Raw genomic sequence first — 140,606 nt, 5'->3', positions numbered from 1 at the left:
TAGCTCCATCCAGCTGGATCCTCTCTGCAGGAATTGCTTTCAGTGTTTATTCTCTCTTCAGAATATTGTTGGGAGTTGTTAAGCTCTGTATTGTCTGCAATGCCTCAGTAGCACAGATTCAGCTCCTGTGGTATCACAACAAAACCAAGTTTTTTGTGATGGCATCCACAAAAACCTGGGCACAAAGGCTTTCTTCCTTTGGATCTTGACATGCAATTCCAGGTTATGCATTTGGAATACTGGGACAGTCCTGCACTGTCATTTAGTGTGTCTCAACATACAACAGTACAGCCCCAGGTTCCTGGGAGATGGCCCAGGACACGGGTTTTAGCACATTTAGGTGTTGAAGGGCCAGAATTAGAGAAGGGATGTTGTAGGTGCAGTACCTGATGGTGCAGAATCAGTTGCAATCTGCAAATACTGCATTTTCATTCAAGGGTCATCCATAAGGAAAGGTTTTCCATTCTTAAAATCTCCAGTATTTATCTATTTATTTATTCTTGGTGTTGTGGAGTTCTGTGTTAAAGAATTTAGTGTAGTCTTGGTACACTTCTTTGTAGAACTTCCTACATCTTGTAACTGATAATCCAGAGTTGTGTTGGCTTGTGCCTTAGGCAGCTTCTGGAGATCAGCTATGGGAGGGAAAACCAAAAATGCAACCAACCCCAAAACTTGAATTGAAAAAGGGCTGAAAGCATTAATTCTCCAAGGAAGGAAGATTGCATGGATAGACAGCCAAGTCTATCTTCTGGCATACTTCTAGACCAAGGTTTCCCAGCCCTCATACTGTCATATTTTAGTTAATTACAGAAGTTGTATAAGAATATAGACTCTGAGGAACTTCATTATATCCTGACTGCTTTTAATCTTTTTTTTTTTTTTTTGAAGACCAGATGGTTGAGTGTCATTTGTGCTGCTCTGATGTTGAAATATGCATTCCCAGTAATAGCAGAGTTTGCTTTCTTGTTGCACACTTCATGCTTTGTTCTGAAATTTCTCTCCCTAAGTTTGGTACCTCCTGCTTTTGACTATTCTCACTCTTTGATTACCTTTTCTGAATTTGCATTTCTAATTGTTGTTTTGTTATCCTTTCTTAGAAGCAATAGCAGCAATCTTGTGTGGCCCTAAGATCTTGGTTTTCTGATACACCTTTCACACACTCTCCCATTTAAAAAAAAAAAAAAGGTGTAGAAGTCTTTGAGGTGCCTTATTATGTCAATATATTGGGAGAAGTCTGTAGATCCTTATCCTCTGAGGTAGAGAGCAGGAGTGGAAGCTCATCTGAGCAGTTCATATTTCTGTAGTTCATTTAGTTTCACTTTCTGTTTACCTTAATAGTGCAAGAACAGCAGAATGAAATTGAGCCTTGGAGCTGTGTTACACAAAATGAGTTTGTCATGATGTATCTTGGAGTGATATTACTATTTACAAAAAGATCTTAAAACAGCAGTATTGGAAATAATATAAGATCTAATTGCAGGGTGTACTGATCTGCTTCAGTTTCTCTCTCTGGAAGACTTGTATACTTTAAACATTGTGTTTTGTTATGTCCCACTGGGAAAAAAAAATGATATCTTGTCTTTGGGACCAGGTCACATCTCATTGTAGGTTCATCTTAGCTAGAAATGTTCAGTAGAGAATGTTCTGAAACAACAGACATTTTCTCAGAGACTCTTTTTTCAAAGGAAGCTGAGTAAACCCTGGGGCTGTCTTTCAGTTCTTGGAATGTTCTTACAGCTCAGTACTTTTTTTTTTCCCCTCAGGTGAGCGGGATCAAGAGCCTCTATGAGTCTGAGCTGGCTGATGCTCGAAGGGTCCTGGATGAAACTGCCAAGGAGAGGGCAAGATTACAGATTGAGATAGGAAAACTGAGGGCAGAACTTGAGGAGTTCAATAAAAGGTAAGGAAATGCCAGCATAGTATTTGGACTCAGGAGAAAGCTTTGTATCATCTAGAGCTTTCCAACTCCAGAAGGGTTTCACTTTGCTTGCTACATAGAAGAGTTTTTCCCATGCTTGGAGCTGCAGACCAAATATAGAGCTTTTTAAAAGTAGTTTTTTTTTCCCTTGACATATGTTGTTCTTTTTTCAATGTGCATTTACAACACATTGGTACAAGCTGTGAGTTTTAAGAGGCTGAGAGCCATTTGTGATTGTTTCTATTGGCTGTGTTTGCAAGGTCCTGTAAGACCCAACTAGTGGTACAGTGACCCTGATAAAATGTATATAATAACAAAATACCTGGAGTTGTAACCAAGATGTGCTCTATTGAGCTCTAATTGCTCTACTGAGCAACCTATTGGTTGATATTTCATTTAGATTGGGGGAAATGGTTTAGGGGAGAACTTGAAAGGGTCAGGATGGTGCTTGGGCTCGCTCCCAAGGGTCTTTTCCAACCCGACAGATTCTCTGATGCTAAGATGTGTGTGTGCACCCCTGTATAACTCTCATCAACTTCTGTGTTTTCAGCTACAAGAAGAAAGATGCAGATTTGTCTGTGGCTCAGGGTCGCATTAAGGATCTGGAAGTGCTGTTCCACAGGAGTGAAGCAGAGCTCAACACTGTCCTCAACGAGAAGCGCAATCTGGAGGCAGAGGTGGCGGAGCTGCGGGCCCAGCTTGCCAAGGTCTGCCAGGAAAAACTCCCTTTGCTTCCCCCAGGAGAGCCTGGGGATTGGAAAGCTTGTTGGTTTGCTTTGCTGTTAGTTTAGAACCTCAACTTCATGGATCCAGCTTGCTTACTGCTGAACCTTTGCCTGCCCCTCTTGGGTAGGCAACGAAATAGTAAGAAATCCCTGTAACACAGCTGAAGGAGCATCATGTTGTGTAGGGTTTGTAACCAAAAGCTTTTAGGTAAAACTTTCTGGTGTTTCTGTATTCATGAGATACCAGGTTACCAAATGTGAGGGTTTTTTTGGTTTTGTTTTTTTAAGGTCCTGCTAGTGTACCCCAGTGGGCCTACACTAGCAAAAAAACATGTGCCTGTGGAATTAATCCTCAGCACCATTATCATACTCTGTGGAAATAATCCTGTTTTAAAAAACTGGCAGAAAAAAGTGAAAACTGGTTTTTAATATTCACAAACAAGGGTTGCTTTGTGTGGATTTTGGTTTTTGATTGTTTGGTTGTTTTTTGATTGTTTAGTTTGTTTTTTGTTTGGTTTTGTTTTTGTTTTAATTATGATTGGTTTGATTTTTTGGGGGGGGGTGGGGTTTGGGTTTTTTGTTTAGATTTCTTTGTGGTTTTAGTTGTTTTGGTTTTGCTTTGTTTTTATTTTTTGCAAATTACTGGCTTGACATTGGATTTGTTCTGAATAATTGGTCAAATGAAGACTGTACATATTTATGGATGGAAAAGAAGGATCCAAACAGAATTAAACCTGTCTTTAAAATTCTTTACCAGGCTGAGGATGGTCATGCTGTGGCTAAGAAGCAGCTGGAGAAGGAGACCCTGATGCGTGTGGACCTGGAGAATCGGTGCCAGAGCTTGCAAGAGGATCTGGATTTCAGGAAGAATGTGTTTGAGGAGGTATTACCAGCTTAGTTACCTCACTGTAGTTTGAAGTTCATGTAGCTTTTAGTCAAACTGACCATAAGCAAGGTAGGGAAAAATCAGTATTATCCTTGCTATAAATGTGTTGAGTGATAAAAAAGGTTTTGCAAGAGTTAAATGGTAAATCAGTGGTGAAGCTGGCATGAGAGCCAAGTGATAAGGGTGTTGTTCCATGGGCAGGTGAGCTACTGGAGCAGCTGACTGCTGTGGAAAGTCTTGTTCCCTCTCTCTGGACCTGGTTGCATGGCCCTGTTCCTCACTTGCACCAATTTTGGTGCTTGTTGAACCTGACTATGACCTGTTTGAATTGATGAGAACAACATGAAATTACCCTGCTTTTTGCAAGGGTAGTTTTCTGCCTGTTTAGTGGGTTAGTTGGCTCATGGTAGTTCTGGTGAGGATCAGAGTCATTAATAAATAGTGGGAATGCACAGGTGTGGTCTGGAAAAGAGAAGCATGACCTCCTCTACACCAAATGGCCATTTATTCCCTCTTGTGAAAACAAACTTGGACCTTTGGTTCTTCTGCAAGCTTATTACATTGTGACTGCTGAGCAATTGCCACGTTTCTGCCCTTCATCTTGCCTATGATGTGATGAGTTGTGGCTCACCATGCCTCAAACCATTTCAGCCTGATTAACTATTAAAATAATTAAGGGGTTTTGTCCCATTTTTGCTGTCTAAGTGACTTGAGTTATCCATGGAATTAAATGAGTGTCCATCCAGAATTAAGGAATGGGGCAGGGCTGCCTAGGTAAGGAAATGGCTGGAGCAGGAAAAAGAAACCAACAAGGTAGCTCCTGCCTTGTTCTGAACATTGTCTCACTTCCATGCCCTGGATTCCTTCATAACAGACCCTTAGAAGACTTTTAAAAATAACTTTGCTTTCTGAGGAGAGTTGTGTTGCCAGTGACTAAAGGTGATGCTAAATGAGACAGTAATCCTAAAGATTGCTGTGCTGGAGTGGGGCTGTTTCTTTCTTTAGTCATCCCTGGAGCTTTTTGATCTTGTATGGACCAAATCAGCACACAAAGTAAAAAAGGAACTGGTTTCCCTTAGGTGAGTGAATTCATTTCATTCAGTGAGGGGTCCAAAGTTCCTTCAGAGCTGTAATATGACTGTGAGTGTGGCAAGTGAAACCAACTTATTCCTGTGGTGTGGAACATCAGCTCAGCCCTTCACCTGATACTTCCTAGTCCCCCATGATACTTTTGTGAGAAGTCACTGTTACTGAGAGTGCTTCTTGCCAACTTTTGTGGTATAAAACTGCCACAAAATGGAAACCTTCTTCCATAGCACATCAAGGTGCATTGCTGTGAGCAGAAGGGTATGTTTCTAAGAGTCTGCTCTTAAATGTGAAGCATTTCTGCAAAACAACTTGGAAAGCAGCTCTGAGGTGGTGCTGGCCTGCTGTGACTCCAGTTCAGACATGCAAAGTGAGCCTGCTTGCTGTTCCTCCTTCCTGCCCTGCTCCTACCTTCAGACCTCCTCCCAGTACTCAGCACCACTCCCTTGTTGTCTCCCCTGCCCTCAAGGCAGAAATGGTTTCTCTCTCATCTGCATTCAGGTCTGGTCTGCTCTCTGCAGAGCTCAACATGATTGAGTGTGTGGATGAACCTTCCCCCACAGGTTGGGACCAGTGTGCTGAGCTCTACAGAAATGAAAAGTCCTTTGTACAAACTCTGACCAGAAAAAAAAATTATATTTCTGTCTTTGGGATTCCTTGGGTTGCTGCCTGTCACAGCTTAGTTTGGGCAGAGCCCAAAGCAGAGGACAGAATTAACTATTCCCCCCCACCACAGGAGTAGATAAAAGGGCAATAAAGACTGGAGACTTGAAGTTGGAAATTGAAAACAATTGGAGGAAGATTTACTAGCACAGAGGAAAGGCAGAAGGAATAAAGTAACAAAAATACAAATATACAACCAGGTCTGGATGGGGGCAGGGAAGGAATTTCTCTTTGTTTTGTAAAAATTTGTTTTCTTCTCCCCCCTCTGCCTATTTTGACTTGTAGCATAAAACCACTCCCTACCTAAACTGTATATGAATATCTTTAAAGTTTCATCTAAGCTCATTTTAAGAATTATGTCCTTCCAAATGAAAATGGTAATTTGGACCTGTTAGTACATGAGCTGTTATTAGGCTTAAATGCCTTCAATACTATAGCTTCTATATACTTCATAATTAGTACTGAAATAGCTAATTGTTGTCTGAAGGTAATTGCTTGTACTGTTTACCTTAATGTGGGAATTTTTCCCTTTTTTTGTTTGTCTGTGTGTAGGAAATAAGGGAAACAAGGAAACGCCATGAACATCGTTTGATTGAGGTGGACACCAGTCGCCAGCAGGAGTATGAATCTAAAATGACTCAGGCCCTGGAGGATCTGAGAAACCAACATGATGAACAAGTCAAACTGTACAAAATGGAGCTTGAGCAGACCTACCAGGCTAAGGTAACTCCTGCTGTCTAACAGGAAATCCAGTGGAGGGAGATAAAACCATTTCCAACAGCCTTGCTGTCTTAAAGAAGTGATTCTAGTTGGAAGCAGTTTTGTCCCAGTGTTTAAATGCTTCCTCTGGTGCATAGATGCTTTTCCAGGGAAGTTACAGCCCTAGGAGGATGGGATTCTCCCCCTCTGCTCTGCTCTTCTGAGACTCCACCTGGAGTACTGTGTCCAGTTCTGGAATCCCCAGCATAAGAAGGACACAGAGCTCCTGGAAGGTGTCTGGAGGAGCACCATTGAAATGCTCAGAGGGCTGAGCACCTCCCTGTGAAGCCAGGCTGAGGGATTGGGGTTGTTCAGCCTGGAGAAAAGGAGGCTCTGAGGTGACCTTAGAGCAACCTTCCAATATCTGAAGGGGCTACAAGAAAACTGGGGAAGAGCTTTGGACATGGGGGTGCAGGGAAAGGACAAGGGCAGGCTTTCTGTGTCTATTCTGTACTCAGAACCCTGTGAACAGCAGAGCTGCTGAAGAATTATTTTTATAAAATAAAAATGTGTTGTGCTGTGTTGGTAAAGAACATGTTCTGTCTGTAACTCTTCTTGGAACATGGGCATCTTCGTTCCTGGATTCCAGGATATGCAGCAGAATTGTTGAACTCCAGCTCCAAGGCATGAGAAGGATGCTTTTTCTATCTATTTTCTATCTATGAAACTTATCAAGTAATAGCTCAGTAGCTTTGAGCTCCTTTGTTGCTCTGTCACATTTGGTAAGAATTAACCACTAGAACTTAAGATGAGAACAAACAATGTTGGCAACCAGTAGGGAAAGAGTGCAACTAAAAGCATTGTGTTCATTCTGGGGCAGGATGTCATCTGGAGTGCTGTGAGTAGTTTGTCTTTCTTTAAAAGCTAGTACAGAGAAGACCAACAAAGGTAATTACAAGTATTGAACAGGTCCTGCATGAAGAGAAGTTTAAAATAAAACTTCACCTAGGAGAAGAGATGAGTCAAGAGAAGGGATATACATATTGGATGTCTGTAAAAGCATAAGTAGCATAGAGAAGATGAATGAAGAGTGATTGTTTCTTGTTTTTTCAGTAGAAGCAGGGACAGTGAATGGCCAGTGGCAGAAAGAAACAAAAGGTGGTTGCTCTGTGCTAACATACAGCTAAGCTCCTTGCCCCATAAATTCAAAAAGCTGAGCCAAATTGCTCCCTGAAAATTCTACTGAAAAGACAATAAGGATGAAAATACTGGCTCTGGCTTAGGAAATCTGAGTTACAAATGCCAGCTGAGGCAAAAGAGCCATGGAGACCAGGATGTGAACTCAGAAGCCTTTGCCCTGCCCCAGTGTGATTGTTCTAATGGCAAACAGGCAGATAGTGTCATCACCTGAACCTCAGGTTTTGGAAGCTGTAAGGCTGCTAATGTAATAAAAGGGCTAATAAACTATTTATAAATAACATTACCAAATCCTACAGGAACAGGACTGAAATACTTTCCCGCTCCTTAGGGCGTTTCCTTAATGTTATGCAATTCATACCATAAACTTAGCAGATTGCCTTTTAAAAATATTTATAATTATTTCTTACCCAAACCTTGCTTTCCAGCTGGAGAATGCCAAACTCTCCTCTGACCAAAATGACAAAGCTGCTGGTGCAGCTCGGGAGGAGCTGAAGGAGGCCCGCATGAGAATAGAAGCTCTGAGCTACCAGCTGTCTGGCCTCCAGAAACAGGTAAAGGGACTCAAGATTCCTTCCCTTCCAACACTGTGTCCTTTGGATATATTATCATTTCTATCACTTCATCTTTTCTGAATTTTTTTTTTTTTTTGGAGAGAGATCTTTGTGTTCATTTGAGAAGCTCAATTTTGAGGAGGAGGTGAATGAGCTCCTGGGTTCTCTGCTCTCTCCCTAGGCCAGTGCAGCAGAAGATCGCATTCGTGAGTTGGAGGAGATGATGGCTGGGGAGAGGGAGAAGTTCAGGAAGATGCTGGATGCAAAAGAGAGGGAAATGACAGATATGAGGGACCAGATGCAGATGCAGCTTACAGAGTACCAGGAACTACTTGATGTTAAATTAGCCCTGGATATGGAGATCAGTGCTTACCGAAAACTCCTGGAAGGAGAAGAGGAAAGGTACATAGAGATTCCACATTCTTTTCTTGGGACTGGCAGGTGGTTTGTTTTTTGTTTTTTTTAATTTCTTATGCTCATTTTTTTATCATTTGAGCAGAAATGCCCAACTAACTTCTTCACTGAATACTGGCTTCTCAGAGCAATTTGTTGTATGGAACAAATTCAGATGTTCTCATGTGACCACTTATTTTGGTTGTTACAATGGTCTCAGAGTACAGTGGAACTGCAGCAGTAGTGGATCAAGGGTTGGACTTGATGATCTCTGAGGTCCCTTCCAACCCAGTCGATTCTATGATTCTATGAAAACAGAATTCTGTTCTTGACATTAATCTCTGCTTAGGTGTTTAATTACTTCTGTTTTCATGTTTATAAAATACGTGTCTCAAGAGTAGCATGTTTAACAGCAGATCTACTGGAGGGGAGGGCTAAGTACTATGTATTCAGCTACCTTTCTATGTCACATAATCAAACTACCTGAGCATTTCTCAGGGATAGCATGAATGCTCTGGAGAAGAGCAAGGAGGCTGTGAAGGGATCCAGCACAAGTCCTGTGAGGAAGGGGTGAGGGAGCTGGGGGTGTTCAGGCTGGAGAAGAGGAGGCTCAGGGGAGACCTCATCACTCTCTACAACTCCTGAAAGGAGGTTGGAGCCGGGGGGGGGGGGGTCAAGCTCTGCTCCATCAGTCAGACAAGAGGCCGTGGGCTTCAGCTCTGCCAGGGGAGGTTTAGGTTGGATATTGGGAAAAGTTTCTTTGCAGAGAGGGTGATCAGGCATTGGGATGGGCTGCCCAGGGAGAGGTGGATTCTCTATCCCTGCAGGGTTTTAAGAAGAGACTGAATGTGGCACTGAGTGCCATGGGCTGGGAACCACAGGGGGAATGGATCAAGGGTTGGAGTTGCTGATCCCAGAGCTCCTTTCCAAGCTGGATGATTCTGGGATTTTCCCTGCAGTCCTGGCACACAGTGAGGCTGCTGTCAGCCCAGGGCTGTCCTGCAGTTCCACCTGTGCACACTCACTCTACTGCCTGTATTGTAGCATTGTTGCTTTGTGTGTGGCTCCCTGGCTGAGTTAATGAAATGTTTCCTTCTCTGGTGTTCAGGTTGAAGCTCTCCCCAAGCCCCTCCTCCCGTGTCACAGTCTCCAGGGCCACCTCCAGCAGCAGCAGCACCACCTCCCTTGTCCGCTCCTCCCGGGGCAAGAGGAAACGCATTGAGGCAGAGGAGCTCTCAGGCAGTGGCACAAGTGGCATTGGCACTGGGAGCATCAGTGGCAGCAGTAGTAGCAGTAGCTTCCAAATGTCCCAGCAAGCTTCAGCTACAGGAAGTATCAGTATAGAAGAGATAGACCTGGAGGGCAAATATGTTCAACTGAAAAACAACTCGGAGAAGGTGAGTGTCAGCACAACTCCTAGAGAGCAAGGAGGTGGAGCTACACTGAAAGGTTCCACAGCCTTTTGTAGCAGGAGTAGGTGGGGTCACTTGAAACATCTCCAGGTGCAGCATCCTGCAATTAAAAGAGGCATTTGAAAGCTGAGTGTAGCAATGTGTGAGCATTGCTTTAATGTTTGCTGCAGGAAGAGAACATAGTTTGTGTCCCAGTGTCTGAACGTGTACCTTGCTCATGTCAGCAGCCAGTCTGTCTCTAGCAGAACTTTTTCTTTCTGTGACATGCACATCATCCTAAATTTTGCTGATGCCCTTTGGAGATTCACCTTTCAGACTGTAGTGTCTATCCACTGTTACTGGGCATAGAAAAGTACTTTCAGGTTAGAATGCAGCTGTCTAACAGCCATGTAATTCAATTTATATTCACTTTATTTTAAAAATAAAGAGCTCTGAGGTCTGTTTGCTGTTTTCCTAACTTATGACTCTCTCTATTAGGATCAGTCTTTGGGTAACTGGAGACTGAAACGACAAATTGGAGATGGAGAAGAAATTGCTTACAAATTCACTCCTAAGTATGTCCTCAGAGCTGGGCAGACTGTAACAGTAAGTTTTCCATTTACAGTATGTGAACAACACACTGTTTTGCTGATCCTGTGACAGTTGTAAATCTTTTGGTACGACCTGATTTGGTGTATGGCTTTATAGATTTTGGTTTCATATCACTTTAGATGAGCAGGATTTCAACTACAAAGATACAGAACAAAACCTGAATTCCTGTATTAACACTTCAGTATTTAAGAATATTTTGGACACAGGGAAACATGGAGAAAAAGAAGAAAGTATTTTGGGGGGTAGATCAGGGGCTGGGTTTTGTTTGGTAATTTTTGTTTGGTTGGCTTGGTGTGGTTTGTTTTTTTTTCCCAAACACCTGCCCAGGTTTAGAACACTAATCCCACACAGTCTCTTCATGAAATAGGAACATTTCTGAGCATTTAGTCTGGTAGATTTATTACTAAAGACCAGGTGTTCTCTACCTTAACTGTAGTAGAACAGCTGCTTTTCTATAGTTTTGTATTTTATGTTCAGTCTGCAATGGATGTTCTTTCAGAAGGAAAAAAACCAGCCTCTTGTAGTGAGTTCCAGGTCTTTCTGTGAAGTATCAATTGCTCAGATACATAGAGAAGATAAATTGATATACAAGTTGCATTTTGTCTTGGCTCCCCATGGTATAGTCATTGAGACAGCAGTAGGAGACATTTGCATATTCAGAAAATAATTAATGACTGCCATAATAGGTAACTTTTATTTTTTTTATGGCTAGTCTTGTTACTTGTAAGTTGTTATTTCTCTCTACAATAATGGTGAAGGTAAAAGGGGAATAAAATTGCCACTGGAATTAAACAAAGCTGGTAGGTAGAAAGAAATGGGAGAATGACAGGGTTTTGTATCTTAAAATTTTGCATAAATGGCTAATTAGAGAATATCTTTCTCTCTAGATTTGGGGTGCAGATGCAGGTGTGTCTCACAGCCCCCCCTCTGTTCTGGTGTGGAAGAACCAAGGCAGCTGGGGCACTGGAGGAAACATCCGCACGTACCTTGTCAACTCTGAAGGAGAGGTAGAGTCTGGAGAAAAATAGCTGGGGGCTGGGTTATCTCCCAAACTCTTCAATTTAGGGGTAGGGGGATGACAATGACAAAATCCTAATCTTTAGGATCTCACAGAATTTTTTCTTGGTGGGGAAAAGCCCTTTAAGGTCATCAGGTCCAACTATTAACTCAGCTCTGCCAATCCAGTGCTTAACCCACATCCCTCAGCACCACATCTCCAGGGCTTTGGAACACCTCCAGGGATGGGGATTCAACCACCTCCCTGGGCAGCCTGTTTGATGTTTAACAACCATTTCACTGAAGAGGTTTCTAATACCCCATCTAAACCTCCCCTAGAACAACTTGAGGCCATTTCCGTTTGTCCTGTTGCTTGTTCCTTGGGAAAAGAGACTGAAACCCCATCCCTCCCCCAGCCCCATTTCCAGTCTCCTTTCAGGGAGTTTGTAGAGGGAGAAGGTCTCTCCTCATCTCCTCTCCTTATCTCCTCTGCTAATTAGGGGGATCAACATCCCCACTTGTTTCTCACATTATGTAATGTCTCATAAAGCTCCTATAGAGTTGGATCTGCCATGAGCTTGTATAAAATTGACTAACACCCATCTGAAACATGGCTGCTTCCTCTCAAATCCTTTGGTAATAGAAAATTCCTGAAGCTAAGTTAAGATTACCATGTCTTTTAGTGGACAGAACCAGGAATGTTGTGGGTTGCAGGCTATTTGCTTGCATAGCTAGCATTAAATTTTAGGGCAAGTTGCTTTAAAACATAAAAAAAAAAAAAGAGGTATTATGTTGATGGTACAGCAAAATCTGGAGATCCAGACTATTGATCATCTCCTTATCTGTCATTTTGTGTAGGAAGTTGCAGTGAGAAGTGTTACTAAATCAGTAGTCATGAGAGAGAATGAAGAAGAAGAGGATGAAGCAGAGTTTGGAGAGGAAGACATTTTCAACCAGCAGGTAATAAGATGCAGACCAGAGGTGCCTCATGGGCTGGATCAATCAGACAGATGATTTAGTGGGATCTCTGCAGCTTTTTTCAGCTCTGGGCTTCTTGGTCCATTTTTCCAGTGGCTGCTTGCAGAGAATGCTCTTGGAATGCACAGAGTATAATGTGTGCAGTGCTCCTGGAACTGCTGCTTGAGTCAGTCATGGTCCAGCTCAGGCAGTGGCTAATTCCAGATCAGACTGCCAGGGATCTATGGAAATCTGCATCACATCAGGTTTGCAGCATTGTGAGGGTGTAGATTATATTTTAGGATTGGTAAAACAAGTTGTAGCAGTGTCCCTCCCATTCCAGTATTTGCTTTTCTATAAAATAAAGAGGCTGTGCTCTATGGAAGTAGAATATAACCACAGGAAAATAAACCCACTAAAATCCAGGCAAGAGGGAAGTGCCTCTGGTGCTGCAAACTTCAGCTACTGTTCAAATAAACATTGGGGTTTTTAACAATATCACCTCTGTGTTTTCACAGCCCTTAGTTATGTGCTTTGAAATAAGCAACCAGCAGAGTGAAAGAGAGAAAGATGCTTCATCCAGGTGATACCAGAAAATATTTTAAACTTCAAACTCAAGCAATTTTCTCTCCTGATCAGAGGCCTTTTCAGCAGCTCCTGACCAGCAGCACTTTCACACAAAAAAACCCTAATTCTGTGCTGGTTTCAGGGTGAATTCTCAAAGCATTTTTGGTCTCTGGGAGATTGAGCAGTGTATTGGTAGTATAGAACAACTGAAACCAACTTTTTTTTTACCCAGCAAAGCAGTTATGCAGCACAGAGCTTTCTTAGATGGAAAGATCCTTTGGAATAAAGGGTGGGAGTTCCTGTTTCAGTCCGAAGCTAAGGACATAATGATTTTAATTTATTACCTGTAGCAGTGTTGAGAGCATGGAGATGAACTCTTCAGCATCATAGAAAACCCCAAGCAGAGCAGCAGTGCCTTAATCCTGGCAGCAGACATTCTCTGAAGCTCTGATGTTCCCTGAATATAACTAACTACCAAAAAAATGCTTTTAATGATTCAGCTGGTACCAGAATCTCTGCTTAAAATATGAAAAGCTAGGAAGGATTGAGTTCAATTACATCTCTTTTATTTTAGGGGGATCCCAGAACAACTTCCAGAGGATGCTCAGTGATGTGAAGAAAGGAAGAAGAAGACAAAACAAAACAAAAACAAACAAACCCTATTATTTGCTATTTTTTCCTCACTTCTTTTTATTTTTGCTAATTTTTTCCCTCCAGAGCCACTGAAAACTATTTTTATATGCATCATCTGATTACTTTAAAGTTTACTCCTTGGTACATTTTTATAAAAAAAAAACTAAAAAAAAAAACTTTACTGAACAAAACTGCCAGAATTTTTAATAGATTTCTTTATTTTTCCCTGTTTGTTGAAACACTATATTGGAACATAGCATTTTTCCCCATCCAGAATTTAAAGTACAAACCTGCAGCAGAAAAGAAATTTTTAGCTACAATGGGATGAAGCTCCTTGAGTGTTTGGTAAATCAATAATTGGATCTATAACCAGGATAACTTTTTGTTTCTTCAAAGTTTAAGAAACCTTTTTAATCTGCAGGGCCCCAGGAGAGATTCACAGTAGTGTTTCCTCCACACTCAAAGAAAAAGTAGCATCTTGCCTGGAATCCTCAGCAGTGCCCCACTAAAAATCCTTCTTTCCCAATGGAAGTAAGACAAGGAAGCTGCTTTTTGGGACATTCTTAGGACCATGGCATCTTGTCCTGCTCCAGGGTATGACAGCCTAGTGGTGAAAAGATCTGAGAATGTCAGCACCTTGGCTCCGTTACTGTTATTTCAGAGGATGGAGAGTGATGAGCTCTGCCTACACTACCTTAAGGTATGGAAGTGTCAAACCCAGAGTTTTAACTATTTTCAAGGGATTTTGACATTTTCACAAATAAGACCTCATTCAAACATGGGCACAAGTTGTGTTGTACATTATTTATGATGCTAAACATCATGATTTAATGCTTTTGATGTACTCAGCATTAAACAGAATGATTAAGATTTTAGATGTTAAAATGTTTTTACTTTTGGCAGTGATAATATTGTGGATTTTGAAGGTTATCCTATATAAATGTTGACTTTTTTTAATCAGAGCTAGATGCAGATTGTTCATACTTCTCTTATATTCAAAGGGCCATCATCAGATATCTTAAGGAGTAGTATTTGCAAAATAGTACAGAAATAGTTTAATGACTTTTTTAAAAAGTGAAAAGGAACAGCTGTTGCTCAAGACATAAGCATTGCTTTTCAGTGCTCAAATCCTTGAAGTAAAGTCTGACACTGAGTGAAGGGAAAGAAATGCTTTTTATAGAAAATGCTTTGTGTGACTAGCAAGATATTTTTATTTCAGTGTGATGCATTTTGTGTCTAACAGTGTCCCTTTAGCTTAAAGTTTCTTCTGCTGCATTTCTGTGGAGATAACTGCCTCCTGTCAGAGTTAGTTGTCAATTTAGCAGTGCATTGGTAAGCACTAGGTAAAATACTTGACTGCTTCAAAGAATGTATTGGCTACTGTACAAGGAAATGTTTTTTTTTTCCACTAGTTATTAGTTTGGATACAAAATTTGGATACCCTTTGATGCCAGCATAGAATCCTGTTTTTACCTCTCCCCTTAAACTCTGAGCTTGTCATTCAAATAACAAAGAGTCCAACAGGATACAAGGTTTGGATGTTTTCGGTGGCTTTTGGACATTATGTTCTCTGAACAGTATTGTGACTGACAGATATAACCTAGAAGGTCAGTTTAGTGGCTTTGACTGGTGGTTTTGTAATGCAAGCAGGGTGGGAACAAAAGGGTTTCTTTAAGCTTGAGGATTTATTTTGCCATTTAAAAATAAATCAGAGATGCTTCTCTCTCGATTTGAACAAGAAAAAAGAATCTGCAATGACTGAATTACTAAAGTGAAACAAATTTAGATTTATGTTGTAATCCATAATCAGAAGATCTGTAACAAAAAAGCAGTGTGAAGATTTGGCTGTTTGGGCTAAGGGGATAAATTTCTTGATGTACTTGGTCATTTTTCTAATGTAATTTTCCCACTCTGCTTGAGTAGAAGGTTAAATATGTAGTAAACCATGTCTATTTCTCTGTAAAATGTTATCTAGTGAAATTATGTTTCTCAGACATACTGTTATCAATTACCTTTTCAAAATTTGTTGTTATGCAAACGAATGCAATCAATGTAAAAGTATTTTTGCAATGCACCTTCCAACCACTGGACAACATTTCCCTTTTTGACCCACAGCTTCTAGAATATACTTAACATTTGAGGGCTTTTTGCTTCTTTTTCTAAGGATCTGTATTTATGTTTTTTACATTGGCCAGTTTTCAGGTTGCTTACTCTTTTTTAAGGTTTGTTCTGTGATCTGAAATACTAAAGCACTGAGTGTGTAGTTAATTTGCATTTTTCTGTGTTTTTTTTTCTTTTTAATGATTTTTTTTTTCCTGTAAAGAATGGGCTAGGAAAGGCAGCTTGAATGAGGAAAAACCTCTTGATACCTGAGCCATAGTTTTCTTAATAGCTACTGTATAGGGAGTGTGTCATCTTGTAGTCTTAAGGACTGGTGCTTGCAGATCCTCTGTGATGAGCACTGTGCCCTTCAGTACCAGTCTGCAGTGTGTCCTTAGATCTGGAACTGTGTCCTTTAGCTTTGGAAACAGGATTTTGTTCTTCAGTACCATGTTTAGGTATGTACAGGTGTTCATATGAAACTGATATCCCTGTGGGAAATGCCCACAGTCTAAATGTGAGTGATTCTTTGGCCACATTGCTTCAAGAAATAATTCCTGGCTGTCAATGACAGGACACAAACTACTGTATTCCATGGATTTCTCTAGATGCCATCCTTTCCTCTGGCTTTTGCTGCTGAGCTTTAGTGTAACAGCACTATCCCTTTAAAGCTCCATACTGGGAGCTTTTTTTGGCTTAACCAAACCATTGGTCTTTTTTTTCCTTTTCTGTCTTTCAGTTGTCTTTCTTTTTTTTATTCAGTATAATTAAAGCTTTTTGTTCACATAAAATCCAGTGTCCCCTTGCCCTCTTTTCCTACTCAATCCTATATCTGAACAACTCTTGAAGTTGGAGGATGTTTTGTATTTCTACTCCAGTGTCTGATACCAGGTGTAGAGTGTAAAGGAGAAATTTGACTTGTCAGGAGAAAAATATTTTAATTCTTCTTAGATTAGGGAAGTTTGCCAGTTAGAGCTTCTATCAAAGGAGTTCCTTAAGTGGGTGGTGGTATTCCAGAAGAATTAGCAAACAGCTTTATTCTGGATGAATAGTAAAAATGATTGCTAAATGGTTCTTGCTGAGAGGGAGAAGGAATAACAGCATAACTGCAGCAGGATAGTTAAGCCAGTCTTTTAATTGTGTAAATTACACCAATAGAAGATGATAAATGCAGACTGCCTGCTCCTGACTTCATACCCATCAAAATACTCATGTCAGAGTAAGTCCATCCATCTGCAGGCTGCAGAGAGCCTCTGACACCTCAGACTTCTTTCTCCTTTGCCTTCTGTGTTTGTTACTTTATCTGGTGTGTTAGTGACAGCAATAGAGCAGCTGTGATTCCTCTGCTGTTTCCTAGTGCAGGAGCCTGGATTTGCCCTGACAAAAGCAGTAGTTTAGTGATGTCTGAGCACTTCAGCACCATTTTGCCATTAGATTGGAGTTGCCTGGGTTAGTCAGTGTTTGTAGCAGCAACCAAAAGTCTCAGGAAGAAAACAAATACCTGCTTCCCATGAGCTGTGATGTGAGAGGCAGGTTTGGGTTCTCTGCAGCTTGAATTAGTCCTGAAAATTGTGAAGCAGTGTGAAGCAGAGGGTACTGTGAAAGGAAATCACTTCATGTGCATTTTTATCCTTGAGCAACAGGACACCTCATGGTCAGTTCAGGGATCTTACTGGGTTTATAAACCCTTTTCTTTACAATGCTCATACTGTATAAAGGCCCTTTAACTGCAACCTGAGCAGGGGTTAGTTAGAAGAGGCTCCTTGAAATCCTTTCTACACCCCAGAATATTTGCTCTTCTGTTTCTTCTGTGTGCCTCTGACAGACTGTGATGCTGTATGAAAAGATGCATGGTTTGTATCTTTGTCTCACTTCCTCACTCTTAAGCCATTCTTTCTCTTCTTTCTGGCTCTTCTTTTGAAAGTCTTATCTCTAAACAAAGGCATATCCATATTTGAGACTGGATTTTATTGCCACTGTTGGGTCCAAACCCTGTGTGAGCAGGAAACAAAGCCCTGGTGTCAACCAGTGAGTGGAAGGTGAGATAGTGATTGCATTTTTCAAAGCATTGCTTGAGCGAGCTGAATGTCAAGACAAATTATATTGGAGAGTTTCTTTTCTTACATAACATGGCCTGGGAAACAGAATTTTTATTTGCCCTTCAATATGCTTAGCTTTAAACCAGTTTTAAAATAATTTAAGTGTTTTTTTGTTTTTTTTTTTTTTATACAAGACCATATTTACATGCAATTATTATTTGTAAACATATAATGCCTTTCTTGAAATGCTAAGGTCTAGAGAATAAAAAGGATGCTTAATATTGAAAGAGTCCTTTCAGAATAGCACAAGCAGTGAATTGACTTGGAGTTCAGGAAAACAAAGTGGTTTAACTTCCAAATTTTCTAGTTAGCTTTTAATGAAGTGACAGTTCTGTGTTGATAAGGTAGATATTGTTGTGGATTCCAGCTACCCAGATCATCATTACACTAAAATTATGAGCAATAAGCTATTTTAAACAAGATTAAGCCAAAAGGCTTTCTATCTGGGCACAAAATACAATTGAATAAATTGAATATTTTCATTAGCAGTGATGCTTTGTTACTTGAATGGTGATTTTGGGTTTTTTTTCCTAACACAATCTTTATTTAGATAGCTCTGGTTCTAGGTTCTCTCCAGTCAACTGCTGCAGTGGAGTTTTTAAGGTTAAAGTTGTTAAAATAAGGAATGGTGTAAAAGGTTGCAAATGAAAAATACAGACAAAATTATGAAAATGTTCGTGTGGAACTTAAGAAAACTACATAGTGATCTAGACTTTATCATTTCAAAGTGGTTTTTTTTTTTTCCTTTTTAGAATATGCATGCCAAATGTCTTGTCTTTTTCAATGATTTGTAATATACATTTTATGACTGGAAACTTTTTGTACAACACACTCGAATAAATGTTTTGCATTTTCTTTGCTTCTTTTTCTTAATGAATACAGAGGCCACAAGGATGCTTGATCCTGGTGTGAGAGAAAAAGGGCTCTGATCCTTAGGAAGCTGGAAATGGGCAGGAGCATTGCTGTGAGCTGCTGTGTTCATCATTAGCCTAGCTCATTACCACTTCTCTAATTTCTCCTCATAAAATTGCACAATAGGCAACAATTAGGGTCAGCTAATGACAACTTTGTCAGGTATGAAAACATTTTCAAGTGGACAGAGTTTACAATCATCTGTCTTATCTGTGGCTTTGAGCTAAGGAAGCTGAGAGTAGTTTTTTTAGCTCTGCTCAGTTCCTCATCTCACAGGTGAGCTGTGCCCTCCTTTCTGCACATCACATTGACCCAGGAAACTCCACACCCTTGTGGTCTCCCACTTGTTTCCACCAAACTCCTACAGCTTTATTGCATTCCTACATTCTTCCTTGAGATGATCCCATCCTGGAATTCATGCACTTGAAGGGTATGAGTCTCTGACCTCAGTTATCTAAGGCAGAGGGAACCATTGTCCTCTCCTCAAAGGACAGAAGCCATGTTTCTCTGTCACCTCCCCCAGGCCACCCTGCCCCACCCTGCTTTGGGGGGGGGTTGGACTCCGTGATCTCCAAGTCCCTTTCACCCCCTACCCTTCTGATCCTATGATTTCATGTCGGGGTGTGGTTGTGCAGCATTTCTCTTAGTGGCAAAATGGGTTTAAGCCCTTCCCCACGGCCATATTGAGTGGAGCTGTGTCTACAGATGTATTCCTGGTTCAGCCTGGGGAATGTCACAGGCCTGGCCTGGCCCATGGCCCCTCCTGGTGTTTGGGGAGACCCACAGAATCATCTGGGCTGGAAAGGAGCTCTGGGATCATCAAGTCCAACCCTTGATCCACTCGCCCCGTGGTTCCCAGCCCATGGCACTCAGTGCCACATCCAGGCTCTTCTTAAAACCCTCCAGGGATGGAGAATCCACCCCCTCCCTGGGCAGCCCATTCCAATGCTTGATCACTCTCTCTGCAAAGAATTTTTTCCTAGTATTTCCTAATAATTTTCCTAACCCTCCCCTGGCAGAGCTTCAGCCTCTGCCCTCTTGTCTGACTGATACAGCAGACCTTGACCCCCCCTGGCTCCAACCTCCTTTCAGGGAGTTGCAGAGAGTGATGAGGTCTCCCCTGAGCCTCCTCTTCTCCAGCCTCAACACCCCCAGCTCCCTCAGCCCTTCCTCACAGGAATTCTGCTGGATCCCTTCACAGCCTCCTTGCTCTTCTCTGGACCTGCTCCAGCACCTCAATCTCCTTCCTGAGCTGAGGGGCCCAGAACTGGACACAGGACTCAAGCTGTGGCCTCACCAGAGCTGAGCACAGGGGCAGAATCCCTTCCCTGGACCTGCTGGCCACGCTGTTCCTGGTCCAAGCCAGGATGCCCTTGGCCTCCTTGGCCACCTGGTCACACTTCTGGCTCCTGTTCAGTTTCCTGTTAATCCCAGCTCCCTCTCTGACCCTGCAGCCCCGCTCCGCCCATTCCCGCCATGCCCAGCCCCGCAGCCGCCTTTCCAGCCGCGGGACGCGCTGCATTCCCAGGGCCGCCTCCACCGCAGTCGCAGCTGCCATCAACCCTCATCCCCACACCAGCCATGAAGCCTTCGCCTCTCCCTGTGCCCGCGCTACCACGGGCGTCCCCGCTCCCCTCAATCCCGCAGCCCCGACCCCGCTGCCCGCCTGGGGGAGGCAGCGCTGCGCGGGGCGCTCTGGGAGCGGCCCCGGAGACCCCCCCGGTGCACGCCGGGAGTTGTAGTCCCCGACAGCCGCCATTTCGCCGGTAACGTGGGGGCCACGGCCCGAGGTGACTTTGCGGCATGGAGAGCGGCTTCGGTTCCGACTTCGGCTCCGGGAGTGGCGGTGGGGGGAAGCTGGACCCGGGGCTCATCATGGAGCAGGTGAAGGTGCAGATCGCCGTGGCCAACGCACAGGAGCTCTTGCAGGTCAGGAGGGGCGGCGAGGGGGCGGGCGGAGGCTCTCTTGGTCCCCGACTCGGTCCCGTTCTGTCCTAGTCCCGGTCCCGGTTCCGGGCTGGGGGGGCACTGTCCTCGGCGGCTCGGGGGGGCCGTGCCCTGCGGGAGGAGTGCGGGGAGGGGGACAGGGCAGCGGTCGGAGCTCCCGGCGGGGCCCGGTGGCTCCCCGGCCCCTCCCGGTCCTTCCCGGTCCTTCCCGCTCCCCCACCCGGTCCTTCCCGATCCGTCCCGGACCCTCCCGGCTCTTCAGGGCTTTTTCCCTCCTTTCTCCGCAGCGCATGACGGACAAATGCTTTCGGAAGTGCATCGGGAAGCCCGGCGGTTCCCTGGACAACTCGGAGCAGGTGAGCGCGGTCGGGGAGAAGCGGGGACCCGCGGGGCACCCCCGGGGCGACCGCTGAGGGCTGTGTGTCCCGCAGAAATGCATCGCCATGTGTATGGACCGGTACATGGACTCCTGGAACACGGTTTCACGAGCCTACAACTCGAGGCTGCAGCGGGAGAGGGCAAACATGTGAAGAGCCCCCAGGTCCTGGACCAGGGAAGGGACCATGTGGGCGAGGGACAAGTGGCCAGTCCGGGGGGCTGGGGGCCAAATCCTGCTGCCTTTCCAGCCCCTGCCATGGCAGAGCAATAAACCCTCGCTGAACCTTTTGCATCCATTGGCTTTTATTGGCACCAGCCCCAGGAGCAAGTGAATTTTCCATCTCAGAGCTACCGTGAGTTGCTTGGTTTGCATTATGCACTTCCCAGTGGTCCCAGTGGCCAAGGCAGGGGTAAATCCCTGCTGAAAGAGCTGTGAGAGGTAAGGAGCCCTCTGCGGAAAAGGGAGGGCAAGCTAGCAACAGTCCCCTTGCCCAGGAAACAAGCATGGAGCCAGCCATCAGGTAGTTACACAGTCCCTTTTCATCAGTGGAAAAGCTGCCATAAAATGCTCCATGTGCCACACTTGGCTCTTTCTTCCCTTGCGTCTCTATATGTGGGAATCACTTTTGGGCTTGTAGGGTCAAGCAGTGTGTTGGGGAGCAGGTGTGCTTTGAGCAGTTTTGAAGCACAGCCTTGAAAACAGCTGTATAAGCACAGTTGGGGATGAAAAGAGTTGGGAAGTACTTAGGTTGATTTCTTTATAGAATAAAATGTAATGTTTTGTGTGGCTGTGGTATTCTGTAACTTCTGGTTTGTCTCTGGCACAGATATTCCACCTTGGAGCCTACCTTCCAGGCATCATTTTTTTGGGGGGAGGAGGAGGACTTAGGCAACACAGCACTTGGTTTGGGGCTGAGCTCTGTATTGTTGGCTTCCTCAGAAAGGTCTGTTCATGTGGTGTGCAGCTGGGAGAGGAGAGTTTTGGAGATTAAAAGCACTCATGCCCATGTAGTGAGATTTTTCAGATGTGTTTGCTGGGGCAGAGAAACAGACTGGAAGGATTATGTCTTCTCAGAGCTGCTAGAGCATTCAAAGGGGTTTGGGAAACTTGATTTCATTTAATCTCCCAATGTGGTGGCTTCTGTGAAGAGACTAAAGTGTTTTCACACAAGAGAAAATTAGGAGATAACTGGATATGTGGACTAAATAAATTTGGAGTTTCCCATCCAGACTGGGTAGATTGCCTACTTAAAAATAAAGTGCTTTCCAGTCATGTTTGCTTTTCTTGATAGCTGTATGAATTTTGTGGTACTGTTTCACTGATGGGACCATGCCACGAGTGCTCCAGCCACAGATCTGAACCCATTTCAAGCTGAGCCCTGTCTGGAAGCCAGGTCTGTCACCTTGCTAGCACTCTAGTAGGGAAAATGCTGGATCTCACTGCTACCTGGGTTTGGAAGGAGTAAAACTCCCGCTGTGCCAACATGCAGAGGTTAAGTGCCAAAACCTAGGAAGAGGTTTGGGGTGCTACCTGCTGCTCAGTTCTGGTCCTCAAACCTATGAGATGATTTCCAGGTCTGCCCAAGACTTGCCAGGAGCTCTGCAGCAGGTTTTTGGTTTTGGTATATTTTTGTGAACAAAGGTGTGTGTGTGCCTTATGTTGGACAGTGGGACTTCCCACTGAAGCATCCTTGGGCCACTATCTCAACACTTTTAATTTTTCCCACCTAGCTAAAGCTGTGGGAAAGTGGGCTGTGTGGCTGTGCCCCCTCAAACTAGAAAGGCCACCTTTTAATGCATAGGATGTTTGGCCAGGTCTTAAAGATAGGACAGGCCTCATTTATTTGTAGAAAATGTCTAGAGTTTTACCTTTCTATGCAAAGCAGTTATCACATGCCCTGGTGTCACAGCTGCAGTGGGTCACACAACATTTGGTTAAAACCTGCAGCCATCTTCACCCCTTTGCAACATCAAAAAAACAAATGTTCAGTAGCTGAGGGGTAAGTGCATCCTCTGGCAATGACTCCTCTCCTTCTGTTGCTTTCCCTGAGTGGCAAAATGCAGCTTCAGAGCTTGAGGTTCTGTGCAATCCAGCCCTGGACAGCTGTGACTTTGGTGTAGACACCAGGGAAGTATGGCCTGGCACAGCCATAGCCCCAGCTTGTGATTCCTGCTAGAAACCACTTCCCTGAGGGTTCTTTACAAGCCAGGGGCCCACCTGCATCACCCTGCAAAGAGAGAAAAAGAGACTTGGAGCAAGCCAAAAGGGCAGCCCAGCCCACCCAGCTGCCAGGTGTTCTTTCTCTCTGGGACACAGGAGCATTTTGCTGTCCTGTTCCCTGTCTCCCCAGGAGGCTGCTCCCGAGCTGAAGGAGTACTCAGCCATCTCCTTGCATGCACAGCCTGAGGCTGATGTCCTAGAACACCGGAGAGCACGTTCAGCAGCATGGAAAGGACTCCATGGTATCCCTGTGGCTTGGCATTGCCTCCCTGCACGGTTCCCTGAGCTGTCAGGGATGAGGTGTGTGCAGGATGGTCTTTGATAGTGATGACAGGCAGTGGAGATGGATGGACAGGCAGCTGAGCTGGGAGAAAATACAGCCTGGGGGCTTGGCTGGAGTTTGCTGTGTCCCAGCTGGGGCATTTGCTGCTCCGACACTCACTGAACAGCTGTCGACGGTGCCCTGAGGGAAGCCAGCACACACCATCCTGCTGCTGATCTGGACAGGGTAGAACTTTTTGCAGGCCTGGTCTCCAATCATGGTCACTGCTGCTTTTTGCAGATGTTTGGACATGAGACCTGAGTAGACAAACGTCACTGTTAGCACGAGAAGTGGGGGCTCTGCAGCCCTTCCTTCCTTCTTGCCAAAGGGAGAGACCTGCACTGGGAAACTCATTTGGACCTGGTTCCTCCCTGGCAGAGCAAGCACAGGAAGGGACCCTGGGTGTGTAGTTTGTCAGGCAGCTCAGCTGACCAGAGAGAAATGGTGTCAGGATGGTCCTTGTGCTGCTGGAGCAGCTGCTACAAGGCTGGGGAGCGGACTGGCTCTGGAAAACTCAGAAAGGCTGCAGGAGGGTGGAGGTGTCACCAAATGGAGGAATACAGAGCATGGTGACTGGGGAGGAGGTTGTGGTGACACCAAACCTTGCCCAGGTTGGCATCCCCTGCATGGGGAGTGTCTGGGGCAGTGGAAGGGGAATGACAGAATTTTGGGGGGTTCATGGGGTAGGTAGCACTTAGCTTGGCCATCATGGGTGTGAGGGAGCCCTCTCAGCCTGTACCTCCTTCTGTTGTGGAACCCCAGCCTGTGATGAAGCATCTGGCTCCTTCACGGAAGATGTGGGAATTGTCTGGGAGACATATAGGCTTGATGGTGCTGCTGAACTTGAGGGGTGTGTTCAGCTCTAGCAGTGCCACATCGTAGTCCAGGCTGTAGACATTATAAAATGGGTGCTTGTAGATCCGGAGGATTTTCTCCATTTTGCCATCAATGCCGCTCAGGAAAGGTGTTCCTAGAAAGGCCACCCACATTTTGGGGTCACTGTAACTGCAGAAAGACAGCAAACCTGGCTGTTAGGAGCCTGGCCTGACAAGGAGGGCCCTTCCTCTGCTCGTGGGGCTGGGATGCACTGTGCCCACCCCAGGACCCCTCTCTCCATCACCCCGTGGCCATACTCAGGCTTTGCTCCACTCCCTCCTCTCCACGCTTCCCTGCAAGACACCTCTCTAAACAGGGAATGTGTGCTTCCAGCTGGGCACAGCATCCCATGGAGATGTGAGGAGGACTCTGAGGGAGGGGAAGGGCTGAGGGGGGGTCTGGCTCCAGGAGCCCAGCCCAGACTTACACATCGAAGCAGTGAGCTGCAGAGAGCAGCCAGCGCTCTGCAACCAGGACAGCTCCACACTTGTGCTCCTTCCTCCTCAGCCACAGACTGACTTGCCAGGGCCATTCCCCTCGAGCTGCAGTGCTGCCACCCACAATCTTGCTGAAGGCCAAAGCTGTCGTTAAGCCACAGTCTGGGACAGAAGAAGAGGCACAGTGGCTTTAAGTAAGTCTTAAGTCAAAGGGGTGTCTGCCCTCCTGCCACAGCTCCTGCCATGGGGCAGCCTTCTGAGGATTCAGACACAGGGCAGTGGAATGGGATGAATTCCATTCATCCGTCTAAGGCAAAGCTGGGCAGATGTATGGTTTGGGAACTTTTCACTGATTATCACAGATCACACCTGGAAGGGATGAAGTGTGTGTGGAGGGGACATTGGGATGGACTCTGTCACACAGCAAGGCATGGGCAGCCCAAGAAGATGAGAAGATGAAATGAAAAGACATCTCCTGGGCTGCCATGTTGGGCAAGAATTGTCTTGCCAGCTTGTCCTAGCAGACTGAGTGCTGGAAAATAACTTCTAAGTTCTCATGTTTGTCACAGAAGAGGCCACATTTGCAGGCAGTAAATTTGGACCCTCCTCGTACAGCTGTATCTTGGTTCTGGAAGACCAAGTACCACAAGGCTGGCAGAGCAGTGTGTAAGATGGAGCCCAAGAGAGCCCCTGGTGGGTTTCCCTGGGGTGTCTGGGCCATGCAGAGCAGTGCTCACCACAGTGCTGCTCATCGAAGCCGTTGCTGCAGTCAAGGATGCCATCACACTCCGGATTTTCTTTTCCAATGCAGACATTACTGGAACACTTGAAGGTGAGACTGGTACAAGGCACCACTGGAAGGCAATAACCCACGGTCTGCTCAGTACCCTCAGGGCTGGGGCTGAAGGTCTGCGACCAACACGTCAAGAAATCTGTTTTACCTGGTGTTTGGGTGGGCTTGGCAGACTCAGGGATTGTCAGAGCTGTGGAGGTTTCTTTCGTGGTTGTGGTCATCTTCATTCCCAGTGTGGTTCTGTTGGTGGGACTGGGAGCTGTGGTGCTGGGCTGCTGGGTGAGGGTGGCTGCACTGGAGGTTGTGGTGATGGCTGGACTGGAAGGGGTGCCAGGACTGGGCAGCTCTGAGATGGTCTCTAGGATCCAGTCTCTGAGTTTGGTAACTCTGGAGTACACACCAGGTTTTGTAGCCTGGGCACAACCAATTCCCCAGCTCACGATTCCAGCCAGATAAAAGACTCCTGGGGTCACCTCACAGGCCAAGGGACCACCTGAATCTCCCTGAGGAAGAAGCAAGGCAATGGCTGCTCAGCCCTATCTGCCCAGGACAGAGCTACGTGGAGCAACCCCTCAGCCACAGTGGGAGGACTTAGGGAGCCTCAAAATCTGCTTTTCAAGCCCTGCAGGGCTGCCTGCTGCCATGCAGTGTGTGTGCAAGGTGTGAGTGTGCAGAGTGAGGGGTACCCTGGTGGCACAAATGGGATTTGGTATTTGTCATTAAGGATGTTGAACTAAGTCCTGCTCAACTTGATGGAGCTTTATTTACTTTTCTAAAGGCTGGGGTTTTAGTTTGGTTTTTTTGTGTGTGTGTGTGTGTGTGTGGGACAGATGTGGATTACAGATTGGCCACAGCAGCTCAGAAATACTTCCCAAGGATGTTCTGAGGCTGTGAGTTAATCCATCTTCCTGAAACAACCCCCAGAGGAGCTGAGAAAATGCAGGCTCTTACCTGGCATGAGTCTATCTGCCCCTCCAGGAAGCCAGCACAGATCATTTGGTCAGTGAGGGAGAAGTTGTAGAGGAAATTGCAGATCTTCTGGTCTATGATGCCCACAGAAGCCTTCTGCAGGACCTCAGGCTGTGTGACTGCAGGAAAACCATGGGGTTAGTGACAGCATTAGTGACCTAATGGCTTTCAGACTGACCCAAGACAGATTTCAGGAATAGTCCTGACAGCTTCTGGCTCCTGGACAACTCTTAGAGGGACACTAAGGCTTTGGTAGCACATGTGCCACCCTGGGACCTTCTCCCTACAACAGGACCTTTGCTGCTGCTTATTGTTTGGAACATTTTTGGGGGTGAAGATGGTCACTGAGGCTGACACTGTCCTGCCAGAGCCACAGGAGCCCCCAGAGGCAATGCCCACCCTTGCTTAGCATGGAAGAAAAACTTGGGGAGCCCATCACCTTCCTGCTCCTTCCTGCCAAGCTGCTCTCTTCTTTTCCTTGTTTGCTGGTGCCTCCTAAATATTTGTGGTTTAAGGTGGTGTGCTGTGTGCCCTTCCTGTCACTTGTCCTTGTGTTTCTATCAGTTCCTGACTGTCCCTGGTACTGTCCCCTCTCCTCCATGCTCTGGGTTGCAGTGCCACAGGTTTTGGTTCTGAGGCTGGCAATGCTTGAGAGCAAATCAACTACTTACCATTCCCTTCTTCGAGGCTACCCCAGCCAGAAATTAAACATTTCTTGCCAACAGGAAACATCAGTGAAGCAGGGGGGAGGCAGATGGGCTGTATGTGTTTGTTGAAGACAAGGGGTCTTGCAAGCTCAAGCACAGCCACATCAAAATCCAGGAATATGGGGTCGAAGAGGGGATGCTGGATCACTCTGGTTACATTGACTTTCACTGCATTTCCATCTGTTCCATTCAGTGATGTTGTTCCCACATAGGCTTCAATCTCTTCTGGATTTGTCCTGGAAATACAGGTTGCTGAACATCCACGCTCACCCCCAGAGACCCAACATGAATTCTGACACTCACATTGCAGACAACTTTAAATGACTTGAAATGCAGAATTCAGCAGACAGAAGCTGTGCTAAGTCAGCTCCAAATCTTTTTCCAGCAGTGGCATGTGCTGGATTTCTCCTGAAGGTAAAAAAGTAGCAATCCTCACCTCCAGAAATTCCTGATTTCAGGAGTGTTCTGCCATACAAATGGGGCCTCTCTATCCAGTATGTCTTGATGGATTTGGGGGTTTTATTTTGATTTTACCAGAGTTATATGTTCATGTTTTGGTTGTTTTGGGCTTTTTTTTTTTAACACCATGTGAATTTTAAACATTAATGGCATTTATGAAGTGCTGCTTCCCTTTGAAAGTTTCCCCCCTGCTTCTGGGGGGCTTATCTAATACCTTAGAAAAGCAGTAAGAAGGCATTCCCTGGACACTTTATACCATTGGTAATTGTACAGTCCCTATCACATGCTCCCTTCCCAGCCTTGTCCCATCTATTTTGTCCTGCTTGTTGTTAAAGTTACTCAACACCCAGCTCATCCTGGTGTTTTCCTTTTTTTTTTACCATGTGGTTCTAACACTGCAAAAATGTTGGTGAAGTTGGTGTGCTCTGCATCACCAGCAACACACTGGTCATCTCAGGAGGTTTTTCTAGTAATCACTAACATTCCCTTGTCCTCTACTGCCCACAGAACTGCTGTTCTCATGGCAATATCCACAGGATTTCTCATCTCTTTTTCTGCTTGGTGGATGGAGACCCATCACCTGCAGACAGATGGCACTGATGCTTTGCTCTGTGCCTCACACCTGCCTGCCTTTCACTTGTTTTATTGCCCACTTATTTCATGTATAAGGTTGTCTTGACACTCTTCAGAGTTCCCCACACTTTTCTGCCTTCAGGAATTTTTATTCTTGACAAAACATCATCCTCTAGCTTCTCATTTCTTTGTGTAGGTTGTTTATGAAACCAGGCTTGGGTGCTGTGCAGGACTGAAGTGACTGCGTGTCTCTATTTCTTACATTACACCCAATTTTAAAGGTTAAATTTCTTGAATAAACCCTCTTGGAGCACCTCTCCTTTTCCACTCCTCTTAGATGTCTTATCCTTGCTCCCTGCCCAGGCTGCTTTGACCTTTCCCTGCCTCATCCCAGCCTCCCCACACCACTGCTTTTACTCCGAGCCTCTGTAACAAAAATTCAGGTACAAAACATTGGGTTTTTGCCCAGAAAAAACCCACCAGTGACTCCTGAGTGGGTGTGAGCAGGAATGGTCTCTTACCCATTGAAGCAGTGAGCTGCAGACAGGAGCCAGCGGTCCCCAATTATTGTGGCTCCACAGAAATGACTGGAATCTTCCTTCAGGCTGACCTGCCAGGGGATCTCTCCTCTGGAAGCATCCGTTCCTCCCACAATCTTGCTGGGTTTAGAGAACCCAGGTCGTTCTCCACACTCTAAACAAAAGGCAAAGCATGGTTGGTGAGGGCTCTTGGCAAGGGGGGAGAGATTCTGCCTGCTGAGTCTGAGCAAGGCAGAGGTCAGGGCTGGAGGGTGAGGGATCTGCCCAAGGTCTGGTCCCGGCAGCCCCTTCTGCAAAGCTTTCACCCCATCTGCTCTTCTGCAGCTTTTGGCATGTCCATCACCCTGGGCCTTTCTCAGAGACAGAGTAACCAGCAGCTCTGGGCCTCTGAGCCTTCCTACCCCAGGTAAAAAGTTAATCATTAAGTTTAGAAAAATACCCTATATCTCTATCTCCCTGCAGAGCTGCTGGGAGGGCTCCTTGGAGCTGCTGGGTCATCCTGGTGACACTTGCCAGAGTCCTTCCCTTCAGAGAGAAGATGCATGGCTGCTGTGCAGTCAGCTTTGGACTGCTAAAAGATCCTTAGGTGGCAAAAAAAAAGTGAGTGTTCAAGAGGCTAAACAAGGCACTGCTGGGTCTTAGTACCCTGTCCTAGGCTGGCTGGAGCAGTCCAGTTCCACAGACAGCAGAGAAAATTACCCATTTAGTGGCATAAAGAAAGGAGCCCACAAAACAGCTCCTGAGTGACTCTGAGGCTGGGCAGTTGGTGGCCCTTAGCACTCAGGTTGTAGAGGTCATTTCAGCTCAGTGGAATAAGGAATCTGATGTTTAGACCTGGACCAGCCACTTTTCCTCCCAAGGTGCACCCACCCCTCATGTGCTCCTACCTTGTGGTCTTGCTGCCATCTCTGTCCTGTTGGGAGCTGGGGCTGAGGCTGTGGTGGGGATTGTCCTAGTGCTGAGCTCTTCAGAGCTGCCCATGTTACTGTTAGTACTGGGGTGTCCTGGAGGGACAGCGTGGCCCATGGAGGTGGGGAAGGCAGAAATAGCATCCAGGATCCAGTCTCTGAGTTTGGTAACACGTGTGTAAACCCCAGGCCTCCTGGCTTCAGCACATCCAATTCCCCAGCTCACAATTCCTGCCAGGAAAAACTTGCCAGATGGTTCTTGACAAACCAGGGGCCCACCAGAGTCACCCTACAAGAGAAGGCAGATGGTGAGTTCTCCCTGGGGATGCTCCAGGCTCACCCTGGCCATCCTCAGCACAGCTCTGTCCCTCTCTGCCTCCTTCCTCTGGCCCAATGATGAGGGAAGCATCTCTTGTGCTGCCCTTTGGGTGCTCCTACACTGTCCTGCTATCAGCCAGCAGCTTTGTGCCCTTGGTGTGCAAGAAGAGCACAAAGATATCCTGCAAACAGTGTAAGGTTAGCATTTCTACTTGTGTAAATAATCTGTAAAACTGCTGCTCTCAAAGGTTAAGCCAAGCAGCACCCAGACAGGCTTGTGATGGGTGTTACTGCACAACATGCAGCCCAGGGAGACCATGCTAATTTTTTCATGTTGTTTTCTAGATTTGGCCTTTGGTGTCCTTGTCATTTCTTTGGTATGATGGGGACATCTGAGTGTCACTGGTGTAGGACGTGGTGCCTGTGAAGCTGGCAGTGCCTTCTCGGGGCTGGATGGCTCTAAGTGAGTAATGGGTAACAGGATGGGTCATATTCACCATCCAACCTGGAATCTTCTGTTATTAACCCCTTCTCTGGTCTTTGTGCTGCATTTGATGCAGAAACAGGAAGCATTAACACTGGAAAAGCGATTTTGCTCCTTTGGTGGCTGCAGGTATGAAGGGCCCTGTTAAACCACAGGCACAGCCATGGAACTCAGTCCTCCTCTCCCCACACCCCCTGGAAGGCAGGATAATTATCCAGCAATTCCCAGCTGGATAAAGACTAACTACGGGAAAACACCAAGTTGTTCATCAAAAGCTATTGCCTAAGTTTTAAGTTTCCACCACCTCCCTTTGCTATCTGGATTTTGATCTGAGGTCCTGTCAAGTCCATTGGTAGTGCCAGCCCTGATTACAGCTCAGGAAGCAGAGAAAAGCAGTTAAATACCCAGAAGAGCCCCTAAAGAGCAGTGCCCTGCTCTAAGCACCAGAGAAGCATCCACATTTTTGTCTTCTGCAGTCCCTGATCTTTGCTTGAGCCCGAGGCATGGCCTTAATCCTTGGGGAGGAACTGTGACCATGGTGTCAGATCCTGCTTCTTCACCTCCTGCTCGGTGCATCCCGGGGAAGGAAAGACTCCTGTGAGGAGCTGTGCTGACTTCCCTGGGCAAAGCTTACCTGGCAGGAGTCGATTTTGCCCTCCAGGTAGCCAGCACAGAGCATCCTGTCAGTCAGAGCGTGGCTGTAGAGGCTGGAGCACAGGTTCTGGTCCAGCAGCTCCACTGTTGCTTTCTGCAGGAACTCAGGTTTCACCACTACACCAGAAAGAGGTTTAAGGAGCTCAGCACAGGGGGACTTGGACAGGACCAGCTGCCCGTGCTACAGCCCACCCCAACCTTCCCTCCTGCCTCTGGGACTGCTCACACCTCCCCACCCCTGCTCTGCCTCCTGCCCTGCTTACAGAAATCCTCCTTGAGGTAACCCCAGCCTGAGATGAGGCATTTCTGGCTGGTGGGGAAGTGATGCCCAGGCTCTGGCAGGCACACGGGTTGGATGTACTGGGTGAAGCTCAGGGGTCTCTTCAGCTCCAGCACAGCCACGTCGTAGTCGGCCGTGTCCGTGTTGTAGGAGGGGTGTGGGATGATCCGTGTGATTCCCATTTTCACTGTGGCACTGTCTGAGCCTCGGAGGGAGGTGGTGCCCGTGTAAGCTGCCCACATGGCTGGGTCCTGAAACCTACAGAGAGAGAGAGAGCAGGGACCCTGTGAAGTGGCACCTGAGAACCAGAACCACTCCTGCCCATCCTGCCCAGGGACAGCAGCTCTCCACGGCTTCACCTGGCAGGGGAAGGAAACCAGGTGGGAATATCCCAAATGGAACACTGGGACTTTTGAGAGGGAAGATTTTGGAAGTGAGGAGGGGGACACTGGGGTGGGGAGGGCTTACTCAGTGAAGCAGTGAGCAGCAGACACCAACCACCTCTCTGTCAGGATGGCAGCACCACAGAAGTGCTCGTTGTTCTCCCGCAGGCTGACTTGCCATGGGAATTCCCCTCTGGATGCCTCCGAGCCTCCGACGATCCTGCTGGCAGTCTGCATGGCGGGTCGGCTCCCGCAGTCTGGGAGGGAGGAGAGAGCCCCTGGGTCAGGACCCTGATGGCTGCATCCCAGCAAAGTCCTCTCAGGGCCAAGTGGGAAAACCTGACTCAGCTTGGTGCACGTCTTTCCTCCCTCCTGTCACAGGGAAGATTTTACCCTGCAGGCTTGGAAAAGGGAGCTTTGCAAAGCACCATCCCCACCAGAGCATCCTCCCTTTTGAAGCCAAGAAATTCTGGGAATGGTGAGTTCCACCACTGAGCTTGTGAAACAGCTCAGCCACTGCCTCATTCTCTGCTCCCACCTCTGCATGTGGCACTTGTCCAGCATGCCAGCCCTCCAAGAGGGCCTTGTCATGGCCATGTGGTAATGGGGGGACCAAGCTCTTACTAAGGTTCAGTTCCCCTCATCCTGATGCCAACATCATCTGCTGTGTCCTTGGGGCTCTGCAGTGTTCAGCAGCCCTGTGATGGGAAGGTCTGCAGGATGGGTCCCCAGGGCCAGGAGACTTTCTGCAAGGGACTCACCACAGCCCCTTTCATCAGAGGCATCTTTCTGGCTATGACATCCAGGGTTTTCTTGTCATACACCCTGGATGCTGCAGCACATGAATGTGTCTCCAGGACAGCTCATTTTGGTCCCCAAGTGCAGCCACCATCGTGTCCCCATCACTGCTCCCTGGCAGTGCCACAGGATGGAGCAGAGCTGCAGCTTTTGTTGAGCTTGGAGGGGGGGGAAGGGGTTCAGGGTTCTGGATGACCACGTTGTGGCCAGCATGGGGTACAAACATCTCATTTCTCTGCAGCCAGGCCAGGGGAGTGCAGCCAAGGGGCAGAGGGTCCTTCCTTCAAGGCTCTTACCTGATTTCAGTCCAGGTCTAAAGGGAGAAGCCTCGCCGGGACCTGCAATGAAGATGTCAGGGATGGGGATCAGTGAGGGCATCCCTGGGGGCTCCCATGGATTGTGCTGCTCCCAGGACACACAGGCTGGGGCTTGGTGTCACCTTTTCCTCCTGCCTGGCAATTGCTGTCCATGCCCCATGGGGTGGGATCCTGGACCAGTCCCTTCCTAGGACCCCTCCTCAGCTGTTCCACCACAGACCCAGTGCTCAGCAGAGGAGCAGCCCTGGCCCAGCAGGATTTTGGGGTGATTTGGGGAATTCCCAAGAGTTGAGCTGCCTTCCAGGGGTAGGTCCAAGGCTGAAGTTATGCAAGGCTGTTGCCTAAAGCCAAGGGGTATCCTTCACCCTCCATTTGGGTGAAGTTCCCCCAAGGACCCAGGGAGTGCAGAGGGAGCTGTAGAGGAACCCACACCTTTAGGTTTCCAGACATATGGTGGTTTTTTTTTTTTTTAATCTGCTGGGCCCAAACTCCTATGGTCACATGCAACTCCACAGTAGCTGAAGGAAAGGAGAATTTCTATTCAGGTGGTTTCAGAGAATAATTAAAATATGGGAAATCTCTTCCTAAAGAAGAATTATTGCTACAGCTCTGAGGACTGCTCAAGGGCTGCTATGCTCAGCAATTAACATCTGAGGCTTGGTCTCTTGTCCCTTAGCCTGGTTCCAGCTACTACAAGAAAAGCCAAAGAAGTTGCAATTTATGCTTTAGGCTCTGTTCTTGCTGCAGACCCCAAAGCTGCAGAAAGCAGGAAGACAGCATTAGTGTTGGAGGGTGACCTGGGGTCTCCTGGCTCTTGAGCAGTCACCAGGATCTCCTCATGTTCCTGCTGCTGTCTTGTGATGCTGGCAGCACCTGGAGCCAGGCAGAGCATTTTTTGTTGGGTACCTGGCAGCACTTCCATTCCTAACATTTCATGAAGCCATCCAGAGGTGAAGCCCCGTGGCAGCTTTGTCACCGGAGACACCTTGGTGGTTCTGCTACTCTGACCTTTGGAGCACCCAAGCATCTTTCTCTGTGTCAGGACCATACCGGTGAGAGAAGCTGAGGATATGGTCCCATAGGCAGCCAGGGAGAGCCCCTCCTGGTGCAGGGTGGCTGCCAGCCCATGCCTGAGAGCTTCCTCCTCCATGGCAGAGCTCAGGGGGTGGGAATCCTGGGGGGTGAAGCGGAGGCGGAAGCGGACGATGACACTGGAGTTCCCATTCCTGCTGGGAGACAGGGAATGAATGGATCAGCAGAGGGGACAGGGTGCTGGCTGCCTACAGGGAACTCAAGGGAGACAAAAGTCATTTTTAGTAACTTCAGGCACAAGTCTCTTTCAGCCCAAGTTGTGCTTTGGGGTGAAATGGTCACACATGCTTTTTCCTTTGGCCCAAAATTCAGCTTGTGTTGAACAAAGCCATTTCCCACTGCCTTCCCAAATGAAAGAAGCCAGAGCACTGGGGTGATCCCAGAAGAAAATCCATCCTTGCCGAAAAAGCAGTTTCTCTGGTTTTGAACAAGATCTCATCACCAGAAGCCATCACCTGCACAGCCCTTGGTGGGAGCTGCTTATGCTCACCTGTAGCCCAGGATGGTGCAACCAGTGCAGCTCCAGTCCAGCTGGGAGGCTTGGAAACTGGACAGAAACTGTAAAGCAAACAACAATGGTCAAGAGGCAAAAGATCCCAGGGAGATGGGACCAGACAGTGCCTGGGATTTTGCAGGGAGCTGGAGTTAGCTGAAGCATTTTATTTTATCTTCAGCAGGAGCATCTGTGCACACCTCATGTGTAACCTTTTTCCCCCCCTGGCTCAGGGCACAAGTCAGCAGCACATCCCTTCTTTAGGCCTTCCTAACACCTCTCTTTGGCAAGGAACAGACCTGAACACACATTTCCCACCCTACAAATGTCCCCTGAAGCCCTGATGGGGCCCTGCCTGGACCTTCATCTTTAAGAAATCTCTGTTTTCTTCCTGCCCTTGGCATCCAGATTCTGCTGAATGAGGATGGGTCCTGCAGAACCATCCTTGTTTTTCCCAAGCCCCCAGACTCACCAGCCTCTCCAGGGCAGGTGTCAGCACCCTGTAGTAGTCTGAGCTCTCCATCTGCAGGCTGCTGTTGAAGGGGATCCCTCGCAGCTCCACCGTGTGCTCAAAGATGGTTTCTCCCAGGGGATGGCAGCCTGCAGAGAGGGGGGAAGGTGCCTGTCAGAGGGCACATGGAGCTCTGGGGCCATGGCTGGACCCAGCTTTCCTCACTATTTCCTCCTTTGGAACATGGGGCTCATGTCCTTCAGACACCCAATGTCTCAGCTCCTTGGCTGCTCTCCATCACCTCTGACTGCCCTGGGGGTTCCCTGGGCTGGGCTGGGCTCCCCTGCTCACATGAAGAGGAGAATTTTGCACTGAGCTGATCTGAACAGGAAAATGAACAGGAAAACTTTGTCAAGCTTGAAATAAAACTTCATGAACTTTTGGAAACCCGGATTGGCCCCATCCTTGCAGGATGAAGGCAGCTGAGGAATTGATGCTGTGCTGGGGGGATCTGGCAACCAAGTCCAGAGCAGGGACTAGGCTGGGATCTGGCCCTGGAGCAGCAGAGAGAGCAAGAAAGAAGGGACAGAGGTGAAGGAGGTGGTGGGAATGAAAGGACAGAGGTGAAGGAGGTGGTGGGAATGGTCAGCAAGGGACTGCAAGAGGTGGATGGATGGGGCAGCAAAGTCCAGGGACAGGAATTTTGGGAGGAGGAGGAGAGGGTGGAGGAGAGGAACAGAGCTTGCATGTCATGAAACAATGAGGATAGAGTGATTTAAAGTCAGATATTCAGAACGTGAGCTTGTGTGTGGATGTGGGGAGGGCTGACAGCATTTTGTCCTCAGCAAAAAGCTTTTGAGAATTTTTGAATTTTTGCTATGAGGACTGTGATCTCTGCAGACCATTTCTCTTTTTTTGGAGCAGATAAACTGAAAGAAGATCCCCTGCTGCAGACTCACCCAGCAGGATCCCCAGGTACAGGGCTGTCACACTGCCCACCACAGCAGCAGCAATTGTCACCTTCCAGCAGCTGAGCCTCAGGCCCCTTCTCTGGGTGCCCAGCACTGGCTTTATCTGGTCCATGCTTTCTGAGCAGCTGTAGGGATTGCCTCTGTGATCAAAAGGAAGAGGAGGAAAAGGACAAAACTGGCATCAAATGTGACATGGCAGCTGTGGTTAACCCAGGAGCTCCAAGCAGTGCATTATTACAAGAAGTAAAAGGATGGGGACACACTTTGTCCCCTCGGGCTGCACTCAGAGTTTACATATGTATTTAGGTTCTAGGACCTGAAGCTACATCTACCACGGCCTTCCCTGCCTGCTTCCCCTTCTCTTTCTTCCTTGGAGCCCACCCCTAAGCTCAGCCATTTCTGCTCTGAGGAGGAACAAGCCTGATGCCTCCAGCTCTGTGCTTTGCACAGATGCTTTTGGTGACACAAGCTCTGGGCAAGTGCTGGACCAGTCTCCCAGTACCACAGGCAGTACTTCAGGGTCCAGCCAGGCCAGCACCCAGTATCAGCTCTTCAATAATTAGTCCCCCAGGCTTGATTTAGCAGAAGGGTTTCCATGATGCTCAGGGCAGCTCCACAGTGAGGGGTCAGTATGGACCAGGTTTGGCATCTTGTGTTACTGCCTTGGACATCACCCCAACAAAGGTCCTAAAACCAACCACTGCCATTAGCAGATGTTTTGGTGCTGCTCAGGAGGCAGAGGACTGCAGCAGCAGGCAGAACAGTAAGGGTGGAAAGTACAATATTTATCCCAGAGTAATTTTATAGGCTTGGAAATAACAAGACTGGACTGCACTCACATCACTCATATCCAAACTGGTCTGGATAAAGAGCTGTGGAGAGGGACCTGTGGTTATCAAACACAAAAGTAAGGAGAAACCTCAAGAATCCTTGGTTGCTGCTTGTGATCTGGCTACTGAAATCCTGCCTCGAGGCTACTGATATCCCCATGGGATGTGCTGTGCAGATTTAAACTGGCTGGGTACTCAGCCTCACCCTGGAGTTGGTGATGAAGCAGGTTCCAGGGTGAGGTTTCATCTGTAGCCCAATGCTATTCCATATTTTCTGCAAGAATTGTGAAGGAATTATAAGATCCCAGTGGCTGACACAACTCACTGCAGTGCTCACTAGAGGACTCCCAGTGCCTACTAATGTAGTGCAATTAATATTTGCCTTGATTACAGCTATGCCAGTTCCTTGATGAACAATTTCCTTTTCCTCCTGGTCAGCACTGATGCCTCCAGAATTTTCCTTCAGGTTTTACAGACACCTTGCACAGGAACCCAAGCCCCTGTACCCCATATTTTCTGCCACCTGAGATCAACTCCATGGCCTCTGCCAGAGCTCCAGTGTGGAAATACTTTGCCAGCACTGAAGATGCTCAGACAGCCTATGTTACCCCAGATTTGATCTCAAAAATGTCAAAAAAAGGGAACTTCTCTTGTTTCTTGCTACTGGAAGCCAGGCTGTGGTTGTCCTTTTGCACATCACCAGCAATGGGAATGAAATGGGTTCCATTGCTCCCTCAGCCACACTTCAGCCATCTCAGTTTTTGCAAGACAAGAAGGGCACCGATTTCCTGGGGCCCTAAAATGTATTAAATCACAGGGTGAATATTCCTCCCTGACACACAGTCCTATTCTTCACCTGGCACAGAAAAATCTAAGACAATTTGGTTGAAACACATTGAAATCCAGAACAAAACTCACTCAACTTTCCTTCCTCAGTCCCAAATCCTGCCCTGCCAAGGGACACCTTGTCTGTCACCTCTGCACTGGCCACTTCCCATCAGCTCTGAAGATGCTGGGAGTGCTTGGGCTGCAATGCTATAAATCAGATTGTTAATTCAGCAAAGAGGAAAGCTGCTGAGGAGCAGCCTTTTCTGATGCAAATGCCTCTGACAGTGAAAGAGAAAGGGAGAAAAAAGGGACCCAGGACCCAGGGAGCAGCAGCACTGCTTCAGAAGAACTTTTCAGTGTTTTCCAAGAGGCCTCAGCAGCTTTTTAAAATGAAGTTCCTAGATAAGAGATTTTAAAAGGTCACTTCTTTGTGAGGCAACAGACAAGAGAGAAAGGGGAGAGGAAGGGAAAGCCAGTCCAAGATGCCTCTTTTTTTTTTTTTTTTTCCTCATAACAGACCTCCAAATATTCTTTTTCAGCTGTAACAGAGCCTGGCAGAGATGGGCATGTTGGGCCCCTGTATTTTGCTAACAATATCACTATTTGACAATTCAGCTCTGCCCAAGAGGAGGAAAGGTAGGAAACATTTTTTCCAGTGGCACTTGTGACCTGAATACATACAGATGAGTGATTCCTCCTCTGCTCTTTCAACAGATTTTGGACTCATGAGCTCTCCTTGGAATATGCTGTACCTGGAAGCTCAAAAATCAAGTCCAGACACACTGACCAGTGCCACAGTGACCTTACTACCAACATCTTGTCACTGAGGGGGTTGTCAGGCATTGGAATGGCCCAGGACAGTGGTGGAGTCACCATCCCTGGAGGCATTTAAAATGCATTTGGACCGGGTCCTTAGGGCCATGGTTTAGTAGCTGGTTATGGTGTTGGTGACAGGTTGGACTGATGAGCCTGGAGGTCTCTTCCAACCTCAGCATTCTGTGATGAAAGCAAGAAAACCCAACTGTCCTAAGATGGCAGGGTCCAAGCTGCTCTTAGTGCTGAATTTCTATATTCTAGTAAGTAAGGATAATTTATAAGGAGCAGCCAATATACTGCAACCATTTGAAGGACCAAATGTTAATAAAACATTTGCTTTATCCCACACCAGGTTGCTACCACCCCAGGGGAGTCCGTGATCTGCTGAGACTCCAGACAGAAGGGTTGTGAATCCACCTCCTGGTCTAAGGTCATGTCTGTAAGTCCTCAGCCAGACAGAACCATTGCAAAATGATGGAATTGATATGAAAAATATGCAGCTTGCTTGTGGCCAGTATGCAAGACCAGCAGCAAATCCACCTGCAAACTCAGGAACTGATGAGGATTTGGTCAAAGCTGGGTGAAGGACTTGATCTGTGGCACTTCAGAGGGGTAGAGCAGAAATCTCCTTCCTCCAGAAAGAAAAAACCTAAAGGTAAAAAACCTAAAAGGTAAAGTAGACTCCAATGTGCCTCACTTGGAGGGTTCACCATTCAAAATCACTACAAAGCACATTTGTGCCACCAAAGCACAAGCTTGAGCAAAAGACAGAAGATGGTCACGTGGGGAAAGTGAAAGGAAAAAAAACATGGCCAGAGGAATGAAAAACCTGGGTGTGAAACAGGTCTGCTGGCTGAGAGAACAGCAGACCTCAAATATCTCAGCTGAAATAGGGTCAAGCCTTGTGACTTTCTCTTTACTGTTTGGAATTTAATTGTATGCAAATGAGGCTCCACAATTTGTTCCAGCAGCTGCTGATGGAAGGCAAAATATTTTCCTGGATTTATAAGCAGAGGGTGATGGTGCAGGGTGTGTGGCAGCCTGGAGAGGCCAAGCACCATGTGCCCCTTTACAGCCTGAGGGCACCCCAAGGATGCACCCTGTGGGATAAAGAAAAACTGCTCTTTCCTGGTAAAACCATATGTCTGCCTTCAATCTTCTGACTGAATTAGGATAGGGTGAAAAAAATCCCCTGCAGAAACAGCAGTCAGGTAGTAGGAGACCTGGAGGAAGGATGGAAATGCTCAGCACCATCCCAGCTGGAGCAGATGGGACCTTCACAAGCAAAGAGCAGCAGCTCACATGCTCAGCAGACAGAGCCAGGTTTGCTACCATGGCCTTTTTACTTCATGTGGTGTCAGCATCTCCTGCCACCAGGCTGCTTCTTTGAACCACCCAATTTAATCCTTTTGGTTTAACCCATCTCCAGCTTCTGCATCCCAACAGGCAGAGCTGGGCATGTCCCCCACCTCTCTGGGGTTAACCTTTGATGGGGTTGTGCTACACCCTACTTCCAAGTAGAAAGAAACTCTTATCTCAGGGGCTGCAGGCCCTGGACACATTTTTTTCTCTCCAGGTAGCACTGTCAGGCTCAAGTGAACAACTCTGCTCTGGGTGCCATCCCCTGCCATGATCCTGCTCACCTCCAGCACTCCTCCTGGAGGGACGGATGGTTCAGCTCTCTGCAGACCCAGTGACACTGTGCACACCTTGTTTATTGTCCCTCTTGGACTCCAAATGTCTCTCAATTTACAGGTAAGAAGATCCTCTCCCTCCCAGCTTGCCAGCTCTGTGGTCTCAGCTGGGACATGACAGACAGACCGAGCTCCCTGGAGGTAACAAAGGCTCTAACATCACTTCCACCTTGGAGAAAGGGCAGATTTGTACCTGCAATTATTTTTTTAAGCTTTTTTTAAGCTGTGGATTACACCATAAAATAAAGGCTCCTTCCTCCCCCATGGCTGTGCTGGCTTGACAAAGTACAGATAGTAAATACCGAATACACCAGGGGAGTATCCAGTGAGCAAGGGAAGTGCCATTTTTGCCCAGGTGCTTTTCACAATAGCAGCACTATCTCATTTGATCCTTTTCAGCTCATGAATGGCCAACAAAAAGTCACATGTTTTAGTGACAACCACTCTCCTCCTTTGGACACTGTCTGGCCCAGGGCAAAGGCTGTGAGAGAAACCTTGGTCCTGATGAAGCTGGTGGATGTCCTGGGACCAGAGATTCCTGGAGGAACAGGGGTAGAGATAAATCTCTATCCCGTGCCTGGTTAGAACTCCTCACAGCCACTGCTGTGTCACTGCCACACTGCAGATGGCAATAACATTATTTATTTTAGCACTTAGGATTGCTGCCCTTCTTATTTTCCCTGAAGTATCCTGATCTTTCTTTCTAGAATGTTTCACAGTCCATGATAACCTTTAAACATGTGGACCCTGTTTGCATTTGGTTTCCTGAGTATTAAACTGAAGCATTTCTCCTCTGACAGTGCTCTCAGAGAGGGGGGATCAGAGATCACTTTCCACCATTGGATCAGACATTGGCACAGCTGAGGAAACACTGGGTAGCAGGCAAAAGATGAAATGTCCCACAGAAATACAACCTGCAGAAGTGTCCAACACCCACAGACATTTAGTGGGGAGCCCATTTCTGTGGCCAGTGTTGATGCAGAACAAATCCCCTCCAGTATCACCCATTCCCTTCTGCAAAGAGCTCCCAACCTCTCCCGAATATATATTTTTTTTTATAGTCACAAGGAATGGAAAAACATTAAAAGAACACGTAAGGAAAATTATTTATCTATAAACGACTGAAAAGGAAGCCCTGAAGTTATTTGCTTGTATTACTATGAATAAATAGGGTTAGATGTTTCCCCTCCTAAGAAGAATTTCAGAATCACGGAGTTTCCACAGAGCCAGGAAGATTTTTCCCTAAGGAAGGGGGTGAGGGGGATTCCGGGGGGAGCGGCCCCAGCCCCCCAAGTCCGGCAAGCTCCGGGTCGGGCATCAGACCCTGCCGGGGGGTGCCCGGGGGAGGGGGACACGGGGGAAGAAGGGACACCCATGGGTGCCCGGGGGTGGGTGCCCGGTCCCGGCCGGCGCTGGGGAGTGGGCGATGGGCCGGGACCCCGCGAGTGGGCACAGAGCCCAGAACCGGTGTAGGTTTTATTTCTCCCTCCCGAGCCGAGAGAGCCCCACAACTTGAAGAACAGAAAAAAGGGTTGGTAAGAAGGAGCAGGAATTCACCCACCTGCTCTGCCTGTCCCACGCAGCCGGGCAGCTCCCCTGGCCCGGTCCGGACCCGCCTGAGCTCCGGTCCGGGTGTGCTGGAGGGGGGGGCTGCGGGGAGGAGGCTCCCGGGGGCTTTGAATACGGAGCTCATTGGCGAAAGCTGAGAAGCAGAAAGGATTGATCCTGAAAAGCAGGTTTGTTACTTCACTGGAGATGGGCTTTAAGTACTTGGGTTTGGTTTTTTTTCCTGTCTGGAACCTCGAGCAGAGATGATGCTCCGGTCCTTGATGCTCCCAGCACCTAGGGCAGGTTCTGCAGCTCCCTTCCCAACCCTCTCTCACTTCTGTAGCGTTTCACCACCGGGACAGAACGGAAAATTTCTGCCTGAAGTGCTGGGTATCCATCCCAGCAGCACGAAGTTCACGCTGCTCACCAAAAGTTTTCACTCTCACCCAGCACAGAGCTTGACAACCACTGCCCAAGGCACACAGAAAACCCTAAAAGGGAGAACTTTTCCAAAAGATCACTCACTTTGTCAGTCCTTGATCCCCAGCCCTGCCAGACCATGCTCTGTTTGTCATTGTAACATTCCCTGTGTGAGGACAAGGAGCACAGGGACACACAGGGATTATCCAGCATCCACCTACACCCAAACTGGGCAGGGGTCCTGGTGGTGAAGTTGGCATTGGAGCCCACAAATGACCCTTCTGCCACCTTGAAAAACACACAAAAAACCTGGGAACTGGTTTTGCTTTCATCTGAATTTTTCCTGCCACTCCAAAGTCTGCTCTCACCCAGCTGCCACTGCTGATCCTCATCAGCTTCAGCATGAACAGCAAACTGCGGAGTTGGTGTGTTCAGAGAACACAGCAAGGAAAGAACATAAGATTTTTAAATTATAAAGTGATCTTAGGGACTTCTTTTATTCCTCACAGCTGCTGTCACACAGATCTGCCTACGCTGAGCAGCAACCACTGAAATCTGTTTTAAGTTTCCTCTTAAACACCAATAATGAAGACTTTGCTGGTCAAAATTCCTCTCACCACATTTGGCTGAAAGTGAATGCCACACATCATTCATCCCAGAGAAAAAGCTGAGCAGGAAACTGATCTCCTCCTGAAAGTTGAGCAGATAAAGATCTTTGTGGGGTTGGTGAAGATAAAACTGCTCAAACCCCCTGAGCAAAAAGGGGAGGAGAAATGGATGCAAAAGGAGAAGAAACCATCTGGTGGGTGCAATAGTGTAGAAAAGTTAGAAATAGAGAAGCAGGAGCAGTCCCAACATTCCTGCTGACAGGGCTGGAGAGAAACACAAATTAAAACAGGAAAACTTGGATGTGTTTCCACTCACTGGGGGCAGTTGGGGCCACTCTGCTAATTGCAGGTTTGCTGAGCACATTGTTGCAGAACACTGAATAATAATAATAATAATAATAATAATAATAATAATAATCATAGAATCATAGAATTGGCTGGGTTGGAAGGGACCTCAGAGATCAGCAACTCCAACCCTTGATCCACTCCCCCCGTGGTTCCCAGCCCATGGCACTCAGTGCCACATCCAGGCTCTTTGGAAATATCTCCAGACACGGAGAATCCACTACTTCCCTGGGCAGCCCATTCCAATGCCTGATCACCCTCTCCAGAAAGAAATTCTTTCTCATCTCCAACCTAAACCTCCCCTGGCACAACTCAAGACCCTGCCCTCTTGTCTTGCTGAGAGTTGCCTGGGAAAAGAGCCCAACCCCCCCTGGCTCCAACCTCCTTTCAGGGAGTTGGAGAGAGTGATGAGGTCTACCCTGAGCCTCCTCTTCTCCAGCCTCAACACCCCCAGCTCCCTCAGCCCTTCCTCACAGGAATTCTACTGGATCCCTTCACCAGCCTGGTTGCCCTCCTTTGGACCTGCTCCAGCACCTCAATATCAATAATAATAATAATAATAATAATAATAATAATAATAATAATAATAATAATAATAATACCTGAAATGCAGCAGAACAAGCAGGAACACACTGGGATGCCACAGAAGTATTTAAAGGGCTTTACCAGTATCGAGCTGGTTTGCTCTGTGAAGTGGTGGAGTGATGGAAAGGACTTTGCACAGGATATACAATTCCATGGCCATGACAATTTCCAGGTGCAAAACAGACAGGAAAGGATTTCCAAGTCCTTGCTTCATTCTGCTTCCTGGGAAAGCCTTTTTACATGGAAAAAAATGAAGGTGATTGGGTCTCCTGGCTCTCTTCCTGTGATACAACAACTGAGAAATGGAATGGGGACAGAAAATAACAGCTCATGGCAACTGAGCAGGAATTAAATTATCAACAAAAACCCATCCTGAGAGATCAAGGATGGGCATCACACACTCTGCAGCATCACCTCCAAGCCACCTTTTCAGTTGATTTTGGTTTTTTGTCTTTTTCTGCACTGGGAACAGCCCTTTCTCAGACCTGAAGAGAACAACAATCTGTTGGTTTGATTTAATTTGATTTAAATCTTTATTTTAGCGAGATAAGCCAATGCAAATGTTAGAGAAATAGGGAAAAAATAAAAGAAATAATTGTAGAGACAATGGACTGCCTTGGAAAGCAGGCAATTGACTGAAGATCTTCCCAAGAAAGCATCTGAGCAATCGGTGCTTTCCTGGGAATTTCAGTGAGCCCTGGAGGCAACTTTCAGGCAGGAGGATTCATCCCCCCCATCATCCCTGCCCAGGGCTTCTGGCTGGGAAACTGAGCCAGTTGGAGACAGATAAGGTGCTTGTAAAGAGAAACCACAAACTGGTCTTTCAGATGCAGAAATGGTCAGGTAGGGCAGATCTTTAGGAAATATGCGAGGCAGCTGGGAGATGCTTGGAATGTAATTAAGAGAATTACTACAGGTGGTGGATGCAGGGCCAGCTCTGCTGTAACACTTCAGAGCAGACATCCTCCTGCTTGGCTTACTGATTTCCCCATTATTCTGTGCCAAGACCCAAAAGTTCAGCTTCTTTGTTGTTGTTGTTTTTTCTAGTTTTTGTTTGTTTATTTGTTTTTGTTTTGTTTTTTCCCAAATTCTCTGTCCACATCCACATAACAGGCACAGTAACACAATTTATCCTTTATGCTAATTTGACCCCAGCTCTCAGGTGTATTTTTCAATCTGGAACATCAGGCACTGTTTCAGCTGATAGAGGATGAGTTTTAGGATGAGTCTTCTGGCCAGGCTGTATCACAATATTAACTGCCCCTTATTTAACCCAAAACCAGTCTTTCTGGTTCTGCATCCTCTCTGTTGGAATGGAAGCAGCTCTTCCTTGATTCCCCAGCAACAGCCTGAACAGAAAGGCTGTCTTGCTCCAACTTTTTTTTCTTTAAAGCCAGATAACAGAAGAAATTTCTCATTTTTTGGCTTCCCAGCTGTACTGCTGGGAAAAGTGAAATTAAGGACATGCTGAAAACCATGGGCACAAAACCACAGAGCAGAAATGGACCTTTCAGCTTGTGCCCTTCGAGGATACATCCACGACTTGCTTGTAATTCTGTAGAAATTCACTTCTAAAAAGAGGTCCCTGGAGTAACCACCCTGCACTACAGTCAGAACTGATTGTACCAGTACAACAATCCCACCAGGGTTGTAAAAACAGGGAAAAAAGATGAAAAAAGACTCACAGGGACTGCTTGGGGATGTGAAAAATTCTTTCTGGTCTTGCACATTAATAGAACACTTGACAAAAAACCCATGGACTGGTTTTAAGATGGGTTGAAGCTGTGAGGAGTGGTATTTTGAATTAAAAAAACCCCTTTTATCACATTCTGGTGCAAACAATAAAAAGACAAACAACTGGATTTCAAATGTAAAGGACACAAAATAGCAAAATTCAGTTCAAAAATTAAGTATCTTTATTTTACAGTTTTTAGAAAATCTTTACAGCTTGAAACTAAAACAAGCTAAAGGGAAGTAAATTCCAGTGTTTTATTAAAAGCAAAACAGAGGAAAGCCCCCTACAACTTGAGCTGATGTTAAACTTTGGGTTTTTTTCACTATATCTATAGAAGCCTAAATTAGGCTCAATTACTCCATGGAAAATTCACTCTGCAGAAACCCTTGGGGTATTTCTCATCTCTTGTCCTAAGATTCTGTTCCTCCCACTCTTTAATTTTGAAATAGGGTTTTCCCCAGGTTATGTCACAGAAGGAAGAAGCAAATCTACATTTGGTCACTGGAAATGCAATGTATTACAATGTATTTACAGATATAAAAATATATATTATGATATGCTGTGCAATTGGATACAAGGCTGTAAATCAGAGGGAGGGCTGGTATCAAAACCATGAAGAGCTCTACAGACAAGAGACTGAACTGAAAATCTGATGCACGTGTAACAGCAAGACAAACAGGTTTGGAAAAACAGCATTATTTCCCCCAAAATGTCTTTTCCTGCTTGGAATTGGCATTGCTTTTGCTCTTGCTCTTTGCAATCTTATTTTCAGCACATGAAATGCCTGTTCAGTTCTTTGTTACTACTTGCAAACAATAATAATAAAAAACCCCCCTCAGTTTTACCATATATATGAGATACTTAGAGGTGAAAGTCATAAAATCACTGATATTCTGTTCTTGTAGATACCATGCACCAATTTTGCAGATTTTCACCTAGCAAACACTACACCCCCAGTCTGAGAGGGAAATCTCTTCACACAAGGGGTCTACAAGTCAGCAGTCCAAAGAACTAAATCTAGGAAATGCATAGTTTATGGAGTTAACTAATTAACTAACAAGGTTAATGAGATGCAAGATAAAATTGAGGGAACCAAGGGAAAATAGGAGTTTTCTCAGCATCCCTGACACAGCTGTTGGGGAGTGAGAACTGGATCACCCCCTCTTTACACCTGGCACCTCATCTCCCCAGCTTCGGGTGGTTTGACAGAAGTTTTCCTGTGCAGGACAAATAATTCAGCTGAGTTTTCACAGCAATCTTCCCACACAGGTCAGCTCAGGTGTACTGTCTTATAGTGGATGGGGTTTTTTTTTAATTCAGGGGCCAAAATGCATCGAAGATCTTAAAATAAAAATGTACCCGAGGTTTTGAATCACCAGAAAGTCCTTCCTTCAGCACTGGGTGAAAGAAGCTTAAAAGTTTATTCCTCATGCACACATCTGCAGAGCTGAACGTATGCATTCCCAAAAGCTAAAAACTATAATTAACAAACTTCAGAGTTTCCACTCTTCCTAACATTATCCTATACACGATTATTAGAACATTACAAAGTCCTTCCACAAAGACATCAGACATTTAAAACTGTTCTACTTAGCTTACTCCTCAAGAACAAACTCCCTTGCTAAAAGCAGCTATGATCAAGCACCCAAGAAGCATTAAACAAAAAAAAATGTTTGTCTCCAGCCTCCTGCTCCATCCTCCTGGTTATGAGCATGGTTATGAATAATGAGCATCCATAGTCAGGGCTGGAAATCTGGATTTTTCTTTAAACAATGAGGTTTTGGTTTCATGTCAGTAGTGGAGTTGATACTTACTGCCAGTGACTTCTAGGATGAAAAACTTGAGTATTTAGTATGAAAACGTGACAGCCCCTGGTGCTGAATGCTACAAGTGATCCAAGTGGGCTCTGGTGACCAATTCCCAGTTTCAGGCTTTTCAGAGAGCTCTAGGAGTGTCCTATTAAACAGAGATTTCTTTTTGCTCTCCCACCACCTGTGCTGGCTCTAAGAAAGCTGGAGAATCAGAAGGTTGTTGGATGAAGAAAAGGCAAAGGTGAAAACACTCACAGGAGACCCCTAAGTGATAAGGGCACAAGGTACAGGGGATCACTGAAGTGGCAAAGGAAACTTCTGGTAGCACACAAGGTTGTCCTGTTCTGAAAATGTTTCAGATATCAGAAACATTCACAGCAATTCAACAAATTGGATGTATATTAAAAAGAAAAAAAAGAAAAAAAAAGATCCCTTATCTCCTTCAGAAGAGCACTGCATGTGCTTTGATGTTGCTTTGATGTTGCTTCTTACAGAAGAATTTTCATCTTGAAAACAGCAAAACAAAACCAAGAGGTTTTGTAATACAAAATCCAAGTTGTCAGAATTCCTGGAAACTCCAGGACAGCACTGCTGAGACAGAGACTGACATGGCACTGCTAGGTGACAAATTTCATGCCACGATGTCACTGAATTATAGTAATTCTGACTCTCAGACTATGCTGGGACTGAAGTGGACCAGGACTTGTTTGCTGGCCATGATTCAAGGGACAAAAGATGCTTCTTGTCTCTATGGCCGAATTCCTGACTCAGACCAAGATGAGCTCAGGAGTTGGTGCACTGGAAACAGCCACAGAGGTGGCAGATGCTTCCCACTGTACTTATTGTAAGTCTGTAACTATTATGGAGTTATTAGAAGTCTATTGCTTTTGATGCCATTGCTACTTGAAAAAAATAATTGTTTTTCCAGTTTGCAGGAGCATTTCAGATGTTTGGATATTTACCATGCATGCCCCTAACTCTTCTCTTTGGAAGAATAATTTTGGGCCATTTTTTTGCAGTATCTCCTCATGCTTTCTGAGCCACCTTCATTTTTTCTTATCCTCTCCCTCTCCATCCTACCTAACACCAGTGGCACAGAGCCCCAACTCAGAAGCCACCAAACTTGTTACTGGGACAGCCACCTGGGAAACCAACCTTGATAAAATGCCTCAAGATCAATCTTTCCTTGCTGATGTTTTCTGGACCTCTGATCACTGTTCCTGTTCACTTTTGGACTCTCAAGTCCTCATTCTCAAGACACAACCCATACACAGATTTTATTCTGAACCCTCAGGGGCTGCATCTGCCATGGAAAGAGGCACCACCTCTGCAGGATTTGGACAAATACTGCAGTCTGCTGAGATGTCTGGATTTCAACAAGTTTTTGGGTCAATGTGCTGCCTGTCACACGTCACTAAGATGGTCCTTAAGGACCTGGGTTAGGAGTTGGTTCTGGTGTTGGTCAAAGGTCAGTTTTTGACTAAAACAAGTGCTTCCCCTGAACACCTCCAGGTTTTCAGAGGCAGAATCCTTATTATTGGAATTTTATATAGTTAGCTAAAAGCTTAGTTTGTGAAAGATGGAAAACAAGAAGTTTTTCCACATTATTTTAACCTCAACATGACTTTCACCACACTCAGCATTTTAACTAAAGTTTAGTGTGGGATCTGTATCTGCAATTATCCAATGAAAGCAGAGTCAGCTACACTGAAAATTCTTCACAATTTCTAATACAACAAAAAGTTGCAGCTAAGTTTTACATCAAGCTGGTCAGGGAGGTTTCTGAAAGACAAAAAAAACCCCCAAACAGTCTTGGTTGGTGATGGCAGTGATTGAACTGCCCAGGATCAGGGTCTGAGCAGCTGAACACCAGGGTTACTTGATTTTTACAGTACTGGAATAGCTGAAGTATGAAACTCATTGCCAGTTTACATACTTTATCTGGAGATATTGGTTTTTTCCACATTGATCTTCATAGTCTGAAAATATAAAAGCAAAAATAAAAAAAAAAAAAACCCCACACTTAAAAATAGATGGAAAAGGTCCAGAAACTTAAGGTGAAGCACATGCTCCAAGGAGACCTATCTGGAATTCAGGATGAACAAAGCAACTGTTAAATGCCTACAAGTGTTATGAATACTTCCATTTTAATTGAGTTATAGACAATTTAAGAAATAAACTGTTTCCTAACCCATGACATAGAACACATGTTAAAATACACTTTCAAGTATATGATAGAACTTAATGCTTCATCATCAGAAAGCTACTGGCTTTTATATATATAAAAAGCTATTCCAAATAACATTGTGACTGAAAAACAATCAAGGCAAAAAATCATAGAACTTTGAGTCAGTCTCCAAACTTGTTTTCTTGCTCTTTGTCAAGTCCATTATTTAAACACAAGATTGTTTTCTTGATTTGATATTCATCCATATACAGTGGCTTAAATTAAGGCATAATCCAGCTGGCTGAAATTTTCAGTAAAACATCTCTGCTGTTCTTTATGAGTAATAACTGGTTCAGATTACTGCTGGCAAAAGTAACACAGTCCCTTAAAGAGAAGACTGAAATACTCTTAAGTCCTGCTAACTTCCATTAGGATGATTTGTAAATTAAATGAAGTGCAAGCCTTTGGACACTGGATGCCTTTCAAGAAACTCATCATTATATTGATTTTATCAGACAGGGTTTGAGGCTTTAAGAAGCAGCTGGTAAAACTCTGAAGCCAGTGTTTTATGGAAAGCTTTTCACTTTCTAGAGAAAGAATACTTCCCACCCAATGGGAAACAAACAGGGCAAACTTTTGGAAGACAGTGGCTGAAATTTAACAGCCATAAAAGAGAGCTCTAAATAACCCAAAGCAACATGCCAATTGGAGACTGAATTTAAAAGCATTGCCTCTGATTGTGTCACTATGGTGAAACATTCTGGATTCTCTAATACTCTGAAAAGTATTTCTTCCATGTAATTTGGAATTAGATTCTAGGATCCTAGAATACTTCCATTTTCTGTTTTGATATTAAAGAGCAGTGGCTGAGGCTTTCTGGAATTGAAATGGAAGTGTAGTGCAGAGACCCCTGATAAAGTCAAATGTTCTCAGATGGAACTGACAAGGGAATTGTGTGAATCACACAGTCCCTCTGTGTTGATGCATAAAAGACTCAACCATGTTATACAGGCAAAACACACAGTTTCAGGAATTGAAAGACCAATGAACTGAGGTGTAAGAAAGACCAGTTGCACCTTAAAAAGTTTTGAATTCACAAATTTAGTCCTTCACAATGTCATGTAACAAGAGATGGAAAATAGTGGCTAGACCACAGCCTCATTCCAGAACCTGACAGGCCATGGTTTGGTTTCTCCTGGGACAAAGACAAGACATGAATGAGGCAGCTGATTAGATACTGAGCAGCAAGCAGCTTTAAATCACAACTGACTATAGCACCATATGTGCTCCCTTGGGAATGAAAACACCAGCTTACTTTCATCAGAATTAGAAACTGAAATTATAGTCCTTAAACAAATGAAAAATTGAAGCTCAAAACTCCACACATGAATTTTTACTGCTTTACTTTAACATCTTCCCAGCAAAAATACTGCCTGTCAAGCTTAGTATAGTGCTACTATCTATTTTCTTACTTATTTGGCTTGTATTTTATGTCTGAAACATTCAACATTCTTAATATGCTTCTGCTTGCAGACAGTGTTCTGTGACAAACACTGTTGATTTTCAGAGACAGCCCCCAGAGCTCACACAAGTGCTTAGAAAGGTTCCTGTAGCTCCTTTCATCCTGCCTTCTAAACTAGACTAGTAGCCAGCCCAAAGACAAAAACAAAGACAAAAAGTTAAGAGATGCATTTAATGCACCAAGGTGGTATAAATTCCTTCAGAGTGTGGTAAATCAACCATTCTCTGCATTTCCTGAATGTGGGTTTATAGTAAAGCATTCCCTTGTAGCAATGGCTATGAGAAGGAGGGAAAGATACAGCAAAAGGTGGTAAAAGGGAAAGTGCTAAAATAACTATCATGATTCTCTCAACTAAGCATTGTAGCAGACTTGGTCAGTGCTTTTCCTCCATGTCACCTACACTATACTAAAGCAGCAGAACAGTCACACAAGTACAGAGTCCTGTGTAAATGGAGACTCTTAATACTACCCTGGTATAATGAAAATGGAACAGTCAAAGGCATTCACTAAGAAGTGATCACTGAAATCCATATATTAGAACCCTTGTAGAGCACCATATTTCAGTAAGATGTTTGAAGTGTACAGCTGTACCAAAGCTGGAAGCAGAACATTCATTGTTGGATTTGATGATCAGGCTCCCAGTGAGGTTTCTCAATGAATGCAAACACTATTATACCAGTCCTAAATGCATACTGGTTTTATATGGATACGTTTGTGTGGCAAAAGAAAGGAGTTCTTATCACATTGCTCATTCCAGCTGTTTTTGCTCTGCATTTAAGCTTTTGCTTTCAAGGTTGTCCTGATTCTGACCAGCTGGGTCCTCACTCTGTGCAACAGGAATTTCCGAGGGCTCTGTCTTGGTGTCAGGATCAGCCAAGTCCTCTGCAGCTGAGCTGGGGCCATGCAGCTCCTTCACATGGAGGGTGGGATTGGTCATTTGCTCTGTGTCTTCCTTAGAGGCTGGTACATTGCTATTTTTGGGAAGCTCGGGGCAGTTGACAGGAGCTATCACCAAAGGAGGCTGAGGTAGGTCTTTCTGTAAATGGAAGGTCACAGTCAGAATGATGGAAAGCAAGGATTAATGTCCAGTTATCAGGAGGCATGGTCATCCAAGATGAAGAGTGGACACATGCATACATGTGGACACAACCTGTCTTTGTGTTTTATAGTACACAAGGGGATTTTTCTTCCAGGAATGTGTTTAATTGCTTTCTGCCTGATCGTTCCTCATTGATGCCAGATGGGGTCTGCTGACCACAAAGGAACAAGCTAACAGCACTTGGACACTTGGCCATTCTCTGGGTTTCCCACCTTTACTAACAGTGTACAACTTTCCCATCACATTTCAGATGATCTCAAATGTTTTCCCAACAATTAAATACAGTTTTGTAGAGGAAAGTTGTGAAGGTTATCACAAATATTTGAATAGCAAAGTAAAACTCACTGGGAGGAACCTCTAGCTTGACAGATTCACCCTCCAAGTAATTGTAAACTTGGATTACATGCATTACAACATAAATTAATTTCACTTATACCCCAGTGAAACAAAGTGATAATTTACTGCATTGAGTAAGACTTCTACTTCATAAGCAGTAGGCTATGAAAAAATATGAAGAAAAATATTTTACTAAAATATTTTATATAATATTATAAATCATTTTATTGTATATAATATTTAATATTTTACTACTAGTAATACTTTAAAGAGAGATCAAACCAGTAAAATCATGGCAGAACCAAGAAGGACAGACAAGGTCTACTCCTTTTCCATAGCCAGTTTATGTGGCCATAAATATTAAAAAAACAACTTAGTGAGGCAAAAAAGTGTAGAAAGCAAGCAAACAATCAAGGAAAACAAAAATATTTGGGTTTGGTTAATAATACTGCAATGTTTTACTCAACTTTAATTCTAGTTAGGTTTTTATAATATTAGTATTTCTTGACATCATATCAAACTGGTATTCACCGCAAAGCCGCTGCCTGTCCAGAACATCGCCAGCTCCTTTCTCCAAAGAGCCACAGCAAAGCTGGTGAGAAGAGTGCAGGGCACCAAGTAGAGGAGAGCAGGCTGACCCATCTGCATCAGTGCCAAGGCAACAAAGGTCACCAGAAGGCCTATGCCATATGCTGGAAGGGAATAAAACCAGAAAAGTTACTCAGATGCAGCTCTGCTCAAGAACAACTCGATCGTTACTCAGCGTTCCCACAGGAATTGTTTCAAGAAATAACCAACACCTCCAGATTCTTTTCAGGCCTCATTAGATACAACCACTAAATACACAAGGTAAACTTTGAATAGTGCTCTATTTAAGGGATATTCTTTCTACTGATAACATGTTGTGAAAGTAGTGTGATCAGCCTAGTCCACACTGTGCAGCTCAATCATTACCTTCAGTAGCTTGAGAAAAGAAAAATAAACCAATGAAATATTGTGCCTCGTGTTGTATTTGTAACACAGATAATTATCTTATAATGTGCTTTTTGTTTGGCTTGGCTTTTTGACCATTTCTTAATATCCTGAAACATCACTGGAAAAAAGCCAACAAATTACAGCATACAGCTGGCTCGCTGTTTGTTACTACTTTTGGTTTAATTTCTGCTTCTATTCTGCAAAAATTATTAAGCAGAAGCAGCTAGGATTTCATATCATAATCATAATATTTTTAACAGAAATCTTTATGATACTATTCAGCAGTAGTCTAACTATGGATTCTACAAACCAAAGAAAACTAATTCATCATAAAGCAACCTATTGCATCATAGGTCACAAAGTTTTAGAATATACAAAAAGAGCAAAGTCAGAGGAAGATATCCCTGAACCTGAGTTTATTGCATATGAGAATTCAAAGATTCATGAATGGCTAAACCAGAATGAGCAGTTAGGCATCTCTAAATATAGTGTAAGGGTTCTAGTGGGACAAACCCTGGCAACAAGGAAGCTCCCTTTACATATGGCAGACAACCCAGGAAAATGACACCAGGTAACCTGGTGATGGAAAGTACTTTGCTAAAATAATAACAAAAGGAGGAGAACAATAAAAAAACCCTAAACAATGTAATATGAGATCAATGGTGGCTCCTGGAGGTGGCTCAGAGGCTCCTGGAGGTATTGTGTTCAGGTGTCACTGTTATACATACCTATAGTGCAGGCTACAAAATAGACTCTGGATGACTGCACCTGAATGTCAAATCTATGGCAATAGGCTACCAGCAAGCCTGGGAAAAGAAAGAACAGTTACAACTTGCTTTCAGGCTTTGAAAAACACAAAATCATCAAATTTCCAACACCCTGGTGTTTAAACATGACAGCATCATTCAGGAGAGAGCACAGCTTACAAAGAGTTGTCTGACAACACAAGCCCAGTCCAACAGAAGCACTCCAATAAAGATGTTTTATACTATAAAGCTAGTTGCTAAATCAGCTCTTGAGATTTTTCTGTATTTCTTGGCATCAATTCATGTGAAAATGTACCATAAGGCTTTTGTGCATTTAATGTCTTATGGAAAAAATGAACAGTGCAGAAAAAAAAGCATATAAAAGAGACACTTGAAACTTATCAGGTTTAGAGAAGTAAAATAAAATTTCCTCCTTGAAGAAGTACTAGAGGAATAAACTAATATGACAGTGACACGAGTAAAATTCTTAATATGCTGAAGAAGAAATACCTGGAACTAGTATGTCTCCAAATCCTAGGAGAGAAAAAGGCCTGTCACACAGAGCCAGAGGTGAGGAGTTCAGTCGTGGCACCTTCAGGACCATTGGGAGCTTGGAATGAGAGAGACAGATGTCTGTTTTCATAAAAAACTTCTTCTCTCTATATACTGATAACATCTACCAGAAATTGTTCCTCTTGGACTGAAACTGCAGACCTCTTTTTTTACATTATAGATCCTTATGTTTTTTTAAAAATCCTTATATTCTTATTTTGTCAATATTATTGACAACTAACAAAATGTATTTAAGGTAGGAGTGACACTTTCTAAAAACAAATAGCCAAGACAAGCCCACAGGACAGACAGCTTCAAACTGTATTAAATTCACAGTCTCACATGCAATGGGACATCAACCCTGCACCAAAAGCAGCATGGCCAGGAGTTTGAGGGAGGGGATTCCTCCCCTCTGCTCCTGCAGTGCTGGGTCTTTTTGGCACAAAAAAGGACATGGAGCTGCTGGAGAGAATCCAGAGGAGGCCACAAAGATGCTCCAGGGGCTGAAGCACCCCTGCTGTGGGGAGAGGCTGAGAGATCTGGGGTTGTTCAGTCTGGAGAAGGCTTTTTCAGTCCTTAAAGGGTGGGACTAGATGAACTTTAAAAGGTCCTTTCCAACTTAAAGCATTCTATCAAACTGAAGGGGTACTAATGGTACAAAAGACATGAACCTATGGAGTTAAAGAAGTGAGTATGGATTGTATGGATTGATCCACCTGTAGCTCCTCCTGCTAACAACTCTTTTCTTTACTATTTTCCCATGTGGTAATAATACATTTATTGCTGAAAAGAGACCTTGAATTATCAAAATGATTTTTTCTACAGATTCATTTCTTACCTGTTTTATATCTCACTGTCTCACTATGTCCTGTATCTCACATACTTTCCTTCCCAAGTCAATCATGTCAAATAGAACAGCACCACTAAATTCTGACTTGTGTTTTCTTCCTGCTCCAATTCATGTCTCCCCTTTGCCTACAGCTTCAGCTGTTCATAAGGTAACTATCAAAACAGGGGAGGAGGGGCAAGAGACAGACTGAATGTATAAGCTTTATCCCTTTAGGTAAAAATGGATGTGCTTGCATGCTTTGTGAAGCTGAGTTAATGAGTTTGCTTATCATGAAGCCCTTTTAAAGCAAGATAAAGGAAGAGCAAAGCTGTTGTGATGAACCCCTGAGAGTCTGCTTTGCCCCCTCTGTTTGGTGTAGATTTCTAGAGAGCTCAGGAGTGCTTATTTACACATTAAATTATCTTCAGTCTGCTATCTCCATTTCAGCTTTGTGGTCCTTGCATTTTAGAGAAGTTGTAAGTGTAATAGCTGGAAATTAGTGCCATATTTTCAGACTACATAGAGTACCTTTTCATGAGTGGCAGAATCAGATGGGCCTGCAGCAACCTCCACCATTATACTCTCCCCAGTCTAAAGAAAAAAGGGGAAAATTGTAAATTATCACTTCACTCAGGAGGTCTGGGATCATTTTGAAATACCCAGAGAAAGCAGTCATTACACTTTGCTCTGTGAACAGCAGGCATTAGGGAAGTATTTCACTTACCTTTGTTAGAAAAGGTGTGATAAATACAAAGAATACATCATACACAAAAAGAACCAGGAGGAGTAAAGTACAACCCTAGAGGAAGAGACAAGATACTTGGTATTTCCAAACTATGCATTAGTAAACAGCAAAGAATTAATAATTAGCAACTTAAGACTATTCAAGGCAAAAACTAACAAGGATTACAACAAGTCATAATTCCTAAATATTTTAGATGGAGGAACTGGGTCTTGCATGCATGATATAAAAGTAATTATTACACATGAAATTATATTCCAGTCCCTAAAATTCTTTATCATGTAAAATCTGGAAGATTTGAAAAAAACACCAGAATAATGCAACAACTGTGTGTCAAACCCCAAAAAAGAATAAAATAAATCAAGAAGAAGAAACACACAAGTGTGGGTGGTGTGTGATTTACTAGTAGTCAAGACTCTACAGAACTTTAAGCTACCACACACCATGCCTGATGATCACATCCCACTTACATTATACTCATTACATCCCTGTTTCCATCTGAATGGAAGTGCATTTCCAAGCCAACATTTCCATTACAGAGTTCTACAGAGGCAAACATCCTCTTTTTCATCTCTTTAACTTTCATACCTTAAATGTAGGCAGGCGAATTGTTTTCAGCATGTAAAGACAGAAAGCAATTCCTAAAGCATCCTGCAGAACCCAGGCCCACCTAAAGAAAGAGGAGAGTAACTTTTTTGCAGGACACAGTAGGAAAGTCACACCAAGCCTCGTGCTAAGGACCTGCCTGGGACAAAAAACTTTTAATAGAAGTACTTGTTTGAAATCAAGACTGTTATCAGCATGGATTCACACAGGGGAAGTTGTGCTTAATCAACCTAATAACCTTCTACAGTGCTGTGAAGGATTGGGTAGGTGAGGGAAGAACGGTGAGGATGCTGTCTACCTAGACTGCAGTAAGGTTTTCCACTGAAAATCTCCCTGAAGATCCTCACAGAGAACTGATGAAGCATAAATTGGATGAGGAGACAATGAGGTAGATTGAAAACTGGCTGGATGAGGTCAGTGGGTACCAAAGCAGAAGTGCTGCTGATGCCTGTGGTCCCCTCTTTCAAACACTTGCCTTAGGTAACTGCAAAATTACATATGTAGTTCTCTCTCTTGAACACCTGCTATAGTAAATGATGTTTTAAACAGTAAAATATGCTAGAACAATAGAGAATGTTTTCAGTGTAGCCAAATAACCAGAAATCTGAAAAGTTTGAGTTTTGAATTGTATTAACATTATTTTTGGATCTATGTCCTTCTCAGCCCTCATAAGGGACAACTGGTGAAGGGGAGACTCCTGCAAAGACCCTCAGAAGACCATGAGAGAGAGAGAGACCACCAGAAGAACAAGTGCAGGTGGAACAGGACTTGAGCTAAGGCCCAAAGAATGACTTTACATGATGATGTAGCCTCATATGAATGTATTAATTGTGTATTAATTGGCTGGGATTTTAAATAATATAATTTGTATAAATACTGCTACTTTTCTCCTGGCTGGTGTACCTGACTTGTGAGCACCCAGCTTTGCACAAACCTTCAATAAACACCATCTCTCATGTGTGTGTGAGGATTGGCTTCTTGCACACCAGGCAACAAATCCACTTTTTTTTTTTTTTGGACAACACTGGAGTCCTTTGGCCTCTCTGTATGTGTGCACCCTTGTGTGCTGAAGGAATTCCACAGTTTTTAGATACAGAAGTGTCAAAGCTCTCTGCTTTCCTCTCCATTGCTAGGATTATAGAGAAGTAGAATTTGAGGCACAAAAAAATAAGGTTTCCCTAAAAATGCAGAAGTCTAAATGACTGTACTTCTCAGTCTGACACATTTCTCTAAAAGGTGCTTCAGAGATGATGCTTCCTCCATTTATGAGTTCTGTCAGTGAATGATTCACAGCTTGAACACAGAAAATGGACCCTTACAAAGGGAAAAGCAGGCATCCCAGGCACAATCAATGTATCTTTGGTACCATCAGCAGGAACACAAGCCAGCATTTTCAGTTCTAACACAGAATGTCTGATAGAGGACTCAGAAAGAGGAACACAACAGGTATACATGGAGAAAGTGGAGCATCTGACATTGAAGTAAGGGGTAAAAAACCCAACACAGTACAACATCAAACCCAACAAAAAACTAACAAAAGTGGTAATAACATGTTATAACTAGGAACTGTAGCTATACTGAATATAGAGACTTGTTTACTCTAAAAAAACTAAAGATCTGGCAATATTCACAACTCTTATTCTCTCTGAACAAATTCACATGCAGATGAACACCTGAGAAATAAGTTAGACAACTTGTGCCAATTTGCTACTCTTCTGAAAAGCTGTCTTAAGCCAAAGAGATGAGATTAGAAACTGGGACTCAAAGAAATTTAAGCTTAACAAGAGACAATTTCCTGTGACTTAAGTAAACAAGACAAAGATGAAGCACATCAGGAACAACTAAGAAATTTCTGCCCAAGTCTCTACTTCCTTTCCTGTCACTCCTAAATTCCAGGTAAGCTGAGGCTTCTATGGATATGTTACTTTATATTATAATGTCTCTTACAATTTCTAGCTCAGAAACTAAACTATACACTTACTGATCTTCGTTTCTGAAGATTCCCCAGACTATGCTGACAGAGATACAAAACACAGCCAAGAGCAACATCCGGACCTGCGGACGCTTGTGAAAATAAGGCAAGTTGTTGTCTGGGATTCTGAAAAGGAAACACACCAAAGCCACAGTTGTCTATGTAGATACCCTCCTCCTTTATAAACACGTTGAAGCATGAAGCCTCTTTGCAAACCCCCCCCATCTGCCCAACATAAAAAAAAAAAAAAAAAAAAAAATTCATTTTTCTTATTGAAAACAGATGTTGCCACATACCTACACTTTCCCAAAGGGAATCTTCTTACAAAGGGAGACAGACAACTGTAAAGACCAATTGAGGCAGCCAGGCAGAATATTCCTATAATAACATAGACTGAAAAAGAAAAAAGCAGTAAGTCCAAGCAGGGGAAGGCAAGAGATGCTTTTTGATATCCTGGCTCAATAAAGAACAGACAATCAGAAAGCCTGGATGAGAAATAAGGCTTACATTTCAGCAGTGAAAGTTAAACTCAGAGACTTCAAATGATTGTTAATTCAATCTGTGCTCCTTAAGTGTCTAATTTTAGCTCATTTTACTCAGGTGTACTTTATGCATTAGCTAGACTCCAACAAATCAAAACCTCTTTTCTAATATTCTTTTAATGACTCAAAAGTCATTAAATCCTAAGCCTAAAAGGCAACCTATGCTGAAGTGTTTATCTTCTTATTATGAGTATACATAAGCATTAAATCACTCAGTAGCAAAATGAGTTAATACAGATGAGATGTATCTTTTAGAACTGCCTCAGAAGCAGGAGGTTTACGTTCCAGTGCCTTGGGCTCTCATGTTATTTTGTCAAGCAATTTCATAAGTTAAGATTAGAAGCTCCTTATGTTTATACAGATTAAAAAATGGACAATGGACCCCAAAATTTATGTTTAAAATAAATAATAATAGACAGGTATAGGTCTGAGAACACCTTTGACAAAAATTAAAGCTGGAAGACATTAATTCTGTGTCTGCATTTGCAAGAAGCTCTATAATCACCTAATTCAACCTCACTAAAAGTGAATTTAGAGATCTACTCTGTTTTCCTACAGGGTTTTAAGTCATACTGGGATAAAAAGCACAGCAAAAGAATCACTTCCTAACTACTTTCAAAGTAAAAATGTTCTTGAAACAACAGCAACCTCGTGACCATGAAGATGTATCAATAAAAATACAACTTTAAGAGTACCTAAGTGGTCATAGAAGAAATAAAGGAGGACCAGCATTGAGCAGCACATCACTACAAACACACAGATCATTATTGGAGTCACATCAACTGTTTCATCATCTTGTTTCTCTGCCCCATCATCACGTTTGTGTTTCATGTACCGCCTGAAACGAGCAACAGGGCAATTATCAGTCCCTTCCTTCTGCACCAAAATAGAAAAGGGCACCAAATCATCAGCAAGAACCCCATGTGGGGTTGACAACACCAATGCCTGAATTGATTCCCACTCAAGTCAATGGAACTCCACATTATACAGGGATGGATGAACATTTCATATAACATAATGAAACCAGTGACTGCTGCATTAGCTGATGGAGAGGACTATTTTCCATTCACCACCAACACAACAGAATCCTAAAAACTACCACAGAATTTACTTTGCTGGCTTCAGAAGAAATCCTAGTGTGGCATAGACAGCCTCCTCTCCCCAACTCCTCTTACTGGCAAAAAGTAACCATAAAACTTCAATACAAAACATAGTATAATTTAGGCCTCTAAACAGTCTGTTTTGCACTATAATAGCAAAACCAATTTTTTTTCTTTACAATAGATTTTTATGGTGAATTGTTGCAAAAGTCCAAACAGGGCTTCTACTATCCAAATTTTCCTTCTGAGCTTTCCAATTGTTTGGCTTTTTGACAAGGCAAAATACTAAAACACTCAACATGCAAATTATATTCTAATAATTTCACACAGTGACAAAGCCAATACAAGGCTCAGGTCCTTTCAAATGTTACATCTGGTATATATCTGTACAGAGTCTCCAAACCTCATTTTTCTGTGAAAAGTACAATAAAACTGACACACTGCATTCTAGTTACTCACTTTTTCACATCTCTGCTTCCTGCCCAGTAGCCTCCAATTGCAACAGTCCCTACAGCCATGACAAATATAATCACCATGTTATAGTCCAGCACAGGCTCATTTGGTGCATACATTGCTCCTTTCACTGAGCTGCCAAAACTCTGCAGAGGTAAGCACAAGTTATGAAGAACTTCCAAAAAGCTACATTAGCAAAGGTTCAGTTATTTAAACTCAATAGGTTTCCATTTTTTTTTGCAAAATATAACAATATTAAGTACAACTCTCTACAGATTCAAAGCATCATGGACTTCAAACACTGTTGAGTTTGATACTCATTTAAATGACATAATATAAACCAGAGCATTTTGTGTTAAGTTTACCTTGCCAATATCTAACATATCAGTATAGCTGAGCAGAGCCACTGGAATATCAATCTCTTCATATTGACTCCTGTTACCCCCAGGAGGAACCTGAAAGACAGTCCAGACCAGGTAAGAATGTATTTATTTCTGTAAATACCTCTATTACTTTACAAGTGTTAAAGTTGCAAGTTTTGATACTGTTAATTTGGAAAATACTCTAGAAAGGATCCTAATGACAGAAAAAACTCAAAAGTCAAAATGTATACTGTGTTTCCAGTAAAACACAGGTAATAAAGAGTGCAACAGCAAAATGCAGCAACCAAACTTCAAGCAGAATCTTTTGCACAAGAGGGTCACAATTTTATGACTGATGAGTGCCTCTGCTATTGATTATGGTATTCAAAACCACTAATTTTATAAAACACACACTGGTGATGCTCCAGCTGAATCTCAAGCAGTGGTTTCACTATGCTCTAGGTCTTATTGATGTGTGAGTCAAGAGATCAACCTCCCTTATGATTCCAGTGTTTCACATGACCTAAGGTTAATTATGAAGCCTTGAATGTCACAAGGGATCTATGCAATGAGTCCCTCCTCTTGCTTCATTAATCCTCCCTTCAGGTGTCCATTTTCACACACAGCTACACCATGTATGTACAGACATAAACACACACATCTATTATTCAGTTGAAATAGGAGCATCACATCCTAGCAATGAACACATGACAATATCTAACATCAGATTAGTATTTTTCTGTCTTTCCATTTTGCTGAGACTTACCAGTCTCTCTCTGCTAACAATCAGCAGTCCACGAGCTCCATTTATCTGAGCAAGCCTCACTTTCTCATAGAAGGTGCAATTCCCTCTCATCACCATGGGGATTTGATTATTAAATCCCCCATCAGGTACATCAGAAGGAGAACACAAAACAGATGCTGTCTGATCCTGCAGTTGCAAGAGTGACTGAAAACAAAGAAATTAGTTACACACATATTTAAAGTTATAAAAGAAAGCAAGAGCAGAAACCACAGAATTTCTAAAGGGTAATTTAGAATGAGTAATGCAGTGATAGAGTATTCTCAGATTAACCTGGAAGCTGAAACAGCTCTCTATTCTATAGGGTCTTGCACTTTATTGTACAGAATTCTGTTGGTAATTTGAGTTATAATCTACATTTGTTTTCTCCAGCACTGTTGCTGTTCTGGTGCATGCACCCAGGAGGTAAGGGAACAGCTCAGAGTCATAGTTGCTAGGGTGGCAGAGGGTGGCAGGCTGAGATGATGCAGGATATGAACAGCTAAAAACACAGACACAGGCTGGTATAAAGTACAAAATCACAGGCAACAAGAATGAACTTCCATTTTGAAACCAAACATAGCCAGTTAGATGAGATTTTGGATTCTAAGCACCTGGATACTTGCAAATAACTACCAAATAATTTAAGGAAGAATTTTTTCACTGTGAGGGTGATAGAGCCTTGGCCCAGGCTGCCCAGGGAGGTTGTGAAGTCTCCTTCCCTGGAGACATTCAGAGCCCACCTGGATGTGTTCCTGAGGATATCAGGACATGGGGGAATGGATTCAAACTAGAGGAGAGGAGATTTAGATGAGTTAGGGAGAAGTTCTTCACCACAAAGTCACAGCTCAGTATATTAGCAAGGCCAGGCAGCACATTTTTGTATGATACTGGCATAGAAAAACCCCTTCCCAACCACAGGCAAGTGCCATTTTCATTCAGTTCCTAATGTTGTGTAAAAGGAATAGTTCTGTTTTGGACCAAAACCAGCCATTAGCTCTGCATGCTGCTTGGAAAAAAATATTGCCACCATAGCACTGCTTAGGGTTGATCTTAACAGATAAAAATCTGTTCTAAATAGAACAAAGAAGTTGCCTCCAATTCTACTAATCTTAGTTAGAATACAGAGGTTTCCCTGTAACAAAGGCATTTTAAAATACATTCTGTCATTGCTTGGTGAGGTACTTACAGCTTTTCCCAGATCATGTGGCAAATGGGCCCACTGAGAGTTGAAGAGGATACAATAGTCTTTTCCTTTGCTACTCCCCTTCTCTGAGAGAACATGGACCATCCCATACTCACAGTACACCTGAAAAAGTAACAAAAATTTCATTATAAGAATTTTAGGCCACATGAAACAGCAGAAGCAATAAGAGTAACTTACTGACCAGCCTGCTTTGTATTTTAAAGAAACACAGAGATTCTACAGAGTCAAGGATCTGTGCAGGGAGTACAGGAAACTTTCCTCAGGACTGCTACATCCTGCATATATTTTTCATGACTTCAGTGACCACTTCCTGATGTGAAAAATCCAAAAATATTTGCCACAAGCAGTGAAGATTACATACCTAAGAGCCTAAGGCCTGTATTGAACCTGACAAAAGAGGGAGTTAATTTTCTTCAGAGCATCTGGCATGGCTCTCTGTTTTAATTGTGACCAAAACAATGCTGGGAATATCAGTTATTTAGATATTGCTGAAGTGTATGCATGGTATCAAGGCTTTCTCTGCTCCTCACTCAGTCCTTCCAGTGAATACACTGAGGGATGCACAAGAGGTTGGGAGGGCACAACCAGACAGGAGACTGTATCATGCTCAGCAATGAAATGTGAAAAGAGGTTGGTTTGGGTTTTTTTTCCAGGAGGTTAGCCACCTTTTGCTCAGGAACTAGTTCTCTGCAGGAGATAGGTACCTGTAATTGAATAGCTTTGGAGAAACAACCAGCCTGTATGGTTAAAAGCTTTACATTTGTAAGATATAAGCTACACACCTTTAAAACAAGAGAATAAGCAGAGGGTGTGCTGCTACATTTCCATTTAGATAAAGACTACAGGAACTTGATAACAATCCCCAAATGACAAACTGAAGACTGTAATACATGATTATGCTTTCTGAGCAACTTAATGGATATTCTTTAAAGAAATGTTAAGGGAGTAAAAGGTTCCTAATGTGAAGTGCTCAAAACGCTTTAGAAGCTATGTGGTTTTGTGTGCCAAAATGCAAATAAAAATCAAGGATGAGAGGAATTAAAAGGAATTATGATCAGGGCTAAAAGCAGAAAGGGGTGTAGAGTTTTTTACAAAGTCTGAGGAAAATGGAGCTCATGGAGGATGTGACTTAACAGACATTTTTACAAAACAATTATCACTTAGCATCAAAACATAGTTATGAAGTCTGTTAATGCTGCAAGTTTGCTCTTAACCTCCCCCCAAAGCAGAACCAGAGGCATCAGTTTCTTGTTTCAGTACCACAGGGCTTTGATTCTTCCAATTTCAAAGCAGTGCAGCTCATATGCTGGGATGGTGGCAACATTTGTGGTGGGTCTCACACAGAGATTATGCTGTAACCTAGATTAACCCATAAAAAAATGTCATCTGTTCAGATTCTATTCAATATTCCTACAGCCCCCAAGGGCTCTTTCCCAAGTGCTTGGATATCAAGCCCATCCTCTTGCAAACACTGACAGAAAGACAACAGCTGTAGTGACAATAAGGTGTTTTATGATTGTTGCTTCTTACAGAAGATGTGATTTAGAATGCCCTGCAAGCTTCTGTATGAATGGGCTTCCCAGTCTCAAACAGTAGAAGTACCTTCTCCTAGTTAAACAGGGAATTGCCTATTTCCCCTGTATTAATAAGGAAAGAGTAACTGTATTTAGACATTATTAACAATCTGGCAGCCATATCCAAGAGTGCCAAGTCACAAGGAAGATCTGCCAAAATCTGGAAATCTGCTAGAAATGTAGCTTTATGGAGATTGTTGTATAAGTAACAGCAAGCAAAGTGTTTTACATAAAAGCTGCAAAACAAGGAAAAGGCTTTCACACAACTGAAGTGTAAAGTCTGACACTATTTAATGCAGTAAAGGAGCAGAACACTTCTTTTTTTTTGCTGAGTGAGATTTTTTTTTCTGTTGGTAAATTCATGCAGCTCAGAGACAAGCACTGGGGCTTGCAAGTTAAATGATGGAAGAAGATAGAGAGGAGGAATTCAGCTCACCCATATTTCAAGAATCTGCAGTGTGAGTGACTGAGACAACCTAGTGGCTCATTATTGCTTGTTCCTCCCCGTCCCTGTCCCCAGTCTCACCTGGATGCCCTGTACACTTGTTCCATTTCATTAGCTCTATGAGCTGATTTGGTTATCTGAATCTCAGAGGGATTTAACAGACACATGGAGATGTGTTTTGAATATATGCAGCATGCAAGACAAAGCAGAGCTCCCCAAAAGCTGAGGTGCATTTCCCAGGAACTGCACCTATCAGTTTGAAGACCATTAACAGCAAACTGCAGATCTGCACACAAAGAAAACTCTCCTTCAGCAAGCTCTGTACAGTGGAGAGAGTTTCATATTCATAATGAAACAATTCCATGAGACTACATTGTCAGCCACCACCTTAATCCAGAATTTCAGACTCTTTTCAACCTACATCACAGAACACTCTGATTTTAAATACAAAACCCCTCACCTCAATTCAGTATTCTGCTGAAAGCTGCTATAGTGAAGACCAGTTAGATCCAACCTGCTCACTGCAGACACTGTTACAACATTCACTGGCCAAAGGCTTGTGTACGTCTTCTCTTGTTACAGGACAGCTGAGAGGTAGCAACACCACGAAGGAATGATTAGAATGAGAAGGAAGTAAACTGAGAAGTGAGGACTCAGATATCAAAGCAAGATCTATGTGCTGATTGGACTTGGATCACATCCCTCTTTGGGTGCTCCTAGATGTGGAGCCAGGTTTGGAACATCCCTACTTCACTAACCAAGCTGTTCCTTCTCCCTATTTAAATCAATGTTTAGAAGCAAATGTGGATGCTACCTACCCCATTATCCTATCTCAAGGAGGAGACAAAGATATGCTCCACAGATACCCAAAAGCACTAAGACAAGAGTCAGCCATTGATCATGAGTACAGCCAAGGAAATGTCCCTCAGAATAACCTCATCCATCAGTCAGTACCACAGGAGTACAACTGCACCAGATCACTCCTCTCTGCCTCAGGCTGATGTACCTAAACCCAGTGCCAAGTGCAAGAGACACAGCAGGACTGCAAAATATAAAGTATTCAAACAAATTATAATCGAGCCAGTTTTGGCAAACAGAAAAATATTAGTAGCATGCAGTAAATGCACTTTTTCCTGCCGCAGCAGGGCTCTTGAAGCACCCTGTTCAAAGCTTGCTCAAGCATATGGACACTATTCCACTGCACACACACACTGAGTTATTTGCTTACATCAAGGAAATATGCTGCAATGCATGGAGCTGAAGCCAAGATCTCCAAGTATCCTCCAGTGGACTATCTCACCTCCTGTCGTTCTACACTGTGATGTGCTCATCTTTTCCAAGCTGACAAATCAAACTGTTTCCAGGCCATTTCTTGACCCTTATTTTATTAATTGGTGGGGTCTATGCTGGCATCACAAACCCACTTCAAGCGTTAATAGAGATGTCAAAATGCACAGGACATGTGGGGAATAAGGAAGGGATGGTGCAGGACAAGATAATGGAGGAAAAGACAAAAAAAGAGGATGATGTAGGAATAAAAAAGTTAACTAGCAACCAGACCGTTCTGTAACTAAAGATGACTGGCAAGGAATCAACAAGGGGACAGGGAAAAATTAGACTATCATGTTAAAAAGTTACCCCAAGAACACTCAACAAGACATCCTGCCCTCCAGATCAGGCTGGGCCCTGGTGTTCTAAGAACTATGAGGAATATGTTAAGTATGTAAAGAAGAACAAAAAAACCCAAACAAACCAACAAACCCAGACCCCAAACAACTCCCCACATAAATTTATATTATAGTATGGTCTGTCATGCTGTTATATTATGTGATGTTATATTATGCGGTATTATGTTATGCTATGCTATAATATGCTACGCTATATTGTTATGCTATATTATATTATGCGATATTATATTATGCGATATCATGTTACGTGATATTATATATATAAATAATGCTAAATCGCGGAGGACAGACGACACAGAGGCTTAGGGACGGTGCTGTCCTTCTTATCTCCAGCAGAGCGGCCGCAGCTCGGCCACTGCCCCCCCGGCAGCCCCCACCTCAGCCGCGCCTCCCCCGGGGCAGCCCCCTCGCTGCTCCGCCACGAAAGGCTCCGCTGACCCGGGCAGCGCTGCCGGACGGAGCGAGGCCCCCACCCCACAGGCCCCGCTGTGGCCCTGGGAGCAGCGTCGGGCCGGCGCCCGGCTCTGCCTGCGATCTCTCCCTGCCCCGCTGGGCTGCCCGAGGCGGGGCGGCCGAGGAGCCTCAGGGCCGGGGCAGTCGCTTACCTGCGGCAGGAGGTGGAGGAGAAGCCAAGCTCGGAACCGGGATCTCCGCGCCGCCATTCCGGGCGCGCCGCCTCCCGCTTTGTGTCGGAGGGGCCGGGATGGGCCCCCCTGCACCGGGTGCCCCAACGACCGCCCCAGGAAGTCCCGCCCCACGTTCCGGCGCCGCTAACGGGAGCTCCTCCGGGCCGCGCGTCACTTCTGGCGGCGGCGAATGAAATGGCGAACGTCGGCAGCGGCGCGGGCAAGATGGCGGTGAGGAGCGGGTTGGCCGCTGCCTGGCGTGAGGAGGGACCGGACCGGGACCGGGACTGAGCCTTCTCCCGCTGACCGTGGCCTGACCCCGGGGGTGCGGCGGCAGTGTGCGCTGTGCCTCCCTCTCTCCGGCCGGTGTTCCTTCCCTCCCGCCGGTGCTCCTTCCCTCCCGCCGGTGCCTCTTCCCTCCCGCCGGTGCCCTCTCTCTCTCCTTCCCGACGGTGCCCCGTTCTTCCCGGGGGTGCCTCCTCTCTCCCGCCGATGCCCCCTTCCCCCCCGGTGATGCCCTCTCCCCCCCGGTGATGCCCTCTCCCCCCCGGTGATGCCCCCTTCCCCCCCGGTGATGCCCCCTTCCCCCCCGGTGATGCCCCCTTCCCCCCCGGTGATGCCCGTTCCCCCCCGGTGATGCCCGTTCCCCCCCGGTGATGCCCTCTCCCCCCCGGTGATGCCCTCTCCCCCCCGGTGATGCCCTCTCCCCCCCGGTGATGCCCCCTTCCCCCCCGGTGATGCCCCCTTCCCCCGGTGATGCCCCCTTCCCCCCCGGTGATGCCCGTTCCCCCCCGGTGATGCCCTCTCCCCCCCGGTGATGCTCTCTCCCTCCGGCCGCTGCTCTCCCGCTCTGCCCCGGGGCGGTGGTCTCGGCCCCTTAGAAGCGGCGTTATGAAGGGTTACGGAGTGGCGATGTAACACGGGGGGGGGTTGGAGGGCACGGGGAGGGTTTCTTGTAATTCTTCCCGCGCTCCTCTCCGTTAGGATAAGGAGAAGAAGAAGAAGGAGAGTATTTTGGATCTCTCCAAATACATCGACAAAACAATCCGAGTGAAATTCCAGGGCGGGAGAGAAGGTGAGCCTGGGTCGGGGTGACACAGGTAGCATGAAGGTTTCTTGGCGTTTTTATGCTTTTCCTCGCACTTTGCCCGTCTCCTTTTGTCTCCTTTGTTACATTATATCAAGGAGAGACGCTTTTGTTTGCTGTTACTGGTGTGAATTGGATCTCACACTGAATCACAGAATGTTCAGGTTGGAAGAGACCTCCGAGATCATCACTCCAACCTCTCACCAACACCATAACCAGCTACTAAGCCATGGCCCTAAGGACCCGGTCCAAACGCCTTTTAAATGCCTCCAGGGATGGTGACTCCACCACTGTCCTGGGCCATTCCAATGCCTGACAACCCCCTCAGGGAACAAAATATTTCCTAACATCAGCCTAACCCTCCCCTGGCACAGCTTCCACCCATTCCCTCTGCTCCTATCACAGTTTACTAAGAAGTTACTCTAACTCTTCCTTTAATCCCCTGGCTGCAGCTTGTTTGGTTCACACTTATTTTTATTACTTGTTGTCAACTATCTTGTTTGCTCTGCCTGTATTTTTTTCATAATGTGAGGGTGTATTTAAAGCAGCAGAGAAACATTGATGGGTGTTAGGATTTACACACTTGTCCTCCCTTTTGGGTGTTAACATGTTAAATGTTTGGAGTTCATGGAGAGTTTTACTATTATTTCACCCTGACTTTTCATCACTTTGGAGGTTCTTATGTCCCCTCTTGCTTGCATGTCAGTAGCTGTGCAGCAGATGGAGCCACTTGGGGATCATTTGTTTCCCTGAAAGTCAGAGCCTTGCTGCATGGGAGATGCTCAGCAGAAGCTTTTGCAGAGCACATTGATTTTGCTTTTAAAAACATCTAAAAATATATGGGGACCTGATGCTTATAAGGTTTTGGAATTTACTTGTACTCCTTTCTGAGAAGGGTGGCTTTGGGTTTGTTGGGTTTATTTTTATTTTGTATCTTTTGGGCAGTTGACAATTCTGTTGAATCTGTTGGTTAAGATTTTCTTCTCAAAAAGTTCATGCTAAGTTCCTTTATCTTCATATAAAACCTGGGATTGTAAGAGTCTCTTATTTGGCTTGTTAGCAGTGATAGTAATGCTGGTACTCAACAAGTACTTTGACAAAGATGGCACTGTTCAATATCTCAGCTCTCCTTTGGTTGATAACCTTGTCTGAAGAAGGGAAGACAGTGGGGGAACTGAATATGTCCTTTACAGTCTTCTTGCTGTATTCCTGGTTTTAGTGACTAATCTTTGGTTTATGTGTGGTCTTCAATAGCAAGTGGTGTCTTGAAAGGATTTGATCCTCTTCTGAACCTTGTGCTTGATGGTACCATTGAATATATGAGAGGTAAGTAATGTATTAGCTCTGTAAAGCACCCTCTACCCAAGAATAATTTTCTTAAATCTTACAGCTCTGAGTTAATAGCCAGAAACTGCAGGTTGACATCACCCAAACAGACAGTTTGTGATAACTGAATTGTAAAAAAGGGGATAAGAGGGCAGAACTTAGGTTAAGCATATTCCCTGTGGTAGAACATTCTTTGTAGCCTTTGCTTGAGCTCCTCTAAAACTTATTTGCTGCTTTTGTCCTCTGAATCTTGAACAAAGTAATGTGTTTCTCTTCAGATAAGGCAATTGCCTTTGTGTATACTGCTGTAGTGTTGCCAGTTTGCTCAAAGCAGGAGAAGCATCTCAGCAAAAGCTATTATCTTGCTGTCTGAAACTCTACTGGAAATGCAGGCTTTGATTTTCTGTGGGACTAAAGCCTTCTGTAGCATCTTAGAGCTAATAGAGCTGTAGGGCTTTTTTCTTTTCCCATCCAAGGATAAATACTCCCATTTCCCATTTTCTACCCTGAAACATAAGGGTGATAGCAGAGCATTTTAGATGAGTATTCTCCTGAAAGCTTACAAGGAAGCACCTGAAGCTTTAATTTTGCTCTTAGATGGGAGTTTTAAAAGATGTGTAGTGTGTTTTTATCAAATATATTGTTACCTCTAAGGAAGGTAAAATTGGCTGGTTTTGTGTAACATGTTGGTTTGTCTGTCCCCCACTTGGGCTGGGAATGAACCAGTGCTTTCTGCTCATTTCATGGGTGTTTTCCTGACTTGTATTGTTCCCAAAATGTCTGTAAAGGCATTTGAAGTGGCATTAAGAGCTTTTTAAAATCACTTGTACACATGATTTTGGTTGCACGAGTGAAAGGACCTTGGAATTCTTTAAAAAATGTGTTCTGCTTTGCTTACAAATTAAAGTTCTTTATAACTTCTTGTGGCAAGAAAATGAATGAATCAGTAATGTCCTGAACATTACTGCTGCATCACTTTTAGTCCATGAGTTCAATAAAACTGTGCAGAGATGCCTGGAAAAAACCACATCTGTACCTTTTAAACTGTGATTTGGTTTATTTTCCCTACATTGCCATTGTAACTGGGGATCTCTGCTTTTCAGATCCAGATGATCAATACAAATTAACAGAAGACACACGTCAGCTGGGACTTGTGGTCTGCAGAGGCACCTCAGTGGTTCTTATTTGTCCACAGGATGGAATGGAAGCTATTCCAAACCCTTTCATTCAACAGCAGGATGGCTAATGTTTGCTTTGGATTGTCTCTGAAGGCTTCAAGGGTGCAAATTAGCAGAGGAAACTATCAGTGTGTGAGGAGCTTCCTGTTTTGGGGGAGGAATTTGAATGTGTATTTGTTAGTGTGAAAGAACAGTCAACTTTTAGTTTTGTGGTTTTCTGTAAATGATGAGAGGATGGGGCATGGTGTGGAAGAAGTAAGTTCTGATTATTATTATTATTTCTGATTATTATTTTTTGTATCCCCTAAATAAATGTTTAACTAAATTGTTCATTGCTGACAGGAGAGAATTTACTGTCATGGATTTGTCCAAGACCCTCTTGATCTTGTGAGACCACATAAAATGAGTAAAAAATGCCCTGAATATTGGTTATATTATAGACATTTTTAAAAATACGATTGTATTTAATTTAACCTAAAGCCTAAATGCATTAGAACATGTTTTTCTTTGGCTCTAGGTGTCAGTACTCAGTTGGGAAGCATTGTGTTGTAGTCTTCCTGCTGTCAAGTTCAGTCTCTCTTGCTTGCAGGGAAATTGCTTCCCTTCTTCCCAATTTTGTGGGATGTTGTCTGTGTATCAGGAGGGGACAAACTTCTGCAGAAGGACTGGACTGACTTCTAGGATGATTCTTGGCTGAATGACCTGTACCCTACAGAAGTATCTATTCAATACCTGGAATTTTAGGGAAGAATATTTAAGATCCTAATGTTGAGTTGTAGGCAGTGTCTGGAAATACTGTATATTTTTATATTGTAGCTATCCACTTGTGGATCTGCTTGTTACAATTTGATTTGTAAACATTTCTTTTATACTGCAGAAATTGTAAGATTTGAGGACTTTTGAGTGAATAAATGGAAATTAATCTGTTCCTAAATGTCTGGTTTTAAGTTTGAAAAAGTTCTCTCTGGCTGATACTGCAGTTCTCCACTATTGTAATTCTAAATGAAATTTGTTTGGAAGGTAAACTCAGTAAAACCAGGAGGGACCAGACCAGAAGCAGGAAATGTTCCACACTAAGGCAGGAAATAGATGAGAAACAACTGAGAGCATCTGATCTCTTTTCTGAGGACTTGTACGTTTCTGTATGGCATTTAAAAGCCCCTTAGGCTGCACATAACCTGTTTCTGCCACCTGATTTTCCTGAGGACCCCTTATGAGAAGGCTGTGGCAGAGTAAACTCTTTTGATGGTGTCAGGAGTCTTGTTCCTTGAATTTTTCAGTGAAACATACCCAGGGTGGGTTGTATGAGCTGTCCATTTTTGCAGCAGCACAGTAGTCGATTTCATAGCCTTTCCTGGGTCAGCTCTGAAGTGGACCTTGGAGTCAATAAATGCCAGTTCAGTCTATCTGAATTTTCCAGCAGGCTGTGAATCCAGGGAGCTTTTGTCTTGTGTAGCATATTTGTTTGTGCAAACCTAAATGCTTCTGAATTTTAATGTAGGCATTCATTCTTTGGGTAGAGTTGCACTCTTTTTAACTTAAATCTTTTTTTCTAACACTACAAAACTTGTTCTTCATGCAGAGTTCAAAAGAGGCTCCTGATTTAGCCTGTTTGGAGCAGAATTTCCTCACCATAACCTGAGTAGAGTCTTGAACTGTCCCTTGGGTGGGAGAGAGATTGCTGCTTGTTGATACCAAAATCATGATGCCCATCTCTGCTCTCTTGTTCCCTGAATATATTGTCAGAAAAAACTGCTGAAGCTCTCAAGGGAAATGAGTGTTGAAGGGAAATGAGGTTTTTTTTTTCCTTGGAGGTCTCAAGCTTTCCTGTGTTCTTGATTTGCAGAAGTGACAAGTACTGGGTTCAATGTTCTACAACTTCTTGATATTTACTCAGTGCTTAGGGAGGTCTTAGTTGTTTCTCCTCTTTCCTCCTTGTACTCCAGGCTTGTATTTTGGCTGCCAGCTCCCCTAATTAGCTGTGGTCTTACCTGGCTAAGGTAGATGCTAATTAAATCTGTGGGTATTTGGTTATATTGCTCTCCTACTGCTGGTCTGAAAGCAATAGGAAAGACTGAAGAGCAAAGCAGGAGGTCAGAAAACATACTCTATTTTTAGGTCAAGATTGGCTTATCTTGTATTTATCCTTGCTAGGGGGATAATGTTTCCAGAGACCTGACATAAGTGAGGGCTGCAGAAGGGCTGAGTTAAATTTAACTGCCTGGCAGTCAGCAAGCATGGAGTCCACACAAGAACCAGAGGAGCTGGAACCTCAGACAGAAATTATTGCAGACACAACTCTTGAGATTGGAGAGAGACTCTTCCAGGTCAGCCGTAGGGTGCTTTCAGTCCACAGTCGTTACTTTGAAGCCATGTTTTTTGGGGGGGCAAGAGAAAGCTCTGAGCACCACGTTGTCATTAGAGGGATTGACCCAGTGCCTTTCCAGGCCCTCCTCGAGTTCACTCGCACGGCCCAAGTGCTTATAGGTCAAGAAAATGTGACCAGCTTACTGGAAACAGCTGATTTTTTCCAGTTTGAGAGGGTGAAACTGTTGTGTGAGAAATTTCTGGAGAGAGAACTGCATGTTTCCAACTGCCTGGGCCTGATGCTTTACTCCCAGCAATTTGCCTTTGTGGAGCTCTATGTGGTTGCTCTGAACGTGGCTCTCACACACTGGGGGGATGTGATGTGCCAGGAAGAATTTAAGGCACTCCCCAAAGAAATACTGATGCAGCTCCTAAAAAGTGACGACCTCTTTGTTTCACGGGAAGATGTGGTTTTTGACAGCATTATGAGGTGGACGATGGAGGACCCAGCAACAAGAGAGGAAGACTTTCTGGATTTGATGGGTGAAGTCAGGGTCACTTTTCTGAGCCTGTTCTTCCTCGATGCCTTGGTGAAACGCAGCAAGCGTTCTGGAGAGACTGATACCTTTTCCAGACTAATAAAGAAGTTAGACAGCTGTCCTCCACCCAGCTGGCAGAACATGGAGATGTGTCCTTATGCTAGCCGGAGCTACGACACCTTGTATGTCCTGGGAGGAAAGCATGACAAGGAAGAGCAAGAATTATTTCTCTTCCAACCTAGGATGGGGACCTGGCAAGCTTGTTCTCCCCTGCAGCGCAGGAACCTCACCCAGTATGCAGTGGCAGCCGTCGGTAACTTCCAGAAAAGTGGAAATGAGCAAATGCAAAGTGAAGTTGAGGCTTCCACACCCAATTGCAGGGAGTTCTGCTCCTTCTGTAAAGCTGCTGTTGTTCAGCGGTGCTTAAACCTCACTCATCTTTGTGTCTATAGTTGTTCAAACAGTTATTTTGTTTTCCTTAGTCCTGGGAGAATGTTAGGCAAGGCTGAATATTTCTTTTCATAGAGCAGAAAGTGTTCAAGCCTGTGCCTTAGCTTTATCTGTGATCAGTCTAAGGACTTCACTGTAAGCAGCCATTTGGTTTTTTGGCCTTCTTTTCCATGGTTGTGTTGACAAATGGTAACTTCTGAGGTTTAGTTGCTGTTCAGTTAAATTTGCCCATGGATGTTGTGAAATCTTCATGCTTGGAGACTTTCAAGCCAGCTCCATACTCTGGTTCCCCTTACTGAGTGGTGGTGATTGTCCCGTTTCAGGTGGGAATTTGGACATGAGAGGTTCTTTCCAACCAGTGTTTTTATCAGTCTGTTCAGGAGTGGGAGCAGACCAGGAGGAGTTTACTGTGTTCTGTAGACCCAACATAGCTGTGCAGATGAGGAATCAAATCCTGCAAACTGATACAAAGAGCAGGAATTCCCTCTGCTCATCTTCCACCTCACCAGTACAGCCCAAGGAGAAATGAGAACCTTGGTCCTCAGGAGGAATTTTCAGCCTCTGTGTGACTGATCCTTTTGTCTGCTTTTTTTTTTCCAGGGAGCTTCCTTTTTGTGACAGGAGGATATTTTCGTGATGAGTTTGTGTGGTACAGTGTGGATTGGGTGCTTATCTACAATTGCTTGGACAATAACTGGCTGGAAGGACCTGCTATGAAGAAGTCCAGGAACAGCCACTGTGCAGCAGGAGTGGGGCTCTACCTCTATGTCCTTGGAGGGAGCACAGATGAAGGGATAATCCCAGCAGTGGAACGCATGGGATTGATGGACTCAGAATGGGAAAGCATGAATCCTATGGCTCAGCCTGTGGAGAGAGGGGATGCAGTCAGTGTGGGAAGCAGGATCTATGTGGTCTGTGGCCTGGATGAAAACGGCCATGTGTATGATGGAGTACAAAGGCTGAACACAGAGACAGACACCTGGGATGTCATCTCATTCTCCCCGCTTCCAAGGTAAGAATTTTTTGGCACCTCACAGGAGAAGAAAGGTTCCAGTGTTGGTCCTGCTTCAAGAAGAGGTTGGACTGGAGAAATCCAGAAGTCCTGTCCCACCAGGACTGATTCTCTGTTTATGGGACTCTTGGCATGAGGACTAAGGGCTGTTGTGTTTTAGGTCCAGCCAGCAACAACCCAGCATCCCCTCATCCCCTCCCTCCCTCCCTCCCTCCTTCTCCCTCTCCCTCCCTCCGTTCCTCCTTTTCTCCCTCCCTCCATTCCTCCTTTTCTCCCTCCCTTCATTCCTCCTTTTCTCCCTTCCTCCTTGTCTCCCTCTCTCCCAGCACTGTGAGGTAGGGAGGAGAAAATCCAAGTAGAAGCTTGTGACTTGAGACAAGGACAGGGAGGTTTTTACTCACCAGTTGTGGTCGCAGGCAAAACAGACTCAGCTTGGGGGGAAAAAGAAAAGAATTTAATTTATCAGAACAGGAGAAAGAGAAAACAAGACCAGGTCTTAAATACTTCCCCCCACCCCTTCCTTCTTTCCTGGCTTAAATTGCTTCACCCCTGATTTCAGAGAACAGGGAGTGGGATTTTATGGTCACTCCATCACACAGTGTTTGTGTTTTCCCCCTCTCCAAGGCAGGGTCCCTCTGGCAGGGGACATTCCCTCAGGAACCCCTTGGACACGAGTCCCTCCCATGGGGTGCAGTCCCTCAGGAATTGTTGCAGCATGGACTTCCCACAGAGTCACAGCTGCTTTGGGAACAGTCACCTCTCCTGGCCTGGGCTCTCCCAGGGCTGCTGCTCCCTCCACATCTCCTCCACCATCGTCCTCCATGGACTTCAGGGGAGCAGCTGCTGTCTCCCCATGGGATGTAGGGAAAAACATCTGTTCAGGGCACCTTCTCCCTCTCCTTCCTCACCAACCTTGGGATCTTTGCTCTGGCATTGCTCTGGTATTCCTTTTTCCTCCTCTCTTTAGTCTTACCTCCACTCCTTTTCCCCTCTTGAATATGTTAACTGGAAGAGGCCCATCCACTGTCACTGATGGCCTCAACATTAGCCAGAGGTGGGACTGGATATTTTGGAGCTGAGGGAGTTTGTGGCATCTCCCTACAGGAGCCATGCCCAGGGTCTCTCACCCACTACAAAACCTGGCACCACATCCCCCCAGAACACCCCTCTCACAGATGTTTCTCCAAGAGGTGCATCCAGCATCCCCGATGGGCTCAGCCTTGGTCAGAGATGGAGCTGGAATTGGAGCCAGGGCACCTTTTGGCAGCTTCTCTCAGAAGCCATCCCTTGCCCCCCCTTCCCACTACAGACCCCCCCCTCCTGACCCAAAGTGGGGGTCACACTGGGGATTTCAGGGCCCAGATCTTGGTTCTGACCCAGGGTTTCTTCCCTCCCAGGTACGACCTCTGCGTCACAGCCCTGAATGGTGCCCTCTACACTTTTGGAGGGGGAGCTTTTAGGTTTGATGTGGAGACAAATGAATGGAGCAAGGTGGATGAGGAATGCTTGAGCCAGAAGTTCTTCCTGGGCTGCAGCACTGTGAATGGAAGGATTTACCTCCTGGGGCAGAGGAAGGGGAACAGTGCCCTGCCAGTTGTTGTCCTCTTTGATCCCTATGTCAGCACGTGCCAGGTCATGGATAACAAACTCCCTTGTCCCCTGCCTGTCCATGGCTGTGTCACTGTGAGGAGATTTGACACCTGGGCCTGAGTGATGCCAACCTCACCAAAAAGAAAGTCACCTGCTTTACAGCTGGAAAAAAGTTGGGTTATGTCAAGTTTGTTCAATATGTAAAGATGTTCAATATCTGGGAAATTTTTTAATTTTGAAAAGAGATCTGTTCCTTTGTAATGTGGCCTTTTTTTTCTTTTCTACCTGGAAATGAAACCAGTGAAACCTTTGTGTCTGCACTATTGGAAATAGTGCTCAGCATTATGGTGCATAAACTCCTCAGGGGTGATGATAAATAAAGGGCTTTAACCCCCGTGAGTCTTTGTCCTCTGGACACTTGGAAGGGACAGGAAAATCATTGTGTCAGCATTAGAAAATATTCTAACAGTTAAATAATAAATATTCCTAATGTCCAACCTAAATCTCCCCTTTGTCAGACCCCTTGGAAGCATGCTCAAAGCCTGAGTAGAAAACATATTTTAAAGACAGTGTTTGCAGGTTCTGTATATTATTTATGGACCTATAAGTAGATTTATCTGCCCTCCTGAGCCTTTGAGTTAGGAGTGATGTCAGACCTCCAGCAAGTTTCTAAGATTTTCCTACTAACATAAGAGCATATAGTCTAAAAATCTTCAACATCATGCAAATTCTAGGTAAAAAAACAAACAAACAACAACCAAACAAAAATCATCTCTTTGGTTTAGGTGTAATTCATTTTTACATTGACTTTAAGTGTAATGTTCTACTATAAATTCTGAAAATTACATCAGGTACAATACATTACAAGGTGAAAGTCATCCAACCCATGAACTACCCCATTAAAATGTTAGTACTGTTACACTTCCATTTTCGAGTTCTAAAAATGAAACTTTATACAAAGTTATATATTTTTATAGTTAATTATATATATAAAAGTTATTTTTATACAAAATTAATGCATCCCTATGGAAAGTTTCTATTGACACTAAAATATAATTTCTGCTGGCAAAGCATGCATTTGGAAGAGGTTTGGTTGCATTCAATTTTAAGAGCCTTTTCCCTGAGTAAACATTCAGTTAGCAAAATCTTTCAGACACATAAACTATTTTGTGTAATTCTGTTGGCCAGACCTTACCTACAGAAATGGTTTATCCTTCCCTAATTCCTGACCATTCCATGCTATACACCTAAAAACTTATACGTGCCACTTGTGTCTTTCACATGCAAGTCCTTTCCTGAAGTGGCTGGGGATGATTTACAGCATCTGCTGAAATTGCAGTTCAGTGAAATCTTCAGCAGTTGTATTGGATTATTCCATAAATCTCTGGGAAGTTGAGGAGATGACCCCAGCTCTGTGTCAGAACCTCCCCAGCTTCTTCAGCCCCCTCACCCACTGTCTCCCAGGTTGGTAGATCTGTTTTTTCCTGGATAAATGATCACAGACCAGTAGGAAAAGAATATTCCCAACAGGAGAAGTGAAGAAAACCTCTCCTAAAGGGACTTAACTGCTTTGATGAAATTCACTTCCATCTCCACATTGGGTGGTGCCCCAGGCAGAGAAATAAGAAGCCACCTGTGGCCCTGTCTGACCTCTCCTCCCAGGACCTGTTCAGCCTCCTTGTTTTTAGGGTTCTGCCTCTCGGGGTGTTCTGAGCTCTGGGTCACTCTTCAGTCTTTGCCAGATCCTCTGCTTCACTTCTGTCACTTTCCTCGGTGTCACTTCTGGCATCTTTTTTTTTCTGTAGGAGACACAGACAATTCCAACGAGCTGCCAGATCTGTGCCATGTTCTATCTTAGAGGGGATTACTCCCGTTTTTATGGTCAGCACTGCGGGGTTAAACTGGCAGCTAAAATGAGAGTAAGAGCTGTGAGCATGTCCTTAAAGGCAGGGCTGCAAATGTCCCTCCAGGGGGAAGCTGACTTTATGGTTTCACCTTGCTTTTGAACCCTAAAAACGTTCTTGTAATGTGTCCTAAATAAGTTAGTATTTATTCTACATATATCCTGCCTGTTTTCCTGGGCAGTTTATAACTGCTGAAGCTGGGCAGGTCAGCAGATGGACTGGTTGCCACGTTTTACAAGCATCTGCCCAGCTGATGAGAGTCTGGTCAATCATTTTCTCCAGAAAAACTGTTTTTTTTCTTTTTAATTTAGCTTCCATGAAGGGGTAGTTCAAAGTAAGCAGAAGGCATAACCCCAGTAGTGTGATGGGCATTTCTCTGGCCACAGATCCCCAAAATCTTCATAAATCCACACAGAGGCTACCAAGATGCCATCTGCAAGGCAGGCCAGGGAACTGCCACCTCTGATGCCAAAGTTCCTTCCAGTGATCCTTGTACAAACTGCCAGGCATCAAAAGCCTGTTAAATGCACCCAAAACTCAGAGGTGCAAACACACAGTCTTAACCTGATTGCTCCTGCAATTACTCCACTTGAAGCATCCTAATAAGTACCCACTGCCCCAACCTGCCCACTGAGGAGCTATGAGGCAGTGGGGACAAAGGACCATGGGTGGCTCCTGTGTCACTGGGACACAGCTGCAAACTGGAAGTGAGCAAAGCCACCTAAAAAACCCCCAGCAGGTGACTTCAGAAGCTTCTGAGCTGTTTGTTGGACAGTCCTGTTCCACCCTTCCCATCCCTAGAGTCACCCTGGATCTCATGGTCTCTTCCTGAGTAGAAGGGACAAAACATCTCCTACCTGACCCCGGAGGATGACACCGACGATCATCTGAATGATGAGATAAGACCAGAAGATGTGTAACAACTGCAGGATCATCAGGAAAATGTTTATCAGACAGGTTATGAAGAACAACTGAAATTTTGTCACAAAGTAATAATATGTGCTGTGGGAAAGAGGGAGAGACAATCAGAATCCTTTTTCTTTATCTTTTCTTAGATCCCTCCCTTCCAGTTGGATTAATCTTTGAGCTCCACCTGTATTGTACTCTTCCCTGCATTTCCTCCCCTCAGCACTGGGGAAGCTCACATGGTGCCTAACACTGATGTTCAAAGAACATTAAAATGTAACTCACATTAATGGGAAGATGAGAAGCCTGGAGATGATGAAAACCACAGCAAAAACAAGAAAGACTGCTTCACAGACCCCCTTCCACTTCATGTAATGGAGCATCTTGGCAAGCTGCAAGAGAGACAAATCACCAGGATTACCACGTGCTCTTCAAGGAGATGGAGGGGACATGGGTCACCTCACATCCTGTAAGGATTACCAGGCTTGTGGGTGTCTGTCCCAGTCCCTGTGTCCCCAGTCCCCTAACACAGGAGCAGTAAATCTGATACTGAAGTGCATTAACTCTACAGGACACGTGGCCCACCACATCTGCACAGGGAATGGAGTTAGGAACTCAGTTCCCACTGCTTCCCACAGACCTTTTGGGGTAACTCACCTCTAAAATATAATCAGAGGCATCATGGACCACCATGACTATCACCCCAAAGCGGGTCAGGTTGGCACAGTAGGAGACAAAGATCAGGGTGATGGTGGCAATGTGGTGGATGATCTGTTCCTTAAAGTCCTCACAGGAGAAGAGAGAACATGTGTTAGTTTTCCCTTTATTTGGCAGCATCTCTTTCTGGATGTTGCTGCCTCATAGGGAGCCAAAAACCTCCATCAAGCATCATTGCTACACTCTGTGGACTCTGAGGTCCTGCACAACCCCAAGAAGAATGAGCAGCTTGCTGTCCAGATTATGGGCACCTGGATAAATACCAGTGAAATACACATGGGTGCAGGCATGCTAGAAGACAGATTTTACCCATTTCTCATAAATCTTTCCAAAGTTCTTTCCTCAACACTCCATCTTGTCTTCCCAGGCCCCTCCCCTGTGTGTTGAGAAGTTTTTTGTCCTGACAGTGATTTTTGTCATGACAGTAGATTGCCTGTGGCTTGGGGCAGGTCCTGTCCACCATCCCTAAGAGAGGCAGCTCTTCAGCTTCCTTGTGCTGCCCATGGAGATGGAGCCATGGAAATATTCTGGGGATACTGCAGGTGGGGAATGTGCCTTCTCACATGCCTCATGGGAAGAGAGGAGGACTTGCTGAGGAGTTTATGCCTGCATGGACAAACTTGTCTGTGCAAAAAGGCAAAATTTGGGTAGGAGATGACTCTTGGGTGGTCTGGGAAGGGCTTGGGAAGGGCAGCTCTGGCTTTGGATCTGGCCCAGGGAGCATCAGTGCCAGGCAGAGGATTCCTGCTTTTCAAGGAAGCACTGCAGGTGTCCAATAACTGACCTGTCTGCAAAGCCTGTTGCACACCTGGTGATTTTAATACGTTTTCCAAGGGTCCTCTGGGACCTGGGCCACACTTGGTGAGAGCTGTGCAGAGCCCATCTCTGGGGGAAAAAGTGAAGTTTTCTGAGGAGAGATGGAGCCATCAGACAACAGGATGGGTTGTGCAGCTGAAGGGCAGAGCTCTGGGCAGTCTCTGCTGCAGAACCAGGTGAGGGCAGAGGTGGATCCACAGGCATTCACCCCGTCCTCTCCTGCAGAAGCCCCATGGATACCTACAGGATCCTTCTCACAGCCCTCTAGGGTGGGCAGCACCTCAGAGCAGAGCTGGGAAGGGCCATGACCCCATGGCCACCCAGCAGATGTCCCTGGGCCAGGTATGGGGACACCACATCAACCCCAGCATCTCACTTGCACACCAGTGGGACTCAGTGCAAGGGAGCTCCTGTGCTCCAGGGTCTCCCAAGCATCCTGCAGGCTTTGTCCCTTCCATCCTGGGGAGCTGGGAAGGGGAAGGGACAGGGGCTGACCAAGACAGGGGTCATGGTTGTGCTGCTGTCACTTACCTTCCTCTTCACATCAAAGGGCAGGGTTGCCACCAGTGAGCAGTAGAAGGAGAGCTCCAGCAGGTAGAACCATCCCAGTGCAGGCAGGAGAGGCTGTGGGACAAGCAAGAGACAGCATCAGAGCTCTGCCTAGACCTGAGGGGGGGGGAGAGGGGAAAGAAAGGGTCTTCAATCCACATCTGGGACAGCAGGGTTTAGTCAGAGCTCAATTTTTCCTGGTCCCCATGACTGAACAATTTGCTGAGGCACTGCCAGACTTGGTCCAAAGATAGGACCAGCTCTGGTCAGTCTGCAAAGGGACTGGAGGGACTGGGGGGGAAGGACCCCCCTGCCTTGAGAGGCCAAGCAAGGGACCCTTTTGTGACCCCACACACTGAGCTGCTTTCAGCCAGGTTTGGGTTCCAGAGATGCATGTTCAGGGCAGTCTGTTCTCCTGTGGAGCTTCTCAAGACGCCAGATCCAAGCTGCTCACCACAGTGCAAGGATAAGAGACAGCAGACAGAAGGTAAAATGAGAGGGGGTGGAAGGAGAAACTTTTTTACCTTGAGGGAATTCAATCAGCAGAATAGGTTGCCCAGAGAAATCATGCTCCCTACATCCTTGAAAGTTTTGAAAACTGGAGAAAGCCCTGAGCAAACTGGTCTGATATTGCAGCTGAGTGCTGCGAGCAGGAGACCTCCAGGTCCCCCTTACACTATGAATTATTCCATGATTCCATGTACTTGATGCTCACCTGTTGTGGGAATCTCAGCCAGCACACAGTGTGGTCCCAAAACCAGGGCTTCTGTGCAGAGAGAAGGCAGCAATAAGAACACATAACCCTTTATAGACCTGGAATGACCACATCAAGAAGCACTTCAAGAAGTCAGTGTGTCAGTGGAAAAAACGACTGAAAAAGTGGATGAGCAAATGCATTTCTCATTAGTGAATACACAGGATGTCACCTGGAAGGTCCTGAGATGGAGTGGGCAGCAGCCACAGCCAGGACAAGGGCTGGGCATGGGTACCAGTAGAGAATCTGAGACAAAGACATCACCTTGGTGACACCACTGCCACCCAGCCAGGGCCACTTGGGAAAGGGGAGGAGTGTTCTGCTGGATCAGGATTGGGGATGGTTCTGCTCCATGCCCCTGAATTTGTCCTTTGGCTTTGGACCTATAGTCATGGCCACACTGGATCTTAGGGTGGACTCTCTGAAATAATCATTTCACTTCATTTGAAATAATAATTTCCCTTCATTTGCCATGAAGGAGCAATCCTTGGAAGGTGTCACTGCCCAGCATCACCCTGCTCAGGTACTTACATCATACAGGAGAGCCAGGCCAGAGAAGAATGAGGTGAAATAGAATGTAAATCTCCAGCTAAAAGAAGAAAAAAACCCAAGGAATTAAGACTTGGAAAAGCTCCCCACTGCAGACCCCTCAGGGGAATCTGTCCTTGTTGGCTCAGGGATTTGCAGAACCTCAGCTCAGTTGGCAGAGGAGCCATGAAGGGCTCAGGTACCACTCGGGTAAATCTGAGCATCACTCAGGTTCTGCTCTGCTCCAGCTGAAATTCCTGGTGTGTTCCAGCCCTGCTCAGGAGGCAGCCCTGACCTCTGAGATGCCTCTGCTTCTCTCCTTTTGGGATGTTGGAGTTTGTAGAGCACCCAATGCAAACGCTGACTCAGCACAGCCTGGGGAAGGCACTTTCATTTTCCTGGCTTTTTATCAGTGTCCTCAGAAATGCTGCCATCTGGAGCCCTGAATGAGCTCACAGGAGGAGAATAATTTTTAAAAAGCATAACAGGATTCAAGCACTGAGCACCTTATTTTTCAGAGCAGGAGGGAGAGTAGAACCCCCAGTCTGAGGACCAGAGTTCTTTTGACTGAGATACTTTATGGCTCCTCTTTCCATTCTGACTCCCTGAGTTACTGAGATGCAGGAAAATTTTGTGTGAGAGAGCAGAAAAGGAACACTATGAAGAATTTGGTGCTTTCTGGTGTTTTTTGTTTTTTTTCCTCCCCCTGTTCATGGCTTGCACTGCCTCCTAACTGCACTGCCTGGCCTTATTTTATGCCCAATGGTTTGTGCAGAGGATATTGTAAAATTTAAATTTTGTCTCAAGATCTACTTGAAAAGAAGTCTGACCCATTCTGCAAATTCCCCAGCAGCTGGAATTGCATCTGATCTGCACCATGGCCAGTGGACTCTTTTCAGGCAACTTGAACTTTTCCAAGTGGGAAGGAAGGGTGAAGGTGCTGAGTGGTGGCTCTGGGGATGGGACAGAGCAGGGGATGGGGATGCTGAGCAGAATTCCCCATCAACTCTGCTGGCCCCACTCACCTGGCCTCACAGAATTTCTTCATCACCCTGGGTCGGTCCTGGGCCCGACGGTGCCGGAACCAGGTCTGCACCTTTTTGACTGGGAGGTCACTTTGCTTGGCCAGTGAAATCAGATCCTCCTGGAAAATGAAGCAGGGAAGCAGGACTCAGCCTTCCTAGGGCTGGCTGTCCCCGTGGGTATCCCGTGGGTCCCCCCGAGAACATCTTTCTCTGAAAAAAAGATTATAGCAGCTTTATTTTGCATTTCTGAAATCCCAAATTGCTTTGGCAATTTGAAAACCCCAGTTCAGGAATATCCAAATGCAGGCTCAGAAGTCAGCACAGGCTCTGCCTGGTTAAGTGTTGGCAGCTCTACACAATGGGGCTCAATGTCTTTGCTATAAAAATTTAAATACTTTTTTTTTTCCACCTCCGATGAAGTTTTGACTGCTAATTATCAGCTACAGATAGAAAACTTGAAGATAAAAGAAGATTTAGCTTGTGACAATGAAGAAAGAAGAAAATAGTTCACTCAGTAATGTCAGAAAAAAAAATCAGCTGTTTGAGTGACTGCACATTCCAGGCTCAAAAGCATCATTCCAGACATGCTCTGCTTTATGGTTCCCAAGAAAACTGCTTCACCTTAAGCTTTCTAAACTGCTTAAAACAAAATGTAAAAATGAGCTTATGAGCATTTTAAAATCAATTTGACAAATCTTCAAACTAATCCAACTCAAAAAATATTTTTAAAAATTCATTCAGCAGTGAGACAGATGATCTGGGCCCAAAGAGTTGTGGTGGATGGAGTTCAGTCCAGTTGGGGTCTGGTCCCCAGTGGTGACCTCCAGGGCTCCTCACCAGGGCCCATTCTGGTTCGTATCCCCATCAGTGACCTGGATGAGGGGCTCGAGGGCACCCTCAGCCACCCTGCAGCTGGCACTGAGTTGGGTGGGAGTTTTCCTGAGGGCTGGAAGTTCTGCAGAGGGACCTGGATCCATGGGATGGGGCCAACTGCATGAAGTTCTTCTGGCTCTCTGCACCCCCCTAGAGGAGGTGGTGAAGAGGAGGGGATTATTCTGTTAATGAAGTCACAAGGGATGGGACAAGAGGTTGTGGCCTCAAGTTGTGCCAGGGGAGGTTTAGGTTGGATATTGAGAAGAGTTTCTTCACTGAAGAGGTTATCAGAGCGGCGGTGGAGTCACCATCCCTGGAAGGGATATTCCTGCTTAGGGAGATGGTTTAGTTAAGGATTTATCAGTGTTAATTTAATGATTGGACTCAATAAGCTCAAAGGTCTTTCCCAATCAAGGTAATCCTGTGATGCTGAGATTCCTGCTTCTGGATCTTCCTCCCTGGGAAGGAGGGGTAAGGTAAGGTAAGGTTGTCCAGAGCATGTGGAGAGGAAGTTGCAGCAATTTAGATTCCAATGAGGTTTGTGATTACAGCTTTTGATCAGTTCTAGCACAAATGCTGTGTTCTGTGAGGAGAACACAGGTGATTCACCTTGGAAGAACATTCTTTTTTGTCTCCTGTGGTATGACTATTTTTTCCCTTCAAAACACACTGTGATAAGTTTAGCAGGCAGCAGATGGGGGGCCAGGTGCTTTGTTTCCTTGCTTTAATGTGCTCTTTCCCAACCAAAAACCTACAAACAAAACCAAGACTATCTTCTAGTCGGCCACCCAAGCTGGGGTGGCCCATGGGACTGCTTTGGGTGGGCTGCAGCACAGACACTGCTGCTGGCTGGGCTTGAAGGACACTGGGACACAGGGACATTGGGACACTGGGACATGGGGACACTGGGACACGGGGACACTCACCTCCTTTGGAGTCTTGCCCAGCAGAACGTAGAAACCTTCCAGAGTAGCATTGGGCTGAACTTTGGGCCTCATCTTGTCACTCACACCCAACCACCTGCCCAAGGGCAGAGCTACGGTTCTGCAAGAGGAAGAAGAGGATGTGTGTACACCCAGCAAGTCCTGACAACACCTTGTCCTGTACACGGCTGTACAGGGACCCACTTGGGCTCACACACAGCCCAAGAGGTCCTGTGCTACCCACACCCAGCCCAAGGGACCCAGCCCTGCTCCAGGGGCAGACCTGGAGCCCATCACCTCTGCCAGATCTGCCTCTTGCTTGAGAGTGATGCAACAGCTCCAAAGCAAAGGTGAGGGAGGAGGGATGTGCATTGGAGACATCAACCATGACTACAAAATAAACAACAATTCATTCTGCTGCCCAGGCCCCAGGATTTCTGCATTTCTCTGGGTTGGATTCCATGCTGATCCCCTTTACAACCTTCCCAAGCAGCCCAGATCGTGCCATGGAAGGAGCCAGCAAGTGTCTGGGTGTCTCATGTCCTCTGTGCCCAGGGCTCCTGACCACAAGGAGAGGCTGGATCCACGGGGATGCACTGATTCCTGCAGGAAACCACAGGAAGGCTCTAGTGGGAGGCACTGGACTCTAAAATCTTATTACTTCTGGGAAGCCAGGCAAGTGCAGCATCTCTGAGGGAAGCCCTAATGACCCCAGAGTTACTTCTGGCCCCTGCCAGCCCCACATTCTCATGCCCAGAGCTCAGAATCCACCTCCTTTCGTGGACCTGCCTCATTTCCACACGTGTAACCACTGGAGATGCTGTTGAGTCTTGGGACTCCTGTGGGGTTTCCCTTCCCTCAGCTCCCAGCTGGAGCACTGCAGTGCATCCCCCTGAGAGAATTGGGCACCAGGGCAAAGAGCTGCCAGGCAAAGGCCATACAGCCCAGACAGCAGAGTCAGTATTCCTGGGGACAATCCCCTGTCCACTTTGGAGTGGCCAGGAAGCAGGAAAGGATTAGTCTGGAATGACCCTGCCAGGTTTGCTGCACTCACCTTTCAAAGATGCATCGGGCAATGATCAAGAGCAGAGCACCAGGGATGCTGAGCAGGAGGTCCTGAGGCTGGGGGTAGTGTGTGTCTGCAGACTCCTTCATGTCTTCCCAGGTAGCTCCAGGTGGCAGCCAGTATTCATGGTGCCAGAACCCCTCTGAGAGTCCCATCCTGGGACGGGAGGCAGAGGCTCTGGGACTCAGCAGTCAGGAAGCAGCAAGGTGTAAAACTCACTCCAAAATTCCCAGCTCAACTCCTTCTCCTTCCTGCTCCCCACCTCCCACTCAGTCCCATGAGGAAGATTTCAGCAGCATCACTTGTTCTGACCTGCCTGTGAGCTGGGAGGTGAGGTAAGATGCCCTAGTGAAAGAAAGTAATGTAATGGGTGTCAGGGAGGAGGCTGCTCTCAATGCCACTCTGCTGCACACCTGACTGAGCTTCTCACCTGGCGACAGCAACATCAGGGTTCTAACACCCTCATTTTCCCTCTTTCTACAGCCTTCTCCTTCCCAGGCTCAACACCTGGCAGAGGGTGTGGATGGGGATCCCAGGACAGACTGAGCACTGACATGAAGATCTGGGCTCCTCAGGGCTCCATCAGTCTCAGTTTTGGTTCCTTCACTTTGCCCAGCAGCATCCCACACCCAATTTGCATTTGGAACCACCAGATACTGAGCACTCAGTGGATAGACTGCTCCCCAGAACTATTCTGAACTGCTAACACTTCCTCATGTGACCCACATTCCTCTCCTCAATATTTCATTTAAATTTTGTGTTTTAGGACTCAGTCCCTCAGTACCACAACCCCTTCTGCAACTGCTTGCAGGCTGCAGTCATCATGAGTAAATTCCATTATCAGCCAATTTTGCCACCTGCCTTTCCTTCCCCCTTTTTGGGGCACCTGCAGCAATACACAGCTGCAAAAAACATCCCTGATGGTCTCTCAGGGTAACCTCAAAAGGATTTCCTTCAGCCTGTGGTGAGGGAACTTTCTGAATGCCTTTGCAAAGTTCTCTCATCCGCAGGTGCTTGCTAACTCCCTGGGATAACTCAAGACATTTCCTCATACACAACCCATGGGGGCTTTTTCCTCTAATATTTATATGTGTTCTCATAAATTCCATCATTTATTACATTTTTTACAACACTGATACAGTTTATACAACTGAATGCTGGATTACAGATGGTTATAGCTCCTCCCATTCCCACTTGGAACCTCCTTAAATTTTTCTGATAACAAGATGATTTGAAAGAAAAAAATGCATTCCACAGTAAGTGTGCCCCTTCTTGTATGAGTTTCCCCTTCACATCTGAGTGACTGTCACCCAGGTTTGAAGGGTTGCTACTCTCAATCTCTGTGCTCTGTAACATTTTCTCATCCATCAGCCTGAGATGGATCCTCTTAGGATGCAGCCTCACCAGGATGCCAGGTACTGGACCCTCTCTGAGCAAGTCACACCCAGGCACCTCATTAATGGTTTTTTTTTTTGGCTCTAACCTGATCTTGCCCCAGTATTCTTGCTGTTTGCCTCCATTATCTATGACTCCTGCAGTATTTCCAACGTTGCAGAGATTGGTATTGCCTTCCCAGTTGTTTCTCAAGATACTTCTTGGCCTGCTTTATTCACATTAATCTGCCAAAGTTTCAGGTTCTTTCCCCTCCCCTTGTTTCGACATGACTTCAGCTTTCCCAACAATCCCTTGCTGTTTCTTAGGGACGCCCTCACCTCCAGGCACTGTGCCTCTTGCCCAGGTGTCAATGGGAAAAGCAATTCCAAGTGTAGCAATCCAAGGAAAGGTTCCCTTGGGTGCACAGTGAAAAACACGTGGTGGATGCACATGTCTGCTCTTTCCTAAGAGTGTGCAGGGGGAGGGAACAACTGTGGCAAAATCCTCCTAAAGCAAGATCCAAAACAGTACTGGATGGCCACATCTAGAGTTAGCAGACTCATGTCAGCCATAATTTTGGGCTAGGATGGCCAGATGCCAGCCTGGGGGCCATGCTTTGCCAGTCCTCATCTCACCCACTACACAGCAGCTTGGGAGCAGTAGTAAATGTCTTGTAGCTTACCTGAAGCTGGAAACCTCAGCTCCCACAGCTGCTTGATAAACTTATGTGATGCACACCCTGTGTGATGAATGCCTCCCCTGTGCCCACAGGATGAAAAAAGAGACAGGGGAAACATTCAGACTTTGCTGTGGTGCCCGGTGCTCCATCTGCTCTGCTGGGCTTATCAGAGACAGTCTTGATGTTCCTCTGTTTTGGGGTTGTGATGCCCCCAGTATGGATGTACCCATGGAAAAGGTGTCAGGAGAAGTGGAATGATAGGGAAGGAATCTGTGTACACACAGAGCTTCTTTAAACCTCAGCAAGTTGATGTTAAGAAAACAAATCTGGCAGCTGCTCTGCCCCATGACTCCCCCGTCATGCTCAGTTCCTCAGCTAAAAGCAGCACTCAGTAATCCTTAGTAAAGTCCAACAGCTCTCCTGATGGATCCTTTCACAAGAGCCAGATTTGCCTCTTAATGAGTTTCTCAGGTTTCAGGGGGACAGCAAAGCCCTGAGGATAACATGATTCAGGCAGCAACATACGTCTGCTCCACAGTGCACTGTGCAGTCTCTGGAAAGGATTCAGATCCTCAGATGAGAGGTGGTGTGAGTTTTGTAGCAGGGATCTTTCCCAGCCTTCTAAAACATCATGAAAAAGAAGAATAGATATTAATTTATCTCTTCCTACCCTTGCAAGTCCACACAGTCTCCCCAGTGCTGCAGTCCTTGCCTTAGCAGTACCAAGTCACCTGTCCTGCTCTTAGGTCTAGAGCAGGGGTGTCCCAAAGCATCCCTGGTTCCACAGCCAAACCCAGTTTTTACCCAGGAGGAGACAAATTAGGCAGCTGCAGTCTCTACTGGTTTGTCCCTGGATGGCTGCATGTCCTGGGTATCAAAAATCCCCTCCACATGCACTGACCTTGGGAAGGGCACCCAGACATGGCCCCCTCATCACACTCCCATCCCAACGAGCCCTGTCAGCTCCTCCTAGTTCAGTAAGTAGAAAAGAGGCCAGACAATCAAACCCTTCAAAAGTAATTTATAAAGAACATTTACATTCAGTAGTACAAAATGATACATAACCATCCCTCCTGAACACATCACCTGCAGAGGAGTGGCAAGATTGCACACTCAAACTAAAGAAATGTGACAGCTTGCAGAACATGTACTTAGAAATCCAAATGAGCTGAAGGTTTCAGAGACTATCTTCAGCAAATTCAAATTTAAATGACTATGCAGGAGCAGATGCTCTCCTCCCAAGTGTGTTGCTGCCTGGGAATCACCTGTGCTGTGTGTACTTTCTCCCCTCTGCTATTATCCAATGTATTTTGATCCTAAGATGAGCACACACAAGCTCAGATCAAAGCTCTCTCAGTCACATCTGTAGCAAACTGAGTGGAATCCTCAAAAACTCTCCTGTCCTTCTATGCTGTCACTTGACTTTAATATAAACGTGCACCACCTCCTCAAATCAGGCATTTCCTTGGTCCATGTCCCCCCCCCCCAAATTAGGATTGGCCCTTACTGGGCACAAACAGGGAAGTGTCTGCATGGCCCTGGCAGTCCCTTCACTCATTACAGTGAATCTGTCAATGCTTTGTTTTAATAGATTAATCTATCTATAAAACACAACTCATGTCACTAATTTAATGCTTTTAAGGATTTACAGAGTCCAAAGTCTAAGACTCCACAGGATATAAGATACAGGACATCTAAACAAACTGGATCAGAACTGCATCATGACTTCATGGACCAGTGTTTTAAAACTTCCTACTCTTGCTACAAGCAGGCAGAAGCCCTAGAGTTAGAAGGCCACATTAGAGGATTATTCCATAACGTTCAGCAGATCTTCTCTGGATCCTTTTTCCTCTGAGGACTGGGGAAATGGATTCCTTTTTGTGACAAGCTAACTCTGTAAACATTTCCCACTGTGCCAATCATACCAGGTGAAAACATGAGCTATTAATTAGTGATCAGTGTTGTCCTCCAGATTAATCTAATTTCTTGTCACCTCCCTTCTTCTGTTTCCTTCCAAGATGTGCTTAAAGGATTACCTGACAGTTTAGACACAGCTGCCAGGATTTTCCAGCTCTTCCAGCTATGATTTGAGTGAGAACTCTCTGCAGTCTGGGCTTTCAAGTTCCCACCTTTGTGGCAATAATGTTGACAACAGAAGGCACTGACATCCACATCATTACAAAACTGCTCATACGGCACACAGCAGCATTTCCTTTGAAATAAAAATGTTTTCTCCCATGTCTTTCCAAAGTTTTCATTCCACTATGCTTAGTTTTAATTTTCTGAGTGTCTATGGGGCTCCTGTATTCTTCAAAGAGGTGTCCCCTACTAATATTTAGAGTCTCACACTTTCTTGTTAGCCATAATCATTAGTGGTAATGGGTCAGGGCCTCCAGAGGCTGACCAAAGGCTAAATAGATTGCTACATTATGTGGTTAAGACTTGACACTGCCAGCATTTTTCAAGATTAACACATTTAACAACTATAGTACAGTCTAATACAAGTCAAACTGCTTTGATCCCTTTCTATCTGCTTCAAGACTACAATCTATAGTAAGCTTTTACTGAAGAAAGACCAAAATCTTCCTTCAGACATCACTGACTATAAACACTTCTGTTGATACAAAGCTATGATACTGCAATTGCACTTCATTTTATCTACATAACGAGCAAAACTGGTTCTAAAGACAAAAGACTGGATTCATTACAGACCAGATCAGGAGCAGGGTCAGAGTAGCTATCTGTCCTTGACATGGCCATTACTGAGATGGGTTCTGCTGCTGAGTGGCTCAGAGACATTCCTCTGGATGTAATCGTTGCTTGTGACGTTGCTAAAATACGTGATCCCATTTTTCTCCTTTTCCCTAATCTTTTCTCTTTCTTCATCCTTGTCACTTTCTTCCGTGTCACTCCTCATGTCCTTTTCCATCTACAGAAAAAAGCAAACGAGAAACAATACAAACACAGAAGTCTGTACAAGAAGCAGCAGTAGCTAAGCCACAGGCTCAGCATTCACCTGCTGCTTCAGCCACTCAGTCCTGGGCTCAGCTTTTCTATCACCCTTGGAAACAGATTCTCTCCCTCTGTTTGATACCAGTCTCAGTGGAATTCTAGCTGCCACCTCTGTAACCATTAAGAATTCCTGGAAAAGTTAAGAAGCAGGAACAAACCACAGATGCTCAGGACTGAGGACAACGTTTTAAAAGTGAGGAGATACTCCCTTGGGAATCAGCATCTGGGGAAAGATTGGGGGAGGCAGTAAATCGAGTCCTTTCCTATTTTCCAAAGGGACTAGGACATAGCTTCTGAGCACACTTGGCCTGCAGGCTGAGCTCACAGCTTTGGCCAGTCTGAAAGCAACACTCTTCTAACAAATCAACAGCTCAACACAAAGGGACCCAACCCTGCATCGTTTTATGTTCAGTTTTTTTCCTCCTGCTATTGACAAGAAGATCTGTAATCCACTTTTGTAAATATTTAATTCATTACCTTAAAAGACAAAGAAGAAACAATGTGATAATTTGGTCAACTTTACCTATAGATATTGGGTGTTGCTTTCACCTCACTGTTAGGAATGTACGTGGGGAAGAAGGAATCCATCCCAGATGAACCCTTTTTGCTCCCAAGGAGTCCAGGTGGACCCTCCCTCCCCAGGTGATGTACAGGGGATGTACAAACTGATCCATACCGTGCCCTGGAGGATGAACTTGTAGACCATATGAATAATGAGGCAGGACCAGAAGACATGGAGCAGCTGCAGAATTGTCAGGAGTGTATTCACAAAGTAGTATCCAAAGAAGGGCTGGAATATCTCCATGGAGTAATAGTAGGTGTTATAGAGCACCCTGCAGGAGAGAGAAAATTGCAGTTGAGGGGAAGCCTGTTGTTAGCAGGGCTGTAATTAAGCCCCAGGAAGCTCAAAGAGGATGTTTTAAGTTGGTCAGCTCCTTCTTATATTTAACCTCCTGTGGGACAGCTCAGTTCCCCAGCAGAAACAAGCAGGACAGACCCACAGCCAAGGACCCCTCCTCTGCAGAACAGCTCAAGACCTGAAGCCTACTCTGTGAACTCCAAGGCAGGTGCAACAGCCACGTGGCACTGCAGCCCATGCAAAGGGCAGGGACAAAAGCTCCAGGATGGAAAAGCAAAGGCTGCAGCAAAAGATTCAGCACCCAGGTGAAATATCCTGTCTCTCAGAAGGCAACTTTTCCATCTCCCTTGAGTGCAGCAGACTCACGTGTAGGGGAAAATGATCAGGCGGCTGATGAGGAAAACAGCTGAGAAGATCATAAAGAGGCTGTCACAAGTTTTTTTCCACTTCATGTAATTGAATATCTTAGTTGGCTGGAAGGAGAAAGAACAATAAAACAGCAGGCCAAGACAGTGCATCTGCACATGCTCCAGGAGACCAATGAGTGAGATATGACACAAACTGCATGCAGGTACCCATGCCTCCTCCTGGCTCTCTGCAGGGCACCCCAGGCTTGGTCAGGAGAGCAGCACTGAGCTGGCTGTGAAACACCAGAATGCTTGGCTCACACTGTGCTAGATCAAATGAGATCCTTTGGCTAAGAGCACTCATCAGGCTTTGCTGGGCAGGAAGGTTGTGGAGCTCACCTCTAGGAAGCAATCAGAAGCATCATGAATCACCATCACCAGGGTCCCAATGCGGATGTAATTGGCACAGTATGAGAAACTGATCAGGAAGATGGTTGCAGCATGATGGACTATCTGCTCCTTGAAGTCCTGATCAGAAAGGAGAGAGAATAAAATACATAAATACAAAACTACATAATGCTGTAATTTGCACTTCTCTGTGATGAGGTTTGTGTTCTCTGCTTCTCAGAGGAGAGGGAAGCCAGGGACTGGGACTGGAAATTCCCAGGAATAAGCCAAGGGCAGAGTGCCCCCAAAACCTCAGAGCAGCATTATACATGTGCTCTTGGAGATGATTCTCCTGGGTGTTCAGCTTGGGACCTGTCTGTTCTTGCTTCTTCATGAGGCTGCAACTCACCTTCCTCTTCACATCGAAGGGCAGAGTGAAGACCAGGGACCAGTAGAAGGAGAGCTCCAGCAGGTAGTACCAGAACACAGAGGGTTGGAGAGGCTGTGAGAGAGAGGGTGAGACCCATCAGATAAAGGAGAGCAAGGGATGGAAGGCTCCTTCCTTGCCAAAAGAAATCAGACAACCAAACCAACAAAATTGCTTCTTTCAGCTTCTGGGGTAAACACTTCAACTAGACAACACAGTTACTAACTGTGTACTATCTGTGTACTGATAGTTACTGTCTGTGCCGAGACAAAAGCAACTAGCTGGTGAAATTCCACTTAATTTCACCATTTAGGGAACCACCAGGAAGATCTTGAATGCTTTTAGGATTTATTTAGTGTGCTGCAAGTTCCTGAGCAGTCCATACAGAGCTTTAAAAACTACGTAAGCCATTTCACTCTGGTGAAATAGATAAGCAGTTGCTGAATAAATAATTTCCTTTTTAGGATCCAAGGAGATGCTTCAGACACCTTGAACTCCATCACAGATCTTTCAGTTTAACGGGGGGAAAGTGTAACCCCAGTGTGAACAGTAATCTGCATTCTTCTGAGTCAGTTTTCAGGGGTTTTACAACTGGAAAACTAAAAGCTTAGACCCACTCAGCAAGGTATGTGCTATTTAACAAGTAACTTTTCACTGTCATGGCAGTACATGGCCTCCTGAAACCTGAAAATATTTGATAACATTTTTTTTACTATGGCTAAGGGGGCTTTGTAAAGAATCATGGGGTATGGTGCTCCTAAATACTAATTTATTTGAGTTTTCTTTACCTGTTCCCATCCCCCTGCACTGCCTGGGGGAGGTGGTGGAGAAGTCAGAGTGAAGTTGAGCCTGAGAAGGGAGGGGTGGGGTAAGGTATTTCTGATCTGTTCTTCTTTCTCATTATTCTATTCTGATTTGACTGGCCATTAATTAAATTCAGTTCCCTAAGACAAGTCTGGTTGGCCTGTGATAGTAATTGGTGCACAATCTCCCTGTCCCTATTTCCACTCAGATTTTCCACCCCTCCTGTCCAGTTGAGGACAGAGATTGAAAGGCTTGGTGAGGAACTGGTGCTCAACTTTCCACACTGCATTGCTACTCTGGCTTGGTTGCTTTTGAAAAGACACATACTCCAAAGTACAGAACAGGACACAAGGACCTAAAATTATCCTTTTAGTCTTACATCCCTACTCAAGCATCCCCTGTTTGTAGGGTTTGACTTTTACACTGAACTACAGCTTTCTCACCTAAAATTTCTGGATTTTTTTGAGCCTCTGCTTGAAAGTTATGAATTCTTTATCCCTTTGTTCCATTATGTGGCTCACACACAGATTCTGCATTGCACTTCCCTTTATGGGTTTGCAGGCTGATGTACAGTCCTAGGGTCTTGCTCTAACTGTGACTGCCAGAGCCAAAAGCCCAGGAACAGAGGCAATCTTCACCTTGGTAGTGGGATGGAATCAAGTTTCCTTCATCCTCCTCTTCAATCAATGACTTTATTTCCTACTCAGGAGATTCTAGTACTGTAAAATCCTGTCCATGCTAAGTCCCTAGATGATGCTCCAAGAGATTACTATCATCCTCCTAGAAACACTTACCAGCTGCCCTCATAAGACAGAGGAACCTCTTCCAAAGCTGGAATCAGATTTTTCACTTAACAAAATAAAGCTCTCTTTACTGTGACTGCTCTGGCATCCACAGAACTGTGATACAGGAAGGCTCCTGCTATAGAACAGGCAACAGTCATCTCTGGAGAATTCAGAGCACAGAGAAACACAAGGGGAAAGGCAGAGCAGAAAATGCCTCCTGTGTTCAGTGGGTGAAGCCCCATTCTAACTCTGACAACTTCTCAAGTTACAGGAAAGAACAGCAAGGGAGAGAGCTGGGAAAAAAGCTACCTGGCTTTTGGTTGCTCTCTTTGCTCCATGTGTTGATGAACAAGGTCCAGATTTTGTGCCTAAACAGCAACCTTCAGTGAGGTTATTCTGGGCTGGGTTTATAAGGGGTGTATGCTTCCCAAGCCATGGGAAGGCTTCCCACAGTGTTGTGAAAAAACTCAGGATATCCATTGTAAAACTCTAAGAGAGCATCCTCTGAACTTAATGGGAATGATGCTGTATGGCTACTGGTTATACTCCCAGTTCCACTGGGAGACAAATTCCTAGGGGAGCACGAGGACAACACCACCACACATACCATTCCTACGTTTCAGTTTCTTGGCTCACCTGGTCAGAACTCTCACCTTCCCTTTATTTCTGCAGATTTGTCCTGCTTTTCTGGCTCATCCTCTATTGTGTTCAGATTAAACCAGACACAAAGATGTTCCCTGGTGACCAGGATCTGGCTTTCAATTCTAAGGGCTTGTGAGACTGAATTTAATTCAGTGCCCTCTCTTTTGTCACTAATATAACCTGATTTTCAAAAGATATCAAAGACAAGAGATGATTTATCCAGCAGGTTTCTCTCACCTGCTGTGGATACCCTGTCCAGCACTCTCTGTGGTCCCAAAGCCAAGGTTTCTGCAAATAAAGCACAACATGAATGTGAGAATGCCAGAGGAATTCTTCTCCTATCAACTGATTTAGTTCTTTAGTTTGTTACTACTACAGACTTTGTTGTGTTGCCAAGAGATTTCTGCTACAAGCATTCACAGCTGCTTGTGACACAGCCACTTTGTGGCTACTGAGCTGAAATTTCACATTCTATTTAGCCCAGTTCCAAATAAAACAGCTCAGACAGGATTTCTACCAACTTCTTGCAGCCTCCTACAACTTTAGGGGCTGGTGGGTGATATTTTGATGGATATATTAAAATACTTTAACAGCAGCAGCTCACCCATACCAAACTTTCATAGCTGGCTTCAACAAATAGCCTTGTATTTTGCTGTATAGATCCCCAAAACACTGCAGTTGAAACTGAAAAACCTTCCCTGCTTGTCCAGTAATCCTCATACTCCCTGGGTACCTTATGCTGACTTTCAAGTCAGAATATTAGTTCAAAAGTTCTTCACTTGTTAAAACTGTGAACCTGCTGTTTTGGGATCTGCACATTTTCTATTACTGAACCACTCAGTAGGTGCCACTGAGACTTCTGCAAAGCTCACTCGAGGAGTTGGATTCAACAGAAGAGTCAGGGGAACTTCTGAAACCCAGTCACTGGTGCCCCTAATCCCAGCTCAGTGATCAGAGCACAGGCATGGCTTCTGTTCCTTCCTTCTTCTTCCTGTCAAGGCAGTTTAATTTATACCAAGAGAACTCATTATTTACCAGATCAGAGAAAAGGTAGAACCATGAGCCTGAACCAGCCACACCTTGGGTAAGGAAAAGTAAGTTAATAAATAAAATCCTTAAATTCTATGCTCCATAAGGAAGCCTGAGCTTAAGCAGGAATTGGATACCACACAAACAGGCCCTGCAGCTTCCATCCCAAGGAAGTTTCATCTTTACCCCACAGAACTGTATTTTTACACAATTGTTTTCTGCTTTGCCATTAGAAGAGGAAACCCCTTGGCTTTGAGCTACAGCTTGAAAAATAAGCATGGTCCAATGTGCTTGTGCTCTGGCAGAGGATCCACCCTGAGCTGGTGGGAAAGCCTCTCTAAGAAGGTCTGAAAGGACTTGTGTGTCCAAATCTGTCATTATTGGCTGGGTGGAACAGGAGGTGGCACTGCTTGGGTACTCACGTCGTAGAGGACAGCAAGTCCAGTGCAGAAAGAAGTGATGTAAAATGTAAACCTCCAGCTGCAAACAAACAAACCAAAAATAGGTTAGAATGCCATTCACTGACCCCCAAACTGCAATTCTGTGCACCAGTCACTCTCACTCAAAGAATGACACTGTCAAGGCAAGGATACAGAGAAAAAAATAAGAGTCCTGCTAACCACATCACTCCTGTTATCATCCCAAAGCCTCCCAAAGCATTTGTGAAAGTCAAAAAATGCCAATCCCTTTACAGGGCTTTTGGAGATCAGGCAGGTTGAATTCATTATCATGTAAAAAAAGTAATTACTGCCACGTGTGACCTTGGTCACCCTTAGCAACCTTCCCCCATCAATTCCATATGAAGATTTGTAATATAACACATTAATTCTGGAATATGTAACATAGGCCATGGTCAGTGGACAGAGCAGCTCACACTGAACACACACACACATGTATTTTAAGGGATGAGAGGAATCTCACTCCAACAGAATGAAAAAGTTGTTCATTCATTAAACAGGGGAAATCTTCAAAGGAGTAAAACCATCTAAACCAGCCCCCAAATTTCCAAGAATCTCCATAACCAATGAGAAGTAATTAAAATTTGGGAGAGATTCCACCTGTCAGTGAAACTCCCAGGAGTTCCAAGACAGACAGGAACTGTACAAAGCTACCACATCACATCAGAAAAATGGCCTTTTTGAAGACTACAAATGGTGACAGAGGCACTGAGCACAACACCCTCAGTGAACTGGATCAGAAAAGAATTTACTTTAGTATTTACTGTTACTATTTACTGCAAGTCAGCTGAGTGCAGGGAGAATAATCTCATCTTGATGGAAGCAGGTGAAGCATGGCTGCTTTACAACTCCCTGACCCCAGATTTTGTACATATTTCTAACTGCTACTATCTGGAATATTATTATAAATATTACACAACTGTTTTTTCTTTCTCAGTTAGTTCAGGCAGAGGTTTTGAATTAAGGGTTGAGCACTAGATGGAGCATGATGTGCTTAGCTCAAAGTTGAGACACACTTTTAGGCAGATGAAGAGCACTCCAGGTATTTAATGATTTTGTTCATCTCTGTGGCTTTCCTGAGACTTCCTTACATGAATACCCCAGAAGCCACTCACATGCAAGGCATTTCAACCAAACCTTGGAGAATTGTCCTTTTCTGCGGGAAGCCAGGACTCACATTCACAGAACTGGCTGATGTGAGACTTATTGCCACAAAATGAGGAGGCTTTTGGCACAACTATTTCCAAGAAGAGTTTTTCTCTTTGGAAAACACAAGCTTTCACACAGGCCCTTTTTTCTGCCATTATGAATGGGTGCAGGTTTTTGATTTTCAGGATGCTGAAGTCACTTTACAGCAGAATACAACCTGGATCCCTGCCTGGGACAGCAGCAGCATGCAGACCAATTGCAGAAAAAGATGCAGCAGAAGAAACTGACTTGCAGTGAGACAAAGGGAAGTCTTGGGGACTATTTTGGAGACACTAAAACAGTGGCAAAGTAGCAAGAAGAAGAAGAAGAAAAAAAAATGATGCAAAACATAGGGAGTTTTTCAGGTACAATTGTGTTTCAAAGCAGAATGCCAGTCTTCCAAAGGCAGAAACACAAACCCTATAAGGAATAAAGGTGAAACAGGAGTAAAAGAAGACTTGGGAATGAAAACCAAGGGGGAAAGCAAAGAAGGTTTCAGTACCAGAGAAGCAGCAGAGCTGCAGAACCACCAGGTGGGGCAGGGGAGATGCAAGGTTCTCTCTGTGTGGGATAGAGAGCAAGGAGGAGGCAGGGAGGGAGCTGCCTGGGAAGCTCAGCTCCCCTGAAAACCCTGCTGCTCATGGCTTGTGCCCCCACTCACCAGGCCTCACAAAACTTCTTGGACAGGCTGGGTCTGTCTGTGTTCCTCCGGCGCCGGAACCACCTCTCCACCTTCCTCACTGGCAGATCACACTGCTTGGCCAAACTCATCAGCTGCCCCTAGAAAAAAGGTGAGGCAGCAAGTTCAGAGCCAGGTTCAGAAGAGAAGAGGTTCAGGGTCAGGGTCAGAAGAGGTTCAGCCACCAGAGAGCCCAACTGGAGGCTCCGGGCAAGCCCATAGCTGCTGGGGCTAAGGCATTCTTCAGAAAGCTGTGTGTTTGCACTGTAAAGACCTCAGATGGCAGAAAATCTTTCTATTCCCCCCATAAGCAGATGGTTATTCATGGTAAATGTTGAAACTTCACATTTTTTATTTGAACTTTTCCAGTTTCAACTTAAAAGCTCTGGTCTCCTCTCCTCTGGTTCCCTTTCCTGAAAGAGACCCAAGGGAATCTGCTGTCACTTCCTCACCCTGTCTTCAGGCTCTGAGTCCCTTAAATCTGCCACTCCAAAAGATATTTACTGCAGTTTAAGTAGTTTGAAAAGTTTCACACTGAGTCTTCTCATGCCTTTCAGCATTCCAGTGCTGTATCAGCCAACAACCTGAGAGATGGCAGGAGCAGAGGCAACACCATTTTCTTACCGGATATTCTCCTCTTGTGAGAAACCTGTTAGGGATAATTTTTCAATAAATTACCCACAGACAATTTGCAATTGTCATGCTTTATATTCCTTCTGGAAGTGTCACCCCGGACAGCCTTATTTTTTAAGTAAAGCAATAGTTAGTTCTTCATGGAATGCATTTTCCTTAATGGTATCACCTGAGGGTAACTTACACAGCCTAAGCATGTACAAAAGTCTGTCCAACACCAATTTTCATTATGTGCTTCTTCCCACACTTACTGACTTCTGTTTTTGTGGTGGAGACAGTGGAGACTGATTTATGTTCTCCAACTGCTGCATATTGTGGAAGGCAGTGTTTCCTGATGTTCATTCCAGAGCCTCCTGTGTTTCAGCTTTTGCCACATATAAGGCAAATACAAGAGGCAACAGGAGTTGTCATTATTTCCTAAACAGTTTTCCTGTCCATAGAAACTTGAGATTTCAATTTTTTTGAATGCTGCCTACAGAAAGCTGCTACTGCCAGGTGTTCAAAAGCAGAACTGACAGCTGATGCCACCTGTAGAATGGCCCTTGCAGATGGCTGGTGACAAGTGGCCAGTGCTACAGCTTTCAAACAGCTTCAGCATTTTAAATGTGATTTATTTGACTAAAGAAAACAATGGCTAAATTGAGAGGAAAGCAAAGGAATAAAGGACTTGCCTCTTCAGGGTTCTTGCAACGTGTAGTGTAGAACGTTTTCCAGCACAGGGTTGGGCTGAGCTTTTGGTCTCTGCTTATCTCTCACACCCAGTTTGCTACTGAGGGGCAGGGCTATGGCTCTGCAAAATAATAGACAAAGGTTCAGCCAAAACACAACCATGACTTCTGATACTGCAGCACAGTTAAAACTGATGCACTACCTAAGAGCTGCCCTTCACATTCTGAACCTAATATGCACAGCATTGTGTGAAGCAGATAAGACAGAAAAAGAAACTAAGAAGAAAACCCCCCTAAACTCAGAGCAGAAGTATCAGGACATGTATTCTCTGTATTTTAATATCCAATAATTCTGTGGAGGTTGGGGAATGCTACATCCTGCTTTGTTAACTTCTGATATTGCTGTGCTTCTGCCCAGGATTATGGCATGGAGCCCAGACTTCCAGACACAGCTGGGATGGTTTTGGTCCCTTAGGTCTTTGGCTTGCCTTGCAGCTTATGCAAAGTAACCACAATTGATGACAAGGCATAAATGTTGCTCAATTGCTCTATCTAGGACATAACCTGGCATCTACTTGAACTAAAAGGATATGGCTTGGGATCAAGAGGGAGGCTCCACCCGATGTTAACACAGGAAGTGGCCTGCTGAATCGCAGAACACCACTGGAATCTTCAGCTGGAGGTAACTTGCCTTCCTTTTTTCCTACTGCAAAGTCAAACATCAGCTGTAAAGTCAGGACACAGCAACTAAGAAACTTGCCATGAGGAATGGATGCTCACCAGTTAGCTGAGCATCTTCAGTCTTTTTCCCCAGTGCAATGGAAAAAAAAATCTGCATAAATAGAAAAAAGTAATCAAAAGTAACAAAAGTACGCAGTGAATTGCTGTGCTCAGAACTGCTCATCATTCACTACAAACACTGATCCTGCATGGGCAATAGAAAACCAGCCTCAGCAAATGGTCTGAGGTGAGCTCCTGCATGGGCACACAAACAGGAAACTTGGCAACAAAGCTTTTAAAAAAAGGCCCAAATTCACTGCATTCTCCCCTGAATTTCTGAATAATTAGTTGTTCCTATATTAAAGCACTGTCTTTTACACACTAGCATGCAAGTTAGTATCATTAGAAAGAAGAGCAGACTTTTCACTTTTCAGCAACTGGCTGCAGACACTGGACATGCAAAATCTCTGGACAACCTTACCCCTGCATCTTGGAGTAAATTTGTTTGCTTAAGATGCTACAAAGCTTCCATGAACACTTACTGGGCTGTGACTGGTGTGGAGGGTGGTTATAAGCTGATGGATACCATGCCAGAGGAAGGACCTGTTTCTGCCTGGCTCTGCTCCTCTGAGCAGTTTATCCCTAATGATTCAAGCATGGAACAAGATTTCTTTCTTTTAATTTTCCCCCCCTTTCTTTAAAAATTTTCAGCAAAAAAAACCCAAACTGTGGAAGCTACTTCACTATGTACATTTATAGATGTTTACTTGAAAATAATGTGGCACATATTTTATGGAACTGTGTACATATGGTGTGGTTGCCACAGCCCAGAAAACCTATTACTCTGTATGAGCATATGCTTAGCAACTATTCTAGATCAAGCATCCTTCCAGAAGAGTCTTTTGGAAGCTGCTTTTTTTTTTTCCTTTCCAATAACTCATTTCTCAATTAAATTAACTGGTATTTAAAAAAAAATACAAAAGAACAACCTACCTAAGAACCACCTACCTAAGGAATGTTGTAACTTCTATTACATTAAGAAATAAACCACAGGATGGTTCCACATTTTTCTCACTCATGTAACAACTGATTTTCACCTTTCTTTTGCATGTGTATCAGTTGTTCTTTTTCATCATCTCTTTTGAAACTTGTGAAACTTCTTTGGCATCACTGCTAAGAGGAACAATCCAAAGATGTCCCAAGGCCAGTCAAAACCTAAGTTTCTACCATGAGATAAGGCCCAGGGGTAAGGGTGCTTTCCAAGACAGCTGGATGTAAATGTTGATGAGTTTCAGTGAAATTCATCAGCATCCTGAAACTGCAGCAAACAGCAGATGCTGGGTGGCAGCCACCACCATCACCTGGAATTTTGGGTTTTAGCTCTGCCTGCTCTTAAATGTTTCATGTTATCTCATAGTTTGTTTAATATCAAAGGGATATTTTCAGAGAACCTGAGCTAAGAACAATGACAGAGTTTCAATGACATCTGTGTTCTGGTTTGAGCCAGAAATAATCTGTGACTATACTGAGGTTGAGAAAACATTTACCTTAAGCTCTGCCCTAGGTCTTGGTTCTTAAGCAGTTCCATGAAGCCTGATCTTTCTTTCTGAAAGTTAAGTAATTTGATACAAATTCCTCTGCAGAGGAAGATGTAATCAAATCCTATTGCTGCTCCTTGCAGCTTCTAACCAGCCCACATTGGGAACTGAATTTTTCCAGACACATTAAAAGGAAAGTGAATGTTTCTGGCAGGTGTCAAGGGCAGTTTGCCAAAAAGTGTTCTTTTCTGGAAAAACAATTTAAAGTCTCCTGACTGATATCTTAAATTTGTTTGATCCCTGCTTCCCCTCTTTCCTGCTGGTTTGTTATGGTCAGAGCATAAAACCCCAACCTTATCAGAGAGAAGCCATTTGCAGTTCTGAGGACAGGCTGTAATTAACCAAAGTTACAATTGCTTTGTTGTTGAGGTTTTGAGATTAACCATGAATTATGGGACCAATCCTACTTTTATGAACTTCATTGTGAAATCAAGGCCTGCTGTTCTTCCCAAGGCACATTTCTACATATTGGATCCATGCTCTGACTCAATTTTCAGTTAAAACTTTTTCCAAGCACAGCCCTCAGAGGATGCTGCTGGGACTGACTCCAGCATCCCAGATCCATCAGCTCAGCTGCAGGGATGGTCTCATCATGGCAACTTATCAGGAGAACAGCAGAGGATTGAACTGATTCTCCACAACTAGGTAAGGCAAGGTACAGGCAGTGAGGTGATTCTGATTCCCTTCTTTATCAGGGAACTTCTCTCACTGCAGTGTACACAGGAAAGTTCACAGGAAGGCATTTTAATTCAGTAATCACCAAAGAACAAACTGACTTCTGCAAAACCTCCTGAAGGTGAAACTAAATGGATTAATTATGAATTCATTAAACTAATCACCTTGCAAGAGTGGGCTACACTCCTTCTGCAGAGGCTTTCAGAGGCAGCGTGAGATACAAGAAATAATTTCCCTCTGGGGGGTGGTTGGGGTGGGGTTTTTTAACCACAAATATTTTTGAGTTTACAAGGGTGCCACTTGGCAAGTATCTTCTAGTATTGAGAAATGGTGAATCAGTGACAGCAGCAACCAGAACTTCAGCTCTTTAAACTTCATCCTTTTACCCTCACAGGTTCCTCTGGCAGAAGGATATTCCTGGGCTCCTGTGTCTACAGGGCAAAAACTTAAGATCAGTTAAAACTGAGTCTTCTGTTTGATACAAGATCTCAGGACACTGCAGTGTCCAAACTGGGTCACAGCTGGTTCACAGTTTCCAGTTAAGCACAGCACATCTCATCTCTGCACAAACCCCTTGCCTATGGGACCTAAGGGGAAGCTCCTGATCCTTGATCAACAGTGGAAGTCCCCATGCAAAATGTATTTCAAAAAGACACATTTCAAAGTAAAATACAAAACAAAAGGGTTCTTTGTTCTGGTTCTGAGTTCAGGTATCTGTTTGCTGCAGATCAGGGGCATCCCTTTCTGTGTACAACACATGACACAGGTACTAGCATGACCCTCCCAGGAAGAGACCTCATCTCTCTGACTAAAATCCTCCTCTAGTGCAATGTGGATTCAAATTCACTGGCACTGGCTTCCAGTTCCCCAACACACAAAAATCACCTGTCAAGGCCAAAATCAGGTGATTAAATTGGCTGGAAATTCTGTTTTCCAACTTTCTGCTTTACCATCCCTCAAGACACTTCAGTTTCCAGAGTTTCCTGACCACAAAAGCAAGAAACACCTTCAACAGAAGCTGTGATTCCTTTAGAACCATGAGACTCCAAGAATTTCATTTTAATGGAAAAGAGTCTCAAACATTACAGAACTCGTAGAGAAGCTGACACCTCTACTGGCAGGTGTATGATCAGGGAGAAGTTCTGCCAAGGCAAACAGGTGGTAAAATCAAGCTCCACGTTATAGGTGCTGTGCATGGGACCCACAAGCACAATCTGGAAACATCAGAGGAAGGGAAGAGGTTCCAAACTTGTAGGGCCTCTCTTGTCAGGACATCATGGTACTTAGGGGGTCTAAGGACTTGGTAAGTGTTAGGTGAAGAGCTGGAGCAGATGCTCCTGAAGGTAATTCTGGGATTACCCATCTCCCCCAGCATCTGCTTCAAGTAACATGGCCAAGACAGAGAATTCCAGGAGTAATTCCAGGAGTACCAAGCATTTGCTCTCTCAGTGCCCATGTCCCCACCTTTCCCAGGGCTAATTGGTTCACTCAGGAGTTGCTTCACCAAACTCTGATCTGTTTCTTCTCCCCCAGGCTGCACCCACAACCTCCTGGGCTCTCCCAAGCCCCACCCAGCTACTGCATGTCCTCTTCCCACAGTCACCACCTAATCCACAGCATAACTGATGGTTAAAAGGATGGCACTGTCTTTGATTTTTCCCAGCAGGTGCTAAGTAGAGGGAAATCCATGCTCCAGGAAGCGAGGTCATTGCTGGATTTAATCTCCAAGCCAGGAAATTGGAAGCACCAAGCATGATGGCTGAGGCAGTTGCTGAATGGGGGATTGCAGAAAATCCTCTGGGCTTTTCCTACCTCCTAATACTTTCCTGGAGTTCTGACACAGGTAAATAACACGAACACATTACAGCATTTCTGAAATCCCAGAGCAGGCAGCTCCAGGAACACAGTGTGTTTTTTCTGGAGAAAAAAAAATGCCTTGCACCCAAGACAGAGATGTAATAAGTGAAGGGTGGCCAGAGGCCAAGCTGAAGGCACTGAAACCCAGCTTGCATACAACTGGCACACATACATTCATTTTGACCACAAAAGTCAAAACCCTCTACGTGGAGAATGAGAAATAGCACACAAACCCTTTGGCTCTCTAATTCTCAAACTTTGTGCAAATTACTTTCAGAAGAGGGCAAACACCACTGTGGGTACAAGGTAATGGAGCAACAGAGGACTTGATCATTCCTTCTGTTCGTTAGGGGAAGTTTTCTTCTCTAGGATGAACTGAATGTGAATGAGTAAGGATTGAGTGAGAAAATGTCATGCTTAAATAAATGATTGCAGAGGGTTAGGACAAACAAGAATACAGCTCAGAACACTGACTTGTAATTGCATAGATAGCAGCATGATTATAGGTTTCCTGTTTCTGTAAAATGGGCTTGAGATATTATCTTTTCTTAAGGGTGTGACAAGAAGCTTTTATTTAACAAAGTTTGTGAATCAAAACAGCTTTAAGATTAATTAGTAGGATCAGGCCTGTGGAAACTCCCAGCTGAAGCAGTGCTTGGATAGGAAACAAAAAAATCTCCTTACTTGGCCACTGGCATCTTAAAACAGATTGAAAAGATACTGAGATTGACTAAGAGTGGTGCAGCAAGAGGAAGGACAGTAGAGGGACAGTCACAGAAGCACAGAATTGAAGCTAAAAGGGATATCCAGAGCTCATCCAAGTCCATCCCTGCTGCTCAAGCAGGCTCAGCTCCAGCAGGCTATGGAGGGCTCTGTGTCCAGCTGGGTTTCCAGGATCTCCAGAAGTGGAGAATCCACTCCCTCCCTGGAGAGCCTGTTCCACTGTCTGACCCCCCCTCAGAGTAAAAAAACTGTTTTCTGATGTTCAGAATGAATATCACCCATTTCTGTTTGTGCCCATGGCCTCTTGTGCTCTTCTTCATGGTCGTGTCTTCTACTGGGGTGTCTAGAACTGGGCAGCCCAATGCAGGACACTGGGCAACCTCCACCTTCACACTCCAAAGGTGCCCAAGTCACTGACTGACAGTGCCTACCTGTACCCAGCCATGCCTTGTAGGAAGAAATCTGAGTAACTTCTGTTTGAATTAATACCTAGAGCACCTCAGCTTCCACATCCATGGAAGTAACTGAGATGTCTATATCCCCAGGAATGTGCAGGATAAAATCCAGAGCATTTATGGAATGCACACTGACTGTATTGATTACAAAGAAGAGCTCTGGATTCCTATTTTGTATCATCATAAACTGATTATTCACACGTCTGTGTTTACATGAAAATGCCAGCTATATTTTTTAAAAATTATTAAAAATACTCTCATAGCACAGCTCTGAATCATTTCAGCTTCTATAAACTCCCCCAAACTTCCCTTGTATCATGGAGAATATGGAAAAGAAATATCTTTCCAGCCTACAGAGGTTTGCTTCTGTTTTCTTGTGCAACCATTTAAAAAAAAACAAACCAGACAACAAAAGCATCTTATCTGCTTAAACCCACTGTAGGTCAGACTAAACTATTGCAAAATATCATCTCTTCAATCAGTAACAAGGAATAAGTACTTTTCAATCCACTGAAGACCACTTTGAAGAGGATGCATCTTATTCAGGCTTGTCTGTCAGGTGAGATACTCCTACTACCCAAAATAAAGGAGATTTAACTCTGTTTGGGTAGTCTGAACACAATTATTTGCTACACTCAACCCAGAAACAGCAAGTCATGTGCAGCACAAAGCACACCAGCACATCTGCCTTCCAAACCATAAACCTCATCTAGGACCTACCTGGTTTGAGTGTAAAAAGCCACATTGCCCCTAAAGGGACCCTAAAGGAAGGGTTTGTGTTCTATACTCAACATGATTTTACCAGTACACAGGGCTGGAAAGAAAGAGCTGAAAAATGTGCCTCAGCAGACTTTATAACCTGGAGTTTCTCTGGAAAAACAAGTTTCAGTCACCCAGTGGAACAGACAAAAAAGCCAGTTTTTGAATCCAAACTGCCTGCATTATCCCTCCAAAAGCCCAACCAGTGCTCAATACCTTACCTTTCAAAGGCACACCTAATGACAACCAAGATTAAAGCAAAAGGGATGCTGAGCAGGAGATCCCGAGGCTGGGGGTAATCGATGCCTTCAGACTCTTGCATGTCCTCCCAGGTGATTCCTGGGGGCAGCCAGAACTCGTGCTGCCACAGCCACTCATACAGGGACCTTGCCATCCTAGAAAAGAGAGAATAAACTGAAGACAACCTTGCACAGAGCAAACCTGTCAGCACAAGCCAGGGAAGCAGAGGAAGGACTGCACCCTGGCTGAGGTTGCAGATGGCTATGAAGACAAAAGAGGTGTGGAAATCCTCAGTGCCCAAGGAACTGATAAAAATCCAGATTTTTATCAGGTGCTTGGCAACTCCTGGCACAATACCTAAAAAGGGCTAAAGTGGAACTAAGTGCCTCAGAATTCAGCAGGACATTAGTGTCATTCTCATCAAGGCATCTTGGAAAATTTTAAGTTTCATACTGCAGCTTCTCAGCTTCAGGGCTTTATTTCTTTCTACAGGACTGAAAGCTTGGCATCACAAGGATGGGGCAAGTCTGCTGTCCTTTTGTATCACAGAATTCCAGACTAGTTTGAGTGAGAAGGAACCTTCAAGATCATCTAATTCCAAACCCCTGCCATGGGCAGGGACACCTCCCACTACACCAAGCCCCATCCAACCTGGCCTGGAACACTGCCAGGGATGGAGCAGCCAAAGCTTCTCTGGGCCACCTAGGCTAGTGTGCATCTATGTACATATCTTTATTTTTTAGCATTTGATCTTCTGTATTTATTTGTTTCTACTTACACATTGCAGTTCCACTGTGTGCAGGTGTGTGTACGTATGCATTATAACCAATATAAGCCTGAGTTCTATCTGCTGCTTTAAATGATAAAGGAAAGTACTTCCAGGGAAGAATTTTTGTGCTAAGTGGTAAACTAGATTCCTACTGTAATTTTAAAAACCTTGTCTGAGCAGAGAATCCATGAGCAGAGAATTTAGCAGCACAGAAGACAGTGGCATGGGTGTAAAAAAGATGCATTTGACACAAAAATCCTGTTGCTAGATAATTCTACCTGATAAAAAATACAAGCTGCACTGCCTTCCAACACAGGCTGCTCATTCCAGCTGGCAACAAAGATCCCAAACAATCTCTGAAGTCAAACAAACTCTGTGCAGGTACAAAATAAGGGAAGGGGAAGCGTGGGAAGGAGATGCCCACTGAGATCACCTGAAGAGAACACAGGAAATGCCCTTACGAAACCAAGGGAAAAACCATGTAATTGAAGTGTCTGACCTGCATTTCATAAAGCAGCTGACCCAGTGGAGCCCTCACCCATTTTCTTCAAGGAGAACTGCCTAGGAGATTGCAAATGAATCAGCCATTTGAAGAGATCTTTAATACAGAGGAAGTTTGTTAGTTAAACTGAGGATCTGCCTTACTCCAGAATGCTGCAGAGTCTGAGGGGTATTATCCAATTCATAACCTCTTTTATTGATTTGGATTTTATTATTTATTTCAAGGTGTCTTTTGATCTAACAGCAGCAGGGAGGCACAGGGCCTTGTTTTGTCAAATTTGATTCATGCACATCCAATTCACAAAGCTGATTGAAAATATGGCATCCTGGCCTGTATCAGAAACAGCGTCACCAGCAGGTCCAGGGAGGTGATTCTGCCCCTGTACTCAGCGCTGGTTAGGCCACACCTCGAGTCCTGTGTCCAGTTCTGGGCCCCTCAGTTCAGGAAGGATATCGAGGTCCTGGAGCAGGTCCAAAGGAGGCAACTGGGCTGGTGAAGGGACTCGAGCACAGGCCCTATGAGGAGAGGCTGAGGGAGCTGGGGCTGTTCAGCCTGAAGAAGAGGAGGCTCAGGGGAGACCTCATTGCTGTCTACAACTACCTGAAAGGAGGCTGTAGCGAGGTGGGAACTGGACTCTTTTCACAGACGACCTTCAACAAGACAAGAGGACACAGTCTTAAGTTGTGCCAGGGGAGGTTTAGGTTAGATATTAGAAAGAATTTCTTTATGGAGAGAGTGATCCGGCATTGGAATGGGCTGCCCAGGGAAGTAGTGGATTCTCCGTGTCTGGAGATATTTCCAAAGAGCCTGGATGTGGCACTCAGTGCCATGGTCTAGCAACTGCTCCGGTGGATCAAGGGTTGGACTCGATGATCTCTGAGGTCCCTTCCAACCCAGCCAATTCTATGATTCTATGATTCTCTTTGTGTAGCTGGTACCAAGTGGATGAAAACTTTCTGACCATTTAAGATACACAAAGCAGAACACTTTCCCCTTTACCCCAAAGAAAAACAAAAACCATCTCACTAAAAACACATTATTCTCCTTCCTCCATGCCCTGATTCCAGCTTTTGATAAAAAATCCATAACATAAAAATACTTCCAAAAAATTAAGAGCCTGATATACTGCAGAAATACAACTGAAAGAAGAGGCAGGAAGGATAACATCCACCTTCACCAGCACGAAAAAGAACATCCAGGTCTTTTAAAAGCTTTCAGTTTGACAACAATCACAGTATTTTCTTTCTGGTCCAGCTTTTGGGGCTATGCTAACTTTGGTTTTGTTCCCACTTCCAGCCTATTCTCCATTCTGCTAAATGCAATATCTGGACATAAAATATTGGCACATAAAATGCAGATGAACAGGGCTTACAGACTATTCAAATTCTGTTTTAAGAGCTTTTAAGATGCAACAGCTTTTAAGCTGCCTGCTGAATCTCTACAGCTCTGTGGGGCAGAGAGACATCTGGGTGCCCCTGCCCATGGCAGAGGTTGGAACCAGATGATCTTTAAGGTCCCTCCCAACCCAACTTCCCCCATCTAGGATGTTTTAAGCTGGGAACACCTGCTAAATACTCTCTGTCTCCTCTAGAAGGGCTGTGGGATTGTTCAGCTCTAGTTCACTGTCTTTACTTGAATGCAGGACCATGGGGGAGGGCTGAGAGAAAGAGAGAAAAGAAGAAAAAGAGAGAAGCTGAAGCAAACCTACAGAAATGCCAGAGAAGGCTTTCCAGCTACTCAATAAACATGCTGTTAACCAGGAGAGCTCCATTTGGCAACACAAGTGGCATGGGACAGGCTGGCTCCTGTGATGAACCTCAGGGTCCCCCATGTTTTCATGGGTCTCTTGCAGACCATGCAAACCAAGGTTTTTCTGCACAAAACCTCCAAGTTGCAGAGCAGAAAGTGGCTATGGAGAAGCAAACCCTATAAATACAGGCTTAGCCTATGATGAATTTTACACATGGCCACTATGAAGCCTGGTGCACAGCTTGTGCACTGCAGATTGTACCAGATCCCAGCTTGGAAAAGCCAGATAACCAAAGGGAGGTGTCTGGATTAGAAAGAACTTGACAAGGCATGGAAGACACCAACCTCAGAAATAAACTTTCTTAACTGTTAAAGTTGGATAGACCTGATGTCCTCATGTTTTTCCTACAGAGAGAAATTCCACTTCTTCCTTCCCTCAGCTCCTCAGAAAACATTTCTTCAATACCACAGGGTTCTCCTGGTGTGCAGGGACAGCAGGCACACCAAGGAATCCCACACTGGCTCTGCAATTACAAAACCAAGGATTCTCCCTCCAGAAGTCTGTGTCATTTCACAGCAACACAAAAACATGCTGATACCTGGTGGAGGAGAGCAGCTGAACTCTGCCAAGGGCTCTCTGGGGAGAGGATTTAAAATAATTCCTCCAGTTTGCTTAGGGGAGTGTTATTATATTCAAAGTGCTAAGGAAGTAAACAGCCATTATCCAATCTAGTCTCATCTGCAAATTATATATAGTCAGGATCACCTTCCTGGAAGATTTCTTTATTTCTGCAGCTAGCTTTACACATTCAAAAATATCCAAATGGGGACAGTAGGAAGAAACACATTTACCTTCTGTGATTTATACAGACCAAGTTACCAAGTGAAGCAGCTGGAAAGCAGAAAACAACAGTGGGTCTAAAATGTCCTTTGAGCACCCACAGAAAAGCCTAAGTGGGCCCATTTCTTTCTCAAAAGTTCTTTATGCCTCATATAGCACCCTGTATTTTTAGTTGTAGCTCTGTAATAGTATAAAGACCAAAGCACTCCAGCTCTGAATACAAGCTGTGACTTAGAGACAGCCTCTCATAGACAGAGTTAATCAAGAGCAAAGGCAAAACCCAACACTACCAGAGGGTCTTGAAACAACTTTTGTACTGCCCAGCAGCCCTGTCCACTGTATTTACTGGGTTATGTGTTGCCTTTCCTGATATTTTCTTTTTTTTTTTTTCTTTTTCCAAACTTGGGGGTTTTATCTGAGTCCTGCTGGCCAGCAGGAATGCACCTGTAAGTTATCTCTGCTGCAACCCTGAGCCACAGATCAGGAACACTACTTATACTAACCCCCCTTCAGGACATATTTATTTATACAGCTTCTTTCAAAGCAGAACTGTTCCAGAAGCAGCACAGCATCTACACAGAACACTCCCAGGCAAAATGTCTAAGCAGGTTTACCCAGAAAATGTAACTGTTGCTTACATCTTTAAAGAGTTATTCTGCTGCTTCACTTAACAACATCTATTCCCAAGCTAAACACTGGTATTTAGGTACATGAATACTCACATAAATTTACATATGTCAATAAAGGTGGAGGAGAAACAGAGAGAGGGAACAGACCTATGAGTCTATAAAGAACTGGGTAATTACCCTCATTCTGTTCTCTCACCTACAAGTGGAGGTGTCTGCCCTGCACTTCAGAGCTATGGTGTTTGCCAGACTTTATTGCATTAGCCACTGTTCACAGCTTATCCTGTTAAATATAAAAAAAAAAAAAAAAAATTACACGAGTTTTTGAGTCATTTTTATAACAATAAAAAGTTGTGGGGGGTTTGTTTGTTTTTTAAAGCTTACACTGGAGTTTTTCATTTGCTTCTTGACAAAAAAAAGCAAATAGTATTTCTTCCTCCAACCCTCCTTTCCCTGCCTTAACCTTCATGCAGCAGATCCTGGTAACACTGATATGTCAGTGCTTTTGGTCTTTACTGTAGGAATTCTAAACTTCCACCTTCTTTCCAAATTCCAATATAGACCTTACTAAGGTATTTCCTCCTCTATACCTCAGGAACTGGTTAATTTTAGAAATATTCAAGACGTCAGTGGGGCAATTGCAGCATTTTGCTATGACAGGCATCAAGAATTCCTTCAGTAAGGTGACAGAGCTGTATGAGGGTTGTCTCCCTGTGTTTGCATCAACTGCTCAGATGAGAAGGCTGTTCCTAAACCCTCTGGAGGGTACAAAACAACCACAATTAAAAAAAAATGTATGCCACTTGGTTTTGCATTAACCACAAACAAGTTCTTACTGTTTATTGAACAACACTATTGTCTCACAGTTCTTTACCCAGGCCAACCAGGTCCACTGCTTCTAATCCTCTCTGTATTTTATGTAGCCAACACAACCACCTACAGCCAGAGAAATAAACCCCCTTTCTTTGCACATTCCTCTGTTTCTGACCATATTCTGAACAGGATTTCTGGGAGAAGTGTCTACCATTAACATTCACACTTATAAAATACAAATCTCTGCTGTTAGTTCCCAAATCCCCCACTCTGGGCTAGTCAAGGTCACCTCATTCCTCTTCCTCTGGCTACCAAGGTCTTGATTACCCCAGAGACAACTAATTGGCTGCAGATGGATTACCTGGGGTTGGGGGTGGACAATGCCAGGGGTACAAATAGCCCCAAAGTGGCTCTGGGCCAAGATGTTTAAATCTGCCAGGTCTGGCTGAAAAGCAGCATCAGTGCTACCAACACCACTGCCAGAACCAGCCCAGGGATTCCTGCAGCAGCCTTTCTGGGATTCCCAGTTTTCCCAGGACCAGCAAAACTGAGTTCTTGATATGTTGCAAACCAAAATGGAAAGGCTTGTCCTGGCTTTCTGAGAAGCAGTGGGGGTCAAGAAACCTCTGCATATTTATAAAGGGTCCTGTAACTTGAAATTGGAAGAGCCACTGTGTTCCAGTCCTGCCCTGGTCTCCAGTTCCTGAATTTGGGTTACCACTGTATATACCCATATATACCCATTAGAATGTTTAGCTAATTTTGCTAAGAAGTCAATTATTCAGGATTACCATAGATAAATTCTCTCCTGACAGCTCTCCTAGGCAGTTTCTTACCTATTTGATACTTCCCATAGTCCTTTAACCTGTTACATCAAGACAAGTTACAAGTTCAGACCTGAAGTTTACTGCACCTCTCTTATGCAGAAATAAATAACTTTACCAAAGAAAGCTCAGATTAACATGACATCTTTTGAACACCCATATTATATTTAATCTCTTAAATCTCAGTCTCCAGGATTTTTCAGTCTTTTTTTTGTATAAACCTCTCACTAAAGATCACAATACTGGGATTATAGCTCCTTGGGTAATTTTTTTCTAACATGCACCAAGTATTGACACTAAAGATTTGGAAAAATTTACGGATAAAAACCCCCTGGCTCCTAAATTCTTAATGTACCATTTATTTTCAGCATGCTGAGATATGGATATTAGCTAGTTCCAGACTCTTGCCTGAAGGGAATACATTAACCTTTTCCAGTTTCACTTCAGCTTTGATATGCTCATTTCCATTTCCTCATCCCTGGTAGATATCCTGGCATCAGAAATGCTTCCTGATGCTGCCTTATTCATGGCAGGAATTTCTTTGCCTGAGATTCCTCCCTTCCCCTGTACCTCTGTTGCTTCTTCACCATTTTAAGGCTTTTTTTTTGTCATCAACTGAATATAACCATGGATGGACAGTGTCCCAGGGACTCAGCTGAAATTTATCTATTAAGAAAAACATCTAAGAATGTCCTCCCATGGAAAAAAAAAAAAAAAGAAAAATATCTTTCCTTATGTTTCCAGTCCATGAACCACATTCTGACCTTCACTCTCTGGTGTGCCCTTGTCCTCACTCTCTTTGTCAAAGTAACTTTCCTACAAAACCCTCTGCAACTCCATTTCCTTTGATTTCTTTTGGAGATGACTGGAAGCCATAACTGATGCAGAATTTCCAATCACAAGGATGTATTCTTTTAGGACTCTCTTTTTACCTTCAGCTTTACTTCTCTGTTCCCCAGCTTTCTCTTGTCTTTCTCTTGTGATTACAAATGCTCTGGTCTTTTCCCTAAAGCTGCAAATTCTGAAGGAATCTCCCTTTTATTTTTGCATGAAATAAGACTCTTTTTGAACTCTGACTAGTAGTGAAAGAAAGAAAGAAAACACCAAACACAATCCCTTTTAAATCATGAGCATTGTTCTCCAAGCTCACTCTCCTCAGCCAGAAGTTGCCCTCCACAACCTCTTCTTTGGAAAATGGTTGGAAAACTGAAATAATTTGTGTAGCTTTGTTTTTCTACCAGTGATCAATTATCCTCAACTCCCTGGCTTTAAGATGTTCTCCTCACTTACATTTGGCAGCTGATGTTTCCTATCAGATTATGACTTCTGCCTATGCAAGAAAAAAAATCAATTTTGTAATTCTTTGTATTTTTCAAGGAACTTTTCACTATTTGTTTACTAGTCCAACAGAAGCTTGATTCTTCACTCCTAACTTCAAAAGCAAAAAGGGGAAATTTGCATCCACAACCCCCTAAGAAAACACCTTTTTCAGCTGATTGGGATACCTGGGTTTTTCTGCCTTGGCTCCTAGACTTTCCAGATTTTCCCCAACATTAATCTTATCTCATACTTTGGGACAGGCTGGTCTTGCCCTGTTCTGCTCAAAGGCACTGATTTTCATACATAACCCCCTTTTGGGAGGGAGACCTCTGTCCCAGAAATAAAAAATAAAAATAGGACACCCAAACAAATGCCAGAAGCTGGAAATAAAAATCCAACAACCAGACAAACTTGCTTACCTAGCTCTCCAGTGAACAATATTCTCTTCTTCCTTACCAAGCATAAATTACACCCTAACTTCCATACCTTGTGCTCTGCTTGCCAGCTCTCTCGTTGCCAGGCTGCTGTGGCTGCCAAATTTTTGGCTTCCAGGCAGGGTGCCAGGGCTACCAAGAGCCCAGCTCTCAGGTTGATGTCACTCATCCCCATCAGGATGCAAATCAGGGCTCTTCTCACTTCATCATCTCTCCTTGAGGGGGATGAGTACAACCCCTTTGGGTTTGCTCAGTAGGAAACTCATACTGGTTCAACCAGTTAAAAACAAAGCTGGAAAAGGTACTGAGTACCTCCAGCTTCATGTCTTTATTCAGCCTGTACACACAGCAGTGAGCCCAACCTTTTTTTTAGCCTTTCTCTTGCTCTCAATGGACTTACAGAAGCCCTTCTGGTTGCCCTTCCCACTCCTCACTCCAGTGGAGCTTCAGCTTGTCCATCTCTGTTCCTGCAAGCTCAGGCAACACTTCCATACTCCTGGCCATCCCCACTTCCACACTCCTGGTATTTCCTTTCTGTCTTTCAGCTCAACCAACAGCTCCATGTTTATCCCTGCTGGCCTCCTACCATTTTTGTTTGCCTTCCATATTTCCTCCTCCTTCTCTACCAAGGTTGAAAAACCCTGGGTTTAACTGAAACACCTCTTGAAAAGGAGTCTCAAAAATAAAGTGCTGTGTTAAGTTGCCAGAGTAAAAGCAACAGAGAAAAAAAAAACCAACTTTGTAGGCTCTGTCTGGCACTTACCCCGTGGCTGCATTATTAAAAGAAGTAACACACCTTTATTACTTCCTGCACAGGGTGAGGTAGCATAAACCTTGTTGTCCTGACATTTGGGAAAAAATCAGTATTCTGCTACTGAACACTAACTCTACAAACAAAAGCACTGTACACCACATGCTGATTGTTTTGGTAAGGTCCAAGAACACCCTGTTCTACCATCATTGTGTTAAAAAAAAATACAGATCATACTACATCTCAGTAAGAAAAACGACATGACCAGTGAGACAACTGAAGCATTCAAAACACCAGCTAGAACATCTCCACAAAACACACAAAGACACTGTTCCCAGAGCCACGTGTGCTTCTTGAGAGAATACAAATGTAAAATGCAAAATGAGACACCTATAAAACCCAAAGAAGCTGCTCAGCAATTTAACTGAATTTTTTTTCCTCCATTCTTTCTTCTAATGCCTGTTATTTCCTCCAGTCTTGCTGTGGAAATAGCAGCCACTGGCTGACATCACTTGGTAGAGCTGAGGACAGAAGGCCAAGTTAGTGGCCTCAGGCCACAGTGAGCTAAAAACTCAGTTTGGGAGATGGAGAATCCCAAAAAGGTGAGGTCAGGTGGCATGATAGAGGCACACTGGAAATGCTAGGCATGCACCTGCCATCCAGGGACAACAACTTCCTACCAAGATCATTGCTGGATCCAAGGATCTGTCCTATCTCTCCTTTGTCTCTGTTTCTAATCTTACTTAGGCACATAAGGGTAATCTGGTTTCTAACTTTTACTACCCCTTGCTTTGTTAAGTTCTGTTAGTTGCAACCTGTTGTTTTGACAATTTCTTTAGGTTCTGCTATTTATAATTCACTGCTTTGAAAGTACCATCATTTATATCTCTGCTAGTGGCAATCAGTCATGCTTTATAATCCTACTCACTTTTAAGTAAAGTTGTGTTTTTATACAAACCTCCTGGGTAATCATCTTCCTCCTGAGTCCCACGCTGAGATTTCCTGAACTTCATCTCACTGAATAGGTTAAAAGAGATTAATTAGAGGAGGAGGATTGGGCCCAGCTGCACCCAGGCTCCTACCTGAAGGAATTTAGAAAGCAAGGGGGTCCAGTCCAAATCTTCCTGGGTCAACTCCCACTCTCTGGGATGTGATACTTGGTCTGAGCCCCCACCCCTGGGGAGCGGTGCTGACTCTGTGAGATGTGACAGTGCCACACCTGCCTTGTGACACAAGGAAATCAAGAGGAACCTTACTTACTTCCACCTGAACTTCCATCCATCCTTTCTCTGAATTCACCAGTAGCAAACAAAGCAACAGTCAGATAGCCTTACTGAGACCCTCTCCTTCAAATTGAGTCAAGAAATAGTGAAAACTCCCCAAAAGACCTCAAAGCAGAAATGTTAGAGGGGGCAGCCACAACTTCTCTGGGCAATCTGTTCCAGAGTCTCAGCAAAAGAACTTCTTCCTAATATCCAATCTAAACCTATTCTCCTTCAGTTTAACTCCATTTCATCCCTAGCTTCATCTTAAGTTTCAGCCTCCTTGCAATCCAAAGCTTCACCATTGCTCCTTATTCATACAATAAATGCCTACTGCATGGCAAGCACTCAGTTATCCTTCCCTCTCCCACAAATAAACCATTTCCCCAGAGATGTAATTTCTAATTCAAAACACCAACAACCCTGAGCACTCAGCTAAGTGAGGCACTGAAATCCTGAATTCCTAATCCTGGGTCAAAATGAGAGAATCAGCTGTCAAAATGACAGAATCAGGAAGACAGAAAGACAGATGTGTGTGACTTTTCTGCCATGGATCTAGCAAAGATAAAACATCAAAGTGGAATTGGATCACCTTGAATGTCAACACAGATTAGAAAAACGCTTATGTATCATTTGGGATGAATTTGTTTGCATGAAGCTGAGGGAAGCATCCTCGATTACAGCCCAGCACACCTAACAAGATGCAGAGCATGACTTCCCACACAATCCTGTTCCCCTCCCTCCTGCAGGAAACACACAGGCTTTAATTACTTTGTATAAACTGGCTTTGAATTTCAGTATCAGCAGTTCCATCAGTTTCCCAGGTATTTGTTCCCACAAACTCCCCAGGCTGTTTCAAAGTTTAGAGAAAAAAAATAATTGGTCTAAAGTTAAGATTTTTTTCTTCTCTAGTATGTGTTTTACTGTTTTCCATTTAAAACACAAAACTTAATACTCTGAGAATAATATCTACATTCCTAACATTACCACAAAAAGCAAATAAAGAAAAAACATTGAGAAAGAAACAACTGATAGTAAGATTTCTATTTCTCCAAGATTGAAAGAACTGTGGCTCACTTTTCACAATCATTACTGCTCAATGAGTAATGCAATATATCATGTGATGGTTATTAAAAAAAATAATAATTGAATGTAATTATTCTTGACTAGCACAGATTAGAGAGCAGGATGTAAAACTCAAGTTCCTTCAGCCAGCACTGTCCTTCTCTGTTCTTTGATGGCATAGTATCTACCACCAAGAGAACTTCTCTCCAATGGCACTTTACCTGTGACATACCCAAACTCTATTTGGGGACAGCAAGCTGTTCATCAGGCTGGTGAAGGCTACACCCTGGTTGTTCACCCAGCAGTTTTGGTGTTACGGGATGGTTGGGAAGTTGGTGCTCAACGGGACCATTTCCATGAGCGAGCCCACGGAATGCAGCCAAAGGATTTGGTTTGGGTTGCTTAGGGCCGTGGTGGCCTTCTCCATCTTCTCCTTAAAACGCTGACTCCTCAGGCTGCAGATTCCACCTCCTGCTCTGCTAACAACAAGTCCCTGCAGGACACTGCAGGCAGCAGGCAACGCAAACACCGCGTTCACTGGGCTCAGCTCTCTCCAGGACCTCTGTTTATTCAAATCCTCTGCAGCCTAAAGTTCTGTCCTGCCTGAGCTGAAACCTTCCTGCCCAAAGTTCTGTCCTGCCTGAGCTGAAACCTTCCTGCCCAAAGTTCTGTCCTGCCTGAGCTGAGCCCTTCTTGCCTGCAGCAGCTGCAGAGGGGGAATGAGCACCATTGGAGCCCCTGGCACTATGTCAGCACCTCTGGTCCTCCCAGCACAGCCCTGATCCATGTGTGAGCCGAGTGCAGGGTTTATTTTTAACATGCAAATACCAAAGGACACTTTATCCTTGCTACAATTCACAAGTATTTTCACCAGAAAAATAATGCAGAAATTGCTCTTTCAGGAATTCTGCCTTCGTGGTTTTAACTTCAGCATTGTTCCCCAAAAGAGAGCTTCCTCTGATCTTTTCTTTGAAAACATAAAACACAAACTCTGACATTGCTTAAATGTGTATGAAGACAGACAGATGAACAAGGAGGAAACAGCTGCCCAAAAAAGCCCTGATGGAAACCTAGGGGTAAAAATAACACTGCTTATTAAAAAAAAAAACAACACCAAACAACAGGCAACCCCTGAACACAGCCTGTAGTTCACCTCTTTCCATTTTTTTCCCCCTTGTTTATTTTAACACAAAGCCTTGCCACTTGTTGGGCTGGAAGGCATATGCCATAACTGTGTCTTTGGCCATCTATGCAACAACATCACAAAGCAAATTATTTGAAGAATTTCTTGATTTTTTTAACTGCCTTTTAAAACAAATAAACTAAATATTATCAAAACAAATTTCAGTAAAAGCTGAATCAATCTTCAAGTTAATGCAATTACTGCAGATGCTCTTCTTTGAGCTTTTTTCCTGCTTTTTACAAATTAAAGCTACTCTTGAATGAATTAAAACTTAAGCATATTGGAAAAAGGAGAAGGGAACACTGGATTCCTGACATTGCTGTGTAATTATGGACAAACCTGCTGAGTTATACTCCTCAGTAAACAGGAATACACCACAAAAATTACCACCAACAGAACAATCAGCCTTTAGTGGATTTTCAAAACTGGAAAAACAGTGACATTTTATTTCTCTTTAATTAAGAAAAACCTGTCATGGGATGCCAGTGAAATTAAATATTAAACCTTCAATGCAGATACACTAAAGGTTAATGCATGCATAACAAGGAGAGCAGCTCTGTGTTACTTCTTTGATGGCAAGAATGCAATTGGTGGAGATCAACACTTTGCACACCTCAGCACTTAATGGTAGCTTTGCCCCAGACATCAGTCTGGGCTGGGTAATGGCCCCAGGAACTGATCTTCCCACAGAATGAAAATAAGAAATGTAGGCCACAGCTTCATAGAACTGCTCAGGATGGAAAAGACCTTCAAGATCATCAAGTCCAACCTAGTCCTAACCCTATTACCCTATTCCTGATGCCCCAGAACTAAACCTTGTCCCCAATCACCACATCCAGGGGATTTTTAAACATTCAGGGCTGGGGATTTAAGCAGCTCCCTGGGGAGCCTGTTCCAGTGCTTAACAACCCTTCCTGTAAAGAAGTTTCTCCTGACATCCAACCTAAATCTCCCCTGACACAAGATAAAGCCATCTCCCCTTGTCCTGTCCAACCCCACTCTCACTACAGCCTCTTTCAGGTGTTTGTAAAGAGTGATGAAGTCTCCCCAGACTCTACAGCCCCAACACCCTCAGTCACTCCTCATAAGGGATCTCTACCAACCCCTTCACCAACTTTATTGTCTTTCTTTGGACCTTCTCCAACACCTCAATGTCCAAAAATACACTCCTGGGCAAAGATGCTGTGCCAAGATGCTCCCCTATTGATGAAGGACAGGGAACTACTAGAGGGAATCCAGACTAAAATGATGAGGGAACTAGAGCATCTAAAATACAAGGAAAGGCTGAGAGCTGGGGTTGTTCAGCCTGGAAAAAAGGAGGCTGAGGGGAGATCCCATCAATGCCTATACAGATAGGTGGGAGGTGGGAAAAGACTCTTCTCAGTGGTGTCCTGTGGCAGGACAAGGGGCAGGGTCACAAACTGGCACATAGGAGGTTCAACCTAAACATTTCTTTATTGTGAGGGTAACAGCACTGCTACAGGCTGCTCAGAGAGGTGTTGGAGTTGCCAACTCTGGAGCCACTCAAAATGCCTGGATGCCATCCTGTGCAACCTGCTCGAGGTGAACATGCTCAGGAAGGGGGATTGGACTGGCTGATCTGCTGAGGTCCCTTCTAACCCCCAAAATTCTGTGATTCTGTGAAAATGGTGGTATAAATTCTATGCCTGCGACACATTCCATTGTAGTGTTCAATTACTCTACTAATATTAATTAAAATAATTAATTTTACTGCTAGGAAATAATCAGACAATTTTGGCTAAGTTCTATCAAATAAACATTCTTGGCCTCCCCCTTCTCTTTAGTTGAAAGCATGGGTTTTCTCCTACAGGGAAGAAATCTGGAAGAGACACTTAGAAATACAAGCAGGAGATAAAACACAGAGACAATATGCAATCCTGACCAAGGAAACCCTATTGCTCTTCTGTTCTTATCAACAGACTCAAAATTCATAGCTAAAGTCCATTCAAAAAGGCACTCCTGGCTTTAAATTGGACTTTAGTGTGTACCTGTTAGCAATGTCTGGATGCACCCAAAGAGTTCAGATTTTTAAAAATGTGATTTTCAAGATAGTGCTGCAAGATACAGACTCAATTTTGAGCATCTCAGAAAGCAAGTACAAGCTAGTTACATCCCACAAGAGACTATTTATTTTGATTAGTGGATGTTAGGCCTTTGAGATTCATTAATCTCATTTCTTGGAAGTTTAATTTCCCTTGAAAAAAGCCAAAGACCACCATGGCCAGGGAAGAAACAGATGAGTTTCCTTTAAGACTGCATCAGTGGGTGGAGAGATGCACTACAATCCTTAAAATGAAACTGCTGCTCTTCCTAGTGTGCAGAGATTCCCCTGCTGAGAGGGGTTCTTCACAACTTAGAGCCAGTGTAAACCAACACTGTCATCAAAGGCTTGATCCTGACCTCCACCCCTTCCTGACCAGCACTTCCACTTCACTGCCCCTACATACTCAGTATGAGAATTTGTGAGGCTTGAGAGAACCAGGCTGAAAAAAATATATAAGATTTGGGTTAAAAAAAAATATAAGATTTGGGTTAAAAAAAATAAGATTTGGGTTAAAAAAAATAAGATTTGGGTTAAAAAAAATAAGATTTGGGTTAAAAAAAATAAGATTTGGGTTAAAACTTAATTTTTTTTCCTTCTTACTTGGGGTTGATTTTACCCCACCTGATTCCTCAGTGCAATTCACCACCTGGCTTCAAAATCATTTGTGCAGGCTTAATGCAAGGTATGAGAGAAAAACATGAGAGGTTTGGGGCAGGCAAAGGAGTCCTCACTACAGAAATGCAGATCAAGCTGATGAAGCTGTAATGGTGCTTGCACACCTCCACTGTGCTCCAAATGTCCAACTTCTACACCATACCTGGAAATATCTGGATTCATGTCATCAAGTCCTTCTGGGCCTCTGCAAATGGAACCTGGAAAAAAAAACCAAACAACCAAAAAACAAGAAACCAAACACACACCACAACATTAAGCTCCACCAAATAAAATATATCACATATGCATTCCAAATTAATTTTTAAGTGTACGTATGCAACTATATTGCAGGGACCCTCAGCATCACATCACACCAAACATTCTGCCTGTGTTTCTCTCATATTTCTCTTGAGGCTGAGCAGCAAGCTTATAAAACTTTATCCTACTCATCTCAGACCTGAAAAAGTAGTGTATGATAACATTCCAGCTACATTTCACTCTCTTGCATGAAATTGGCTATGAATTAAGACCTGAAGATTCCCTGAGAGATCTTGCATTTAAAACAGTGGCTTCCAAAGTCCTGCCAGATCATCACAACCCAGAGGGTTGCGGGGCAACAGAATGCAGATCACTGCATCTGGTGCAGGCAGTAGTCACAAACCAAACTCTGATTTTGGTTCTCTGTGCAGTGGTCTCCAGAAAGAGCAGTCCCATGGCTGTAACTACTTTTGGAGAAAATGAGGCAAAGCTCAGAAGTCTGCCTGGGTGGCTGCCATAGCTTTACCATGTGCAGCTCTAACACTCACTCACCATAATCAATTTTCACAAGTAGAAACAACTGTTTTGCAGTTTGATTTTGGGGTATCAAGCCCACATATGGTGCTTCCTAGAATCAGAGACTGCTGAAATGAAGCTTTCAATTCCTTCCCTGGCCTGTGGGAAATACTGTTCCCTGCTGTAAACATTTTTGAAACTAAAACATTTTCCAGATCTATGAATCTGAAGTCGATTTTCTACCCAAAAGCTTTGCAGGAAAGAGTTTAGAATATTACGTGAGCTGATGTTATAATAAAGAATGAAAATTTAGAAAAACAATATTAGGTTTTTTGATATATATCTCAAAGGACAGAAAGCAAACAGATCTTCCTGAGATGTCTCTGATTCTATTCATGAACCTAAGATGGCTCAAGAAGCAAAGATTCACATGAAGATCTGCCTTTCAGGAAAGCTCTCAATTGCAGGAATGACTTGGGTTTGTATTTACTGGACACTGATAGGTCCGTAAAAAACTGGCTGTTGCTGTGATACTGACTCTCCAGAGCTCATGCTCTCCTTCAGACCAGACACCATTTAAATTCTGCACTCAAAAGGATGTCAGAAAACCTTAAGTACCCAATACCAAATTAAAAATGCCTTTTATCAAGATGGTGACCTCATGGAGAGAAGAAAAGGAGCTCTCTCAAGTGGAGAAGTTCTAAGAAGAAGCCTTCTTTAGCTATATTTCTGTTAAAAAAAACCAAAAACAAAAAAGCAAAACAAAAAACCCCCCAACATACTAGAAAGCCAAACTTTAAAGTCTGTGATGCTGTCTGCACCAGTATGCAACACCTCAGGCCTTCAGGGTTCAGACTGGTGTTCCCAGGTACACTTGGGAGGTAAAAGGAAATAAGAGCAGACATTCCCAGCACCATTTGGCTTTTTTTCTTGGTAGAGTAGGGTCTTTTCAGACACTAAGGACATGGGAAAGGGGCACCAACTCAGAGGAGAGATTTTAATCTTGATTAGAGCTAAAAAACAGCATTAGGTTCTCAAGCAGAGCCTGTAGAGTTGGCAGCAAGAATCTATTCTTTGCCACATCTGAACACAGAACCTGAGTCTCTGAATTCCCTGTGTGATAGAAGACAAAAATAAACCAAATTTCCGTGTATTTGAGTGGACTATACCACAAGGACAACGCAATAATAATTTTTTATTGCAGGCATTTGTTCTCCTGCCTGCCTGGAAGCAGCTATTAAGCTGAGAAATATCTACGCTCTGCTTTATTCCCTTAATATAACTCTAACATGAGATGACAATTAGATTGAGAAGATTAATATTTTATATAAATTTCACAAGTTTTTAACAGCTAATAACTATAACAGGAATTCCTCACTCAGCAGCACTGATTCCAGGTAAAAAGCACTTTTGGCTTCACATTAGATGCACTTTTTTGCCAGCTTCTTTGCTTGCTCCTTAACTTAACAACATAAAAGTTTGTTCCTCTTTTTTTAAATAACAGAAATAGAAAAGCATTTTTAAATCCCCATAAGTCTCCTGGATATCTTGATAAATCTGAGCTTGCAGATGAATCTACCCCCAACACCTTACAACCAGTTGTCCCTGTCGGCCAAAGGAGTTTGGCTCCTTTGGGAAACAAACATCACATCTGTCCTTCCAAACACACATTCTGACTGTTGCTAAACTTACAAAACTTCACATTACACTTGCAAAGCAAGGCATTATGTTGAGATGCTGATAAACTACGTAGATAAGTGAGCAAACGTTTTCAAATCTGGCTGTGTAAAATTCAGATGTCTGATTTCCCATTAAGCATCCTTATTTATTCCAGGACCACCTCATGCTCTGATTCCTCTTACTTAACTACCAATGCTTTCTAAAACTACCACCCAGCTGACTCCAGACGACTTCAGAAGTGGAATTCATCAAGCATTTAAATTCATCTTTAACCTAAGATTTTTTTTTTGGGTCCTTATCCTACTTTTGTCCTTTACCCGAATCCTTTAGAAAGAATCACAATCACTAACAAAGCCTTTCAGCTTCGTGGCCAGCTCTGAGATCTTTTTCTCTAAAGCACAGTTTTCGTGGACAGGAAGAAAAAAACCCTCCCTCAATTCCATCATTTTTCACTCAAAGGGTTAAGAGTGAAGTCCAGAAGCCTCAACCAAGAGCTCCCTACAGGAGGACAGAATGGCTCCTCCAAAAGTGCCGCTGCGACCGCCTGCTCTGACCTTCCCCGCCGCAGAGACGGCTCAATAGAACCCTTGATTGCTGTATTGATTTCATCCCATCTGACCTCGCTGTACCAGCGGAGCGGGAGCTCCTGCGGGAGCTGAGCGAAGGATTTTTGTTCTCCTCCAAACTGCCGCAACCCCAAGAGTCCCCGGTCCGGCCCGGTCCGGCCCGGTCCCGCCTCCTCTCGTTAGGCGGGAGCCCTCTCCTCACTGCTCTCCCCTCACCCGGGGCACCAAGCGCGGCTCCCCGAACCCCCCCCATTTCCACCCTGGTTTCTGCAGACCGAGCCCGCGTCCCCCCGCAGCGCTCACAGCTCAGATCCCGCAACCCCCGGCCCCGCCACCTTTTCCCGCATGGGTCACCGACTGCTCCCTGGTATCCTTCAGGCAGCCGCCAGCACCCCCGCACCCGGGGGTTCCCTCAGTCCCAGGGCTTCCCGCCGTCCCTCTGCCCGCTCCCGCTCACCTCCAGCCTCCCGCCGGGGCGGTACCGAAACGGTCTCCGCGGAGACCCGGACCGCGTCCCGCCCCCTGCGCGCCCCGGGCGGAGTGAAGAGGCGGTGGCGGACAAGGGGCGGAGCAGCCCCATGGTCAGGCTCGGAACCCGCGGTGCCGGCAAGGCTGGGCGTGTCCTGTATCCCAAACGGAAAGTGACCGCCGAAAAGTCCTGCTGGCCCTCACCTTCCCATGGCACCCAACACACAGCACCAACAATTGGGCTATGGATTTGATTTAGGACCTAAAACCTCTAATGTTTGACACCCTTCCCTCCCCCTCAGTCACTATCCCACTGTTGTGGAATAGAACTCCAAAATTCCACACAAACGGGCCTGGCTCCCAAACACAAAGAATGACCATTGAAAACTGCTGGCCATCACTATCCCATCCTCCCATGGAACCCTGCCCACAGCACTACCAACAATCGGGCTGCAGGTTGCCCTAGTACCTAAAATCTCAACTGTTCAACCCCTCCCCGCCTCTCCCACTGTTGCGGGATTTGGCTCTGAAATTCCACACAAATGGGCCTTGTTGCCAAATGCAAAGAGTGACTACAGAAAACTCCTACTGGACCTCGCCCTCCCATGGAGACCTACAAATAGCACAACCAACAATTGGGCTATGGGTTTGCTTTAGGACCTAAAACTTCAAAAGTTCGACAGCTGTCCCTGCCTCTCTCAGCCACTCTCCCACTGTTGCAGAATTTGCCTCCAAAATTCCACACAAACAGGCTTTGCTGCCAAATGCAAAGAGTGACCACTGAAAACCCCTGCTGGTCCTCACCCTCCCATGGAACCCTACACACAGCACCACCAATCGGGCTACGGCTTTGCTTTAATTCCTAAAACCTCAAACGTTCAGCCCCCCGCTCCCATCCCTCAGCTCCTCTCCCACTCTTGCACAATTCGCCTCCAAAGTTCCACTGCTTCCACTCTGGCGCCTTCAGCCTCAGGGTGGTTCCTGTGGGAAGGTCTTGGCATGGATGGGAGCGTCCTGAGCTGAGAGCTCTGTAGCCCTTCCAGTCGGGGTCTCCCTCAAGTGTGATGGGCACCCAGAGCCATAAGGAGGGACACCCAAAAGGGGGTTGGGAGGAGTGGCTGGTGGTCCCGGAGTGCTTCACCTGATCTGATCCTTGCTAGGAGTGATGGAGCACAGAGGAAGTGTTGGGAAATTACAGGAAAAGCTGGCCTGGTTGCCTTCCCCAGTGTGTACAAGTGTCTCCAGGAAAAGAAGGGCTGGAAGGGACACCTGGGCTAGGATGCGTGTGAGATGACATAAATGACATGGTAGCCCTAATACAGCTGGAGTCCTGGCAGAACAATGTTATATACAATGTTACATATATATAAATACACACACACACAATTTTCTGTCATAAATCATTACAAGGTAGTGATGCCATTAGCACAGTGCCATTTATTGGTGACAAAGTACAAATGAGATGCTAATGAACTCACCTAACAGTTATTTTGGAAGCACCTTTCGTAAGTGCAAATAAAAAGATACAGAAGTTGCACTGGGAATCTTCATCCCAAGACTCTTGTTCCTGCTGCATTCCATTGGAAGTGTCAGCCTGCAGCCATCCTGCCCCTGTCCTGCTGAGCCCACTTCTGCCCCTTTTCCTGTGGTCCATGCTTCCCCCTTTCATTTGCCTGTAACCTTTTGCCTCCAGTACTCTAAGACTCTTTACAACAAATCTGCTAATTTCATGCCTGAGGATCTGCTCTATCAATTCTGTAAGAATACTTTTTAAATACAGGCATGACCAAACGGGTAGATGAAAGGAAAGCAGTGGGTGTTATATATTTTGACTTTAGTAAAGCTTTTGGCACTTTCTCCCATAACATCCTCATAGCAAAACTCAAGAAATGTGGGATAGATGATTGGACTGTGAGGTGGGTTGATAACTGGCTCAACAAGAGAGTTCAGAGGGTTGTGATCAGTGGCACAGAGTCAAGTTGGAGGCCTGTGGCCAGTGGTGTTCCCCAGGGATCAGTACTGGGTCCAGTTTTGTCCAATATCTTGATCAAGACACTATCCAACACGACCTAGACAGGACAGAATGCTGGGAAAAGGTGAACCTCATGAAGTTCATTAAGGACAAATATAGACATGCGTACAGACAATTGTATTCTAAAATCCAAACACTGTGCACCAAGCAGGACACATAGCAGGCTAGAGATACTTGGATGTATGATGCTGAAACCTATTTCTGCAGGTAAACATTTCATCTTTTGCCAACAATAAATGTGTTTAACTCAGCACTTCACAAGTGAAGGAAAAAAAAAAAGTCTTTCAGCAAATTGCAGCTGCTTCTTATATGGAAAAACCAGTAGTTAAAGTACTACATGTTATTTCAGTCAAAACAAGGAGAAAGGCCCAATAGTGCAGACCACAGCTTTGGAGTCACTGCAGTGCAGCTGGGTATATTTTAACAGCAGAAAAAAATCCCTAAGATGATCTATTCTGTCTTCCTGTATTACATAGGCCAAAAAAAATTCCACCCCATCATTCTCCTTTTCAGCCCTTGGGAGCACAGATCATGTGTACTATTATTGTTTGCCAGTGTGCTATAATGCATTCTTGGAGCACTTAAGACTGTTCTCTCATCTTACTAAAATGCTCTTTATCAGCTCTTTATTTCCAGACTTTTCTAAAGCTGTAGTCAGCATGCTTGTGCTACTTGGGCAGACAGAAACCTTAACAATTTTAAAGCAAATACAGTGATTTGTTGTTGTTTTCTTACTTGCACATTTTAGCCCACATGCTCCATTTTAATTAAACAATACACAGTCAAGCTCATAGCTGACTGCTGGCTTGAAATCAGTTTCTGCTTCAGTAACCAGGTTGTTGTGAATGGATCAGTCTCTGGGCAAAACATCAGTGAATATATGTGCACAAGGCCGTAGGATCCTGGAGTTAAAATCATATCAGTAATCTCTGGTATGTGACAGCCCCTTGGAGGAACCTGCAGGCAGTGATCCTGTAGCTCATCCTGTGGCATCACTGAAACCAATGTAAAACAGTGCTTGACCTGCAGGGTCTGTATTAATAAAACCAGCTCTTCTGGCTGTTGATTCAAAGCACAATGGTGTCATGAAAAACTCCTGCTGAGTTCCAAGGGATTTGGATTGGGTCTTCCATGAGCAAAATCTGCTAATTTCAGTGTGTACAGGGAGAGAAACAAAAGCATCTACGACCACTGGATCCAAAGTCAGGGTCTGTGTTCAGGGTGTTATTTTTTCTTTCTTTTTTCTTTTTTTTTTTTTTCTTCTTGGGTTAGCTGCGACTCTTGGTTGTAGAGGTGCCACAAAGGAGATGGTGTCTCTATGTAATCACCAGCACCCAGAACTGCAATGGCATCAAAGCACAGCACAAACATGGGAGGACCCACAGAGCAATGCAGCTCAGAACACGAAGCCTTGGTGGGGCTGTGAGCCATCCATGCCTTGTCAGGTCTATCAGTCATGGGGTGAATTCTGAACCATGACCATGAGTGCTGAAGTGCACTGTAGAGAATGCTCCCTGGAAGCCAAAAAAGATACCAGTCCTTTGGGGATATCCTTGAGACATCCAAAGGGGTCTAAAACACAAAGATGAACACACACTCGGTAAATATCAGGCTTCTTCAAGCTGTTACAAGAAATAATTGGGATCTGAAGTACTTAAAAAGAACATAATTTTAGAACATAGGCTGCTGAACCACTTAAGGTGTATGTGTTTTTATCCCAAAATAGGAGAACGGGTTTTTTTCTTTTTAATTTAATAATTTCTTCACCAGCTGCCCACTGTGAGCAGGATGATGCTGTGTTCAGATGTCAAACAAGTCCTCTAGTTATAGCCTATGAAAAAGGAATCCCATGAAATCCTGTTCAACAAATCCAAATAAAGTTCCCCCCATGCCTCCCGGGCAGCTCCAGCTCCGCTGGAAAACCTGGAGCGAGGTCTTCGCCAATGCGAGCAGCACCCTCGTGTGGAAAACTGCAATCCCTGCACACTCATCCCCGAGTTGGAGAATCAAACCTGAACCATAAATGAACTCTGATGAGTTCAGAGCTGGGTGGGTGCCTGGTTGGTGCTGGGGAGGTGGGTGCTGCTGTGTGATGGGGCTCATGGTGCTGGCAGACCTGCTGGGGGACATCTTCCCACCACCAATCTCGCCTCTGCTGTAGTACAGGGAATTGTTGGACCCTTTCATGGAAGTTCAAGTCATTTGGGGTGCCTCAGCCAGCTTAGTTTTATTTACAACACCTTGACAAATGACAACATGCAGGCTGTTCTGGCAGCTTGCTTTCACAAGCAACTGGATGCTCACCATGCTGGCTTACACTGGAAGCACTCACTTTTATACAGCATGTTTTGGGTTACACTGAAAAATCTCTTATTCAGCAACTTATACCCAAGTCCCTGATTTATTTTTATATATTCTCACAAAGTATAATCAGCAACATAAACACATCGATGTGTTCAGAGCACTTTGAGCAGGTCTCTGCTATCTCAGTTACCCTGAAATACAGAAGAACTTTAAAATGGATTTAAATAGACAATTTGATTATGGAATTATTATATACCATTGCAAACCTTCTAAGTCCTCTTTTCTCTCCATCCACCAATGCAATTCTTCTAAAACCAGTATCTTCTATGAATTTCCTGGGATAACAGCTCCTTTTGAGGGTCAACACCATCCAAGAGACTCCAGTACTATTGACCATGTGTGTTGCTCCCCTGGAGCAATTTGAGGCCATTTCCTCTTGTCCTAATGTGTTCTACATAGGAACAGAGCCCAACCCCCCCATTTCCAACCTCCTTTCAGAGAGGTTCTCCCCTCAGCCTCCTTTGCTGCAGGCTGAACACCTTCAGGTCCCTCAGCCACTCTTGGTCAGATTTGTGCTCCAGATCCTTCCCCAGTTCTCCAGCTCCTCAATGTCCTTCCTGTCAGAAAGGAACTGGCGCTGAAAAAACCCAAAACAAACCCCAAACCATTGCTGCTTGAAGGAATCTTTGCCTTCTGCCACGGGGCCAGGAAGGTTAGAATGAGAATGAACATGAACAACAAAATAAAGCACCTTCCAACCAAATAACAATAAACCCATTGTCCCAACAACTCCAAAGATGGCTGAAAAACAACAAAGAGCAAAAATAGGTGTTAACACAATGAGTTTGTTAAGCAGAAACCACTGCAGAGATTTTGCTGTGACTTTGTCACTGTCACAGCTCCAGACATGGGAGGTTCAGACCAGATCTGAGGAAGGATTTCTTTACTGAGATAGGAGTTAGGTGTGGGAATAGATTGCCCAGGGAGGTGAGGCAGTCATCCCTGGAGGTATTTCAGAAACACGTAGCGCATGGTGAGACAGATCTTGATACATAAATTTTATTTATTTATTTTATTGGAGGTGGATGTTCACAATTGGAGGAGGTGATCTGAAAGGTCTTTTATAACCGTGAAAATCCTGTGATTCTGTGTCCCTGCCCATGCAGGGGATTGGAACCAGATGAGCTTTAAGGTTCCTTCCAACCCAAAGCACTCCATGATTCCATGATTATATGACATCAGCACACATACTCACAGCCCTGGACACACAGAACCTGCTGGTGCTGTGCTGGTGCTGTACTGGTGCTGTACTGGGCTGGTGCTGGTGCCGTGCTGGTGCTGTACTGGTGCTGTGCTGGTGCTGTGCTGGTGCTGCCATAGCAGTTGGAGCCATTACTGGTGCTGTCTTTGCTGGTTGTGCTGGTGGAGCCATTTCTGGTCAGGCTGCTGCCAGCAGTGGCTCAGCCTCTTTGCAGCTCCCCAGGCCCTGATTCTCTTTAGGACTCAGCTCCCAATTCTCAGGTCCATATCCACTGATTCCTGCCTCTCCCTGCTCCCAGGGAAAAGCCAGACCAGGAGGTGTAGTGCCTGTTCCTGACTGGCAATGAAGAGGATCACAGAATTCATGCAGTTCAAGGGGGCACCAAAGACATCTGTGTACTCCAGGAGCATCCGGGATCTCCACATGGAAGGCTGGAATTTGCTGCACCTAAAAGGCACCAGAGCACGCTCTGGAAGAGAGGTATGTAAATCCCAGGATTTTCACTTCTGAGTCTTCCTTCTAGGATTCTGTTGCATGCTACTGCAAAATGAGACTTTTCCAGGAATGATCTCTAATGCAGTTGTTAAAAACTCTTCTAGAATCTGATATCAAGGTGTTGGCAGTCCTCTTGTGGTTCCATGAGATTCTGCCACTATCTCCTGTTCTGAGCTCATTTCCTAAGTTCTGCCAATTTGTGTTTTTTACCTTGGAACAGGCAGGCTACATCCCTGCCCCAACACTGAGGGAAGAGGCAGATTCATCCTTTTCCTACCTGCACCCTGGAAGTAATCAGCCATCAAAAGATGTTGTGCAGCAAGCATTTCACAGAGCATTTCAGCAGTGGCTTGGTGAAATTGAGCCCATGTTTCAGGAGCAGAAAACCACCCAGAGCTTGTCCCGGCAGCTGGGCAAAGCAGAAAGAAAAGCGAGTATTCTGGAAAAGGAAGTGAAACAACTGAAGGAAATTCTGTGGGAGAAGACCTTGGCTTTAGAAATGGCAGAAAAAAAATTACACGTGGCCCAGATGCAGGCAGAGGAGTATTATGCTCTGTATCTAAAGAAAGATCGGGAGAGAGAAAATGCCATCAGGAAGTTAAAAGTGCTGCGGAAACAACTGGTCCAGGGCTGGAGGGAAAAAGATCTGCTCTGCCAGCAGCTGGGAAGGGTGCCAAACAAGATCACCCAGGAAGGAACAGTGAGTGACACCTTCACAGGAGAGGGTGGTAAAGGGGTAAAAGAAGTGAGGTGACCACTGACCAAGGACCTACAGCAGAGCCATTCCCAAGGCAGTCTGGTACCAATAAACACCTCTAGGGTACAAGCTACGTGTGTGGGAATCCATCACACAGGTTGGCTCTGGTTTGTCCTGGTTTTGTTAGGAGTGCAGAAGGTTCTGGTAAGTCCTGAACTTGGCCATTCCTGAGGTGGTTCCCACAGGCTGTTTAATACCAGCTTTCCTATAAAAATGACAGAAAGAGGAGGTCCTTTGAGAGGGGTGGGCATTACCTTTTTCTTTCTCTTTAGTGAAGTTGCATCTTCTGCTTTAGACACAGACACTCACTCATGGTGGAAGAGAGGAGATCATCAGCACTGAGGCTTCTGCCAACAAACAGCTGGAAAAGAGAATTAGTGCTCTGGAACAGAAGCTGAAGAGAGCACAGAGCAAGGATGAGAAGATGGCCCTGCAGCTGGCAGAAATTCAGGCAGAAAAGCTGAAGTAAGTCCAGACACGGTTCTCTTTCCCCTCATAACACACTAAGACCCTTTTCCTTGTGGCTTTTCCTTCCCTCACCCCTTTCCTTGGATCTGGTCAGCAGGATGTCTGCACCTTCAAGGTAGCTCTCTGAAGAGTAGACCTTGGGCTCTCCATGACAGGTGCTGGTGTTCCTTTCTCTTTCTTGATCCTGCAGTAACAAATCTCACTGCTGAGAATGGAGAATGGTTTAATTTGTTTCCCTTTTCCAGTCTTCTGTAAGCAGTTCCTTTTTTTACATGTCTAGGGGAAAGAGGATCTTTGTTTCTGCTGTTCTTATCCTCCAGCTTAGGACAGACACACTTGAAAAAGCACAGGAGACACAACGGATGCCTCTGAGGCAACAAGAACCCATTCAGCTTCTGGCAGCAGGGGCTCTCTTCAGCTGCAGTTTACTCTGGCAGAAGGGAAAGAGCCCTGAGTCCTTCCTGCTTTCTAGGAAAGCTCCAGCAAGACATCCCACTCATTGCTTGGAAGCCTGAGAAGCAGCACAGTGTCATGGCTCCCAAGTCTCTTTCCTTAAGCCCAACAGCACAACCATCACCACTGGGGAATGGCTTTGGGCCCAGATGCCAATGTTCTACCATGATACTTCCTTTCTCCAAGGGCTAAGAAGATGGCAACAAAGACTCTGGATAAGACCCCTCAGGAGCGGCCTCGTAGACTCCCCCGTCCACCCCGCCAGAGTCTGAGCACGACCAGGAGACCCAGCAGAAAGCCATCTTACTTGGGTGAGCAGCTCCAGAAAGGATTCATCAATGGTTAGATGGGTTAGGGGTTCCAGGTGGGTTTGGCCTGGGCTCCTGAAAGAGCAGAAGTCTTTTCTATCTAATTTGTGCACCCCTGGAACGAGGAGAACAAAGTCACTTGCTTGTCCTGCACAGCATGAAATGTGTCCTGCTAGGTGGGCCCCAAAACACATGGCCAGTGCAGCAGAGAAAAACTAAACCTCTTTCATGACAATTGTTCCTCTGCAGTCCCAAGGTCCAATATCCCAAATTTACTTTGAGGCTTGGGCTGCACATGTTCTACCCCCAGGAAGGACAGATCTGTGCTGTGTTGGGTGATTTCTCTCCCCTGGCTTGCCCAGACAAGTAGTGTTTGTTCCCAGACAGACCATCCTGGGGTTTCCTCAGGAGGAATGCAGAAGCTGGTTCAAAGCCTTGTGCTCCATAGAAACCTCCTCAGCTTCCCAGGGAAATGGGGCACCTGAAGGCCAACAGGTCTCTGGACTCTGAAATGTCTGAAGATGACATTTGGGGTTTTTGTGTAGGATTCTCTCCTGTGTTCAGCCTCTGCAATTGCCTCCATGGGCTTCAGATAGAGAGTTCCTGATGATCCTACATGGAAAACCTTTTTCTTCCTTTACACATGTCCCTTTCAGCCTTTGTTTCCTCTGGTGGGCTCAAATCTCCACAGAGCTCAGCAGCTGAGAGATGTCCATGGCCCCTCTGGGGTAGCTCTGCTGCAGCACTAACCCAGCATCTTGCTTTGTCTCTCCCAGTCACCAGTGAATGAGCAACTGGATCTGCTGGGGCTTCTTCTTGCTGAGCAACTGTGCCCCACTGAGATGCTGAGAAGAACTGTTAGTTCAGTGTTTGGTTTGGCAAATGTTCCTGCATTGATTTTTATGAAGTTTTTTGTTGCTTAAAATTCTGTTTTAAGATTAAAACATGGTTGGGATTGAAATACCATGATGACCATTACTGCTTATTTCACAGAATCACAAAATAGTCATGGTAGGAAAGGACCTCTAAGATCACCCCTTCCAGTCATATACAAACAAACCCCCCACCAGAAACCAATCCCAAATAAACACAAACGTCACACACCCCTCCAAATAACACCCTCACCCCCCCCTCCAACCAACCTCAGCCACTAGCTGAGTGTCATACACTGGGTGTTTCATCAAGCAATAAGGTTTCTAATCCACAGGGTAGGAAACTCCACTGAGGAACCTACCCTGGGGGATGAACTGGTCCAACCTGCCATTGAGAAGCTTGACTTGGGAAGAGCTACTTTGGAAATGTTGCCTGCAGTGGAAGGATTAATGACTGTGGTTTCATTAATTCTTGTGCTCTCACTTTCAGCAGAGTTCATTTAATGATAACATCAAATAATTAGCACCATCTCCTGTGCTCTGCTGAAAACCAAGGCCCTCTTGGGACTGGGTGGTCTGGAGGGGTGGGGAAAGGTCCTGATCCCTGTAAGATCAACCCATGCACTGTGGGATTCCCGGGACAACCAAGGAGCAAAAGCTCAGGGGTTGCAGTAGGGTAAAAGTAGTTTCTGATTTGGGATGTAACGTGTCACTGCAGTGGAAATATAAAGAAATATAATTTCATGGCAGTAACAGAAGTGTTTATTCCACTGAAGTCAATATGAATCTCAGAAGACACGAGGTGACTGTATTGCCATAAGTGTATCTTTAGAGAATTTCTTGGCATCATTTTAAAGAGATGAAGAATTTTAATCTAAGTTAAAGTTTTTACATTTTAAAACATAAATTAGCAAAAAAGCTAAAATCTAGGAGAAGTTCTAAAGATTACATTAGTCAGTTCCCAAAAATCTGTAAGTATTTTTCAGCAAACTGACATTAACACTGACAGGCCCTGTAAACTGCAGTTCCTGGTAGTCTTTAGTTATAGTTGGTTGTCTGATCACTGTATAAAATGCTGCAATGCTTAAAAAAATTATTTTCCTCACCATCTGCATTATGGACAGTTTCCTATAGGGTGAAAATAGTTTTGGTGATTGTGCAAAGATTTGGCTTAGGACAAGAGAATATGCTAAACATAATTTATTAAAGATTTACTACTACTTGTAAACATTTTTCCTTCATGAGTAGATGACCAGGTCTGCAAAGGCAGAGGATGTGCTGTGTCAATGCACTTTGCGTGTGTTCAGATGTGGGAAGTACACCCCGTACATGCCTTGCTGAACCTGATACAGATGAGACTTTCTTCTGAGGCAAAAGACAATCTGGTGGGAAAAGAACAAAGGTTATTGGCAAGAAAAAGAGCCTGCTCCTTGCCCTCCACTGAGTGCCCCCAAACCATGCTAGGTGGGCATGGAGGGACTTGGTAAGATGCTGGCCTAAAGCTGCCTGGGCAGACACAAGTCAAACCTCCCATGCTGAATCTTAGGCTTCTCTTCTTTTAAATCTTGCTGACTGTATTTTTTACTCCTGAACCTTTAAGGACAGTCATCCATGTTCTCTGTTTCGCTGTGTTTGCTTTGCACTAGTTAACTTTTAGTGCTATTAAATGCTGTTCCCCTTCAAATTAGCCCCAGAGATGAGACGAAGGTACATAGGTGGAGGACAGCCCTGCAAGGTTACTTCAGTCTGTGTGTCCAGAGAACTGAATACAAAATTCTGGATGTGATTCCTGCAGGTGATTAAAAATGTCATCTGCACTCCCTTATCTCTGACCTGATAACCCTGCAGGTATTTGAAACAGGGGAGAGATTAAAGAAATGTGGAAGGAGGTCCCCAAATCCAACCTGCTGACATCTTGGCGTTTGCCCTACCTTTTGGTTCAGACTTATTCTCTCTGCAAATGACTTTAGCTCATTCATGACACATTGCTTCCCTTCCTATAAATCTACTCAGCTAACATTAAATACCCTTCCCCATCCTCCTGTCCATGAGTTCTTGATGGAGTTGCTAGGAACTGAGGGAGGATTTGGCATTCCCATTGCTGTTACCAGGGCTGTCAGATACTGCTCCCACTGGATGTCTCAATGTCCTTCTGGAAGCTTCCCCAGGTTGAGTTAGAGGTAGGACAGCAAAGGGGCCACTTACCAGGAAGCACAACAAGAGGAGGAGAATAAAGCCAAGCAGGGTGAAAACACAGATGAGGATGATTGCCCAGAACTGAAGCTCTGCAAAGGCAAAATAAAAGCAGGTAAGTTTTTTGAATTCTTGTACATGGGGCAGAGATCTGACCCTGACAAAGTTCAGAAGGACTTTACAGGACATGGGTGAGGCAAAACTGTTGGAGGGCAGCATCTGGCTGCAGGGCCCAGCAATGTCAAGGTAAGTGGGATGTACAGAAATTTCCATAAAACAGAGTGAGAAGCTGAGGCTCTACAACTTCAGATGCCACCTCAGTGAGTGTCAGAGCTCTCTGATGGTCTCAGGGGTGTTCAGGGAGACAGAGTTCTCTTGGCTGCTGGCTGGACTCCTTTGAGGAAGGCGACAGGGTTAAGGATGCCAGGAAAAGTTGTAATTACTTTTTGCCAGCATGACTGCAGTGCATGGGAAGGAAACAGTCCAGAGTACTCCTTTTTATTTTTTTTTTTTTTCCCCTTCTGTTTACTGTTAGTTTTGGGGTTGTGCCTATGCTTACATCACCATGTGTGGATTTTTATCATAAATACTGCAGTTACCAGAATTTATTGCTACCAGAGCTCCAAAACAGCTTCCCAAACTGCATTGTTTTTGCCAATCATTTGCTTCCATTTCCCTCAGGCTGGCTGGCTCTGATGGTACCTGCTGGTTGCTGCCAACCTACCAAGAGTCTTGAATTTCTGGACTCCTGCACAGGTTTAGTCTCCTTTTTGAAGTATGTGATGGTAGTTTACTGTAGTTCAAGTGTCTAGGGTCAATTCCTCCCAAAAAGCACTTACCAGATCTTTCAGACACCTGTTCTTCTTTCTTGGGTGGAGAATAACCTGGAAAAAAAGGGTGGGACAGGTGAGAAGCAACACTGGAGGTGATTGAAGCAAAGCTATTAAGGATTGCCACAAAGTCACTGCAGGAACTCTTACCTTCAATGACCAGGCTCTGCTCTTCCAGCTCATAGCTGAGGCCCAGCTTGGTGAACCCATGTGTAAGGAGTTTCAGCTCCTTGTATACCTCTTCCTTTTGTAAAGTCCCCGAGAAGGGGAGCAGTGTGAATTCACAGATGGAGGCAACACTTGTGTATGCTTTCCCATGGACAGGCCTGGAGGATGAGATCCAGAGGCATTGTTAAGGGAGAAGAGGAAAAGTAGAGCTGGGTAGAGGCAGGGAGAGAGGTTCAGCATTGGGCTGAGGTTTGCAGGTGTTCCAGCAATGTTTTATTAGCATGAGATCAGTTTATTCAGTTTGTTTGATGAGAGAAGGAACTTCTGCAGCCCTGTGAGATCCACCCAGTGTCTGGATCCCAGGTGAGGCATTTCTTAGAGGTAAAATAGCTTGTCTGCTTTTGTTCCTCTAGAGAGGTGTTGGAGAAGACACACAGAAATAATTTTGTTCTCAGGCTTGTCAGTTCTGATGTTTGTTTTGCTAATGTGTTTGAGTGGAGCTTTACCTTATTTGAATAAAGTAAATGATAGAAGGAAGGTATTTATTGTACTCTAGAATAGTTTATGCATTAAAATAGCTGTGCTAGGATGGAAACAAAGCCACCTCTCATTCGGACAGAAACCTTTTGTGGCTAAGACAAGAAACTGACTGAGAGCAACTGAAGGTGAATCCTGTGTGTCATCTAGAGCACAAAGGCTGCAATGGGGCATGAAGACTATGCTGTGCCTCTGAATGCATTTGCCCAGAACTGCTCTTTTGGGACTCAAGAAAAACCACTTTGGAAGCAGGACATACCCAAAGCTCTGGACAGCACAGCCAACAAAGTTGTCCTTCAGGCTGCTAGTTCTGAACACTTCAAGCTGATGGGAAGAAACAAAACAAATGAGGGAAACTTGTAAATTTATGCTTAACTTAGTACAAGGAAATTAAGCTATTGCTGTTAGTTTTACCTCTTTCTCAATTTTCTCTTTGTTCACTTGATACATCTGTGACTCAGAGTCCTGCAGTTCTGGGGAGTAGGTAAGGTTGAAGATACTGAAATTTATTCTAAAGTCTTCTTTCTCAGACTTGAGGGGTGTATTGGAAGTTGCTGCTTCAATTGAAAGTTCCAAGTCTGGAAATAGAGAAGAAAAGTCATAATTATAGCAGAGAGAAAGAGAGGTGTTTCTACCAAGCAGCATAGACCTGCAGACCTTTAGCTAGGAAAACATGAAGTCTTAATAGATGAACAGAACTGGAGCTGCACTGGGATCTGACAGCAAATTCCCAGTTTAACTTTGAATCAGTTCTTCAGCAGTGTACTAGGCCACTCATTCCTTTGGGAAGTTGTACATTTGAAAAAAAGCTAAAATTCTGTTTATCTGTTAATGCTTGAAATTATGGTGAGTAGTTACCACTTCATTTTCTTGATATTTAATTTGATAATTAATTGAGTAACACCTTCAGCCATTGAGGACTAAAGGGCTTTGCTGAGCCAGCCTGAATGTGGCAAAGGACTGGCCCAACTCTGACCTGAGTTCAGTCACTCAATTTGGTATCAGATTTAATCCCACACACATCCCCCCTGATAGACCAGAAATTGGGGGGTTCTAAGTATGCTGTGGTAGACTGGGTTGGTCTGGGTGGAAACTGATTTGAGGGGTACATACTGTTGACAGAGAATTCCTGCAGCTGGAAACTGTTTCCCAGCCACAGGCCAGTGGCATTTGAAGTGTTGTCCTGAAAAGCCCTCTCAACCACAGTCCTGTTGATGCTGGTCTCTGGATGGAAGAAGCAGTTGCAGTCGACCACTATGGATCCAGTCCTGTGGATAGAAAGACAGAGGTTCTGAGACAGAAGTTGGTGATCCTAAAATTTCTTCAGGTGGGAAAGTTTCCTGATGGGTTCCTGCTATTCTGAGTGTTAAGTGTTTTGAGGTAATGTGGTACTTGTGTGAGGAACAGGCTGTTTGGGGCTTTTTGTTTGGACAGGGACAGAAAACAAGATACCACTGATTTTTCTGCCTGCAAACTTAGGTTATACTGCATGCATACAACAAAACATCAACACATCTAAACACTCTTACCCTGTAGGAGGGTCCCTTGTCAAAGCCTCTTTCCATTTAGAGTGGGACATTACATCAGTCCTTGGTAAGAGGCTGGCAACCAGTCATTAGTGGGATATTCAGAGACCTAAGAGTGCTTTATAGAAATCCTGACTGAGAAAAATGTCAGTCCATACCAAGTCAGGAAAAATTCAAACTGAGAAATTCTGGGAAGCCTAGAAATT

The 140,606-nt window shown here is 44.7% G+C and overlaps 8 protein-coding genes across 8 annotated transcripts in view; 4 read left to right on the top strand and 4 right to left on the bottom strand.

Moving 5' to 3' along the window:
• Positions 1-18,331, top strand: part of LMNB2 (lamin B2) — a 28,054-nt gene extending 9,723 nt beyond the window's left edge. Inside the window, exons 2-12 of the mRNA XM_030466415.1 lie at positions 1,764-1,900; positions 2,469-2,625; positions 3,401-3,526; positions 5,831-6,001; positions 7,603-7,728; positions 7,910-8,130; positions 9,230-9,518; positions 10,011-10,118; positions 11,012-11,131; positions 11,979-12,080; positions 13,219-18,331. Of these exons, the coding sequence (XP_030322275.1) occupies positions 1,764-1,900; positions 2,469-2,625; positions 3,401-3,526; positions 5,831-6,001; positions 7,603-7,728; positions 7,910-8,130; positions 9,230-9,518; positions 10,011-10,118; positions 11,012-11,131; positions 11,979-12,080; positions 13,219-13,260 (1,599 nt within the window). The 3' untranslated portion in view covers positions 13,261-18,331. The remainder of the gene's footprint in view (positions 1-1,763; positions 1,901-2,468; positions 2,626-3,400; positions 3,527-5,830; positions 6,002-7,602; positions 7,729-7,909; positions 8,131-9,229; positions 9,519-10,010; positions 10,119-11,011; positions 11,132-11,978; positions 12,081-13,218) is intronic.
• A 1,766-nt stretch (positions 18,332-20,097) lies between these two features.
• TIMM13 (translocase of inner mitochondrial membrane 13) lies at positions 20,098-21,509 on the top strand. The gene is made up of 3 exons (XM_030466410.1): positions 20,098-20,317; positions 20,623-20,691; positions 20,767-21,509. The coding sequence occupies exons 1-3, from the start codon at positions 20,192-20,194 to the stop codon at positions 20,863-20,865; spliced, it is 294 nt and encodes a 97-aa protein (XP_030322270.1). The 5' UTR covers positions 20,098-20,191; the 3' UTR covers positions 20,866-21,509.
• A 1,027-nt stretch (positions 21,510-22,536) lies between these two features.
• On the bottom strand, positions 22,537-35,870 carry TMPRSS9 (transmembrane serine protease 9). The gene is given in 19 exon segments (XM_008493560.2): positions 22,537-22,941; positions 23,377-23,513; positions 23,996-24,261; positions 24,560-24,731; positions 25,307-25,423; positions 25,511-25,865; positions 26,314-26,450; positions 27,003-27,274; positions 28,592-28,763; positions 29,497-29,806; positions 30,954-31,090; positions 31,237-31,511; positions 31,722-31,893; positions 32,398-32,501; positions 32,730-32,772; positions 33,802-33,980; positions 34,334-34,401; positions 34,809-34,936; positions 35,747-35,870. Coding segments are annotated over 19 exon segments (3,330 nt in total). The 3' UTR covers positions 22,537-22,779.
• A 10,610-nt stretch (positions 35,871-46,480) lies between these two features.
• Positions 46,481-67,421, bottom strand: SPPL2B (signal peptide peptidase like 2B). The gene is made up of 15 exons (XM_030466136.1): positions 67,282-67,421; positions 62,952-63,071; positions 61,748-61,930; positions 60,985-61,074; positions 60,626-60,765; positions 59,762-59,904; positions 58,821-58,917; positions 58,534-58,650; positions 56,535-56,616; positions 55,929-56,003; positions 55,733-55,795; positions 54,334-54,433; positions 53,806-53,883; positions 52,634-52,794; positions 46,481-51,703 (listed from the first exon to the last, which is right to left on the bottom strand). The coding sequence occupies exons 1-15, from the start codon at positions 67,336-67,338 to the stop codon at positions 51,416-51,418; spliced, it is 1,794 nt and encodes a 597-aa protein (XP_030321996.1). The 5' UTR covers positions 67,339-67,421; the 3' UTR covers positions 46,481-51,415.
• LSM7 (LSM7 homolog, U6 small nuclear RNA and mRNA degradation associated) lies at positions 67,403-71,603 on the top strand. The gene is made up of 4 exons (XM_030466137.1): positions 67,403-67,533; positions 68,287-68,377; positions 69,644-69,715; positions 70,819-71,603. The coding sequence occupies exons 1-4, from the start codon at positions 67,498-67,500 to the stop codon at positions 70,959-70,961; spliced, it is 342 nt and encodes a 113-aa protein (XP_030321997.1). The 5' UTR covers positions 67,403-67,497; the 3' UTR covers positions 70,962-71,603.
• A 1,502-nt stretch (positions 71,604-73,105) lies between these two features.
• Positions 73,106-77,171, top strand: LOC103528259 (kelch-like protein 23). Its single transcript, XM_008493562.2, has 3 exons — positions 73,106-74,052; positions 74,790-75,201; positions 76,599-77,171. The coding sequence occupies exons 1-3, from the start codon at positions 73,131-73,133 to the stop codon at positions 76,909-76,911; spliced, it is 1,647 nt and encodes a 548-aa protein (XP_008491784.2). The 5' UTR covers positions 73,106-73,130; the 3' UTR covers positions 76,912-77,171.
• A 1,341-nt stretch (positions 77,172-78,512) lies between these two features.
• Positions 78,513-87,007, bottom strand: LOC103528290 (ceramide synthase 4). Its single transcript, XM_008493593.1, has 10 exons — positions 86,841-87,007; positions 85,790-85,907; positions 83,991-84,109; positions 82,969-83,026; positions 82,399-82,449; positions 81,666-81,758; positions 80,259-80,387; positions 79,887-79,993; positions 79,553-79,697; positions 78,513-78,590 (listed from the first exon to the last, which is right to left on the bottom strand). Exons 1-10 carry the CDS (start codon positions 87,005-87,007, stop codon positions 78,513-78,515), a joined length of 1,065 nt encoding a protein of 354 aa, XP_008491815.1.
• A 2,904-nt stretch (positions 87,008-89,911) lies between these two features.
• LOC103528260 (ceramide synthase 4-like) lies at positions 89,912-126,261 on the bottom strand. Its single transcript, XM_030466409.1, is given in 13 exon segments — positions 89,912-91,834; positions 92,594-92,750; positions 93,143-93,249; positions 93,523-93,651; positions 93,920-94,012; positions 96,406-96,456; positions 97,620-97,677; positions 99,505-99,623; positions 100,827-100,859; positions 100,861-100,945; positions 107,832-108,005; positions 122,872-122,926; positions 126,186-126,261. Coding segments are annotated over 12 exon segments (1,218 nt in total). The 5' UTR covers positions 122,892-122,926; positions 126,186-126,261; the 3' UTR covers positions 89,912-91,642.
• Positions 126,262-140,606: the final 14,345 nt, after the last annotated feature.

Source organism: Calypte anna, chromosome 28, assembly GCF_003957555.1.
Source record: "Calypte anna isolate BGI_N300 chromosome 28, bCalAnn1_v1.p, whole genome shotgun sequence".
In the NCBI taxonomy this organism is placed as follows: Eukaryota; Metazoa; Chordata; class Aves; order Apodiformes; family Trochilidae; genus Calypte; species Calypte anna.
The sequence above is the reverse complement of the archived record's forward strand: the minus strand, read 5'-3'. Positions and strand labels throughout refer to the sequence as shown.

Bases quoted from the DNA above. Each gene is read 5' to 3' on its own strand.
- TIMM13 (XM_030466410.1), top strand. From the start codon at position 20,192: ATGGAGAGCGGCTTCGGTTCCGACTTCGGCTCCGGGAGTGGCGGTGGG. The intron at 20,318-20,622 runs GTCAGGAGGGGC...CTTTCTCCGCAG, and splicing joins ACGCACAGGAGCTCTTGCAG to CGCATGACGGACAAATGCTT. The intron at 20,692-20,766 runs GTGAGCGCGGTC...TGTGTCCCGCAG, and splicing joins CCCTGGACAACTCGGAGCAG to AAATGCATCGCCATGTGTAT.
- LOC103528259 (XM_008493562.2), top strand. From the start codon at position 73,131: ATGGAGTCCACACAAGAACCAGAGGAGCTGGAACCTCAGACAGAAATT. The intron at 74,053-74,789 runs GTAACTTCCAGA...TTTTTTTTCCAG, and splicing joins GTATGCAGTGGCAGCCGTCG to GGAGCTTCCTTTTTGTGACA. The intron at 75,202-76,598 runs GTAAGAATTTTT...CTTCCCTCCCAG, and splicing joins TCATTCTCCCCGCTTCCAAG to GTACGACCTCTGCGTCACAG.
- LSM7 (XM_030466137.1), top strand. From the start codon at position 67,498: ATGGCGAACGTCGGCAGCGGCGCGGGCAAGATGGCG. The intron at 67,534-68,286 runs GTGAGGAGCGGG...CCTCTCCGTTAG, and splicing joins GCGGCGCGGGCAAGATGGCG to GATAAGGAGAAGAAGAAGAA. The intron at 68,378-69,643 runs GTGAGCCTGGGT...GGTCTTCAATAG, and splicing joins ATTCCAGGGCGGGAGAGAAG to CAAGTGGTGTCTTGAAAGGA.
- SPPL2B (XM_030466136.1), bottom strand. From the start codon at position 67,338: ATGGCGGCGCGGAGATCCCGGTTCCGAGCTTGGCTTCTCCTCCACCTC. The intron at 61,075-61,747 runs GTAAGTCTCAGC...ACTGTCTTTCAG, and splicing joins TTGTTAGCAGAGAGAGACTG to GTTCCTCCTGGGGGTAACAG. The intron at 55,796-55,928 runs GTAAGTGAAATA...TTTTTTCTTTAG, and splicing joins TCACACCTTTTCTAACAAAG to ACTGGGGAGAGTATAATGGT.
- LOC103528290 (XM_008493593.1), bottom strand. From the start codon at position 87,007: ATGGGACTCTCAGAGGGGTTCTGGCACCATGAATACTGGCTGCCACCT. The intron at 82,450-82,968 runs GTAAGTACCTGA...CTCTCTGCACAG, and splicing joins GCCTGGCTCTCCTGTATGAT to AAGCCCTGGTTTTGGGACCA. The intron at 79,994-80,258 runs GTGAGTTACCCC...TCTCTCTTGCAG, and splicing joins CCTCTGATTATATTTTAGAG to CTTGCCAAGATGCTCCATTA.